Source organism: Protopterus annectens, chromosome 7.part0 (genome assembly GCF_019279795.1).
Source record: "Protopterus annectens isolate FY-2018-M chromosome 7.part0, PAN1.0, whole genome shotgun sequence".
In the NCBI taxonomy this organism is placed as follows: domain Eukaryota; kingdom Metazoa; phylum Chordata; order Ceratodontiformes; family Protopteridae; genus Protopterus; species Protopterus annectens.
Window position 1 is genome coordinate 844056975 of NC_056739.1, and position 144179 is coordinate 844201153.

The following is a 144179-nucleotide window of genomic DNA, read 5'->3' on the forward strand; positions in this document are numbered from 1 at the left end:
GCTTCTGATGACAGTACCCAGTCTGGGTTGGTACTGGATACGGTCCGTAGCACCCCTGCAAGGCACAGGTACCGTGTCCGTGGCCAGAGACACTGATCTGTATGACCTGGCAGGTACAGTCTGTGGCTGTCCACAAACACCAGTATATGGCAGCCATGAGGTGGAACTGTGTGCATCCATACACACATGCGAATTGACAACACCTAGGGCTACCGCATACATGCACACACTGCATCAACATTGCCCCACCTTCTACTGCTGTCCCTCACCAACACACATACACATACATGTCAATTGGTGGTATCGGTGGCTGACTCAGGCATACCAAGTTCACACCCTGTGCATATGATGAAACTGTGCCACCTCCTGCAATCTGTAACAACTGTGCAGGTACAGGTTAACATGTTGCTGATGCACAGGGTGACCACATAGATGTGTAGTAATAGTATCATGTTGTTAACAGTACTGTGTGCTGAATTAATTGTGGGTATATCACAGCATGCCTGATGCAGTAAGTGTGTGATTGTCATGTCCTGTTGTCTACACCCATGGTAAGTACCATAGTGTATCATCTGCACATGTTGGCATACTGGTGGTAATGATGTCAACAGAAGGCTACATACATAGGTAGCACAGGGGATAAGGTAATGAATGTAGTAATACACAATGATGGACATGTAAATTGCAAGTGGCATGTTGCCCACACTGGACTCTGCAATGCAGATGTTTGAGGATGTTGATATGTGTGCAGTACTACACGACTGGTACAGGACACACAGGAGCACCCTAGCACTGCATGCTCACATCTCATACCATGCTAGACAGCCCCAACACACATAACTAACTGTCACAGGAGGGAGAGTCCCCATATATGTCAGGGATACTGTGGTGGCAGGCCAGGTAGCATACATCCTACTAAGTATGGAACCACTGAGTGAAGGCTCAGTGTCTGTTATTTGACATGTGTATTACTGCAGGTATGAGCACATGGGTTTCCATCCAGTTATTGTACATCCTGACAGTACATGGTCTGTACACTTGTGTGCACTGAGACTGGACCCTAGCCATCTGACCCGTGTATTTCCATGTACATGTGCATAGTGCCTGCATATTTGCAGTGTTACCTACTGGAACTGGTACAGCTTGTTTGTTGTACAATGGACTACATGCAGCCCTGTTTACTGTAGCTTTGTTTGCATGCATGTTTGCTTGCAATTACCCTGGAATACTGATCACACCTGCAATGCATAGTTATAGAGCTTCTGTGGACTCCTAGTGCCATCTGCATAGCTTACTATATGTATGTCCATGTCCCACTTGACAGGATGTCACTGTTTGTCCTGTTCACATGTACATTGCCTGTGACACAGTGCATATGACTTACCTGGCATGTGTCCACGTGAGCAGTCATATATGCTACTGCTAACTAATCACAGGCACTACACCTTCACATATTCATCTTCTGTTGAACTACCTGCTTCGCTAGGGATGGCCTGCACCTGTCACCCCTGGGCTTTCAGATATTGGCAAAGGTTCTTGCTACCCCATAGTGCATATGTTAGGCAAGGCTCAAATGACAAACCCACCTTCATAGGTATCACAAGGGATAAGAAACTAAGAGTAATGCTACCCAACGCCAGAAGTCTAAACCTCCAGATGCATGCACCCAAAACACTCCTTGGCATGGAGAACATCGATATCTGTGCAGTAACAGATGCCTGGTTCAGGGCTACTGAGAGCACACCAGCACTACCAGGTTTAACCTGGTTGATTTCTTTGAAACAGTCACCAAGGCCATTGATGGGGGAAGGTGGTTCACACAGCCTACCTGGACCTTGCAAAAGCCTTCACAACAATACCCCACTTGGGCATTCTAGAGAAGCTCACCAGCTTAAATATAAGCCCCTATGTCACTAGATGGATTGCACAGTGGCTCAAGGACAGAACCCACATGGTTAGAATTGCTGGAGCCATGCCAGACTCCAAACCAGTTACGAGTTGTGTCCCACAAGGCTCAGTCCTGGGACCTCTCTTGTTTGGTATATATTTATTGGAGGTACAGGCCAACACGGACGGACTGTGGCTGACCAAATATGCAGATGACTGCGAACTGGCCACCATAATCGACTCTCCAGCCGACACAAGCATCTTCCAAAGGGGCATCATAGAAACAGACAACTTGTGCCAGAGCCATGGCCTTCAGCTGAACAGTGTTTAGAAAGGGAATGTGCATCCTGTAGTCTGTTCACCTAGTTGCCAAAGGGACATTGTCCTCACACACACTAACCCCCTCAGCCAAAACACACACTTGCCAATTGCAGGATTCAAACCCCTATCTGACTATGTTATGACACTCGAGACAGACACATTAGCAGAGTGTGCTATTCGCATTACTGGGAGGTTTCCTTCTCTTGCTGTACTTATAGGGTGCTGACATCATCAGTGTTTAGAAAGGAAATGTGCATCCTGTAGTCTGTTCTCCTAGTTGCCAAAGGGACATTTCCTCACACACACTAACCCCCTCAGACAAACACACACACTTGCCATTTGCAGGATTCAAACCCCTACCTAACTATGTTATGATACTTGAGACGGACGCATTAGCAGAGTGCTATTCGCATTACTGGGAGGTTTCCTTCTCTTGCTGTACTTATAGGGTGCTGACATCATCAGTGTTTAGAAAGGGAATGTGCATCCTGTAGTCTGTTCACCTAGTTGCCAAAGGGACATTGTCCTCACACACACTAACCCCCTCAGCCAAATACACACACTTGCCATTTGCAGGATTCAAACCCCTACCTAACTATGTTATGACACTTGAGATGGACACATTAGCAGAGTGTGCTATTCGCATTACTGGGAGGTTTCCTTCTCCTGCTGTACTTATAGAGTGCTGACATCATCAGTGTTTAGAAAGGGAATGTGCATCCTGTAGTCTGTTCATCTAGTTGCCAAAAGGGACATTTTTTTCATACACACTAACTCCCCTCAGCCAAACACACACACTTGCCATTTGCAGGATTCAAACCCCTACCTAACTATGTTATGACACTTGAGACGGACGCATTAGCAGAGTGCGCTATTTGCATTACTGGGAGGTTTCTCTTCTCCTGCTATACTTATAGAGTGCTGACATCATCGGTGTTTAGAAAGGGGAATGTGCATCCTGTAGTGTGTTTTCCCAGTTGCCAAAAGGGACATTTCTCCCACAGACTTACACACACACACACACACACACACACACACTGAGCATTTGCAGGATTCAAACCCCTACCTAACTATGTTATGACACTTGTGACAGACGCATTAGCAGAGCGCGCTATTCACATTACTGGGAAGTTTCTTTTCTCCTGCTGTACTTATAGGGTGCTGACATCATCGGTGTTTAGAAAGGGGAATGTGCATCCTGTGGGGAGGCAGACACCAAGCACACTCTGGCTAAGCTGTCATTCCCTAGGGCAAACAGCCTAGTGTTGACCTCTACACCCATATGTTTAATTGTCAAATGCACATTATTTGTTGCTGATAGACTGTTTGCACATCTTTATTGCCATAGCATTCCCTGTTTGTATGAACAACTTGTGCATCTGTGGAAGATGTTTGCATATGGGAGGGATCCACTATATCACGTATGTCTCTGTAGTCATTTAACTGTGTGCACTGGGCAGACTGCTGTAATGTGGTTGGTTCCTGGAATAACACATAAAATACCAGATATGTGTGTCCAACTGCTAAACTGAGATTTGGCCTAAGTGTGTGAGCATGCCCAGTTCAGCCTTCCCATGGCATGTTGTCTGACATATGTCTCATTTATCAAAGTGTGTGAGCATGCCCAGTGTGAGCATTCCATATGTTGGACTCTGCAGCCCACCACATTTGTGGATGAGTGTGAACTTCAACAAATATCACCCGTTTATGGTTGTGTGTTGTGTGTCATGTTGTGTAGTTACTGTACAACTGCTTTGTGTGTGAACACAACAGGATTATACTGTGCCTGCAGTGTTTGCATGGGATACTTTGCATACAGTTGTCAACATCCTTTCACACTGACCTAACACTGTAGTACTGTATAGTGTACTGGTAGTACTTTGACTGTGGTGGACAGTATCCTGGGCTTTAGTGCTATCACTGCTTTACATTTCGATAGTGAGCACAACAGCCTGGTTAGGGGCCAGTTGTGTACATCTGACCATGTTGCATTCTGTTCAGATATGAACTACTTAAACCAGGCTTGTCCAACATTGGTAGTGTATTCCACAACATAGGTGTACATTTGCAAACACTAGCGATGTGCCCTAGTCCATGTCTAATGCTAGTTGGAGAGTGTGTTTGTCCTTCAACACACATTGTAAGTGGAGTTTGCCATGACATATGTCATGGTTAGTATACTGTGCCTCTGTCTACCTGTGACATGACAGTGATACCCAGGATAAAGCTACCATCTCCCATCCACTCATCAAGATTCCTATTGAGGAAGATTGATAAGTGACTCTATGGGTAGCCTGTACTGGGGGTTCACTCATGGGTGGGGTGGCTTCTGTGTTATGGATCATGCAGTACAGCTTGTCCTATGTAAGTCAGTGCTGGGGTTCAGGTCTCTCATGTGCATAGCTCACTGCCATTCAGATTGTACAAGGTGCAGCATGTTTATTGATACCAGCAACACAGGCAACACATGGCATCTGTGCAAGCTCTTTGATACTCCTGGTGAGGTACTGTTGGGGACTTTACGGTTGATGGAGATGTCTGCTGAGGTACATCCCACAGGGGCTATTGTAGTCAATTGTACCGCTGATGAAGGATGACTGCAGAGCCACAATGACCTCCCTTATCTAGATCTGACAACCTTCATGATTAGGTGGGTATATGGTATGTTTCTGTAAACACTACAGCACATGTTTGTCCAATGCAGGATATCTATCACCTTGTGTCCCCAGGTCTCTCATTACATGTTAACTACATAATGGGTTAACACCTATGTGGTAATTGGTGGGCACTTACTGTATATCCACGGGGTTGACTATACACGTTTCTGCAATTAGCTTGCTGACATGGCTATGGCACCAGTTGTCTGTTTCTATGTGGCCCTTTTGTGGGATGCTTGTGTCAGCTGGTGGATCATATGTGGTGAGCAGTTTGTAGTCCTCTGCAAACATGTTCGGACACAGTCCTTCCATGTTTGCCTGTACCTATGGGACATATATACCAGGCGAGGGAGATCCCAGGACCAAGCCTTGTGGGATGCCAGTTATATCTGGTTTGTAGTCTGACATGGCTGCAGCATGTCTGACCATGTCTGTTCTGTCCTTGGTCTGGTTTGCAACCCCTCTACTGACATAGGGGTTTATATTTAAGCTGGTGAGCTTATCTATAATGAACACGTAGGGTATTGTATAGAAGCCTTTGCAAGGTCCAGCTACGCTGTGTGGACCACATTGCCCTCATCAATGACCTTAATGACTGTTTCAATTGAGTCAAACATGTTTAGGGGCAGGATCTGCACTTAAGAAAGCCACACTGGGTAGGGTCCGGTGTCAGTAGGTCCCCAATATCTTTATGTCTGTGGTACATGCTGATCCTTTCCATAGCTGTGCAGACCGAGCTTCTCAGGATTCTGGGGTAGTAGTTTTCAGTATCCATTCAGGCAACACCTTTGTTGAGAAGGACCACTGTTGTTGTACACTGCTCTTTGGGTACATATTCTGTGGTAAGGCTGACATTGAGCAGTAGTGTGGTTTGGCATTCCATTCATCTTGGAGTCCATGTTGCACTAAGCCCAGGACACCATCTCATACCATTGCTGCTGTGTGTTTTGCTTTGTAGATGTTGGCTGTTACCTCAGCATCTGCAATGTCAGGGGCCAGCAGTATGCTGGGATAGATATTCTGCATTCGGGGGTTGCACTGCACCTGTCAGGATGTATGTTGGCAATATGTGTGTGTGTTTGTGATATTTGTGTGATTCAGAGCATATCTGTGAATTCCCAACATGGTTCCTACCATCAGTTGTGAAAGCCTTGGGATTATCCTTAGTGTCCTGTACAATTTGTATCTTCATAGGTTCATAGGTTCATACTAGGCTATCCACCCTAGGGCATTTGTTAGCCTAGCCAGAGTGTGTGTGGCTTTTGCCACCCTTGCTATGTGAATATTATGGCCATTTATGATTTGCTTTGCTGTGCCTCTGTCTGGACATGACACAGTGAAGACCCCAGTGTAACTCTACAATCATCCATCCACTTGGCAAGATTCCTGTTGAAGAGTGTCAGTGAGGGGCTCTGCCTAACATGGAGTGGGATTCTGGTCCAGGGTGTGGGAGCCTCTGGATTATGTATCTGTCCCACCAGCACATCCTATTTCATTATTTGTTGAGGTTGACATCTCTCACTCTCACAGCTCCGATGGATTTGAGTTTTCTGGGGTGGAGCATGTCCATTACTCCTGTGTTGGGCATGGCCTTCTACAACAGGCATGCAATGCCTCTGTGTAGGCAGTATGTGACTGCATTCAGCTGGGGTGTCTACAGCCAGGCAGCATATGACATATATTTGAGACCCTTTATCCTCTTGGTGAGGTACCTTTGAGGTCTTTCTAACTGCTGCAGGTGTCAGGTAAGGTACATCCCATATGAGGCATTGTACTAGATTATGGGTGTGATTAGAGAACAGTATAGGGGCACAATGACCTCTGTTGGCGTAGATGTGAATCCTTTCCTGATACGGTGTCAAATGTAGACAGTCTTCCTAGCCACATTGGCAATGTGGGTGTCACATAACAGGTTACTGTCCACTTGTGTCCCTAGGTCCCTGGTTACTCCTTCCATACATAATGGTTTACCACCTATGTGGTAATTTGTGGTACCTTGTTTGGTATTTGGTGGGACATTCATACTGTCCAGTGTCTTCAGGACGGCTGGGTGGGGTTCCTGTGTGTGAGAGTGTGGTCTGTAGCATGCTACAGACTGTACAGCAGTCTTGCCTACAGTTAGTTGCACATGGGTGGACTCCAATGCCTTGTGCATTGTCAGTTACCTGGACGTATGGGTGTCTGTGCTGAATATGGATACTCACCCTCCTTTTATGTTTTGTTCCAGGTTTTGGGGCCATGACACATGATACGTGGTATAACCTGGTAGTGCTGGTGTGCTGTCAGGAGGCTTGCAGCAGGTTTCTGTCACTGCACAGACATCGATGTTCTCCATACTGGGGATGGCCTTGGGAGCATGCATATTGGGGTTTACACATCTGGCATTGGTCAGCATTACCCTTATGTTTCTTTCCACTTATGTTTTCTAGGGTGGTGGGTCAGTCTTTTCAGCCTTGCCTACAAAAGGCTCTATGGAGGTGGCAAAGGCCTTATCCAATATTCAGATGCCCAGGGGTAACAGGTGCAAGCCATCCCAAGAACAGCTGCGTGGCTTGTCAAGCATGACATCCCAAGCAGACAGACATTGGATCCCCTTGGAATGACACCAGTAAGTGTGCCACTTGCTATGACTGATCATTCCGTGTTTGTACTGTGGCATTATTCTTGGTAAGGGTAGGATGCTGCAAACGGTGAGTGTCATACCGGCCTGGACTACATAATCAGAGAGCTCATCTATGTCTCTTTTCATGTAGTCTAGGGAGGTACATCTCAGGTCATTCACACCAGCATGGACTATGACTGCATCATATTTCTACTTGCTTTGGAGTGACCTGCATACTTCTGTTATGTGGCGTATTGTGGCAGCCTACAGGCAGCTTACTGTACCCTTTCCCTTGTTCAGTCTGGTGTGCGGGACAGCAGTGTGTCTGACTATGGAGTCACCTATTACAACTGTATCAGGCATGTTGTTTCTCCTTCTGGCCTGTGACTGTTTGGCACACCAGCTTTGTGTACTATGTGTTGCATGTGCTATGTTTGGAGGTTGTTTGATTGGGTGTCTGCTTTAGAGGCCTCTGTTGGTGTGCTGTGTTTGTAATTTGTGCCTCCGGGAATGTTTTTCTGTGTTTATGTGTTTGGTTTGCAGTTGTGATAGGTCTATGTGGGACTGTGTTTGTGGTGTGTGTGGTTACCTTCTCCTCCTGACTAGTTTTGGGAGTACTGAGTTGAGGGAGCTCAGCCTCCAGTTTGGATAGATGGTTGCATCTCTCACATATATTTGTATTTCTTGGGTGGAGTTGGGGGTTGTCTGTGTACTTGGGGCAGGTGTAACATTGCCTCAGGATTCACAGATTCAACTTGTTGTGGCTGGCCTTAGTGGATTGTATGTGTGGACAGATTTTATTGCCATACTACTGATCAGTGATTACTTCATTGTTTATGTTTGCTCTATCATGTAGTAGCTTCCTCATTCTCTTGCATGGTTTGGTTATGGCTGGTGTCCACCATGCCAGATTCCTCGTGTATGGCATTGTGTCTTGTTTTAATTTAGGATTGCATAATCCAAGCATTCCTGGCAGTGTTCATGGAATGGCTGTATTACAGGTTCTGAGGTGTGGCCCATATTTTGCACCTGCACAGGACCTTTAATGGATTCCACATCAGTTTGGAGGAGTGCAAATATTGCTTAACACATGTTTTCCACTGTGGTTTTCTGGCCAGGGACTGTGGTCAGGATTTGTATATCCAGTGTGATTACTCTATGGTCTGGTTTTACCAGTGAGCAATACACTTCTCATCTTGCCATCCAGTACCCATGTTGCTGATTATCACATCCAGTATGCTTACCCCTCTTGTGGGAGTGGTACGTTGTTCCTGGGCCTTTTGGTTTATGGATTCTATGAACTTTTGTCCTACACTGTTGGAGCTAGTATAATGCTCCCAGTCTATGTCTGGGTATTTTCAGTCACCCAATATAATGTGGTTTGGAGGACTTGATATATTCATGTATTCCAGCATAGGCCAGGTGCAGTTCCTGGTGTTGGGACAGTAGTCTGTAGCAGGCTATAAACTGGGGGCAGTTTTAGCCACTGTTACTTGACCATGGCTAGTCCATGCTGCTTTTGTTGTGGTACCAACATGGGGGTGTGGTTATCCTTGACAATTCTTGCTAGTCACCCTCCTTTTGTAGCTTGTTCCATGTTTTGAGGCTGTACAGCACAGTATGAGGTGTAACCTGGTAGTGTTAGGGTGCTGTTGTGAGCCTTGGCTCAGTTTTCTGTTACAGCGCAGATATCACCATTCTCCATACTGGGTGAGTTTAGACTGCATGCATCTTGCTGTTTCGACTTATCCCTTATCTTATTCTTATCCCTTCTGATACCTATGGAGATAGGTTTGTGTTTTGAGCCTTACCTATTCAGGGCACACTGTGGGTAACAACAGCCTTTGCCAGTATCCATACGGCCTGCACTGATAGGTGCACGCCAGTCCTAGCAGGTGGTGCATCATGTCATGCTCAGCATGTCATCCCAGACTGGCACACATTGGATCCCCTTTGACTAACTGCGATACTTCCGTCAATTATTGCACTTGATCATCTCATTGTCATGTTGTGGCATGATGCTTGGTGAGGGTAGGATGTTAGTCAGGGTCCTCAGGTGTGCATATAGTACATGGTGTTACATTACTTAACACATAGCATTCATGCCTCAGGTGGTGCTGCAGGGCTGCCTCTGTCGGATGCGCATATTACACTTCCCTGTACATGTTTGAGAGCAGGTTGTGTCATGTTAGGCATCCCTGTTACTATATGAGTGAGTCAGAGAGGGGTATCATTCCCAGGGTTCCTACTGAGCCAGTGTATGTGCTATGCGTTGCCTCTTTGCCAAGGCCAGGGCATACTGGGCATGCCTCCTTCTGCCTACTGGGGCAGGCTCAGGTTGTTCCTCCTCCGAGTCACGCTCTGCCTGTGATGGCCTTGGCAATGGTGGGGGGCTGTTTGGCCCGGCCCTATGCTGGTCCTGCTGCAGCTGTTTTCGCAAGATCATATTATGTAGCATAGCACATACCATGACAATTTGGGTACATGTAGTTGGTGTGTACTGCAAGGCTCCACCAGATGTGTCCAGACACCGGAACCGTGACTTGAGCAGCCCAAACACACGCTCTATTACATTACGTGTTTGTGCGTGTGCCTCATTATGGCGTTCCTGTTCAGGTGTGTGTGCGTTTCTGATGGGTGTCATCAGCCACGGCTCCAGTGCATAACCTGCATCCCCACTAGGTGTCCATGCGGGATGTCCCCATTGGCAAATGTCTGGTACAGCTGCGTCAAATGCCAGATGTGGGAATCATGGTAGCTCCCAGGACAGCCAGCACACACATTCATTATTATGCCCTGGGCATCACACATGACCTGGCAGTTGATGGAGGGAAGCCCTTGCGGTTGATGTATGCCCTACCCGCTCACCGGCTGGTGCTTTGATGCGTATGTGCGTGCAGTCTATTGCACCCACTACCTCAGGGTATTCCGCTATTTGCTGGAAGAGACGCATATTGCTGGCCAATACCTCACGGGCATTGGGGAAATATACATGATCACCGACATGTGCTGACATGGCATCCAGGAACTGGTGCAGTACCCTGGAGGCTGATGCCTGTGATATCCCCATCATATCACCAGTTGGTCTCTGGAAGGTACCTGTTGCTAGTATTCTTAGGCCAACACATACCTTGGTTTCCACTGGGATGGGTTCCCCTCTGTTGGTTCTGTGTGTGAGGCGTGGCCTGCACAGCTCCACTATTTGCTGCAGGAGGTCTCTGTCCACTCTATAGCGCTCTACTATCTCCAGCTCATGTAACCCGTGGTAGGTGACCCTGGGCCTGTACACTCTTCTCCGTCTCCTCACTGTGGGTTGTCTGGCACCATCTGCATTGTCACCACCCTCAGCAAGTCGCCTATGTCTCATTATGACAGCTATGGCAGCCCCTAACATTTCTGCTCTGAGTTCAGCTTTTTCAGTTTTCACTTCTGATAACTTAACTCCTGTCTTGCAGTGTCTCTTGAGAGAAACATCCTGCACTGCTGTTTGCAGAGTTTTAAGTGCTGGGCTGGGCTACTATTCTGCCTGTGTAATTGCCTGCATCTAATTGTTTTCACCTGCTAGCTCCAGCAGTATTCCCTGCTAGCTTCCTACTAAATCTGTTGCTTCCTTTTTCCTTTCTGTTTCCTCAGGGTGGAGCCATGTGTAAACCAGCAGAAACACGCTCACAGTGGCTTACACACGCGCACACATACTTACACGGTTCAGAATCTGCTTATTCAGAGTAAACCACGTGCATGCCCATGCAAACAGTGTTAAACATCTCCCAACACGCTCCCACATGCTCAGTCTGTCTTACACGTGCGCACACTGCCTTACTCGCGCTTCATGGCGCGCACACGTGCGCATACACATCCAGCAAGAAACTTTGGTGTAGGCAACAGTGTACACCTTCCATTTCTTGACTTTCTCATGCTTAGTTAGTGGCACACCTCTTTCCATGATATCTGTCTGACATCTGTCATGTAACTCTGACCTCCAATGAACTGCATTTCTTTCTACCATTCCCCCCTGTGATGTCACCTATCTCCTACTCTGTTCCTCCCCCTTCTGTAACTCATACACTACTCAGACTGCGCTCATTTGCTATGTGACAGTGGAATTCAGTATCCTTACACTCATTTGCATCAGATTGCCTACTAATGCTTAGTTACATGTCTTAGACTCAGCTTCCCCTTAGCAACCACTACACGGTGGCCATGTTGGTTTTGGTCTGCTGGTCCCTGCATTGACATTCCATGTATTGCATAAAACCTACATTTGTAGGTTTAAACCTTCGTTTTATGTTTTATACAGCGCAGCCCGTTTGCGGGGCTGCGCTGGTTTAAACATCGGCAATCGCGAAAAAAAATTATATTTTTAATATATTTGCATCAGGTTACTTTGCCAATGGCCACATATTTGGCCATTGGCATGCTGCCTGACACATATGCACCCTTTATTTGGAGCTGACATGGCTCCATTGCAGTTTTTGCAGAAACGTACTCAGTTGTCAACTGAGTACATTTCTGCAACTAAACGGCTCTTACACGGGCTGTTCTGGGCTTCCTGGATCGCTAATCATCCTCATTCGCATGCTATTCGGCTGCAAGTGAGGTGATTAGCTTATCCACGCCCACTCCGCGTAAGAGTCGTTTTAGCTTGTCTCTTTCACAGACTTTGGGCTGTTCCTGGATCGCGAAGGCTGCATGGAGTCTTACACTACTCTTAGACTCCGTGCAAGCCTTCGTGAATCCGGCCCTATGTCAAGCCCTAAACTCATAGAAGAGGTCTTCTGGCAGTTTTGTGAGATGAAATACAGCAAATGCATTGCTTGTTCTATGTGTTGGGAACAAAAATTGCAGAAGTGTATTAAATAAGCTGAGCTACCCTGTCTGACAAGTGATTTTGCAACTTATTTTAATATGTTGATTTAATCAGAGGAAATAAGTGATGTGATCAGGGAACTTCTAATTGGTAAAGACATTGGCCTGCATTGTTATTTCATGGAAACTGTCAGGGAAATCAGATATGTATTTAAGCATATAGAGAACAGTGGACTTCCCCTTCCCTCAACGATATTATTTACTATGACCGTTATCCCCAAACTTAAAGTCAAAAATTACCATCTTATTTCCTTGATCGACACATATTAAAATCTTTGTCAGGATCATTGCATATAATTTAAAATGGTAATTACTGGCTCCAGTCTTCTCAACTCAAGTGGGGGTTGTCTCATGATAAATTAAGCTAGACTATACAAACACCCTGCTTCTACTAATGCAAACCCAAAACAGAGATAAGGCTACTAGTGGTAGTGCTGATTACTTTTGAAAAGGTGATGCTTCTGTCTGTGGAACTGATGTCATCTATAAGACTGAGTTATCTCTGGAGGGTAATGGCTGAGGAGTCTGTCTTCTCTATATGAAACATTTATTCACCCCCAAAAGCAGAAGTTCTTAAAGAATAAACCATTACTCCCCTCTCCAGCTCAAAAAAGTTACTAGACAGTGAGTGAACCACTTTCCGCTTTTTTTTTTTCTAGACACTGAGCCCCTTGCTAAGATCTTGGGAAAAGCTGGGATATGCAAAGGCTTGTTATGTGCAGAGGTACAGGTGAAGTGCTTTCTACTTGTCCTTGAACAGGGTTTGAGGTTAGATTTCCCATAGCATTATGACCTCTTTTCTAACTTCAATTCTGACCTGAAACTGAATGAAGGGAAAACATAAATGTTCTTAGTGAGTAAAGCAGTCCCTACTTTTGAAAATATTCAGGAGCTCTTTTTCAGATATTGCTCTTCCATGACTAAACAATAGAGTATTTATTTTTAACTAAATCCCAGAATTATACTAGAGTTAAACCTTAAACCATTCTGGAATAAGTGTTTTCTTTGGTTTCCTACCTGGTCTGATGTAGGCCCAACCTCTCTGAACTGGGTAAATAAGTAAACATTTCTTCAGTAGGTTCCATGTGGTTTTATCCTTTCCTTGAATCAGGAAAACTTAAAAACTAATAGCTTGCTTTATCTAAATAATGTATGGAAAAGTGTCTCTCAGGCAAGATCTGTATGTCCTCCTCAAGATGGTGGGATTAAAATACCACATCAACGTATTTTGCTCCTTTTCTTACTTACATATGGACAGAGGAAACTGACCAACCACTGTTTTGGAAGCTCCTGAATGCTAGGTTACTCTTCTCCATATAGATGGTACCCAAAACATATGCTAAAACATATGTATCATATAATGCACACACACAATATTATTTTGGGATTATCTAGAAATACAGGGGTCAAGTATTTATAGGGTTTGATATTCCAATAAGAGGACATCTATGACTGCATATTGTAAATTCACCTGGGTGCTGGCGATCATGGGAAGAGGAGGTTTTGTTGTGATCAAAGATCTTGTCTGGAAGAGTAGAGGGGTTCATTTGACATTTGCTTTTTTCAGTTTTCTGGTCTACATTAAATTTCACAGAGCATATTACTTGCAATTAAGATACTTTTGCCTCTTAAATCTTTAATTGAATCCCCATGAAGCCTCATCGAGTGCATTGAGTACAAAACTATCAGACCAGTATCAGTCTTCATAAATGTTCAAGGCCTAGTCAGATATTATACTGGTGCAAACTTCTGGATAGGAATTCACTGTTTAAAACAAAATATAGTTAACAACCGTGTTGAGTGTAGAGTTGGGAAATAGATCTCATGATATCACAGACAGTTCCCCTAAAGGTTTTAGTGTTATTAAGGCTAAATTTGCACTGTTACAAAAAAATTACAATTGATTATGTGTCTGAGTTATTGGTCCCTAAAGATAGTGGGGTAACTAGAGATTTACTAGAAGGCCATGTTGTCTGTGTGAGACAGAAATTCCCGATTGTGTACATAGATTTGGATATGTTCATTAGCGCAGTAAGTTTGGTAAAGTGGCATCAAATTAAAGAGTTAAGTCTTAGGCCAAAATCCATCTTGTTTTGTCCATGTACTATTTATGTTGTCCTGCCCACAAGTTAAGATGTTACCAAAAAGTTGAAAAACAGACCCACTTGGAAAATGGCATCTGTCAATTAACCTACAACTCTATCTTGCCAGGATTAACTACAGAGCTGATATTCAAATCCCTAGAGAAAAGCAATCCTTTATGGTTTCCTGCTGTTTTGGGTAAACCTTTACAATCAGAAGTAGAAATGAAATATATTTCCTTTGTCAGAACTCTTTTTATCATTAATATAATGAGAGCATTCTCCCATAGATAGCTATCAGTGTCTGCTGAAGACAAGTTTACTGCATTGCATGTTAATGGGGAAAAAGAGACAAATGCTAAAAGTAAAGAATACATGCATGTGATAGAAGGAAAGGTAAATGAAAGAAAGGCATGAGTATTTAAGGTTACAAAAGTAAACTATATTTCCTGAAACAGTGGACATCACTGGATGCCTGAGAGTTCACTAACATCTGCAGTCCCCCACTGTAAAAACACAGTTAGAAGTCTGGTATTTTTATTGTTAGTACAGTACTCCCACACAACTTTTCCCTTCATACACATACACACACACATACTCTATATATTTTCATATTCATACAGGCAGAGAGAAAGAGCGGAAGGTAGAGCTTCATATATCCCCCCCATCTTCGGTTACAGTCTATGCATTACTGATCATCTGTACCCCATTGCTAAATGCATCGGTTGTTGCTGTAAACTAGGTTTGTTCATTGCATTGCTGATGGCTCTTTCTTTGGGTACAACAATGGTGCTGCCTGGGGAGAGTGCTTGAGACTTGATGAATTGGAGGAAGACAGTTTAGACTGATGGAAAAGGCTGCTAACCTATGTTAGTAGATTCATTTTTTCTTACTCCCACTGTGGAATATCTCAAATATAGCACCTTTGCAGATAATGAGGCTTTTAAGATGTCAGGTTTCTTGCTTTTTGCAAAAATTATTTGCTTTTAGTGTGTGTGTGTGTGTGTGTGTGTGTGTGTGTGTGTGTGTGTGTGTGTGTGTGTGTGTGTGTGTGTGTGTGTGTGTCACTGGTTTTCTAATATGTGTATGCAAGTATTTTAAGGCAAGCATGGTAAGGAAGAAGAGGAATAAGGCAGCTAAAAGGTTGCATAACACATTTTAAAAGTCAACCTTTTTTGTCAGCTAATTCAGAAAATTGCAAACTGTTGCTAGGGAAAAAAAGAAGAATTAAGCCCTTTTTAAGGGTTATAAAAATCTATGTAGTTTTACAGGTGAAAACGGTTGTTTTTTTGTGATAGGTAGGCAGTGGCAGAATATGTTTCTGGATACACAGAGGATATGTTTATGAAGATTACTGTTGGACAGTACATTAGTGTTTGTGAAGGTGAACAGTAGGCAGAGAAGGTATCAGAGGTAAAAGTTGGGGGGGATTAAATAAGCAACAAAAGAAATGGCATCTGCAAAAAGTGGCTAACCCTATAATGTGCATAACTTTGGCCTTTTGTCAAGGTTTCTCTTGAAGAGTATTAGTGAGGGGTTCTGCCTAATGTAGTTTGAAATTTTGTTCAAAAGCATGGGGAGTCTCTGTGACAGGAATCTATCCCTCCAGCATGTTCTATTTATTATTGTGGCGAGGTTTAGCTCACTAAAGTGCGTGGCTCGCAGTGACTTGGATTTCTTTAGGTGGAGCATGTCCATCAATTCTGAGTTGGACATGGCTTTGTAAGTCAGGCAGAGATCACCTCTGAGTAAGCGATATGCCACTGAGTACAGCTTGAGATTTTTCAGTTGGGCTGCATAGGACATATGTTTGAGGCCAGTAATCCTCTTGGTGAGGTACTTTTGTGGTCTTTCCAGCTGTTGGAAGTGTCTTGTGAGGTACATTCCAAATTGGGGCATTGTACTCTATGATGGGTCTGATGAGTGACAAGTAGAGGGGCACTATAACCTCTTTATTTCTAGATGCAAACCTTTTAGTAATTAGATGGGCCACATAGAGAATATCAGACTGGATGATTCCTTTAACAAAGATTTGTTTAAGGAAGGGGATTTGCAGAATATGAAGAAATACAAACCTTTATGTCAATTGAAGATGCATGTTTTGGATGTCAGTCTCAGTGATTCTTTTAACAAAGATTTTTAAAGAAAGAGGATTTGCAATATATGAAGAAATGAATGCCTATTTATCATTTGACCACAAATATAAAGATGGTCAAAAATAGGATGGACAGATGATTGCTGGAAGCAATTAATTAATACAAGGTAGATATTCTGAGTAAAATTAAAAGAATTTCTGATTATTTGCAGATCCCGTGGTATGTATACAAGCATAACGGTTATAGACTGGTTGAGGGTATTCTCTCATAATTTCACAAAACAAAACATTAGATTATGTGGATCACAAACATTTTGTGAAGGAATTTGGGTATCCATTAGTGGGTGGATTTGCAGTCTGTATGCTGGTATAAAGGGGGGAATTACAGTGAATTACTTGGACGTACAGTATTATAATGAATGAGGGTTCAGCTCTGAGCCCACTGCTACTCATGCTGGTGATGGACTACATTAACAAGCAGGTCAGGAGTGGTCAACAAAGTTGTTGTATGCAGACAATGTGGCATTGCAGGTAGACTCTGAGCACGAACTTTAGCAAAGGGTAGAGGAACGGAATCCACAACTGAAGGTACATGGGATGAAACGGGGCGCAGTTAAGACAGATGTAATGACAGCAAATGGGAGAAATCAGAAGAAGCTGAAAACTCAAATAAAAGGTTAAATAGTGGAACAGATTGAGGAGTAGTGAAATCTGCATGGGGAGTTCAAATCTGGAATCAGAAGGGCTGCAGTCAGTTGCCACATGCCAAAAAAGCTGAAAATAAGGTGTACAAAACAGTGGTGCAACCAGTACTACTGCGTGGTACAGAAACCTGGGCAGTAAAGGCAGAGCAGATGAGGAAGCTAGAGGTGATGGAAATGAAGTGCCTGAGATGGTTGGTTGGATGTAGACTGTGGGACAGATGAAGCAATGAGTATATAAGAGCAGAAACCAATGTAGCTTCAATTGCAGAAAAGGTCAAAGAGAGCAGATTAAGGTGGCTCAGGCACATGTGCAGGAAAGGAGAAGACAACCTGCTGAAGATGATTTGGGACAGACAGGAAGAAAGCAAGAGGAAATGAGAGTATCCTGTAAAGAGGTGACTGGATTGTGTAAGAAAAGACCTGCGACACCCAGGCATGAATGGCATTGAATAGTGAGAGATGGCAGTAAGTAGCAACACCCAGACCCCCTATAGAAAATGGGAAAAGGGGGTATATGATGATGAAGTGGTAGTCAACATTTTCCAGCAGGTAAAGCATTAGTCATGGCTGTCCTTTCAGCTTGCTCCTGTCAGTGGCTTTCCTCAATACTTTTGTTTACAAAATAGTTGATGACATAAGGATGCATGCTGTGCTAGGTGTGGTGCATCTAATACCAAAGATGACTGTGGTGCATAGGCAGATGGCAGAGAAGGAGTGATAACAATTAGTAAGCAAAAGTAAGACTGCCAATCAGTTTATCTATCTATTAGAGTCATGCAAATGTTCATAATTTTTTTGCCTAAACAGTTTAATATCAAATAAATCAGTTACATATTTTAATTGCTTCTGCAAATAGCATACACTGATGACAGAACACTAGAAAGCCAATAGCATTGCAGCATGGTGTAGCTAATAACTCTTCCGATAGAGTACGTACAGTATATGATGACTGGTCACAGTAGTGAATAAAGAAGAAGAAGGACTTGAGTAGTAGTATGAAGGGAGGGTGATTCCTGGCTGGGAGATGATCTCTGTGCCATGGATGGACTCCATCTTAGCTAAGTAAGGAGACAAGTGCTTTTCTTATGTAGAATACAGAAAATTAACTTACAATGATGATTCAAAGAGAAACTGATATGATTACTTTGCAGTGCAAAGAGTTCAGGTACGATGATGGGGGAGCTAACAAGTGGAGAGGCAGGTACGTGGACACTGCTAGTAAACATATCCCAGTAACAAGGCAGGGTGGGACATGCATAAAGCTTGTTCAGGAATGAGAGAGATGGGAGAGATGGAGCAGCAAGTCTACATAAAGGAGTGCATTACACACAAAGTCAGAGAAGAGGAAGTATTCCAATCTAACAATGAGACAAGACAGCGGGTAAAGCCAAAACCCAAGTTAGATGCTCTAGCAAAGAGGAAGGGTGAGCTGGTGGACTGAAGCAGTGTATCATACCCAAGACATATCGAGAAAAGATGATGAGGGGCTGAAGACGAGAGTTCAAGCCTGGATTAGGAGGAGAGAATAAAGGAACTGGAAAGGACGAAGAGGGTAATACTTATAGGTGATATAAATCCACCAGTACTTGTCTGGGATATTCTGAGCTCAAGATGAGAGAGTGAAGAGAAGTTGAATGAGGTCTTGGACCATGTGGAATTTAACCAGCTAGTGGAAGATTGTTCTAGAAAGGATAAAATCCTGGATGTAGGTTAACTAAGGCTGAGGGGGTTGAAGACATCCCTGTATAGAGCTATTATTCAATGGTAATGTCAATATGAATTTTAGAGAAGGAGAAAACATGAGAATACAAAGGCAAAAATGAGTGTTTAAGATTTTTAAGAGTGTGGTGTATGGTAAATTAAGGTAAAGCCAAGAATTAGTTAGGAAAGTAAAAATCTATAGGAATGGGTGAGGGATGAAGTTCTGAAGGCCGTGGGTAAGACGGTGTGTAAGATTTCAAAAAAAAAAAGGGAAAAGTCCAAGGGAGATACACACTAAAATGTAAAGCAAACAAAGGATTGGGCCTAGAAGAAGTAGAATGGGGTTGGAGGGTGGGAGAAGCACAGGACAGAAATGCTAGCAGAAGAATAGCCAAGTTGGTAAGTTGGTGAAGACAATATAGGTGCAAGGCAACAGGGAATCGGCAGACGGGATCAGAAAGGAAAACAAGGGCTTTTCAGGAACACACTTGACAAGGATAAGAAAAAATGGGAAGGAGGCATATCACAGAAGTGTGAGAAAAAAGCAGTGAGACTGAGTCAAAAGCTTGATTCATTGTTTTACAAAGAAAAGAAAGGATGGTTTCATACTGAGTAGGAAAAAGTGCAGATGACAAAAACTAGGAGAGAGAATGTGGAGGAGAGAAGGAATTGACTGCCTTTGAGGTGTGTGTGTGTGTGTGTGTGTGTGTGTGGGTGGGGGGTAAAACACAAGGACCAAAAAGACTGCCTCCCAGAGTTGTTAGAAATCTGAATAGTTTGTTGGCATAGTGCTTGACAGAGATCTTCTCCAAATAAATGGTTGTGCAGAACTGTGAGAGGACTGGTTGGCAGCACATGTGATGATGTGGCATATTATCAGGAACAGAAAAAATATTTGCAACAACAAGCCTGCTAGCTTAACAACAGTGGCCAAAAAGTTATGGAAGAAATCCTGACTGAAGGGAAGCCTAACAGCATTCCTTTGGGGACAATGATTTCTAGGATAGCAATCAGCACAGGTTCTTGGCCAAAAGAAGCTGTCAGTCAGCCCTCATCTAGTTTTATGATTGGGTGATCTTGACAGGAAAGTTCCAGCTGAGGTGGTCTACCTGGACCTCAACAAGACTTTAGACTCAGTTCCACATATAAGACCGATAAGAAAGGTGCAGAGTTTGAGAGAAGGAATAAGACTGAGGAATTACTTATTGCATGGCTAAATGAAAGGATGTATACTGCTGTGGTGAGAGGAACAATGTGAGGAGTAAGAAAATGGACTAGTGGAATATCACAGAGATCAGTTTTATGTCTACTGCTCTTCAATGAGATGGTCTCAGACATATTTGACGAAAAAGTGAGCAGGATCAGTCTTTTCTCTGACAGCATAAAGAAGGTATATCAGTAGAGGATGTGAGAAGTGAGTCTGATGAAGGCTTTGAAAGATCTTACCATAGGCAGAAAGGTGGCAGTTGAGAGTCAGTACAGACAAAAGCAAAGCACTGTAACTTGGCCACAATAACTTTGTTATGAAGTCTTAGCTGAGCAGAGTAAAACCAATAGAGGAGGAAAAATATGTTGATTATGCCTGCAATGGACAACCAGGGGCATTGTAAGATGGCAGTAGCTGTAACAAACAAAATGTTGAGGTGCACCCTGAAGAGAGTATATTCTAGCAGCAAAGGTGCAGTGTTTTCTCCATACCATGGCCTTTGTGAGGCCATGCCATGAATACTGAACAGTTCTGGGGGGGTTTACAAGGAGAAACAAGGCAGACTGATGAAAGGAGTCCTGGAAACAAGCTACTGGAAATGTGTGTGGAGGGGAGAGATAGAGCAGAAAGGTTATAACCTCTACTAGCGGAGCTACAGATTACCTAACTAGAGACCAAAAGGTACAAGGGAAAATATATTACTGTGCACAAGCTGAAATCAGTGAGTTGTGAAGGCATTATCCTGAACATGAAAGGTACACAGAGAGGACCAGGCCCAACAGCAGATTATAAGTGCAGCCTACTCACTAGATCTCTGATTGTATATCTTCACTTAGGGGCATAGCTCTCAACCTTCCATCTCCAAAATGAGGTGCACTAGCCGTCATAATGTGGAACAAATGGGCAAAATGTGCAACACATACTAATTGCTTACTAACAGCTTCAACCAGGAAGGTCATAGGATGGTTAAACTATGCTGTTCTTTCTAATAAAAAAGATATTCTAATGAAGTAATATGATTTATTTCCATTTACCATGAATATCAGTTAAAAATTTCATAACACTGAATGTGTGACAGACCCTTTCAATGTGGAACATTGAGGAATATGAACTTTTTAAGACCCCAAATGAGGTATGTTCCTTGTAATGAGGTACACTTGAGAGGTATGCTTAGGGCTTCAGATCTGTGGAATGGGGGGGAAGAGAAAATCCCTGGAGGCATTCAGGACAAGTAGAGAAGGGGTGGTGGTGAGGGTAGGAATAAGATAAAAATGTCAAATGCACTTAATGAATAATAGGCTTATTTACTCCTGATGATATCATATTAACATAATGAAAACACATTATATACTGCAGTTTCAGTGTTACAGTACAGTTAAAATGCCAACAGCTATGTGCTGGTGGTCTTATCCCTAAAGTTTTAAATTTTGGAGTCTCACCCATGGAAAATAGAGTGTTCTACATTGTATTTTAAGTCTGGAATTATTGAGGGACCTATCTACATTATGGCTGTCCTATTTGTAACTGAACACATGGATGCAATTTCAGCTGCAGTGGCGTAAAGTACAAAGCATGCTGCAAGGTATTTTATGGGAAACAGCAGTTACCAAGTCAGCTTGGAAAGGTAAGAAGAAATACATTAATTGTTTGAGGTGTTTTGTTGCTGTCATGTTTTTAGTGTTTACTTGCATTCTGTTTGCTTTTTGCTGCATGTATTGTATTCTGACAGCGCAGCTTATGAGACTTGTTTTCTATCAAAGTCTGTGGAAATGTTTGCCATTGTAATCTGTGGGAATGTAGGACATCCTTGGTTGTTTACATTTGTTATGATAATCTGTACATACTGATTACTTTATCCTCATAGATGTGTTTCTTGATATTTACACTTTGTCCTACATTTATGTTTTTATTCCAAAATGCTGTTGCCACACAATGTCCTTATTTGAACAAAGTATTTGCTTGCCTTTTTAAATAATGCCATTGTGTTTGGATCTCCTTTCCTCTTCTTCCTGTTCTCATTGCATTGAATGCCTGTAGATGGCTTGCCTATTTTTGTTTACCAGGTACACGCGCTAGTCTGCTGACACCATTAACACCACCCAGGTTCAGCCAGCAAACAAATCAAATGTGAATAAGAAAGCCCATAATAAAAACTGCAAAGTCTCCAAAATTATTACACATGAAGGTCAAATACAATGGGATTAGACGTAGAAATAATAATGTATATATAGATGGAGAGGCAAAATTGGACATAGTTATTACCTAGATATAAAATATACAAATACAAATTGACAAATTTGATTAGTTGAGTGAAAGTCAGCATGCTATTTTAATACACAAATAGAGGTGGAAAGTGATTGCTCTCTATTCTTAGCCAGTGTCCATAAATTATTTGTACATGGCTTCATTGTGGATGTGCATGGACATTTGGATGCCTCAATGTCTTTTGCCAATGACTTAGGGGTGCACATGCTTTTTCTGTTTGCATTAGGATGCTTTTAGACTCTTGATGACTCTCAAATAAGTAACAAAACTTTTTTTATATGTTTGAACAGTATTTTACTTTCACTCAATTTCTGTCTATTTTGGGATGTAGAATGTGTTTACTATGCTGTTGAATGAGATTTATTTTTTTCCTCTTAGTAGCATGGAAAATATAACATTTGTTGTTGCTTATATTTTTAGTAGCCTCAGCTGCAGAAATCCCTGTTCTTTTTTTTTTCTTCATGGATAATTCTTTGTTTGTTTTTGGGTATGCTGATTACTCTGTCTAGTCAACATGCATATTTTTGAATGTTAATTTTTTTATTGCTTGTGTGTGTATTGATAGATACAGATGGATATAGATGGATCTTGAACTCAAGACCCTGTTCTTGCCATAATCCTCCATGAACTCAAGACTCTTGTTCTTGCTGTAATTCTCCATTATTTCCTGTCTTCAGACACTACTTCCTCTCTCCATAATTTCTCCTTTTCTGTATTTCAACCCGTCAAATTCTTACACAAGAATTTACACTTCCATGTAAAGAATATCCTCTAAAGAACTACCCTTCATTAAATAATTAACTGTGATTGAGTCTAGAGCATGATCATTGAATTAAGTTGTTAAACTTTATTTTGCATATACATGAATTCATTTGTACCTCTACTGTATACTTTATGTTGCTTTGTTATTTCTTTGTATGTCATTTCATTTTTTTTCTCTTCTATGTGTACATTGTTATTTTTTTACATTTTACTATATTGTAATCATTATACTAAGTTTTTGTATTCCTGGAGTGTTTCTCCTCGGATCTCTACTGAAAATGGGCCAATGGCTCAGTTGGACTAACCTGGTTAACAAATGGCAAATAAATAAATAATAATATAAATAATATAGATATACTTGTATGGGAGTACTTTTAATGATCAAAACTCCCAGATGTCAACATCTGTGTTGTTAAAATACATTAGTTGACAAAATAATGATCAAGAGGTATGTGAAATCAGTAATCCATGGATTTGGGGAATATGCCCCTTCCCTGGGGAATGTAAAGGCTATGGGTTAATATATATAATTAGCAGGGGTTATGGGGGTGCAGGGAATCTTGACCAGCAAAGTTGAGTGGTGTGCTTGATACTATGATTATCATATACTTATTTTATGTCATTTTCATTGGTTCTGTCTACTTACTCAAACTGTCCTCACAACTTCACAAATTACATGCTTTAAAGCAATCTCAAATTATGCCACATGTACAAGAATTATATTATTATACTGCTGTCTATACTTCATGGGTACAAAACTGCATCTGAACTGTCTTCAAATGGTATTTTTCATGCTGCATTCTGTGTTACTTATAGATCTAATTACTGTATGGTATTGCCAATGAAGCTTTTCTCCTCAGGTCTGCAGTGAAAAATGGGTTACATCCCCAGTCAGACTTTTCCAGTAAGCAAATGCAAATACATAAATAATACAAATAAGAAAACACCTGGCTTTGATACCTTTGCTGCTTTTGGTTAACAGTCTTTTCTGTCATTTAACAGTGTTCTGTCAATGAGTTGGAAAATTATTTTATTTGTTTTACTTGCATTTTGGCCATGGTAGAGCACTGATCTCCATGAACCTTTCCTGACTCAGCCCGTGAACACTGTCTGGTTAAGTAACTTGCTCAGAATCACACAGTTCGTCAGCGGAGTCTGGGACAATCAAACCCTCGACAACTGGACCAAAGGAAACAGCTCATTAACAAAATGTTTTACCAGCTTTGAAAGCTAGTAAAGCACTTGGAGAGTGCTTTTGCATAGACAAGTCAGGGACAGTTTTTAAATACTACCCTAATTTAAAGGAGAACCACACCCACAGACTCAAAAAACATGTTTATTTCATCATGGTTTGGTGTTTCCTACATTTTAACATCACTCTTAGACTATTTACAGGTTGTTAAATATTTTTATATGTAATTTCTGAGTCTGATCATATGGGGTCTGGCATCTTGAAGTAATATTGATTGTTTACTCTGCATTTAGGTATCCCACAATGCAGTGCTTGTCTGTAAAAACAAATTACATCATGCAGGCCTCTTTCTTCTTAAAGCTGATGTCACTGCATTGATTTTACATGCATACACTACTGTCTTTCAAGTCAGTTAATTTTAAGTAATGTTTCATGCCATTCAATGACTACTTAAAACACAAACAGTGCAAATGCCACAGAACAGACATTCAAAGTACTTTTCACTGCTGCTTTTTTTAGAATGGCTAAGTTGCAGTCTTTTGTGAAGCTTGAATTGTGCTAGTTTGACTCATCTCCCACCCCCCTTTACACCTAACTTCCCTAGGGTTCCTATTAGAACGACAAAAACACATTTTGTCAAATGCGTTTTCGTTGACACCTAACGAGCAAACAGGCAAAACAGTGAAGCGGCTGTTCAGCGAATTCTTTCCATGGTAAAGAAGTCGCTTGACCGCTTTGTTGTTTTGCCACATTCTACACTGTAGTGTGGTCTCAGGGATTCCCTTGTCCAGTATAGCTCCTGAGCATGAATGTGCAACAGTTACTGACCTTAGGTTTAGGGTGTGGGTTAAGGTAAGTGCATATGTATGAAAGTGTTTACTGTTTTTTTTTTTTGTGTTAGATGTATGGCTGAGTTACATGTGTATGTGTTTTCAGCTGTTTACTTTTGTTTTGGTGGGGTAGAATTAGGGTTAAGATAAGTGTGTATGTGTTTGGAACTGTTTACGTAAATGTGCAACAGTTACTGACCTTAGGGCTAGGGCATGGGTTAAGGTAAGTGCATATGTTTTAAAATGTTTACTTTTTTTTTTTAGTTAGATGTATGGTTGTGTTATGTGTGTATATGTTTTCAGCTGTTTACCTTTTTTTGTGGGGTAGAATTAGGGTTAAGTTACGTGTGTATGTGTTTGGAAGTGTTTACTGTTTTTTCTTTTTGTTTTTGGTTGGAACAGCAATTTCTTTCCCTAAGAAAGAAATCGCTGTTCTGAGGTGTCGACATTTTCAGCTTTAGCTGAAAAAGGGTTGATGAAACATTGTTCGCTATTTTAAGTGTTCAATGTTTTAATATAGACCCCTTCCCTAGCTGTCAAAGTACTAAAGGTAATTTGAGCTGTTAACTGCTGTGATTGACAGCTCACAGCAGGAGACTTGACTCATGTACTGTTTCCTTGTTTCCTTTACTTTCTGTATGGGTAGGGGAAGGACCAGGGGGCTGTGACATCACAGCATGGGTGAATTTTTTGGACCGTCATAGTGATGTCAGTTTGAGTAGGGAATTGGCCAGAAAACTACCTGTATAAATTGGCCTTGATGACATCAGTGAATTGGAGACTGCAGCAAGCTTTTCCAGGGTGGGATACAAGATTTTTGAAAGTGAAACTACCACAGTACGGTAAGGTATTGTTCTAGTGGAGAGAAACAGTTGATTTCAAACATTTTAAATGCTGCATTGTTGTTTATTCATAGCAGGGACAGTAAACAGGGAGAAAAAGGACAGAGAAGGCAAGCATTTAATAATAGAATCCCACTGTTGTCCTTTAACTCATTACATCTGAGTGACACCTCCAGGTGCATCTGCAGTTAAGTCCTACTGATGCATCTAGGCATCAAATATTGCTTGTTCATATTTGCATCAATAATTTTAAAACCATGTTATGTACAAGGTTTTAAAAGGTTTCATCTTAAAGCTTATATAATGGCAAATTCAACTGCATTAATATTTGGCCTCTGTCTAGTGCAGGTAAATCCATAGTAACTGCTGTTTTTATGATATTAATTTATATAGATATAATTTTAATATTTTTCTAAATATCTCAACAAATAAGTAATAGAGACAGAACTCCAAAGCCTCATATGAAAGCACTAAGCTAGATGAATAAAATGCTGATGACAGTGTGTGTGTGTACCTTGAGTGGTTGTTGAGATATTGTAAGTTGTCTACAAAATATTCAAATGTAATAGTTACTGTGTTTACTGGGACTTAAGACCTAGAACCTAATGAATACTACCACTATAAAAATAAAGAGTTTGTCATTTATACTTCTTTCATAACTCCTGTGGTTCCAGAGATTTGAACATTTGTTTAAAATGTTAGGACATAATTTGATTCTGTCTAAAGGCTTAGGCTCCACCCGTTGGAAGTTACAGTGCAAAATTCCTGAGAGCCATTGGAGTGAATGACTAAGTTACGTACAGACTAACACCTGTAAACTTCCATGGATATAGGAGTGAAGATATTCAGGGATCAAAGGGATATCCCTTCCCTTAGATCCAACTGTTACAGTAATTAGTGGGTGTGCAACTGATGTTACACACTTCTGAAAGTGCTGTTACAGTTTTGTTTTGCAGTATACAGCAAAAACAAATTCCTAACAGGGAAAGAAAACTTGGAAAATAAAGAAAAAAATATCCCAACAACGACCTGGAACACACCAGCTTTATTGACAACAATATGTTCCTTCAACTAAGCACTTTTGCCAGTAATTGGCTTCATCAGAGTCAAAGAAAACCTCTTACTACAACAGAATAAATAGTAAAAACTTCAAACAATTAAATAATTAATTAATCAGCCAATCATCATCCCTAGCATAACATAAGGCGAGCCGCCCATAAAAAAGTGCCTAGTGCAAATCATTTCATTTAAAACAAATAAAAGACACCATTTAACAATGCATATAGTGCCTAGCAAAATTTGAACTTTTCTGCGAAGTTCCACAAACAACCAATTGATTGAAAAGTTTGAATAGACATATAATAAATGCTATAAAAGATTACTAAAGGTTAAAAACATTAATGTAAAGAAAATATATGTGGACAACCATAGCAGCAAGCAATGCTAATAAACTTGCTCAAGCTAAAAAGCTATTAGCTTTTGTCTTTAAAATCTAAAACAATACCAAACTATGGTTTCAAGCTTGTTCAAAGCACTATTACATCCCCATAGTATACCTGTTCTGGATACAAAATAAACATTGTACCCAGTACACTGAATAAACTAAATGATATTGGATCTCTGCTTTAAAACAGGCATAAGGGAAGTACCTTCATTAAGTCCTGGTGGTCGCGTGGCATTTAACCTCAGTTGCCACCTTGCTTCTTTGCTTTCAACAAGAAGTCATCGCCACCCCTACAATTAGATACTACCCGATCAATAACAAAGAAAATGAATTTTTTGAAATTGGGGCAACCAACACTATGGTTAAATAGTGCGTTGTGACCATCTTTCCCTTTAATGGCCCTAAGATGGTCACCAATCCTGTCCTTTAGCGTTTGGACAGTTTTTCCTACATAAAAAGCATGGCAACTGACACATGTGGCAACATAAATCAACATCACAGTGTTGCAACTACATCTCCCTGGGCATGATAAAGCATAATCATGCCCATGTATCACCACATATGGACCATCGTTGATGTAGCGACAGAATTTGTATGACCCACATTTTACCATCAAAGACTTATACCATCTATATTTCTTGTCCTCAAGGATGGTTTTAATATTTTCCCCCGACTGTATACCACCATGGGTTGGGCCCCCAACTTTGTCTTGGTGTACTCATTAAAACAAACTTGCCACAATTTTTTGGTTGTTTCAATAAGAGGGATACACAAAGGGTTGTATTTTAAAACAAATACATCAGAATTATCCCTTGTAATAGTACTCAAGGTTTTAATGCCTGATGTTAAAATAGAAGAAAAAGACGTGGACCTTTTAGAAACCACTTCATGTTTTATATTTAGAACCAGTTTTAGTGGGTAACCTCTCTCTAAAAACATCCCTACTAAAGTATCCATTTCATTCAAAAAAATCTTCTCATCACTAACCAATCTTGATAACCTCACCATTTGACATTTTATAATGCTTTTTTTCTGATGGTGAGGGTGGCAAATATTGAAATGAAATACGGAGTTAGAATGTGTTATTCTTATTTTGTGGAAAGGCAGTGAGGAGGAGGTTAAAACATTTGTAGAGTATTTAAATCATACCACTACCTTCCTTAAATTCACTTACACGTGGCATCAGACTGAAATAGATTATCTTGACATTCATCTTATGATCACTGACAAGGGGTTACAAAGTAACATACACAGGAAAAAAACACATTCTAACTCCCTATTTCATTTCAATAGTTGCCACCCTCACCATCAGAGAAAAAGCATTATAAAAGGTCAAATGGTGAGGTTATCAAGATTGGTTAGTGATGAGAAGATTTTTTTGAATGAAATATATACTTTAGTAGGGTTGTTTTTAGAGAGAGTTTACCCACTAAAATTGGTTCTAAATATAAAACGTGATGTGGTTTCTAAAAGGTCCATGTATTTTTCTCCTATTTTAACATCAGGTATTAAAACTGTGAGAACTATTACAAGGGATAATTCTGATGTATTTGTTTTAAAATATAACCCTTTGTGTACCCCTCTTATTGAAATAACCAAAAAATTGTGGCAAGTTTGTTTTAATGATTACACCAAGACAAAGCTGGAGGCCCAACCCATGGTAGTATACAGTAGGGGGAAAATATTAAAAGCATCCTTGAGGACAAGAAATATAGATGGTATAAGTCTTTGATGGTAAAATGTGGGTCATGCAAATTCTGTCGCTACATCAACGATGGGCTATATGTGGCGATACATGGGCATGATTATGCTTTATCATGCCCAGGGAGATGTAGTTGCAACACTATGATGTTGATTTATGTTGCCACATGTGTCAGTTGCCACGCTTTCTATGTAGGAAAAACTGTCCAAAAGCTAAAGGACAGGATTGGTGAACATCTTAGGGCCATTAAAAGGAAAGATGGTCACAACGCACTATTTAACCATAGTGTTGGTTGCCCCAATTTCAAAAAATTCATTTTCTTTGTTATTGATCGGGTAGTATCTAATTGTAGGGGTGGCGATGACAGACTTCTTGTTGAAAGCAAAGAAGCAAGGTGGCAACTGAGGTTAAATGCCACGCGACCACCAGGACTTAATGAAGGTACTTCACTTATGCCTGTTTTAAAGCAGAGATCCAATATCATTTAGTTTATTCAGTGTACTGGGTACAATGTTTATTTTGTATCCAGAACAGGTATACTATGGGGATGTAATAGTGCTTTGAACAAGCTTGAAACCATAGTTTGGTATTGTTTTAGATTTTAAAGGCAAAAGCTAATAGCTTTTTAGCTTGAGCAAGTTTATTAGCATTGCTTGCTGCTATGGTTGTCCACATATATTTTCTTTACATTAATGTTTTTAACCTTTAGTAATCTTTTATAGCATTTATTATATGTCTTTTCAAACTTTTCAATCAATTGGTTGTTTGTGGAACTTCGCAGAAAAGTTCAAATTTTGCTAGGCACTATATGTATTGTTAAATGGTGTGTTTTATTTGTTTTAAATGAAATGATTTGCACTAGGCACTTTTTTATGGGCGGTTCGCCTTATGTTATGCTAGGGCTGATGATTGGCTGATTAATTAATTAATTAATTAATTAATTAATTAATTAATGGTTTGAAGTTTTTACTATTTATTCTGTTGTAGTAAGAGGTTTTCTTTGACTCTGATGAAGCCAATTACTGGCGAAAGCGCTTAGTCAAAGAACGTATTGTTGACAATAAAGCTGGTGTGTTCCAGGTCGTTGTTGGGATTTTTTTTTTTTTGTTTCGCAGTATAGCAGTGCATAACAGATTTATCATTTCTCTGATTTTGGGACATAATCACAGCACTTCATGCACTACTTGTCTATTTCAAACTGTTGTTGATGCTTTTACTGTCTACTGGCCTGGGCCATGGCTAAAAAGGGTCTGAGGACCAACTCACCAATCCATTTAACAAAGTAAGTAAATAAAAAAAATGTGCTATTTATATTGTCTGTGAATCCTGACTAAAAGAACAGGTACATATGTAGATACTGACATAACTACAGAGACAGAGATGCATGGATTCAGGCAGTTACATGCTCACATGCACAGGTGTACACAAGTAGACCCACATGCACACACAATCGCATATACACACAACACATACAGACAGATAAACATAAGCACACACATACCCCTAGACTGTTGTGATGCCCATGCACTGGCCCAGTAATCAAGGAGCCTCAATCCTCACCACTAACACTAGTGAGGGGTGTGCACATTGGGAAGGATAACAAGTACACACACATTAAAGTACAATTTCCCTTAAGAACACACAGAGATCACAGTCGGGCTGAGGCTGGTTTCTCCATTTCTGTCCAGATCCCCAATAAGACTGCCTACTAGCAGAGCTATAGGGTACAGATATCAGCCTAGTGGTCAAGCTAAAACCTTCAACACCCTCTCTGTCCAACCAGTGCTTCATGTCTCTGCCCAAGTAGTTGACACACTCAGACTTTGAGATATGAGTTATATACCAATGCACATACACTCTCTGGGGAAGGCTGGCACAGGTTATACAGCTATGCTCCCCCTCTCCAGACTATAGGGTAGAAATCACTGCCACCAACAACTAATATCAGCTACTATAAGGCCCTTCCCAAAGGGTGACACATTTCACTGTGCAATATTACCGTTATCCAAATAGTAAGTGTGACCCAGGGCTAAAGCTATTGGTGTGGCTTGGACAGTATCAACAAATACATGCAATGTACTCTAAGAGCTTAAATTACCTTTACACAAAACAGCCAGTGTTGAAAGGTTTAAAAATATTTAATAATAAATAATAAAAACACAAGACAATACTTATTACTTCAATACAATGACATTACAGAGATTATAAATCACAGGAAAATGCTTTAAAATAATACTGTAGAACAGTTTGATATAAATATAGAAAAACAGCTAGACTAATCTGGCTAAATTTCTATCTAACTCTAAGAGAAATACTAAGATCCTACTTACAGGGCAAAGGCAGAGTGTTGGTGAGTTGATGTCTTCAGACAAAATCCAAAATGCTTAATTATATCTCTCTGAGAAAGTCTTAAATTGATAACACAGTACTGCTGAGTCATTTCACATTACATCATTCTTGACATGTCTCTGGTTCCCAGGCTAACCAAAACTCAAAATTTACAGTAAGCTGCACCTGGCCAGGAAGCCACAGCAATAAAAGACATTATACATGTAAAATCTAGTAATTAACTCTTGTCCTAAGACAATAGAAAGAATTTCTTAATCCAGACATCCTGTCTCCAAGCTTAAGATCAAACAGTCATACAGTGCTTGACTTATCAGCTTTCTTCCAGCAGAGTGCACTGTGGTTACATTTTTTGAAGCTCAGAACATATGACAGTTTTCTTACATGTGTAAACAGCCTGTGGAGTACATTCATATTTACAAATGACATAGAATTATTTACAAAATTCTATCTAACTAGGGTGGCAGCCTTCACATATCTCCCCCTCGGAGAACTCAAGCTAGTTTTTCAAGTGACCCTTGAGAAACATTGCTTTAGAGGGTTAGGTCTATCTGGGTATACCTTACCCCATTCCCTGTCTTGCGAGCCTTCTGCATTGGCATTGCTAATACCACTGTGATGCTGCACTGACATATCATATGCTTGCAACCCTAGGTTCCATCTTAGCAACTTGGAATTTTACTGGCTGGCTTGTTGTAACCATGTTAGCTGATTCTGATCTGTAACTACAGTGAATTTCCTTCCATACAGATAAGGCTGAAGTTTCTGCAGTGCCCACACTATGGCTAAACATTCCTTTTTTTACAGCTGCATATCCTTCCTCCCTGGGTTGGAGCCTACGACAAAGATAAATCACTGGGTGCTATTTTCCCTCTGCAGAAATCTGGCTAAGTACAGGCCCCACCCCATGGCTCAAAGCATCCACCTGCACAACATATTCTTTGCTGTAATCTGGACTGGCTAACACAGGGGTTCCTCCCGAAGCTTCTTTAAGTTGCTGGAATGCTTGCTCACATGCTGTGGTCCACACTACCTTATCTGGCCTGTTTTTCCTTGTCAGGTGTATGAGGGGAGCAGCTATGGTACTATAACCGGGGACAAACTTTCTGTAGTACCCTGCTGTCCCTAAGAATTCCCTCACCTGCTTTTTGGTAACAGGTGCAGGCCATGCCTGAATGGCTTCCACTTTGGCAGGTTCTGGCCTGATCTTACCACTCCCCACTCTATGTCCCAGGTAGGAGACCTCTGCCATACCCACCTGAAATTTGCTCGGTATAATGGTCAACCCTGCCCTCTGTAGTCTGCCCAGCACCTCCCTGACATGCTGAAGGTGGTCTTGCCAGGAATGGCTGTAGATGGCAATATCGTCTAGGTAAGCAAGGGCAAACCCTCCTGCTCCTGCTAGGATATGATCTACCAGCCTCTGGAAAGTTGCTGGGGCATTTTTCATCTCAAAGGGCATCTTTGTGAACTCATACAAACCAAAGGGAGTCACAAAGGCTGACCTCTCTCTAGCACTGGGAATCAAGGGCACCTGCCAGTAACCCTTCGTACGATCAGTGGTGGTAAGATACGTAGCCCCACCCAGCTGCTCTAGGGCTTCATCTGTCCTAGGGTTGGGGTAAGCATCTGACTGTGTGACTATTTAATTTTTGTAGTCCACAAGAACCTGGTGCTGACATCCTTCTGTGGCACTAGCAGCACTGAGAAGGCACATGGACTGTTGGACTCTTGAATTACCCCTATTTCCAACATTTCCTTTATCTCCTCCCTCAGAGTCTGTTTGACTCTCTCAGGCACCCTATAAGGTATCTGCCTAGTAGGCCTTTGGGGTCCGGTATCCACCTGGTGCTGCACCCTGGTTTCCCAGTGAACATGTCCCCAAACTCCTGTAACACTGTTCAGATTTCTCGAACCTGGGTAGGAGATGACTGCTGGGACATTGCTACCCCTTCCACCGAGGTGAGAGTCCGAGCCTCACTGAGGAGATCAAACACCAGATCTCCCTCAGACTCTTCCTACAATCCACTGCAAATACTCAGCACAAGGGTCTCCATATCGTGGTAAGGTTTCATCATGTTAACATGGTACAATTTGTGCTCCTGACTCCTGCCTAGCAGTTCCACCATGTAGTCAACATCACTGACCTTCCTTATCACATTATAGGGTCCCTCCCAAGCTGCTTGCAGCTTGTTGTGTCTGACAGGAATGAGAACCATAACTTGCTGCCCTACAACATACTCTCTAGATCAAGCATTCCTGTCATATCAGACCTTTTATGCTGTTGGGCTTCTGCCAGGTTCTCCTGGGCCAAGCCCATGAGTTTTCTGAGCCTTGGCCTGAGGTTTAGGACATATTCCACCAACAGAATCCTTGTGAGATTCAGACTCACCTTCCCACTCATCACAAATTAAGTCTAGAGGCACCTCACCCTATGCCCATACAGCAGCTCAAAGGGTGAAAAATCTGTGGATTCCTGGAGAACCTCTCTGTAAGCAAGCAACATATGAGGCAAACATTTGTCCCAATCCCTCTTAAATCCCTATAGTGCCTTTTTTAGGCAAGGTTCAAATGACAAATTCACCACCATAACAGGAACAGGCAAGCAAAAACTGAGGGTAATGCTACTCAATGCTAGGTCTAAATCTCAAAATGCACTCAGTCGAGGCACTCTTTAAAATGGAGAACACTGATATCTGTGCAGTGACTGAGACCTGGTTCAAGGCTCTAGAAAGCACCCACACATTACCAGGCTATAACTCATACCACACTTTTTGGCCATCTAACCTGGACCAGAACACCAAAGGTGGAGGTGTGTCCATATTCATTAAGGATATCCACACCTCCAGGCTAGTTGCGCAGCATAATGCATCCGAGGTTATCCAAGTGCAACTGACTCTGGGCAAAACTGCAATCCAAATTGTAGCTTGCTACAGATCCCCCACCATGTCCCAGGATTCCCACTCCTCTTTTTTGATATAATGGAAAATATTAGGGTTCAACCAAACACCATAATGATGGGTGATTTCAAGTACCCCACCATTAACTGGGAAAGCTACTCATGTACCAACTCCTTTGCTCAATGCTTTCTGGAATTCATAAATTCCAATGCCTTTGTTCAACTTATCCACATCCCCACCAGTGGCAACAATATCCTAGACCTAGTCATTATCAACATGAGTGCCTGGTGTTCCACACCTGAAATCAATTCCTCATTGGTCAGATCCGACCATAAGCTAATCACCCTAGAAATTCACATCCTGCCCCACCCATCATTAAGGAAACTATGGTAAAAAATTTCTCCAAAGCCAACTTCATGCTTTTTAAGATAGAAGTGGCGAACTTCATGACAGCCATGCAGATGGGCAATGCAGTTATGACTGCTGAATCCTACACAAATGCAGTCTATAAGCACTTACACAAGTGCATGGATCATCATATCCCAAATGGAACCAAGATGCTATCCTCCAAAAGAAGGAAGCCAATCTGGTGGTCCCCTGCCATAAACAATCTCTACAACAGAAGGAAGAAACTGTTGCAAAAGACAGTAAAATTCCATGAGTGGTGGAGCTCCCTGGTCAGCCTCAGTAAGAAGGTGAGATCCCTTACATGATCCTCCAAAGCTAGCTGCAAAAACAAAATCACCACTGATTCTAAGGGCAACCATAAAACACTCTATAGCTATGTCAAGAATCTCAATGGCAACACCCAGATCTGCTCTGAGTTACAGCACAACAGCATGAAAATTACAGAACCAACTGATATTGCCAACATCCTGGCAGATACGTTCAGTGCTACCTTTACTCCTCTCTCACCCCCTAAAGGGCCCATATCTATACAGGAAGAATGCAGAGTCCTTCTAATCACATCTATGCAGATAAAAGCTGCACTCTCTAAAACCAAAAACACAGCATCCATGGGACCAGACAACATCCCAGGCTGCATTTTACACGAACTTCAGAATGAACTGGCTCCCCACCTAAGCACCATGTTCAATCATAGTCTCACATCAGGCTTTGTACCCACTGAATGGCACACAGCAGCAGTTATCCCACTCCACAAAGGGGGAGCCACCACTGATCCTGGGAACTATCGCCCTATTAGCCTGACGAGCCTGGTCTGCAAAGCCATGGACCTTATAAACAAAGACATTGGTAACCTCCAAACTCTGGACCCCACCCAGTTTGGGTTTGTGAAAGGCAGATCATGCCTTCTGAACCTGATCAACTTCTTTGAGGCAGTCACCAAAGCCGTAGACAATGATAAGATGGTTCACACAGCCTATCTTGACCTAGCCAAGACTTTTGACACCACCCCCCATTCTGGAATTATAGCTAAACTCACTAAACTAGGTATACATCCCTACATCACAAGATGGGTTGCCAACTGGCTCACTGACAGAAGCCACACTGTAAAAGTTGCAGATTCCAAATCTGACTTCAAACCAGTGACAAGTGGAGTACCACAGGATTCAGTCCTGGGACCTCTCCTGTTTGGTATCTACTTCTCTGAAGTACAAGCTAACACAGAAGGCCTCTGGCTAATGATGTTCTCAGATGACTGCAAACTAGGAGCCATAGTCGAGTCACCAAATGATGTGGACATCCTACAGAAAGGCCTCAGTGAGACAGATGCCTGGTGTCAGAGGCATGGCCTCAAGCTCAATGCCAAAAAGTGCATTGTCATCCCCTTTGGTAAAAACTCTGTATCCATGAACTACCACATAAACATCAGTCTACTTAATGCTGAATGTGTGATAAGAGACCTTGGGACCCATGTGGACAGTAGTCTCTCCTTTGATAAGCACATCGCCACAGTAGTCAGGAAATCCTTCTATGTGGCACACCTCATCACAAAACGGGTCTCATCCAGGAAAAAAGAGGTCATTGTTCCCCTCTACTCAGCACTGATTAGACCCATTATTGAGTACAACGCCCCTTTTGGAATGTACCTCACAAGATATCTGCAGCAGCTGGAAATGCCACAGAAGTACCTCACAAAGAGGATTACTGGCCTCAAACAGATACCCTATACTGACCGTCTCAAAAAACTCCAGCTTTACTCTGTAGCATATCGTCTACTCCGAGGAGATCTCTGCCTAACATATAAAGCTATGTTAAACCCAGAGTTGTTGGACATGCTACACCTAAAGAAATCCCAGTCCCTCTGAGCTATATGCTCTAGGGACCTAAATCTTGTCACCACAATAAACAGGACATGCTGGAGGGATAGATTCCTGTCCCAGAAACTTCCTATACTCTGGAACAAGCTACCCAACTATGTCAAGCAAAGTTCCTCATTAGCACTCTTCAAGAAAAATCTTTATGAGTGGATGGGAAATAGGAAAAACACCCCGGGGATTACTTCTGTGGCTCTGCTCAACAGGGGCACAGGAAATTCACTTTCTTGGGTGGCATAAGCCAGGGAACCTTGTTGGCTAGGCTTACTTAGGCTCATGGGCCGGTAGCCTAGTACCTATCTATGAACCTTAGAACCTATAAACTGGTCTTCAAATGCCTATAGCATGTACTTGAGTGTAGAGTTTAAACTCTCAGCAAGACCATTAGTCTGAGGATGTTAGGGGGTGGTCTTTAGGTCTGACATGAAATTGGCACCTCTGTCAGTCAGTATTTCTTTTGGGAAACATACCCTGCTGAAAACCTCTAACAAAGCATTTGTCACCTTTTCCGTCTCAATGGAGGACAAAGCCACTGCCTCAGGGTATCTTGTAGCATAGTCTACTACCACTTTTTCCCTGTGGAACTTGGGGTACTCAGAGGACCCACAATATCCATAGCTACCCTCTGAAATGGCTCCTCAGTCACATGCAAAGGCATCAAAGGAGCTTTCACCTTGTCTCCTGCCTTGCCTTCTTTTTGGCACTGCTCACAGGTCCTGCAGTAAACTGTTACATCTCTGGAAATTCCAGGCCAATAGAAGTTCTGCATAATACGTCTCTTTGTACATTTTATGCCCATATGACCTGCAAAGGAAATATCATGGGCTGTGGCTAGAAGCGCCAGATGGCAGCCTGTAGGCTCTGCCAACTGCTGTATTCTCTCACCTTCTAGCCCTCCTTCAGGGGTCCACTCTCTATACAGTATTCCTTTGTCCCAGAATACAGATTCCCCCTACCCTTGAGAATCAGGTGCCTCATTAGCTACTTGCCACAGGCCTTGCAAGGTAGGGTCTGACAGCTGAACCTGTCTCAACTCTCTCTCTTTGTAACCCTTCCCAGCTCCCCTTCATCAGGAAGTCTGGTATCCTCTGACAGTGGTGCCTCACAGTCAGCCTGGGTACTACTACTCACCTCTACACTTGCAGTCACTCTGTCCAAGAGACCATCAGTACCCACAAGCAGCCGTGGATCACCTTCAGTCTCACTGCTACAGCATAGCTCCCTCCCTGAAGTAACCAGCTCACCAGTCCTGGCTTCAAGTATATAGTCTGTCTAGGTCTCCCCCAGGCTACCAGACCCACATGCTTGTCTCCAAACCTGACTGCATGTAACTGCATGAACACATGGTACTGCATTATCAGAATCATTGCCTATCAAGATATCTGCAGGAATATCCTCAAACACACCTACTTGCTGGCTTCATTTTCCACCCTCCCAGTCAAGGTGAACCCTAGCCAAAGGTATTTGGAATGGGGTCCCTCCTAAAGCTCTGACTGGAGTAGACTGCCCAGGCAAGTAGTTCTCCTCTGTAACTATTGCAAGCTTCACAATTTTTATGTCAGAGGCTGCGTCTTTATTAGCAGTGGCCTCTTTGCCATTCCCTATGATAGGATATAACCTCTGGTGGTAGTTTGGTACCCTTGTTATCTCAAGACAACCTACTGTTGGCACTTTGTCCTTCCCAATTACTGGCTCCCTCACCTTTTGTTTCCCCCCTTGCCTCTGTGAACATCTATATGCCACATGGCCCTACTGGTTGCATTCAAAACATTTAACCCTAGGTCCTGGACATGTACCTGGACCAGTGGCTTCCCTTGCTACTGTCAGATTCTGTTGGGGCAGTCTGAGCTGCCCACCATGAGTTTCCTTAGACCCATGAGCAGCACTGGGTGTCCCTTTCCTGTGCAGTGATGCCATGCTTGCTAGGTGTAGGTCTCCCTTCTTACCCAACTCATCTGAAGTAGCACATTGTCTATCAGCTAACCAGATCCTCATGTCCTCGGGCAAAGTGCTAAGGGCTTGTCTCCTCACCAAAAGGTTTTTCAGCCCTTCAAAAGTGGTGACATGACATCCACTCACCCACCTATGAAAATAAGTGCTCAGTTCAGCAACATATTCACAAACACTTTCATCTGCCTTGCATCTATGCCCATGAAATTTTTTTCCTATAAGGTTCAGGTGTTAACTTAAAAAATTCTAACAAAGAATTATTTACAGCATTATAGTTAAATCAGTCAATGTCAGATAATTTTGAAAGTACATTTACAGATTTACCGTGGAGTAAGGGGGTCAGGAACCGTACCCAGAGCCTTTGGTCAATATCATACTGTTTACATACCCTTTCAAACATATGAATGAAACTATCACAGTTATCCCCCTCCATAAACTGTGGAAGAAATTTACTGACCTTTTGTGCTTCTGGGGTCTAGTTACTCCCTTCCCCATTACCTCCATGACTGTGGCAAAGAGTCAGCATCTCCTGTTCGTGCTGCCTCTGCCTCTCCTTCTTCACAGCTTCCACTTCCAAATGCCTGGCCTCCAACTCAAGTCTCTTTATCTCCAGATGATTTTTAAGTCCTCTGCAGAAAGGCTGAGCTGTCCATTCACTAAGTGCTGTACATCTCCAAGGCCAGTCTGATCATCCTCCTGATTGCTGTTTTCTGATGCAGCTGTGAATAAAGCTGCAACCATGTCTGCCTTAGTCATATTTCCATGCACCAGTCCTTTAGCCTGGCACATCTCATCAAACTGGCTTCTTGTCAGCTTACCGTACTCCTCTGCTGATATGCTTGCCTGCTCTCCCTGACTAACTAAGCTAACAAAAGAAATAAAACAGTTGTGATCTGAACTCTGAATATTCACTGTGTGCCTGATTTAGAGTACAAAAACACCTTCAGTGATCACTGTACAGAAGCTACAGGAATTCACTATCCACACCACTACAAGCCAATTAGTATGTGATGTGGCTAACTCACCACTATCAAACAATTAATATCTGATGTTGGTATCCCACCACTGCAAAACAATTAATATGTGATGCTTGTGCACTGGCCCAGTAATTAAGGAGCCTTAATCCTCACCACTAGCACCAGTGAGGGGTGTGCACATTGGGAAGGATAACAAGTACACACACAGTTAAGTACAATTTCCCTTAAAAGCACACAGAGATCACAGTCAGTGTAGGGCTGGTTTCTCCCTTTCTCTCTAGATCCCTAATAAGACTCCCCACTGGCACAGCTATAGGGTACAAATCTCAGCCTAGTGGTCAAGCTAAAACCTCCAGCACCCTCTCTGCCCAACCAGTGCTTCGTGTCCCTGCCCAAGTAGCTGACACACACACCCACTCTTTGAGATATGAGTTATATAGCAATGCACAGACACTCCTGGGGAAGGCTGGCACAGGTTCTCAAGCTATGCCCCCTTCTCTCCAGACTATATGGTTGAAATCACTGCCACCAACCACTAATATCAGCTACTATAAGGCCCTTCCCAAAGGGTGACCCAATTTCACTGTGCAATATTACTGTTATCCAAATAGTAAGTGTGACCCAGGGCTAAAGCTATTGGAGTGGCTTGCACAGTATCACCAAATACATCCAATGTACTCTAAGATCTTAAATTACCTTTACACAAAACATCCACAGTTGAAATGTTTAAAAATATTTAATAATAAAAACACAAGACAATACTTATTATTTCAGCACGATGACATTACAGAGCTCAGAAATCACAGGAAAATGCTTTAAAATAATACTGTAGAATAGTTTGACATAAATATAGAAAACAGCTAGACTAATCTGGCTAAATTTCTATCTAACTCTAAGAGAAATACTATGATCTAAGATCCTACTTACACAGCAAAGGCAGAATGCTGGTGAGTTGATGTCTTCAGACAAAATCCAAAATGCTTAATTCTCTCTCTCTCTGAGAAAGTCTTAAATTGATAACACAGTACTGCTGAGTCATTTTACATTACATCATTCTTGACACTTCTCTGGTTCCCAGGCTAACAAAAACTCAAACTTTACAGTAAGCTGCAGCTGGCCAGGAAGCCACGGCAATAAAAGACATTATACATGTAAAATCTAGTAATTAACTCTTGTCTTAAGACAATAGAAATAATTCCTTAGTCCTGACATCCTGTCTCAGAGCTTGAGATCAAACAGTCATACAATGCTTGACTTATAAGCTTTCTTCCAGCAGAGTGCACTGTGGTTACATTTTTGAAGCTCAGAACATATAACAGTTGTCTTGCATTTGTAAACAGACTGTGGATTACATTAATATTTACAAATGACATAGAGTTATTTACAAAATTTTATCTAGCTAGGGTGCCAGCCTTTACAACTGTCATGAGCACTTGTAGTCCCATACACATATGCAGGCAATGCACAAAAAAAAAAAAAATCACACAACCATATACTCACACACAGGCATGCACACACACTTCCACTCTTCTGTATGGAAATTCGGTTGGCTAACTATTTGTGGCTGCAGATAGAAGCCCTCAAAGTGTAACTACTATTGTATTTTTATTCTTCAGCAAACAACTGCAAAGTTTTTTTGCACTATGCTGTTGCATTTTTTCCTGTTGCATAGCACCCATAGTAATGCATCTTTGTTTGACATTGACAGATGTTTGATTTTGTGTTCTCCACAGTATGCTATTATAAGGTTTATTCAGTATTATAATGTATTGCTTTCTAACATGTCTAATTTGTTTGTGTCACATTTCCTCACCCTGTTATTGTTCTAGCTGTCACATACTGCCTCACCACTACCTCCCCCTAAGTAATCATAGTACAGAAGAGGCCATTACTAGAACCTGCTCTCTTCCTTTCTGTTGCTTCCTACTAAGGATTGGGCAATTTATGCTGGTTCAGTGGTGATGCACTTATGTCATTAATCACATATCAGGTATTAGGGAAAGCTCAATGAAACAATCACTTAGCCAGAGTGCCATTAAACAAATGAATAAATAGACCAGAAAAGAGAAAGATTTGACGAAACATAGTTTTGCCTTGGTTTGCTACTTGTTGTAGTTTTTGAGAATGCTGTTTTTTTCTTTATTTATTGAAGGGTTTTTTCTTGCTTAAAAAACTATTTTATTAATTTGTTAACTGAGTAAGCCAGTACAGTGTATGCGTACCTCTTCATAGGTGACATGGAAACACTGTCTGGATAAGTGACATGTTCAGAATCAGACAGTAGGCAAATGGATGCTATGGAAATCAAACCCATGACTTTATGATTAAGCATGTCCAAATAACTATCAGAAAGGTCCCATACCATATATTAGCTAGCTATAGAACTCCCTCTATGACAAAAGAAAGCCACAATGTCTATACAGAAACTAGAATCACTCAGTATTAAACCTAATGCCACTTTCTTAGGTGATTTAGACTATCCAAATATAGGCTGAGAAACCTGCAGCACCACTAGTGCACAAGCACAGAGATTCTTGGACTTTGTCAATACAAATGCCCTGGAACAATTGGTCAGTGTATTCACTAGGGGAGAAATAACATCTTGGATCTTGTTCTTACTAATATGGGAGCATCTTCTGCCATCCCTTGTGTATTGTCATCATTTGTTAGGTCTAAGCATAAAGCAGTCTCATAGGTTTGAACCATTCATGGTTATAGATGCAAACACTTCTGCCTGCAAATTTTCCCTTGGTACTCTGCTGGTCCTCCATCAGTGAGTTCTTTCGATTGTGCCTCACAGACAGGTGATACATTCAGTGAAGCTCTTGATATACCAACACAGATTCTACCCAGTTGCCCCTTGTATTTTTGTCCACTTCTCCTGTCCTCTACTTTACCTGGTCCTTCCTGTCCTCTTCCTGTTTTCTGAGCACATCAATGTACCTAGCATTATGGACAGACAATTTCCCACAGTTTCTCCAGCAAACCTGGTTCACCTGGGCATCTTCAGACAATGTAGCAATTATCTCATGTACATTGACAACCCACTTCATCTAGTCCACACAAATTTATTATGTGAGAGATGCATCTGTATGAAGAACCTAGAATCCAGCCTCTCTCTCTCACCAGTCAGTCCATCTAATATTAAGCAGGTTGTCAGCATGCACACCTCAGGGGTGTAGCTAGGATTTTCAAATTTGTACTGACAGCTCTCAAACTGCTACCCCCCTCCCCAGCCAAGCTACGGCCATTCTCATAATTCACGGTTCGCTCTTTTAGTGACGATGAAGAGGCATTCGCTGTAATGCCTCTTCAGTAATATAATATAAATTCACTCAAACTCGGTTCCTTGAATTGAAAATTAATCTGAAATGTCAGTTCTTTGAAAAATGCAGCATGGTAGTTGGGGTAGAGACTTTATGCTTTTGTTTTCTGTAACTAAGGTACAGGTTTTGAGCTTGAGTAAATTACTAACCACCTGCTACCACTAACTAGGATGTTTCATTCACACACACACCCCTACCTACCTCTTAGTGCAAGAAATATGGACAAAGCCTAAAATAAACAGGGACAGATATTAAATAATGTTCTCGTGAACTTAGAAAGTTGCTAGAATAACAGGATTTGTGCTAGTATGAATTTTTCTAAAGGACATGAAGTCTGAAGCTCAAATGTCTGTCATTATTTAACAACTTCAGCCTTCAATGATTTTCTAGAAAAATCACAAAATTTATGAGGAGCAGACAAAAAATATGGGGCAAAAATCTGGACATTCTGCAAAATGTGGACAGTTGAGAGGTATGCTACCTACCACACACACACACACACACACACACACACACACACACACACACACACACAACCTCTCAACCTCTTACAGCAACAAACTCATAAATAAAACTGAGGCAAAGGCCCAAAAATAAGGACATTTTTTTTTAATATTGCTCTTATAAACTTAGAAAGATAATAGAATAGTAGTAGGTCTTGCATCAGTACGAATTTTCTGAAAGGTATGAAATCTGAAACTGAAATGTCTGCATTATTTTCTAACTTCAGTCTTTAACAATTTGCCACTAATTTGCCAGAAAACTGCAATTTTATGAAAACGGACCAAAAATGTGATGCAAAATATAAAATTGCCAGACAATACAGCTGGGAACCTGTCAAAGGAGGGACACCATTTTAATATGAGCACAGTTAACTTAGAGCAGCTGACAAAATTAGAGAATCTACATGCATTTCTGAAATAAAAGTAATGTATAACTCTGATCATTACAGTTATTTATAAAAGTAAAGTAAACCCTCTATGTTTTCTTCCAAAATTGCTATTTTGTGGAGGATCATTAGGGGAAGAGCAACATTTTGAGCCAAAATCAGGGACAGTTGAAGTTTGGCTATGCCTAATTCTATAAAGCAATTTATTTGCATGTACCTCTCAACCTGTTAATGCAATAAATCTGGACAAGGCCAAATATATTGAGGGAACATATAAACAGTACTAAAATTGCTCTTGTATAAACTGGGACAGTTGATAGAACAGGTCTTATTTTAGCATGCATTTTTCTGAAGGTTATAAAGTCTGAAACTAGTGTGTCATTATTTAGTGACTTAATTCCTAAATCATTTGCCAGAAAACCACAAATTGAGGAACAAACCAAAAATAAGAAGCAAAAAATCTATTCATTCTTTGAAAATCTGGACAGTTGGGAGGTATAGTTCAGCTGGGGCTGTCTAAGTTTGCCGCCCTTCCCCTCACAAAACCATGGTCGAATGGAGCCTCCCCCTGCAGCCATTCCAATGATCCATTACTTTGCTATTTCACTCCATTTACCATAAACACTAATGTACATACTGATTTACTTCTATGATGATTTGAACTTCATTTGAAAGTTTTATTTTGCATTTTACAGCACAAACACTAAGACATCTGCTAAACAAACTTCGCATTAAAACTTCTCTGCCCTTGAAACTCACATTCATTGAAACAACATTAAAACCCACATTCAAAGAAAAATACGTTTTACCTGTGGCAGATAAAAATTAATTCTGGGCTGCTTTTAAATAATAGGCCCCTTGTATATGAAACATACATGTGCTCTTTGATACACCTTCCTATTGCTTTGAACATTTTTCCAGTAAACAATGAAACAAAACTGCCCAATTCAGAACATTTCCATCATAAAAGTCTAGTCAAACTTTTACAGTCCACCATATCAGTAAATAATATGCACAATCTCTGAAGTAGTAAAAAAAGTCATCTAAATAATTCCACTTTAAATAAATCTAACTAATGAAGAGGTTGCTGCTAGCAATCACCTTTATATTTCATGACTTCACCGAAAAATAAAGTGTCCGATGCCCCTGAGGAATAAATTGCCTAAATTACATTAATAATAAGCTAGTAATATTGCAATAGGAATGGATGGCAAACTGATAACAGGCTCATAGTTAGTGTCTTAACTTTCAGTACAGCAGCATTCACCCCTTATGGGAGTAGAACCAACAACCTTCTGCATTAAAAGCAAGTACACAACATTTTGTGCTACTAGCAATGCGAGCCGACTTAGCATAATCAGCACTAAACTTCTCTTCCCCTGCAGCTCTCAGCTCCTTGCAAAATCTACACAATACTCAACTACATCTCAACTTCGCAGCACAAGCAGTCTGGAAAAAGCCAAATTTATTGGGGTGGGTCAAAAGGGCAAAAAACAGGAACACATTAAACATTGCTTGTATGATTTTGGAAAGCTGCTAGAATAAAATGCTGTGTTACCATCATACATTTTACTGCCAAGGTCACTGTGCAAAATAGTCAGAACAACATACCACTATGCCAAATCACCTGCTTTGTGAAAGAGAGGAAGACTGAAACTTAAATGGCTATCATTTAATGAATTCAGTTCTCACCATAGCTGTCAACCTCTTAGCACAAAACACCTGGACAAACCCAGTAATGAGGGAATACAGCCCTCAAACATATTCAGTGAATTCAGTTCTTGCCATAGCTGTCAACCTTAGCACAAAACCTGGACAAAGCCAATAACAGGGTATTACAGTCCCAAAAATAAGGACAAATTTCAAATACTCATAAACTTAAAAAATTTGCTTTTAAAAGGTTGTGTTAGTATATATTTATTGCTAGAATAAAAAGTTGTTTTACTATGTCACAAACACAGGGATAAGATGCAGACTCCACACAGAAGGCACCCCAGCCAAGAATCAAACCAGAAAACCTATAGCTGTGAGGCAGCAATACTGCCACTGCACCATCAAATATGTAAGGAAGTAAACATTCAGAAACCTGAAGTCTGAAATTTAAATGCCTGTCAATTTGTTAATCAGGACAGTCTGACTTGGAACAAAAAAAAAACAATTTTCAGCAGAGGCCCAGGAAAAAATAATGCAGACATGTCTTTGTAACAGGGAGGACACAAAAGCAAACACACACAAACACAGGGAGAAGATACAGACCCCCCCACACACAAAGAAGGCACCCCAGCCAAGAACCAAACCCAAAAACCTATAGCTGTGAGGCATCAGTGCTACGTTGCTACCACTGCACCATCAAATTTCAAGCATTGCAATATTTAAAAAACACAGATATGATACAGATATTGATCAGATCAAATATGAGGCAAAAATCTGCAATTTTTTTTTACAAATGGTGGTGGGTAGGGAATTCAGGTCTTTAACACCTGCATACAAGGTACAGGGTTCAAGCCTGCGGTATTCCCTACCACACCACCATGAGTAATCACCAGTACATCCCACCTGGGGCATTTACACACACACACACACTGTAGGTCATAAGGGCAAAAGTAAACACAATATCTCTGACCAGTTTTGTGCCACCGGCAAAGTGGTATGATTTTATAGGTGGAAGGAAATGCAATGCCTAGACAAGGTCTATAAAGACATGGGAAGGATATGCAAATGCCACACTAATATTGACTCTAGATCCGGAGGTCTAAATCATGTACTCCTGACCTTTAGAGTAGAGATAGGGTTCTGCACTACACTTCATATAAAGGTATACATTTTCATTCTTTTACCATTGGCATATTTTTTTTTTTTTGTATCTCTCTACAAGAGCCTTTTGAGCTATAGTTTTACTATGTGCTATTCTGACTCTTGCACTATGAATATAAATGCATGTGACTATGAGATTCAATTAAATTTCCCATTTCATGGTAACTCCTGCTAAATACAGTAGAATGCAAAAGCTACCTCAAAAAGTATCCAAAACTGATGTGTGGCAGATTGCAAAACTCTAAGATAACTGGAGGGCAAAAGTTGAATTCTTGAGAGAGTTAGTAAAGGCAAAATCATGAAACTCAAAATAAAATGCTTTGCATTTTCTAAATGAATGTTTCTGAAATGAAAACAGCAAAAGTACACAGGCTGTAAACTCCCATGTGACTAGTAGAATGAAACTCAGAGTAATAAAAGTATGCGAGTGCAATACCATTTATGCCATTAAATGCAATAAAACTCAGAAAAAAGGAAAACACAATCATCTTAGCATAACAGCAAAGTTCAAAGCTCTCTGTTAGACATCAAAAAACACTTTTTTTACAGGAAAGCAAGTCTCCAGGAAAGCCCATGATATAAAGACTGCACTCCCCTACCCTCAGTACATATACACTAAAATTCAAGATTGCTGTACCTCAGCGTAGAGAGATATTTCGTGATACAGCAGTTTTGCAGTTAATATATTTTCTGTACTCTAACTTAAAATTCTTGTAGTACTGAATGCCATACTTACCCTCTTCAAGCAACTAGTGGAAACCCATAAAATGCAAGGATTGAAAGTTTAGAATTAGGTCAATATCCACATATATTCCACACACACACACACACACACACACACACACACACACACACACACACACACACACACACACTCTCTCTCTCATCATATTACTCACCAACCCTCGGTTCTAATTCTAAACAAAGTCCTTGAAGCTGCTTCGACCTCCCGCTCGTGTACATCCAACCCTCGGTTCTAACTAAAGTCCTTGAAGCTGCTTCAACCTCCTGCTCGTGTACATCCAACATAACGCTTGAATCCTCCCGCTTGAAAATGGCCAGAAATACATGCGCGGTGAGCTTCCGACTGGATAAGCTGACGTCATCGTGCAGTAAAGCGCGAAAACGTGAAGCTTTAAAAAAGCTACCCCCCTTCTAAATAAGTTGTACTGAAATCAGTACAGTGCGTATGCCTCCCGACGTCCCTGGCACACCTCACCTCTCGCACGTACCAAACAAACAACACATAAACCTACATATGCAGAGGTCCTTACCAGAAGCTTACCTAAACATCAGAGACCTCCCAAACACAAACACAAGCAAGATTCACATAATACATCCTCTGCAGAACATACTACACATAATATATCACACACCAGTTTCTCATCAGTCAAGCCCCTAAGGCATAACACAAAATCAAACATCTTAGTCATAGGCGACTCAGTTGTGAGACACACAGATGTTCCTCTCACCAAGGTGGATAAGGAAAGGTTTATAGTCAGCTGTCTGTCAGGTGGCAGGATCTGCCACATCACACACACGTGCACACACACACACACACACACACACACACACACACACACACACACACACATACACTCATCTCTCAACAACAGGCACTATTATGACTCTATCATAGTCCATGTGGTGTGAATGACTTGAGATGTACCTCATTGGACTACATGAAGAGATACATGACTGAGCTCTCGGATTATTTGTCTCAGGCAGGTATGTCCCTAGCCTTAAGCAACATTTTACCTTCGTCTAGGATGATACCTCAATACAAACAAAAAATTATTGACTTCAACAATTGGCTACATTTCAGGTGTCATTCAAAGGGGATCCAGTATCTGTCAGCCTGGGATGACATGGTCTACATACCTCGATTTTGTGCCAGAGATGATCTTCATCTGTCACCCCTGGGATTTTGGTTACTGGCTAAGGCTCTTGCCTGTCCCATAGTGCCTTTTTTAGGCAATGTCACAAGAACAAAATTCCTGATGTAAAAATACCCTCTAAAAACAACCCCAGGGTTATGCTACTAAACACTAGGAGTCTAAACCAGAAACTGCACTCACTGGAAGCAGTCCCTACCTTGGAAGATGCTGACATTTGTGCAGTCACTGAGACCCAGTTTAAGACTGTGGAGAGCACCTCAGCTATTCCAGGTTACATTTCCTTCCACACATTCAGACCACAAACTGAAGGCATGAGAACTAAAGGAGGTGGTGTGTCAATATTCATTAAAGATAAATACACCTATAGATTGGTTAAACAGCATGATTCCCTTGAATTACTTCAGGTGCAATTGACTGTAGGGAGGACACCTCTTCAGGTCATTGCCAGCTATAGGACCTCTTCTGTTAATCACCACATCCACTCAGCCTACATAGATCTACTTGAGTCAATCAAGATGCAACCAAACTCCCTGGTTTTAGGTGACTTTAATTACCCATCCATTGTCTAGGTAAATTATACGTGTTCTAACTCACTTTCCCAAAGGTACCTGGACTTCGTTAACTCCAATGCCCTGGACCAGCTGGTTGACATACCCACAAGGGGCTCAAACATCCTGGATCTGGTGCTTACCAACATGGGGGACTGCTGCATCACCCCAGTGTGTGGCCATCCCTGGTGAGATCTGACCACAAATCAGTCTCACTAGAAGTAACTGTAACAGGTTCAGTAAAAACTTCACTACCCTATCCTTGCCACATATACCCAAAGCATCGCTAACACCTGTCCCCCCACCTATTATCTCCAAGGAGCAGGTCTTAAGTGGCCTCTCCAAGGACAAAAACACAACTTCTATGGGACCAGAAAACATCTCAGGATGTGTTCTACATGGGTTAAAACAGGAATTAGAATCACCTTTGGGCACACTTTTCAATCACAGCCTATCCACTGTCTTTGTCCCAGCAGAATTGAAAATAGCTACCATCATCCCATTGCACAGAGGGGGGGTGCATCCATTGACCCTGAGAACTAAAGACCCATTAGCCTGACCAGTCTTATCTTCAAAGCCATGGAATGCATCATCATGGACCTTATTACCAGTTATAGGAAATCTCCAAATGTTCGACCCCACCCAGTTTGGCTTTGTCAAGGGGAGATCATGCCTGTTAAACTTGGTGAACTTCTTCCAGTCACCAAAGCCCTAGATGAGGGCAAATCTGTTAATACAGCCTACCTAGACTTAGCTAAGGCCTTTGACACAGTCCCCCACTCAGGCATCATTAATAAACTCACCCAGTTGGGTATCAACCATATATTGTCAGATGGGTTGCAAGCTGGCTGACTGATAGAACTCATTGGGTAAAAATAGGGGATTCCACCTCCTTCAGCAGACGTGTAACCAGGGGTGTTCCACAAGGATTGGTTCTGGGACCCATACTGTTTGGAATCTACTTCTCTGAAGTACATGCAAAAACTAAAGGACTGTGGTTGACAAAGTTTGCTGATGAATGCAAACTGGGAGCAATCATTGAAACCCCTAGCGTTGTCAACATCCTGCTAGAAGGTCTTACACAGATTAATGACTGATGCCAAAGTCATGGTCTTAAACCTAATGTAAAAAAATTAATTATCATACCCTTTGGCAAGGATGATGTTCCTGCAAGCTATCACATCAGTAGCAATACCCTAAGCGCACAGTCAGTAGTGAGAGATCTGGGCACACAGGTTGACAGCGACCTTAACTTTGATCACCATGTCTCCACAGTGGTAAGAAGGGCATTCAATATTGCTCATCTCATAAGTAAGGGCAATGCCTCCAGAAAAAAAGAGGTTATAACCCACCTGTACTCTTCCCTCATCAGGTCAACAGTACAGCACAATGCTGTCTTTGGTATGTTCCTTTCCAAACACCTGCAACATTTGGAGAGACCACAAACGTTCCTTACAAAGAAAATTCAGGTTCTTCAAGATTTGTTTTATGGGGGCAGACTGAAATCATTGTCACTTTACTCTGTGTCATACAGACTGCTCAGAGGCGATCTGTGCCTTGCATCTAGAGCAATCTCTGACCAAGCTTTAATAGAAATGCTGCACATTCTCAAGTCAAATGGCACACAGATCACTCGCACAAAGGACCTTAACTGGTATGTGACATCAACAGAACTTGATGGAGAGACAGATTTGTCTCACAAATGTTTCCCTACCTTTTCAACAAGCTTCCTAGTCATATTAAACAAATCCCCTCATTCACCCTATTTAAACATTATTTGGATGAATGTATGGGTAACCAGAAATTCAACCAGGGGGTTCCACCTGTGCCTCTCATAGACAGGGACAATAGATCCTGATTTTAGTGTCTGCTTGAACCAGACCCCCTTGGGAACACTGAACTTGGCTAGGCTTGTAAGTGCCCTTGGGCCATTAGCCTAGTAACCTCCTATGATCCTATGTACCAGGTCTTTATAATCCTAGCCATGCAGCCCAACCTAGTTTTGTCCTCGAGTACATTTGACATCTATATGGTGGGGTATGTTAGTAATAAGGTAGCTAAGGGTCATGTGTGTGTGTGTGTGTGTGTGTGTGTGTGTGTGTGTGTGTGTGTGTGTGTGTGTGTGTGTGTGTGTGTGTGTGTGTGTGTGTGTGTGTGTGTGTGTGTGTGTGTGTGTGTGTGTGTGTGTGTGTGTGTGTGTGTGTGTGTGTGTGTGTGTGTGTGTGTGTGTGTGTGTGTGTGTGTGTGTATGTGTATTATCCCTGGGGGTATGTTAGTTTGGGGTTAGTTAACTTACTGTCAGCTTCTGATTGTCAGAGTGCTATTGTAAGGTTTCAGAGTCTCTTTCAAAATAAAACTGAAACATGGGATCCATTCCACCCAAGGTACTTTTAGAAATTTCTTTAAGACAAACTACCTATTCCTAAGTGATACATTGGCAACCATCAAATTCCCACGGAACCCAGTTATCTCCACTAAATATGCAACAATGTTCACCACTACACTATACTAGCATGTAAAGAGCTGCATAGATACAGCTCTACCCCATAGGAACAAGTGCAGAGCTAACACCAGAAACAACCCCACATGGTGGAACCATAATATCAACAAGCTTTACAATAAAAGGAAAAGACTTGTGACCAAACGTAGGAAGAGTAACTCCTAAAACGCTAGAGCCCTTGTCACTGAAATAAACAATGCGGGAGCTTAACACATTCAAGTATAGAATGCCTTTTTTTGTATATTTCCAGTTTACATCCATAGCTCATTCTGGTGTCCAGACCATTTTGGGTCTGGCTTCTTTAACTAAGCAACTTACCATCAAAAATAGGCAGTATTAGAAAGTGCAAAGAGGTATTAACAAAACGACACTAAAGCTATTAACCTAGAATGTGCTGCAGTAGAGAAATTAATCACTATCTGTCACTTATTATTCATTGATGAAAATATGGACACAAATATAAGACCCCTACATGTTATTGAGGGGTATGGTGTGCTATGCCATGGTGGGAGACAGGGAAATTCACTGTCATTATCCGTTTATATCACATTATACCTGAGATATTGCTAGATGTTTGTTAGTAGTTATTACAATAAGCAATATTTCCATATGTACTTAATACTTAAAAAAGTGACTTACAAACTGTTGTATGACATCAGGTGAAATCCTAGATGTTTCTGAAGGAAAACGTCCTTGATATTTGCAGAGATAATCAGTGTTCTTTATATTGCTAATTATACAATTTAGCATATATTTTTATATTCCTGTAAATATGTCAATACACATGCACTCATAGTGCAATTTCTTGCCATGTGAAAGCTTCTGTCATGTTAACAAACGCATTCTAACAGTAGATGTCTAGGTTATACATGTTACAGGAAGTGAGAATTTGTTTATGAAAGTTTAGCAAAAAATATAATTTGGGATCTGAGTGTATTGTAATGTATCATAGTAGTTATGGAAAGTCTATGAATGCACTGCACTGACTGTTATCACTGCAAAGAACACTTCTTACTGAAAACATTGTTATTTGTGCAGTTTTAATAGCTTTTACTGTTTATAAAATATTTACATTTAACTATCTTATGCTTTTAAGCTTATTTTTTAGAAAATGCTCATAATGCAAGCTGTGTGTAGGCTGCTAAAAGTGTGACATTCTACACCACGTAAGTGTTAACGAATTAATAAAATCCACTAAACTTGACACTAAAATAACTGCCCAAGCCAAAGACAGTCCCAAAGCTTTTTTAGTTATGTTTGTAATCTCAAAAAAAGCACAATGCAGTAATGCACTGAGCTGTTTATGAATGATGTTACCTATACTGAGGCTGAAGATATAGCAAACCTAATGGCAGATGATTTCCCCCTAAGTTTACCCTTCTCTCCCTCAGTCTGTCTCTCAAGATATGCCTGATACTCCCTTTCCTCAAACTATCACACAGGAGCAAGCCCTTAAAGTGTTATCAAAAGCTAAAAATACTGCATTGATGGGTCCTGACAATATTCCTAGATTCATCATAAAAAGCACGATTTAGTCACAGCCCTAACAACCTGTTCAATCTCGGCTTCCATAAAGAATTTGTAACAAGAAAATAGAGAACAGCTACAGTCATTTCCCTGCATAAGGGAGGACCTTCTTCAGACAATCACAGATCTATTTGTCTGACCAGCCGCATATGTAAAGACGTGGAAAGACTTATCATGGAATTAATCAATCAAGGCATAGGCAACCTCCAAATACTGGATGTCTCAGTTTAGATTCATCAAGGGCAGGTCATGCTTACTCTCCTTGGTGGATTTTTTTAAAAGGTCACCAAAGAAATGGATGAAGGTAAAACAGTTCACATTGTGCACCTCATACCTCAACCTGGCCAAAGCTTATGACACAATCCCCCACTCAGGCATATTAGAAAAGCTAAATAAACTGGGAATAATCCCCTATGTCACCTGCTGGATTGTCAGCTGAGCCATAGATAGGACACAGATAATCAAAATAGGGGACGTTACCTCCACAGAGAGACCAGTCACCAGTGGAGTCCCCCAGGGTTCTGTGCTGGGACCTCTCCTGTATGGCATCTACTTTTCTGAAGTAAAAACAATATCAAAGGCCTATAGCTAAGATGGCAAATGACTGCAAGCTAGGGGGAGTCACTGAATCCCCAAATGACTTAGCCATCTTGCAGGAAGGTTTGCCTCAAATAAATAACTGGTCCGAACGTCCTGAAATTAAATGCCAAAAAAATGCATTAGTGTAGCCTTTGGGAAGTCATCTAAACCAGGGAACTAGCACACACACCCTTAAGAGTTGACCCAGTTGTTTGAAATTTGGGAACTTATGTGGACAGTGACCAACATGTATCTATTGTTGTATGAAAGTCCTTCTATATTGCACATCTTATAAACAAAGGGATTGTGTCTAGATGTAGGGATGTCATTGTCCACTTTTACTCAGCCCTTATTAGGCCAGCTATTGAATATAATGCCCCCTTGGCATATATCTGTCCAGACACATGCAACAACTGGAACATCCACAGAGATAACTTACTAAAAGGATACAAAACCTAAGCAATGTGTCCTACATGGACTGACTCAAAGTCCTGTCACTACAGCTGGTATCTTACAGACTGCTAAGAGGTGACCAGTGTCTGGCATACAGAGTATCCTTTGAGCCATTCCAGGTGGATTTACTGCACATATGCAAGTCAGATGGCATCAGAAATACTCAGCCTATAGATCTAAACCTCTTCTGTATACTCAACAGAATAGTTTGGAGGGACAAGTACATCTCGCAGAGGATTTTGCTGCTGTGGAACAGACCCCCATCCACATAAGACAAAGTTCATCCCTGTCAATCTTCAAGTGCAACTTAGGTCTATGGGTGGGAAACAGAAAATTTGCCCCAGGACAGCCCCCTGTAATGGACAGACACAGCTCCTAAATGCTTTATCCCATGTATGGGTCCCCTCAAGTTATCTATGTTATGATCCTAGTTATTCTCATTGGGGTAATATATAATTATCAACCATGGGATGGGTAAAGCCAATCTATAACCACATGGGTTGTTATTTTGAGCACAAAAAGGGAAACTGGCTAGGCTTAAAATTGCCTCCAAGGGCAGTTAGCCTAGCACTTATCTAAGAATCTATGCCAGTCTTAATGTTCTGTGCTAAACTGCTACACTTATTTCATTACAGAGGGCATTTTGTTCCTTATGTTTGTGCTTCTGACAAATCTGACAATGTTTTTCCCTTAGCATACTATTTCTTGGCTTGTCTGTTTCTGCGCTGTGTTATGTATCTAGTTGTTTTTATTAGTTTCCTATGTGGATATGTTATTGTCATCTTGCCCTTGGTGCCCCAGACATGCTTCATTTTTATACCCTATACAATTTGCTTACGTTGACTAAGCCCCCACACTCATCAAATATTACATTAAAGAGTAAACATGTTCTAGTATCAGCCTTGCTTTCACTGTATTGGTACATCATGATAAAATTCTGTCAGTGCATTGGTTAGAGACTCAGTGAATCAGCAGTCATGGGAAAGAGTCAGAACACACGCTTGCTTGATATCAGGATGCCTCTTGCTGAAGTCTCAGTGTGGTATGTAGTTTAAGTGATTTACAGTCACAGGGCTTTTGCACTTACTGCATATCACTCATAGCTGGTTCTGTCCTATAAATCAGTTCTGCAGGCATTCAGACATAACTGGTTGATCACGCATCACAACCAGGATCTATTATTTGTTCCCCTTTCAGTACCAGCTCCCTCTTGCAAATAAATAAGGACTTGAACCATGTGTGGCATGCTTGGTTTCTCAGTGATAGCTGATCCTATATGTGAGAATAGCAGGAAAAAATAAACATGCTTGGTTACTACCTTACTGTCTGCATTGCTAGTTTTTTTGTTGTTTTTACTACCATGACATTAACCAGCACAGTGGTGCCACAGTGGGCAGTTGCTTTTGCGTTTGTGCCTCCCAAACAGAGTCTCTGGTTTTGATTTGTAGGGCAAGAATCAATAAGTATTTTGTTTTAAACCTTAACATCTGTTGACCTAAAGGTCATTCTGACCTTATCCTAATGTTTCTTTCTTAGTATTTTGCATCCAGTAATTTTGCAGATGTCTGCTAGACATTTGTCTTTCTTTTAATAAGTCATTAATTTTCCAGTGAAAGTAGGTGCTACCATCATTTATTGGTAAAACTATCCTTAGCTCAAATGATATTCAGCCTATCATCTGTAGGTTTCTTAATGCATGGTATGCAGATGGGGGAAGTATGGACTGGAATATCATACATGGGTATTAAATAGTTTAAAAAAGGGACTTTTCTGTCATTACTAGACCTAGATGACATAGATTTGATACCATGTGGAAAAAAATCAAATGTAGCTACTAGCTTTTTATATATTCTAGTACTTCCACACAATACAGTATAAATGGAATGCTGAAACCATTTCTGGAGTCTATCAGTTGCTTTTGTTCAAGCTGTTAAACACTATGAAACCTTGTTTGTCTTTTGTAGGACCATCATCACTTATTAGTTTAATTCTGTCTGAAACCAATGTATTTTGATATATCAAGCTTGCTTTCTCAGATAAACATTCCCTGTTTATTTAGAGATCATTGGAAGATACCACACCACATGCCTACAGAAACTTCAACATAAAATATTTATTTTGTAAGAATCACTACTTCCTTATGATGACATTAACTAGGGCACATTTGTACATCTGATGCAGGCTGTGTTTTCTACAAACACTTGCACATTACATGGAAAATATTAAGGGAGTCATAACATGATTTTCAAGTTTCAGATCAGGGTTTTCAGAAACTGTGTATTGACAAATACTCATGATGTGATGACAGATAATGGAGGGGTGAAATGTACAGGGTTAACTATTTCCCATATTTAAGGCCTCATGCTAAACTTTAAAATACTTTCTCTGCTGACTCACAGAATGGGTGGTAGTATCATTGTGTGTTTTAATTGTTCTGAAATCATTTTACAAAGGCTTGCAAAATAAGATATGATATGACCCTTTGGTGGAAAACGTTACAACGTATTATCTGCCTACAGATCACAGCTGCCATTTACTCAGCCAGGCCACATAGAGCTATAACTAGAAACCTACATCCTGGTATTACATAATACTTTAGATAATATAATAAGGTAATTGTTCTTTCATCTGTGACTGAAACATTGGACCTAATATCTCTCCATGCTACCTATTTCTCTCTTTTGAATGTGCTGCTCAGTTTCATCACTGTTATGTACAATACATGAAACTCTAATCTCTATAAAGAGTGTGTAATTTACTACTTTTTAAAGTCCCACTGTTACAAGTTTGAACAAACTGACAATAAGCTTTTAAACAATAAGGAGTGACTGATTAAATATAATTTTATTGTCAGATTGCAAGACCATAACTAAAAAATTGCTGGTAAATCCAATTCTGAAAATCTATGAAATTCATTTTCTATTAAAGAAAAAGGCAAACCATAAGCATAATGGCTAAATAAATAAAGAATATAGAATATATTTATATATAAATATGCTATTGGGAGCACTATATGAAGAAAGAGCTTCTTTTGTAGCAGATATTTGAATGTGAACTGTTGACAGAATAGGGCACATTTTGTTAGGAGTTGTTTTCATTCCACTCTCGGACTATGATCAATGTTATTGGTGAAACTGATGCGGAATTCAGGGATATCCTGGGGTGGGCCAGTCACTGCTTGCCTACCTTTGGTCCTGAGTTTTTCACTTATGGCCTACCCCTGGTTAACCCCCCTTCCCACTGGCCATGTGGTTACATCCAAGGGATGAGCATGCAATGGGAATGTGCATCTCAACCCACCTCCACAGTAGCTCAGCCATGTCCTCAACCTAATCCCCTCTTTGGGCCATACCCCTCCCAAATTACATCTTCAACCTCCAACAGTGATTATCATTGAGAATGCCAACATGACCATCTGCCCTGCCTCCCTGCCCGCACCTCAAGCACCCAAGCCACTTATCAAACTCAGATCATCAGGGCTATAGTCAGTGCTTTATCACTCTCTGCCACAACACCAGCTATTCTAAGAAAATAAAATTAAGGAAATTACTTGATAACAATGAAAAGGTAAAGGAATAAAGACAATTAAGAGAATTCTTATAACCATAAATTAAAATATGAGAGGCTGGAATCCAAATGTGGGAAATGTAAATGTCCAAAATAAATCAGGCAGGAATCCAAAAGTGGTTAATGCAAAATATTGTGCATAAGGCAAGGGTTAGAAGTATCACCCAAATAACAGCAGGTGTGGTCACTCTTCTGTGGTGAATCACGTCAGTCTTTTTTGTGTTGTAAAAGCATTTCAGGTTTTCATTTATGACATGTACACTTTCAGGCCTGCAGGACCCTCAGAATCTTTTCTTTGGTCAACTATGGAGCATTGCTGCTACAAAATATATAAGATAAAGTCAGCTCCATGGCATAAAGGGATGAAGGGCTGATTAAACCCAGGTGATCTGAGTTCAATTAATGGCTAGAACACTGGAGAAGCTGATCACGAATAAGAACAGCATGATGACACATATGCGTGCTCACTTGTCTCAGGAGGAGGGCATGCATGAGCACACATTAGGTTGTGCTCCTCCTGGGGTGGCCAGAGCCTGTGATAGAAAATGTTAGTGAGCTCAGAGGTGGGCAAGGAAATTGAAAACTGCAAGAAGTCAGGTTAAATGCCTCAGTTCTTAGCTTTACTTCACCCATGTACACAGCAACCTGTGGGCATAGTTTAGGAACTCTAATACCCTCCCTGCCTACTTCGCATACAGAGTAACTCACTTTGTATTATGGAGATCTGGTGGCCTTCAGTCTTGGGATGCCAAACACATGTTGGTTGAGGAGCTGCAACAGTCAGCAACTGATGCTTACAAGACAATACCATCATATGGAAGCTTAGGTAGAAATGTATAAGGTCATGCCATCCCATAAGATCCTATAAGGAAATGTACAGGACAATGCTATCACAAAGAACCCTATAAAGAAATGTATAAAACAATGGCATCACACAGAATCCTGTGTAGAAATGTATAGGACAATGCCATCACACAGAAACCTATGTAGAAATGTACAAGACATGGTACCTTATAAAGAAATGTATACACTAATGCAATCACATGCAGCCCTATATAGAAATGAATACAAAAATGACATCACAAAGAACTTTTTGTAGAAATACCAACCCATCTTTTCCAGTTTCTGTCTCTTCTTAATCCAGTCAGTGATACAAGTGCTGGAGACTGTCCTGGCAGGTGAAATGTGCAAAACAGGAACTAGCCAAAAGACGGGATTCCAATCAAGCACATATTATTACTGACAATCACCTCCAGCCTGTGTTCTAGAGTAGAAGGTAAGAAGAGCCCTGGTAGAAATGCGTGTGTGAATGGATAGAACATGAAGCGGTTTATTCAGAAAGGTTACATGAGTCGGACATCTTGCAGTTACCATTTCCAATTCAGAGGCAGCTCTACCATAGTGTTGTCCCATGAAGCACTAATAAGGCATTCTGGTGGAGTGGTCTATGCTAATTAACCATGTACTCCTACCAGAGAAATGCCTGTGATAATAACAGAGTGATTCAGATAATCACTTGGCTGCCTAAATTACCTTGGTACTTTGATTCCAGTGGGTAGGATCGCGTTAGAGTTAAGTGCGGAAAAGATTACTGGACAGTTAGTGTTGGGATGTGTGTGTGTGGGTGTGGGTGTGTGTGTGCATGTGTGTGTGTGTGTGTGTGTGTGTGTGTGTGTGTGTGTGTGTGTGTGTGTGTGTGTGTGTGAGAGAGAGAGAGAGACAGAGAGAGAGCATGGGTGAGTGTGTTTATGAGTGAGATCGTGTGAGGAGTGGCTTGTGTAAATGTGTGTGGGTGTGTATGTATATGCATGAATGTGTTGGGGGGGCTGCCATACCTCCACACTGTCCTTGACTTATGAACAGATCCTGCATTACGCGGGGGGGGGCACTAAACACTATGGATACTATTCATATGCTCTTTATATCTTGCTGTAAAGACACTTAAAAAGATTAAAACAACTTTTTGCAGAACAAAAATGTGGAGTTGAGGAAACATTAAATATCAATGATCCTCTTTATGTTGGCCAAAAAGGAACTTAAAAAGATTAGAACAGCATTTGCAGTATGAAAGACATGAGACAGGGGGGACACTTGATAACAGGGTTACTCTGAATTGTGCCATAAAGGCTCCGAAAAAGATTAAAACCCTGCACCATCAGCACTCATGCCCACCTCTTTAACAGAGAGCTAGCTCTCTGCACTACTACTAGACACCAGGGATCCTCTTGACACACTTGTTTAATTTTTATTGTCAAATACTTAGGGTAAAGGGAGACATTTCAAACCATGGATCCTTGACAGAGAAGGTAGCTTGTCAAGCAGGGACCTTAACACTCAGCATTAACTGAAGAGTTAGCTTAAAATAGTACTTTTTACATAAGAAGTATAAAACACTAATGTCTGGTATTATTTCCTGATTGCAATGGTCAGAGTTATAAGGGACAGTGTGTGTGTGTGTGTGAGTGTGTGTGTGTGTGTGTGTGTGTGTGTGTGTGTGTGTGTGTGTGTGTGTGTGTGTGTGTGTGTGTGTGTGTGTGAGGCAAAAGCAGGAGTGTTCTGCAAAATCAGGGACAGTTGACAGGGATGGGAGTTTATTCGTGTGGAGACAGGTTTCTGGAAATTTCAAAAAGTCAATCTTGTGAAGTAGACCCTCCCCCCCATACATATTTTTGATGTTGGGTTTCTTTTCTCTCATTTAATGTGATGCCTTTGATTTCTTCAGTATTCCCTCAGGGAATCTTCATTAGAATCCCATTACCATTCTGATGACCTTGTTTGAATGCAAATGTCCAAAATAAATCTGACATTAAACTAAAAGTGGGCAACGCAGAATACAAAAACACGTCTGCAATGTAAGTCACCTCCCCACAGACATGTTATTATCTTTCGTCTGCTTATAATGCTTTTTATTAAACCCAGTATCACAACAACTTGTTTACAGGCTTTACACATTGATTGGGTATCTTCAGATTACTGTCATACCACCCTAGTCAAACTTCCCACCTGACACTGTGTCCTGAAAAAGTCACGCTCAAACATCTGTGCACATGGAACCAGTGTCAAGAGCCCCATTGCGGCTTACTCCCTTCCTCATTAGGTAATTGAAGAAAACATTATGTATAAATGCAGTGTGTCATTAAGGTCAATATATACATGAATAGTGCAGCTACTGCAAATAAAATAAATCCACAGGCCTCCAGAGCAGTTCTTTTTAGTGAAGCAGTAATGTAGATGACAGGTAGCAGGCTATGGGAGTTTGAAAACTAAGTGTGAGCCCCTTTCAGGAATACAGTTTCAAACAAGAGGTCATCACTGGATGTCATATATGCTAAGAACACAGTTCTGTTACGTAGCAAGTAAGATACAGAAAACAAGTTTAAGTTTAATCAACATTTTCATATGGGAATTTTGTGTAAGGCTAGAGGCAAGATGTTGCAGTTGGGTCTGCAATGAATGCTGCAAATTTCCATTCACTATCTGAAAAAGCATTATAGGAAAAAATGTGCAATGATAGCAGCATAACTAATGAGATGGGATCCAAAGGGAACTGAAGATCTGTGCACAGGACTTAACATTATGACTATTTATTTCAAAGTCACACAAAATAGTAAAAAAATGCAGTTTCGTCAACAAGTAGCAATAAGCCCAGAAAAAAATAAAGAACTTTTGTTGTCCTGGAAATAGCTTTTGTTGTCTCTTTCATAACATTACCGGGGATACTAAAAGAATGGGTGGATGAAGTGTACGTTTTTTTACATTTTAAATGTTATTTTTATTTTTATGAATGCTGCACATTATTTTAGAAATGCAGCTGCAAGCTTAAGGCACAGTGGCTACACATTATATACAGTTTGGTTGTCCAGAAACTGCACAGTTCATGGCAGAGGAGAGGGCACAATCAGTACTGGTCTTCTTGTCTTGTAAGGATAGCAGGTAACAGTGTTGATCTACAGTGTGTAAGGCAAGAGGATTTTTTAATGGTGAACTCTTTAAAAGCATCTAGTATATTGCTACTACTCGTATATATTCATGCTGCACTTCATTGTACAACCACTGCTGTAGCCGGAGCAACATATGGCATGACAGCATGCATGCATGGTATTACGTGGGTGAAAGAATACAGTAGTTGAATTGTTTACTATTTGAATTACTTTGTTTCACTTCAGTGTTCCACTCTGGATAATAGTTCTATCGGAACCCATTAAGGACGCTAATAGAACTTTCCTGCTGATGAATTTGAGTGCAACTAATCCATATCAAAAAGACTGGCATGAACTGCAGTCATAAAGCAGGTTAACCTTTCTGATGCTTGACTTACAACAGCATGCAGAATGACATCTGTGACACTTGGACAGCAATATGCTTTTTGATTTGCTATATATTAATCAGCAGAGATGAGTGCTGAAATGAACCCACAAGAGGAGAATTGTTAATGTGTATGGTGAGCTTGGTAGAGCTTTAGTGTTGGAAGATGTGTTCATGAGCTCCATCTACTGGCAACCCAATTTTTTGTCAAACACATTTTTATTAGCAGAGTTTTAATTTCAAAAGCATAAAAATAACATACAAATGAAAATATATACAAGTACAATAAATTAAAAGCACAAAAATAAAGGTTGAAATTCATAGTCATTATGCTTAAGCACAGAGTGCAGGGTATTGGAAGGGCAATGCAGCAAAGGCACTTGGCTTGGGATCCAGATCTTACTACTCAAGAGAACAAGCTAGAAATGGTGTGGGAATTGTGGTGACAGAGAGGCTTCAGAAGGCAGTGAGACATGGCATTAGAATTAATGACAGACTCATGGCAATCAGACTCCAATCTAGTGATGGGACACTATTCATAATCTCAGCCTATGCCCCACACCCTTCATAAGGGATGCCAGCAACAACCTGCTCACCAGTCCACAGGACATCAAAGGCAGAAGGAAGGAGCATTTCCAGCAGCTTCTGAATGAAGAAAACTCCACAGAAGCTGTACTACCTCAGACACAGCCTATGATGGGAGAAGAACATGAGCCCATCATAATAGAAGTAATAACAGCACTAAATAAAATGAAGTCAGGGAAAGCCGCAGGCTCAGATGAGGGCACGGAGAGATGATAACGATACTACGTTAGGGTAGAAATGGTTCCTAAGGGTGCGCATATAGTGCCAGTGTCAAGAACAAAGGGGACATCCACAAAGGTATCAAACGCCTGTCACACTGCATGAAAGCTCTGGAGAGAGTGATTGAAACTGATACACAGAGTAGTAGAATGTAAAACGGGAGATGAGCAGTTTGGATTCAGATCAGTAAGCAGCACAACTGACCCGATGTTTGCAGTGAGACAGATAGTTGAGAAGAAGCTAGAGATAGGAAAGGGTCCAATTGGGCATTCCTGGACTTGGAGAAAGCATATGACAAGGTCCCACAAAAGCTGATTTGGGCAATTCTGCAATGGTTAGAAATCCCAGAAACATTGGTATAATTATTGCAGGCTATGTACAATAACCCAATTACTCAAGTATGAACAGTGTTTGGTTTCACAGAGGGGTACCCAGTAAGAGTTGTTGTGCACCTAGGTTCAGCTCTGAGCCACTGATGATGGACTACATTAGCAAAAGGTTGGAGGGGACAGATCAACAAAGTTGCTGTATGCAGACAACGTGGCATTACATGCAGACTCTGAGTAAGAACTTCAGCAATGGATAGGGGAATGGACTGCAATACTAATGTAATATGAGATGAACTGAGTACAGATAAGGCAGTGGTAATGGCAGTAAATTGGGGAAATCGGAAGAAGCTTAGAATTGAGATAGAAGGAAAGATAGTGGAACAGTTAACAGCTTTAAGTATCTGGGAGTGGTGGTTGAGGAGAAAGGAAGTCTGAATGAAGAGGTCAAAGCTTGAATCAGTGGGGCTGCAGCCAAGTGGCATAGAGTGTCAGGGGTAGTGTATGACAGACGAATGCCATAGAAGCTGAAAAGTAAGATGTACAAAAAAGTGGTGTGACCAGTACTACTGTATGGCACAGAAACCTGGGCAGTGAAGGCAGAGCAAATAAGGAAGCTAGAGGTGATAGAAATTAACTGCCTGAGATAGGTGATAGGATGCACACTGTGGGCAGATGAAGAAATGAAGACATAAGACCGGAAGCCAAAGTAGCTCCAATTGCAGAAGAGATCAAAGAGAACAGATCATGGTGGTTCAGGCATATGTGTAGAAAAGCAGAAGACAATCTGGTGAAGATGATTTGGACCAGACAGGAAGAAGGCAAGAGGAAACTAAGACATCCAGAAAAGAGGTGGATGGATTGTGAGAGAGAATATTTGTGACAGTCAGGCATGAGTGTTGAAGAATTTAGGAGTGTGGCATTAAATCGAGAGAGATGGTGACAGTTAACATGACACCCTGACCCCATATAGAAAAATGGGAAAAGGGGTTGATGATGATGATGGCATATCCATATACCTCTCAACTGTCCCTGATTTTGATTCAAATTTTAGGGCTGTCCCTATTAATCCCTTTTAAAATGGATGACTTTTGGAGAAAGGATGATGAATTACATTTTGTTGTCTACACACTTGTGGGAGGAGAGAGTAGCCTCCACCCTTCTGGACTGGGAATTGCTGGTGAAGGCTTATTGTGCTTGTTATTCTAAGTGTCTTGGTTCTTATTTAAGCATGTGGGCTCCAAAACAGTTATTTTAAATTAGGAAGGTTTGTGGTCTACACTCTTGTAGGTGGAGAGGGTAGCATCTGCCCTTCTGAACTGGGAATTGCTGATAAAGGCTTATTTTGCCTATTATTCGAAGCGTCTTTGTTGTGGTTTAAGCACTTGGGCTCAAAAACAGTTATATTACATTAGGAAAGTTTGTGGTCTACACTCTTGTGGCATTACTGTCTAGACAGATTTTTTTTAACTACTAGAATATCTTGTTTGCACTTAGATGAGATTTTCTCATCAAATTCTTTGTCTTATTGGCCTATTCAATATTTACATTTACCTAACTCCTTCCTAGTAGATCAGTAGCCATGGATATGCACTTCCCAACTATCTCTGTGGCAATCTGGTTGAGATAGGTATTCTGAAGTATTGTAGCAGTTGCCTCATGTATACTGTCAACCCACCAATTCTTAATAAAAAATAAAATATGTGAGAGGTGTCAATACACATTAATGCTGGAGGCAAAACTATCTTGCACAACCAAACCTAACCCTATAGAAGTTGTCAGTGACACTTGATTCACACTACTGCACAGGGTAAAGACCCTACACATAAAACTACTTATGCTGAGGCACTTAAGATAACCTTCCTAAAACACTAAGACCTCCTGCACAGAACAATCAAAGAAAGGGTCCTCAGCCATAATGTAAATGCTCCTTTAAAACACCACCCACAGCTACACATAGTAATGCTGTATCCACTGCCTCTATTGCTACGCCCTTAAGGCAAACCAGCGCACAGCCACATTTCCTGGTCATTAGTGATTCTATAGTGAGGAACACAAATGTCCCCTTCACCAGACTTTTTAAGTGACACTATCTTTAAATGAGAACATGTGTTCAAGTCATGTAAATATTCTGCCTGTAGGGACAGGAGACGCACACAGTGAATGCGCTGTTTCCTTTGCTTTTGCTGATACAGATTCTTCGTATACGGCAACCAATCACTCTGCACATTCTGTTACATTGGGACAATCAGAGAATTAATCTTCTCACTTGAGTACTTCTTCCATTAATGAGTTGTTAGGGGCTAAAGTGGTGGGACAAAAGCAGAAAAGGAACAATAGCCAAAACCAGTGGCAGGTTTTAAAAATGAGGCACAAATAGTTTAGCGATCCTTTCATCCTAATTATGTTACTGTGCATACCGATGAATTTCTGTCTTGCAATAGAGTTCATGTCCTTAATAATTCTTTAGAGGTTATACAAATAGTTAACTTAATTTTATTTAACTGATGTTAAGCAACATATCTTAAAGTAAAATGTTTACAGTTTATGCCAACTGTTGTACCTAGATCTTGGTAGATATTCATTGATATGTGTATGTTTGTTAGAAAGATTAAGCTCAGATATCATTTTGGTGTTAAAAATGGTGTGCAACATGTGAAGGTGTCTCATACATCAGATGCAGAAGAAAGTATTACTACTACTTCATCATCTTCATCATCATCTTCATCATCATCATTTCCTTTGGGTTAACTTTCAGATATTTAATTCTATACAGCTTGTGAGGAAATGGAAGTAATAGAAGAATGTATTCCTAGTTTAAATACTTTGCAATACTTATATTGATGTTTTTGAGAAACTAGTGACACAGGATGTTCAAAAATGTCTAAATACAAATGTAATAGATATAATTTGACAAACGTTGAATGGCTATCATTAAGAGAACTTGAAGAACTCTGTCAGGAAAATAAAATTGTTATTAAGGAGGTAGCAAAAAGGGGCAATATTGTGGTAATGGATGTTAGTTTATCAAGATGCTTGTTTATCTGTTCTTTTAATAGACGTATATCTAAGATTAGCAGAGAACCTGACCAAAATGTTTTTTTTTGATGAGTGTAACTCAGTCATATTAAGATGTTATAGTTTAAAATATTGTCATATTATCAATGGAAATGACTGCAAGTAGATTTTTGAAATATACCTGCATTTTATGGTCTCCCCAAGATACATCTGTTCCGTACTAATCCTCCCATTTGACCTATAGTCTATTTGGGATTATATTAGAGAGGCTAGGTTCTTTATTGGACAAATATTTACAGGCATTTGTCAAAAGAGGAAAATATTATATTATGGGCTGTTTTTGATTTTTTTTAAAAACTCAAGTCTCTAGGTATAGAGGATGGCTATTATATGGCCACTGTGGGTGTCCAAGCTTTATTTAGCTGCATAAAACATGAATAGGGGATACAGGCTGCTTCCTATTATTTTGTCTGATGGCCCGGAAATTAATTAATTTTTACAATTATTAGAAATTTGCCTGACAAAAAAAATGGCATTTTTTTCTTACAAAAGTGGGGCACTGCAATGGGAGCATTGAAATATTTTTATGAATTATTTTGAACAAACATATATCTGTTCCTCTGGGTTTTTTTTTTTGTTGTTTTTGTTAAATATGTCAGATTTTATGTGTCTGGTACATTGATGATTTGTTTTTTGTACTTCAAGGTCAAATTAGTGTATTTGATTAATTTCTTGTTTTATTTAAATTATCACGTGTTTTTTTTTCAGGAAATTGTAGTGATCGAGTAACTTCATTTCTGAATGTCAGGATTTTGTTTATGGGGGAAATAATATCCTTCATTGTTTAGAAAAGAAACTCCATCTAATAGCATATTGTGGAGTAGCAGCTGTCATCCTATGCATACTATTTGTACTATCCAAAGGTGACTTTATCGTGGTGGCCTGGACGTGCAATACTTTTGATTCTTTTTTTACAGAAGTATTGTTCAGTTTTGACAGATGTAGGAAATGGAGATATAGCTATACAGATATTTTTGGTTCTTTTTTTGTCATTATGTCCTGCTGCCAAGCAGAAGGGATTTTGCTCTGATAAAAATTGGCATGAGTAAAAAAAATCTGCTGTTCAACAAATCTTTTTATTAGCAAATATAATGACATTGCTGAACAAATATTTGTGGTGATTAGGAGGTAATGGCAAATTTTATTATGTAACAAAATCTTGTTTTTCCTGTCTATTCCACTGTTTCTTATGAAATAGGGTCCAGTTTGAAAACCAGGCTCATTCACAGCAAATTGGATACTTACAATGCCTTTTCTGTGTATAAGTTGAGGTGGGGCCAATGATTCTGGTACTAAACCTTGTGGAAATTGCAAAAATTTTAATCTTGTAGCACAGGATTATTTTGAAGTTATTCTTGAAAGAACATTTTATATATATATATATATATATATATATATATATATATATATATATATATATATATATAGGTGTTTTTCTAGTCGCCGTTCAATGGTAATTTATACCATTGTATGTTCTTGTAAACTGATTTATATAGGCAAGGCCAGTAGAATGGTAAAATTAGGATTATGGAGCAACTTTAAGACTCAAAACAAAAATATGGAAAGGTCGGTGGTGGAACACATATGGAAATTTCATTAGGGGAATGCATCATGTTTAAGATTTTTTTTTTGTCATGTGACAGACTGCATTTATATCAAGTTATATTGATAAGTATAAACCCTTCTTATTAGATAGAATGGAGGTGATGTATATTTTGCAAATTAAAACCTTGAAATCTGATGGCCTAAACTGAGAGCTTTCCTGGAAGGTGTTCTTACTGGATAATTAATTAATGAGGGGAGGTTTTCTTGCATGATATATATGATTCAATTGTTTGTGTTTTTTATCCTGTAAAGAATTGATTAACTTGAAGCATTAGCTTGAATAAAACCTTTTGCTGTCACCTTGTGTTTTTTTTTAATTACAATTAGAGAATATATTTTGTATTAATATTACCCCCATTATATTGGATACTCTAAATTGGCCCTAGGCATGAGTGCGTGCGGTGCTGGGCTGGCAACTCGACACCGCAAAACTCCACTGCCAATCACGAGCAGACAGGTGATCCGCTGTGGTGACCCCTAACCGTGAAAAGTCAAAAGAAGAAGAAGAAGAAGATGTATCACCCATCAGAATGCATCATACTGTGATAAGAATACCCCTTATTATGTGTCAGACTGATATGCATTTTGAGGTGGTGATTATACCCTCATTATGTGTACTCATCAGACCTAATCATTAAATGAAGGTAATACCTTCCATTATGAGTCACCCATTGGACGTTGTCATGTGGAGATGATATTACCCCCCCATTTTGTGCCCCCAATGGACCTAATTATGTGGTGATGATAATTCACCCCCATTATGTGTCACCCTGACATGCCTTTTGATTTGGCGATGATAGTCCTCCACCACTGTGTGTCACACATTGGATCTCATCACATGGTGATGGTTCTTCCCCATTATGCTTCACCCATAAGAACTTATCATGTGACTATGATACTACCTTCTCATTATGTGTCATCCTAACATGCACATTGAAATGTTGATAATACCCACCCATTATTTATCACCCTAACATTTGCTGTGAGGTGGTGCTGATAATACCGTGTCATTGTCGCACTTATTAGACCTAATCATGTTGCAGTGAAAATACAACCCCATAATATGTCACCCACTGAATCTTATCATATGGTAATGATACCCCCAAACTGTATTATGCTGACATGAACTTTGAGGAGGTGATGATAATACACCACATTATGTGTCACCCATCAGACCTCATATGGGGATGATAATACAACCGCATCACATGTCACTTACTGGACCACCTCATGTGGTAGAGATGGTACCACCATTTATGTGTCACCCTCATACCTCTCAACTTCTTATCTCAAGAAATCTGGACAAAGCCTAAAATACTGGGGGGCAAATGCAGAACGCTAATAGCCTCTGTGTCTTGGGACGCAAATTCCACAAAACTCACAGCAAAAATGAACCAAGTGTCCACAAAAGGATAAAATCCACTAGTTTATTGACACAACATAAATACTGGATAAGCGTTTTCACTCGCTAAAGTGTGAGCTTCTTCAGAACACAAACAATAAAACTGTTAGTTTTGTTGTGTCAATAAACTAGTGGATTTTATCCTTTGTAGACACTTGGTTTGTTTTTGTTAGAATAACAGGATTTCTGTTTGCATGCATTTTTCTAAAGGACATGAAGTCTGAAACTCAAATGCATGCCATTATTTAGTGACTTCAATCTTCAGTGATTTGTCAGAAAATACAAATTTTATGAGGAACAGACTAAAAATATGAGGCAAAAATATGGGCAGTTGAGAGGTATTGTCACATTGACATGCCCTTTGAATTGGTGATAACACCCCCATTAGGTGTCACCCTGACATGCACTATGAGGTGTGCATGAGAATACCCCCTTTATGTATCAACCATCTGACCTCATCATGTGGCTTTGATAATACCCCCTCATTGTGTCACCCTGACATGCACTTTGAGGTGATAATATCCCACCATTACATTTTACCCATGCATGCACGTTTAGGTGGTGATGTTAACACCACCTGCTATCTTTTACCCTGGCATGCACAAAGAGGTGTCCATAAGAATACTCCCATTATGTATCAACTATCAGACATCATTATGTGATGATGACAACAGCCTCCATTATGTGTCACCCTAACATGTATTTTGAGGTGCAGATAATACTCCCCTTTCTGTCTCACACATAGGACTTTATCATCTGGAGGTGATAATACCTTCCATATACTGTCACCAGTTGGACCTCATCATATGACAATCAGAATACAACCCATTGTTTCTCACTCTGACATACACATTCAGACAGTGCTGATAATAACCCCATTCTGTTTCCCATCAAATGGTATCATCTGTTGAAAATAATACCCCCAATTATGTGCCACCCTGACATGCACTTTCAGGTAAGGATAATAATTACTCACCATTATGTGTCTCCCTGACATACACTTGAAGGTACTAGTGACCGTAATACATCCCATTATGTGTCATGCATCAGACCACATCATGTGGTGAAGATAATACCCCCCCATTATGTATCACACTGACATGCACTTTCAGATGGTGATGATAACCTCCACATTATGTGCCACCCTGACATGTACTTTCAGGTGGTGATTATAATACCCAACCATTATGTTTCACACATAGGACTACATCATGTGGTGATCCTAATAACCCCCTTCATTATAAGTCACCTTGACATGCACTTTCAGGTGGTGATGACAATATCCCCCATTATATGTCACCCTTTGGACCATGTCATGTGGTAATTATAGTATCCCCAATTATGTGTCCCCTTAACAAGCACTTTGAGAAAGCGAGCATAATACCCACCATTTTCTTCTCCCTGCAAAGAGCTTTCAGATGGTGATGATACTACTCCCCATCCATTATGTGCTCCCTGATATGCACTTTCAGGTGGTGATTCCCACCATTATGTGTCACTAATCAGAGTAGACCACAACATGTGGCAATGATAATGCCCTCATTATGTGTAACTTGTCAGACCACATCATGTGGCAATAAGAAAAATTACCATTGTGTGTCAACCTGACATGAACTTTCAATGGTATAGATACTTCTCCCCCATTTGTGTTACCCACAGGACCACATCACTTGGTGAGGATAACCCCCAATTATATGTCCCCCCTGACAGGTGGTGGTGATAATACCCCCTAATATGTCACCTGACAAGCACATTGATGTGTTAATGATAATATCCCACAGTTTACCTTCAAAATGTTGACTGTCAGATTGTTGAAAACACTTCCGCCAACTCTGAATTGCGACTTCTCAAAACCTCGAACACCGATATTCTGAACCGCAAAATCTTGCCTCTTTTTTGACCCATGTTAGCACTTGTTTTTAGTTGTGGATGGGTTGCAAATGTTGATGTTCATTTTTTTTTTGGCTTTCTGAAATTTTGTCAGTATGGATTTCATGGAAAAGTTTCGATGATGTACACATTCGACTATGTACTTTCAACATTTTGAAGGTGAACCTATCCCACATTATATTGTCACCCTGACATGCACTTTCAGGTGGAGATAACACCCCCCCCCATTATGTCACTCATCGGACCTCATCATGTAGTGATGATAATATCAACCTCATTTTCTGTCACCCTGATAATACCCTGACATAATTTTTCACTGTGACATAAAGTTTTAGGAGATGATGATAATATCCTGCATAATGTATCATCCCGCGAAGCACTTTCAGATGGAGATAATCTTCTCCTTCTTCTTTTTCCTGGTTAGGGGTCGCCACAGCAGATCACCTGACTGCTCATGATTGGCAATAGAGTTTTGTGGTGTCAAGTTGCCAGTACAGTGCCCAACCTTCCACGGAAGGCACACACATGCATGCACTCACGCCTAGGGCCAATTTAGAGTGTCCAATCCACCTACATACAGCATGTCTTTGGGATGTGGGAGGAAAGTGGAGCACCCAGAGGAAACCCATGTGACCACAGGGAGGACATGCAGACTCTGCACAGAAGGCACCCCAGCTGAGGATGAAACCAGAGAACCTCTTGCTGTGAGGCAACAATGCTAATTGCTACACCACTGTGGCCACCCTTCAGATGGAGATAATACCCTTTATATATCAACCCATCAGTCCACATCATGTGGCAATGATAATACACCCTAATCATGTCTTATACTGACATGTTTATTCAGGAGGCAGTGATAATATCGCCCCCATTATGTGTCACTCTGATGTGCACTTTCAGATGCTGATGATAACCACCCATTATATGTCACCATGACATGGACTTAAAGATATTGATAATGCCCTCATTATGTGTAACTCTTACACATACTTTCAGCTGGTGATGATAAAGCTCTGCCATTATTTTAGCCACTGGACTACATCATGTGGCAGTGATTCTCCCAATTATGTGTCACCATGAAATACACATTCAAATGGTGATGTTAGTGCCCCAATTTTATGCCACCCTGGCATACACCTTCAAGTGCCTAGGATACCTCACCATTATATAACTCATCAGGCCACATCATAACCCCCCCCATTATGTGTCTCCCTTACATGTACTTTCCTTTAGTGGTTGTGGGGTAATACCCACCAATAATGTGTCATGCTGACATGGACTTTCATGTGGTAATGATAATACCCCACCATATGTGGCTCATCTATTGGACCTCATCACACAGTGATAATACCTCCATTGTGTCACCCTGACATGCACTTTCAGTAAGTGACAGTACCCCATTTACATGTCACCCATTGGACATTATTATGTGGTGATTCTAATGCCCCACCATTATGTCCTGATATGTACTTTCAGGTGGCAATGATAATACTCCCTCATGATGTCTGACCCAGCAGACCACATCATGTGGTGATGATAATACACCCTGATTGTTATCACCCTGGCATCTACATTCAGATGGTGATGATAATACCCTGACACAATGTTTCACCATGACATGCACTTTCAGGTAGGGATGATAATACCCTGAATAATATGTCACACCGACAACCACATTCAGACGGTGATGATAATACCACCCATTATGTCTCAACCCATCGATCGACATTATGTGGCAGTGATAATACAATTCCATTGTGTGTCACCTTGAGATTCACTTACTAGTGGTGGTGATGATGCCACCCCATTATGTTTTACCCTCACATGTACTTTCAGTATGTGTTACCATGACAGGCAGTTTGAGGTGATATTAATCCCCCCAATATGGGTCACACATCAGATGCCCTGATGTGGTAATGATAAAACATCACTACCTTAACAATCATATTTGTTCATCTACACATATGTCTGAACCACTATAAACAAAGCCAACCCTCCTTTTAACTTTTACTAATTTTTAATCTTAGAACTGCCTAACGTTAGAATAATCAATATCTTCCTTGAATTTGCCTACCTTTGATTGACTCTAATACCTTTTATGTGTCAGGGTGTGCTTTAAAAATTTTACATTTTGTAGTAATTTTTGTAGCAATTTTTTTTCTTTTTATTATTTTTGTTTTGTTTTTGTTATTTTTGGAGATTTTCTCCCCGGGCCTCCACTGGAAATGGGTTTCCAACTCAGTGGACTTTTCCAGTCAACAAATGTCAATAAATAAATAAATAAATAAATAACACCCCCTTATAATATGTTACTCGTCGGCTCATCTCCTCATTACTGGTTATCCATCATCATGTGGTGATGATAATAGCCCACCATTGTGTCACCCTGACATGCACTTTGATCATCATAATTAATCCCCTTTTTCCCATTTTCCACATGGGGTTGGGGTATGGTGTCACTAGCCATTATCTCTTCCTATTCAATGCCAGTCTCTTACGTTCTTTGACATTCATGCCTAACCAAAGGTCTTCTCCCACATAATCAATCCGCATCTTTGCTGGATGACCTAATTTCCTCTTGCCATCTTCCTGTCTGTGCCAAATCTTCTTCACAAGATTGTCTTCTGCTTTTCTGCATATGTCCCTGAACCAGTGTAATCTGTTCCCTTTGACCTTTTCCACAACTGGAATTATTATGGCTTCTACTCTTATGTCCTTAATTCTTCGCCAGTCCCCCAATGTGCATCCTACTTCATCTCCATCAGCTCTCGCTTCCTCAGCTGCTTTGCCTTTACTCCCCAGATTTGTGTTCCATACGGCAGTGCTGGTCTTGCATCACTGGTTTCTTTTTCGACACCTTACTTTTCAGCTTCTTTGGCTGCACGCCCTTTGATTCTAGCTTTGACCTCCTTATTCATACTTCTCTTCTCCTCAACCACACCTCCCAGGTACTTAGAGGCTGCTAACCTGTCCCACTGTTTTCTCTTCTATCTCAGTTTTCATCTTCTTCTGATTTTCTTTCATTGCTGCCATTACAACTGTCTTATGTGGACTCAGTTTCATCCCATGTGCCTTCACTTTTGCATTTGATTCTCCTACCTTCTGCTGATCTTCTTGCACAGAGTCTGCCTGTAATATCACATCGTCTGCATATAGCAACTTTGTTGATCTGTCCCTTCTGACCTGTTTGTGAATGTAGTCCATCACCAGAATGAACAACAGTGCGTTACGAGATGAACCCTGATGCACACCCACTCCCACTGGGAACCCCTATGTAAAACCAAACACTGTTCATACTTGAGTCAATGGGTCCTTGTACATCACTTGCACTAATTCAACCAATGTTTCTGGGACTCTGAACCACAGCAGGGCTGCCCAAATTAGCTTTCTTAGGATCTTGTCATATGTTTTCTCCAAGTCTAAGAATGCCCATTTGGACGCTTTCCTCATTTCTAGCTTCTTCTCAAGTATCATACTCATTGTAAACACAGGGTATGTTTTGCTGCATCCTAATCTGAATCCTAACTGCTCATTCCTCATCTTAATTTCTACTACAAGTACCTTCTCCCGAATTTTCATGCAGTGTGATAGGAGTTTGATCCCTCTATACTGCCCATAGATGTGAATGTCTCCTTTGTTCTTCAACACTGGCACTAGTATGCTTATTCTTCAATGACCTGGGACACTTCTTTCCCTCCATATTGCTAGGAGTACTCTTAGGAGCCATTTTCCCCTATCTCACCAAAATTCTTGATGATATCTGCTGTGACCTCGTCTTACCCGCTGCTTTCCCTGACTTTTTTTTTTCTTAGTGCTGTTCTTTATTCTATGGTGAGCTCCTTCTCTTCTCTCACTGTAGGCTGTGTCACAGGCAGTACAGCTTCTGTCAGGTTTTCTTCATTCAGAAGCTGCTGGAAGTACTCCACCCATTTGCCTTTGATGTCCTGTGGACTAGTGAGCATGTTTTGCTGGCATTTGTTATGAAAGATGTCTGACTATTTTCTTTATCTTTCTGTCTTTGCCTTGCAACAGAGCTTCTTTGTGCCATTCACTGAGTCAGTTTCTAGAAATTGGTAGTGTGCCTCTGATGTTTTGCTATTTGCTACTGCAACTCCTCTCATAGCCTCTTTGTTAACCAACTGTTATTCTTTCCTAGCCTCATCTATTTTTCCATCTCCTACTTTTTCCTACACTCCTTTCTTTTGATGACTTCCTGGACTTCTATATTCCACCACCATCTTACTTTATGTACCTTATTTCTATACCTGACTCAGCCACATATCTGTTCTGTAGCCCTTACATGTGCTGCTGCAACTGAATGCACTCTTTCCCTCACTATCACAGCCCTGCTATGAGACATTGGCCATAATTATGAATACTGCCATATCATTACACTGGAGTCAAATTGCCATGAGTCTGTCACTACTTCTGATGACAGAACTCACTGTCTTCTGTAGCCTCTTCCTCACTACAATTCCCACACCATTTCTAGCTTGTCCTCCTCCTGAGAAGTAGACTCTGGATCTCAAGCCCAGTGGCTCTGGTGCACTTCCCTTCCACCCTGTCTCTCAGATGCAAAGGATGTCAGGGCTCCTCCTTACCATCATGTCATCCACACTCAAGCCTCATCCTGTCAATGAACCTACATTGAGTGTGGCAATTTTTAGTTCATGTTTGGCAGGTTGCTTGGTCTTAAATCCAGTTTTTGCTCAAAAGATCTATCTCAGGTTACCCAGGCTGGGCAACTGGACACCAGCTGGCCAGTAGTTTATTGACCAAGGGCTGCTGGGCTTTATGGCAGGTATGTTCTGGCCAATACGGCACATACACCCCTCCCACCATTAGCAGGTGTCCCTGGCATAGGTCGGAGTAGGCCGACTCCTCAACTCATTTATCACTGGCCAATACCCATGCCCATTTTGGTGACATTAGTCAACACAACCAGATCACTTACAGCCATATTTTTACACTGTTGAGTGGCTAGCCCTGCCACAGCATGCAGTCTGATCTGTCTTCTCCTCCTCTCATGAGGATACTTTTCATCAGAGTAGATGATAAAGCAGTTGGTCTATGCAACTCTTCTCACTGTAGGGCATAATCTAGAGTCTGTGCTGATGCCCACAGTTCCATTCTTAGGGGAGTTTGAAATGGAAACATTCAACATGTTTTTTTGGCGGTGAGAGGAACCCCCCCAGAGACACAGGGTGAAAACACAAACTCCAAATAAGCATTGGTTGGAGGTCAGGATTGAACCTTGTACCTTGCCCAAGGGAGGCAAAGGCCTTAATTATGCCAAATGATCAGCACTTTGACGTGGCATTTCTAATACCCACCTTGAAAACTGAACTTGTACAAGAGATTCCTTACCCAAATTAGAGATTCCTGACACTTTTAAAAAGCCTTGTCAATGATAAGCAAGTTGCCTAAGTATGGAAAAACATGACTTCTTTGCAGTCTGCAGTAGGCTATAAGATGGAGGTGTGAGGAGCACCATTGGAGCAGTAGACAGACAAAAAGGTAATGCAGACAACTGAATGTGATCCAGTGACAGAAAATCAAGGTTTTGAAGACTGAATTTATAGGAATGTGTTGATATGCAAATTTCAGACTTAAGGTCACTTGAAAACTCAAACAGGGAAGAAGGGGTAACAAGTTCATAAATGAGTACTAGGCTATTGTCACTGTGGGCCATTTTAATCCTAGCTAGTTTCCCTTTTTGTGATTAAAATATCCTATCCCACTTGGTTACAGATTGGCCTTACCCATCCCATGGTCGAGAAATTATATATTACCCCTAATGAGATTAACCCACACAGTCTGGTTTTGCCAAAGGGAGATCATGCCTGTTAAACTTGGTCGCCTTCTTTGAAACAGTCATCAAAGCCATGGATGAGGGCAAGACAGTGCACACTGCCTACCTTGATCTAGCCAAAGCCTTCTACACTGTTCCCCACTCAGGCATAATAGATAAACTCTCCCAGCTAGGCATCAATCCATATGTTACCAGATGGGTAGCTAACTGGCTCACTCAACCCACTCAGTCAAACTAGGGGAAATCACCTCTAGTAGTAGACTGGTAACAAGCAGCGTACCCCAAGGATCAGTCTTGGGGCCTCTACTGTTTGGGATATACTTTTCTGAGGTGCAAGCCAAAACCAGTGGTCTGTGGCTGACTAAGTTTGCAGATGACTACAAGCTTGGCACTGTCATAAATTCCCCTAGTGATGTGAACATCCTCAAAGAGGGCCTTAACCAAGCTAATGACTGGCACCAGAAGCATTGCCTCAATCTGAATGCCAAGAACTGCATCATTATCCCCTTTGGGGAAAATGGTGTCCCCACTAATTATCACATTAATAACAATGTACTAAGCATGCAAGCAGTTGTGAGGGACTTGGGCACCCAGGTTGATAGAAAAGTGACCTTTGACCACCATGTTGCCTCCATTGTATAGAAGGCTTTCTACATGGCCCACCTTGTATGTAAGGGTATTTCATCCAGGAACAAGGAAGTCATAACATCCCTGTACTCCTCCCATATCAGACCCAATATTGAGTACAATGCACCCTTTGGCTTGTACCTTGCCAAGCACATGCAACAGTTGGAGAGACCACAGAGGGTCCTGACCAGGAAAATCCAGGGTCTCAAACACCTATCCTATACAGATAGGCTAATAGCCCTGTCCCTCTACTCAGTCTCATATAGACTGCTCAGAGGTGATCTGTGTCTGGCATACAAGGCCATCTCAGACTCAGCCTTAAGTTGCTGCATATCTGTAAGTCAAACTCCACTCACGCAACCCATATGTGAGGTCTCAACCTGGTCTGTGACATTAATAGAACTTGTTGGCAGGATAGATTTGTGTCCCAACGACACTCCCATTTGTGGAATAGACTTCTTCTCCATGTCAAGCAGAGTATCTCACTAGCCCTCTTTAAGAGGAACCGGGACGACTGGATGGGAAACAGAAAATATACCCCTGGGATCCCACCTGTGCCCCTGTTGGACAGGGAAAACAGGTGCTGACTTTGAGGGAACATGGGTAAAATTCTTGGCTAGGCTTATAAGGGCCTCCAGGCCAATAGCCTAGTATCATCCTATGAACCTATTAACTGGGATCATACTATAGATAATTTGTGGGGAGCCATGCATGGGATAACACATTTAGGAGCTGCCACTGTCCATTAGTAGTACATGAGGCAGTCCTGGAGTAAATTTTCTGTTTTCCATTCACAGATCTAAGTTGCATCTGAAATTAGACACTGATGAACTTTATTTTGTGTGGATGGAGAGTCTGTTTCACAACAGTATTATCCTCTGCAAGATATACCTGTCCCTAAAAACTATTTTGTTGATGTTGTGGAAGAGGTTTAGATCCTTAGACAGAGTATTTTTGTTGCCATTTGACTTGTTGATGTGCAATAAATCCATCAGTAATGGGTCAGAGAATGCCTTGTATGCTAGACACAGGTCACCTTTTAGGAGTCTGTAGGATACAGAGTATAGTGACATGGCTTTGAGATGGTCCATGTAGGACATGATGCTTAGGGCTTTTACCATTTTAGTAAGTAATCTCTGTGGGCATTTCATTTGTTGCATGTGTCTGTGAAGTTGTGAAGAGATATCATTTTGAATTAGGGAACGATAAACTGACTCAGAAAAAAAAAGATCCAGAACTGGTCAAATAGATTCTTCTTTCTTTGCTACCAAGAACATCTTGGAATAAATGCTTTCCCCTAACTGAAGAGGAAGGGCATCTTCTATAACCCCCATTAGGAGGTATATACTGAATGACAGGAGGGAAGAGTCTGGTCAGTGGAGTGAGTAGGAATCTCTCAAAAGGATGGAAGGCAGGCACTCCCATTGTCATCTGTAACCTTGGTAGCTTAACTCTCAACACCCATCTGTCTGAAACATTCTCTTGCAAATGAAAGAAATGGAGGTTCATACTTTCTGGAAGGTGTGTGTGTTTCTAGGGGGGTGGAAATCCTTCCTATAGTCATTCAGAATTATTAGACTGTCCTTTGTTCTGGGAGTTGCCTGCTTTCATTTTGGCACCTCCCTGTTATTGTTCTTTAAACATTTGCTTCCATGCAAATTGCTGGGACTATTTCTTTTACTTTAAATACTCCCACCTCCCCAAAACATGTGTTTCCACCTCAAACTCACCCAAGAATGGAGTTGTAGGCAGCACACAGACTCTAGATGGTGCCTAAAGGAGGAAGAATTATACAGGCCATCTGCTTTCTCTATCAACTGTGTTGTGCAGAATCCTCTAGATAATAAAACACAAATCACAGACTGTGCATTGTCAGGGATAAGTACTCAAAGGTGAAATAATTGTCTCTAGGTGATTTGTTCATGTTTACTAATGTTGCTATAATGGGCATGATATTTGCCAGGGATAAATGGGTTGAGGTCCTAGCCTATGCCAAGGACCCATGCAATTGTTATGAGTGTATGTCCCCCTATTGCCAGTGAAAGCCCACCACAAAACCCGGCAGTACTGAGTCAATAAGCTACTAACCAGCTGTTGTGCAGCTGCCCAGTCTGGGTTACTTGGGATAGCTCTGTTAAGCAAAGGCTGGACATAAAACCAATCAACCTGCCAAATATAAGCTATACATTTGTGCACTCAGTGTAGGTTTACTGATGGGATGCAGCTTGGAAGTAGATGACATGATAGTAAGGTAGAAGGTTAGAAATCCTCTGTACACAGGATACAAGATGGAAGGGCAGTACAGCGAAGGCACTTAGCTTAAGACCCATAGTCGACTACTAAGCAGAAGAACAGACAACAGTTTAGGAAATACGGTGAGAGAGAGGCATCAAAAGACAATGAGGGATGTCATCATAATTACTTACAGATTAATGGCATCAGGCTGCAATGCAAGGACAGGGCACTATTCATAAACTCAGCATATGTCCAACAGCAGTGTTTTGATAGTGAGGAAAAGAGTGCATTCAGACAGCCGCTGCAGGACCTACTAGATAAAGTAGGACAACATGAATTGATTCTGATAATGGATGACACCTGGATGTATATATCAGGACAGGCAGAACAGGATATGAGGACTGCCTGGGTTCACATGGGTGGGGAAGCAGGAATAAAGAAGGAGAGGCCATTCTAGACTTATGTCTGGCAAGTGGCTTGATGCTTGCCAACACATGGAGAGTCACAAGATCACATAGAAGAGTGCCCAACATGCAACTCAGGTTGACTTTCTCCTAGTAAGGAAAATGCATTGAGGTAGAATCAGTGATTGCAAAGTAATCACTAGTGAAACAGTTGGTCCACACCATACATCATTTGTTGCCACCATTAGTTGCAAGCAGTTTTAAGAAAAGGCTCCACGGACAACAGGTACTAGGCTGAAGACCTGGAAGTTGACCGAAGAAAAAGCACAAGAGTTTACAGAAATTCTCAGGGCTCTAGCACCTCAGGAAGAGGAGGAAATAGGTGGAATCGAAGAAGAATGGCAGCACCTCAAACAACATGTGTGAGGACTGCAGAACAGATATGCACCCATGCCAGGTATGGAAACAAGGTACATAAGGAAAGCTGGTGGTGGAATGTACAAGTCCAGAAAGTCATCAAAAGAAAGGAGTAGTACATGAAAAGAATAGAAAATATGCACCAGGCCAAGAAGGAATACTGGTTGGTTAAAGAGGCAAAGAGAAGAAATGCAATAGCAAAGAACAAGGTATCACAGGCACTCTGCCCGCTGTTAGAAAGTGACTTGTAGATGGCATAAAGAAATTCCTTCAGGTCGCAAGGCAAAGGCAGAAAGATAAAGATGACAGTAAAAACCATTGATGAGGGATGCCAGCAACATTCTACTCACCAGTCCAAAGGAAATCAAAGGCAGATGAAAGAAGTACTTCCAGCAGCTTCTGAATGAAATCATCACCACAGAAGGTGTACTAGCCCAGACACAGCTTATGATGAAAGAAAAAGAGGAGCCCACCGCAGAAGAATTAAGGACAGCACTAAAGAAAATGAAGTCAGGGAAAGCAGCAGCCTCAGATAAGGTCACGGCAGGTATGATGAAGATGTTTGGAGGAGATAAAAGATAGGGTAGAAATGGTTCCTGAGGGTACTCATAACAGTATGGAGAGAAAGGCATATTCCAGGTGACTAGAAAATAAGCATACTAGTGCTAGTATACAAGAACAAAGGGGACATTCACAACTGTGGGCAGTACAGGGTATCAAACCTGTCACACTGCATGAAAGGCGTGAAAGTTCTGTAGAGGGTGATTGATAAACAAAGAAGCAGAGTAGTAGAAACTAAATTGGGAGATTTACAGTCTGGATTCAGATTAAGATGCAGCACAACTGACTTGATGTTTGAAGTGAGACAGATAGTTAAGAGGAAGGAAGTTAAGGAAGCTAGAAATGAGAATGTCCAAATGGGAATTCCTAGACTTGGAGAAAGCATATGACAATGTCCCAAGAAACCTGATCTGAACAGTCCTGCAGTGGTTCTAAGTCCCAGAAACATTAGTAGAATTAGTGCAGGCTGTGTACAAGGAACCAATCAATGTCCATACTCTCAGAGGACTTCCTAGTGGAAGTGGGTGTGCATCAGAGTTCAGCTCTGAGCCTACTGTTGTTCACATTAGCAATGGACCAAATCAGCAAACAGGTTGGAGGGGACAGACCAACAAAGCTGTTTTATGCAGATGATGTGGCATTACAGGCACTCTCTGAGCAAGAACTTCAGCAAAGCATAGGAAATGGAATGTAAAACTGAAGGCACATGGGGTGGAATTGAGTACAGATAAGACAGTTGTAAAAACAGCAATTGTGTGGTCAGAAGAAGATGAGAACTGAGATACAAGGGAAAATTAGTGGAACATGTTAGCATCTGGGAGGGTTTATTGTGGAAAAAGGAAGTCTGAATGAGAAGACCAAAGTTAGAATCAGAAGGATTGCAGCCAGCTGGTACAGTGTGTCAGGGGTAGTGCAGGACAGAAGAATGCTAAAGAAATTGAAAAGTAAGGTGTATAAAACAGTGGTGCAACCAGTTTTACCGTATGGTACAGAAACCTGGGCAGTAAAAGCAAATCAGATGAGGAAGCTACAGGTGATGGAGACAAAGTACACGAGACAGGTATAGTAGGATCCACACTATAGGACAGATGAAGAAATTAGGACATCGGAGCAGATGCCAAACTAGCTCCAGCTGCAGAGAAAGTCAGTGAGAACAGATTACAGTGGTTTGGGCACACAAGTAGCAAAGCAGAAAGCAATCTGGTGAAGATGATTTGAGAAATACAGGAAGAAAGTAAGAGGAAACAGGGGCACCCATTTAAAAGATGGATGGCTTGTGTGAGAGAAGACCTGCAGCATTCAGGCCTGATGGTCGAAGAACGTTGGAGAGTGACACCGAATTGAGAGAGATGGCAGAAGTTGACATGCTACCCCAACCCCAATTAGAAATAACACAATCATCGCAAGATGAAATGAATGCCAAAATATTCCTCATATTCTCACAACAGGCAAGAGTAAACTTTAACCTATGAGCTTGACAGCTGAGACTTCTAAAAACAAGTGTTACAGAAGAATACAATTTTCCCCATATTTATCAAAAATCTTCCCCTCCTTGTCAGAAGGACGGATTATTATTAACCATTTGTTTAGCAGTAGCTGGGTTCATTTTTAGCAATAGCTGCTGGGTCACTTCAGGGATGAGTGTATAAAAACTTTAGAGACTAAGGCACTTTATAAAGTCTATCTGCTTTCTTGAGGGGAGCAGGATGGCTGTTAAGTAAACTGCAAGCTTTAACAAAAACTTCCTCCAAAGCAAACAAAACAGGAGTAATCGAATAGCTTCTGGAAATTCCAGTTGCAACAAATCGTAATACTTCCTGAGGGTCTGAAAAACTCAACTTATTTCCCACCAAAACTACTAATTCATTCTAAAAATAGTTTCAGACAAAGAAAATCCTTCCAAATTACTGGCAGAAGCCACACAGTCCTCAGAATCCCAATCACAATTCAGTGGAAATAATATAGTTTGCTTTCAGAATCATTTTGAAATTCAAACTCTTGATTCTCTTCAGAAAATGGAGTCATTTTTTCTTTCAGCAGAAATAGCCACACAGAAGGGTCAACAGCCTGCACTAATCCTCGAGCTATGCCTAAAAGAATTACTCCAGTCAAGGGTAACTGAGACAAAAGAATGCACACATTTAAGTTTATTTTCTTTTTAATGGGGAAATTTGAAGCAACAGACCCACACTTGCCATCAAGAACTTCCCTAAGGATGGGCACAGCTTTCTGGCTAAGAAGAGTATTTTTTGCCCCCTCTCCTAGGAATGACAAGTGTGACTCTCCCTTGCCCACCAAGAGGACTCCAACAGCCACAGAGAATGTGTCTAAACCTATGTCCATGGCTGTTGTAGGGTTTACACCAGCAGTCTCCCAAGGAAAAATGATGAATGGTCTGAGGAACCAGCTTTGGCAACAACAGAGTCACCAATTTGTGGGTAAGATGTTTTATCAGCAAAGCAAAGATAACAAAGGCTGTTTAATAATCTTTTTCCTTGTGTTGCTTGAAGAAGGTAGAACCAAGTAACCAGTTAGTTGTTCTATGGTTAAGCCAAAAAACATGAGATTCCCAGAGAGACAGGTAGCTTCTTCTTGCTTTTCCCGGTTAGGGGTTGCCACAGTGGAACTCTGGACTGCTAATGATTGGCAATAGATTTTTACAGTGCCAAGGTGCCAGCTTGACGCCCAACTTTCAACGAAGGAATGCCCATTTACACATGTCTTCCTAACACCATTGAACCGTGGGGAGGACATACAAACTCCACACAGAAGGAGCTCCAGCCGAGAGGAGAACCTCTTGCTGTGAGGCAACAATGCTACCGCTGCACCACCGTGGCTTCCAGAGAGACAGGCAGCAATAGTCAGTAAAACAGGTAAGTTGTAAAAGTAACTTTTCCCCCATTAAAATACAGTAAAAGCACTTACCCCAACCTCCAAAATGAAAATAATTCAACTTTTACCAAAGAAAAAAATAGTTTAAAGTTAGTTTTAACATTTTTTTACCACAAAAGTGAAAAAGCAATGCTCCCATTTAAAAGTGTACAAAGGTCATGTGACAGTCACTAAAAACAATTTCTCCTAGCTAAAATGAATACGTTTTTCAGCAAAAAGGAATGTTTTCTGTTGTGAAAAGCAAAGTAGAAAGCTTTTCCTCCATGAAGGGAACTTATCTGCTCAATAATGGAACAGCGTTAGCCAACCATCGATCCTTGAAAGCCTGCAAAGGAGCACTTTCTTCAACAGCAGGAAAACTCTGAAGAGCTTGGTGCCCAAACCTGACATTTAGTCAGTTCAGATCAAGCTAACTAATAATTTGGGTACAGTGAAGGTGCCCTGAAAGCTTTGGAAGCTGGCTGGCGGTTATATCCTGCACAGGATAAAACCCATAATGCAAAGACTACTGCAGCGCTGATCAAATGAAGAACATTCTGTTTCCCCCACAATACTTGTCTATCATTTCTTAATATCTAGTAAGCAAATAGTTATCAGCATTTAAATCATTACAAAAGGTCAGACATCAACTGCATCAATGTTAATTTATCATACAATTCACATTCAAAATACTGCGTAACAAATTGACCTTTTCCCTTTTTTTGCAGCTTTTTTATATGTTGCCTCATTTTCCTTTTTCAAACCAGTTTATCTTTAATGCTATGTTTTCCCTCATTACCTTTAGCAATTTCAGCTTCTAATCTTTCACTCATACCGTCTTTCCAATCTACTTCTGCAAACAAACCAAAAATATAATTTGCATTTACATGTAAATGCAAATATATTTTTTTAAACATTCTTGTCTTTCAAATTATTTTGTAGCACAGCATCTTATGAACTTACTGGAACAGCTGCCTTTTATTTGGCTTGTAGCAAACCATCCAGACTTCCTTCTCATGACTCCAAATCAGCTCATCTTTGTGCAATGTTCTTTTATGCTCTCGCAGCACTTCCTGTTTAGCATGTTCTATCTTGACTAAACCATAATTTTCCAATTTTTTCATTATTTGACTCCTCAGGATTGTATTTTTTCCTTTAGGTTAGTCTTCATTCATCATTTTTTTCAAGTCATCTGTCAAAAAAGAAAAAAAAACATCCTTGTTAAAAATGTAACAGAAACCATATATCTTTAGCTGCTTCTGCTACAGCTCCATTCTCCTGTCGCTCCATTCTGTAACCATCCTGTGGCCCTTTGTAACTGATACCAAATGAATGAAAAGAGGAGGAGAATTCACCAAATGCCCTGCCACATTTCTTCTAAATACCACCTCAGGGCTGCTCCAAAAACAGGCCACTAGCCTTGTGGGACTAACATAATCAACAAAGTGTACATAATTTTAATAAACAAGTTTATCGTTGAGGGGCAAAACCATTATGCCATCAAAGAATATCCACCCTGATTGTAAGGTGCAAGCAAATTGTGACTGTTCTGTAGTGACCCACTGCACTTACACTCGTAAGTCACATGGATTCCTTGTCCACTCCATAAGAAGCATTTCAGTAGAGGTTTTGGAGGGGGTATAAAAACAGGCTTATGCTTAGCACAAACAAATTAAAGTTTTAGATGGTGCCATCTGGAAGTAAAGCCCTCTCATGAAGAAATAGTCTTATTGTATTGCTGCAGCTGCAGATAAACCTAAAACTGCTCACAGAATAAAATCTGTAAGGTGTATAGCAGGCTAGGAAGTGAATATGGGGTTCAGACATAGCTCTCAACTGTCCAGATTTTCACAGAAGGTCTATATTTCTACCTCATATTTTTGGTATGTTCCTCATAAAATGTGTGTTTTTTTCTGGCAGATCACTGAGGATTGAAGTCAGTGAACAGTGACATACATTTCAGTTTCAGAATTCATATACTTCAAAAATGCACACTAACACAAGTCAACTTTCTAAATTTATAACAACAATATTTAAATATGTCCCTTTTTTGAGGCCTTTGTGCCACCATTATTTTAGGCTTTGTCCAGATTAATTGTGCTAATAGGTTGAGAGGTATGGGTTCCCATGTTCTTATGCTAGTGAATAAGCTAAATCAGCAACTAGGAGAAGTATGCAGGGTAAAATGGTGTTTATTTATTTACATATTTGGTAACCAAGTAGCTGGACTGCTCTGAAGTCCACTTTTATCCAAGATCTGAGCCCATAGCTTTTTAATACACAAGAAAATGCTACAAAATATAAGCTGAAATGAATTTAACATATTATGGCATATTTTAATGGTTAATCCAGACAAAAGACAAACTTAAAACTTCACATATGCAAAGATGCCTAGTAGAGTGATACAGCTATAACTGTGTACAAAGTACACCGTAACTATATGCATTTATATTTGCATAGATAACAAGGAAGCATTAAGTCAGAGTTTCAAAGGCAGTGCTATTCCTCATATTTTTATTTTAATCCCTAAATCTTGTTAGTCCATCTCAAAGTATTCTCAACAAACTTACTGCCCTCAAAAACCGAGTTGCTCTATAGTCAAGGCACTGGGCGGGTTAACATTTAAAGCGCACCTCAAACAAACTCTATTAGCAACTTAATTTAGGGTTCTACAATAAAACAAGCACATCGAGATAAATAATATGTTATTCTGCTGCAAACTACTAGATCAGAACATTTCTTCTGTACTTATTTTATATTATCCACACTTGGCGCAGGAGAAAGAGGTTTTAATAATGCCATGTAAACAGTGGTGACTGGTGACTTTAAAGTGGGGGGAATACAGGGAGCAGCTGAATGGGTGTGACTAATTGGGGTGGGGTATTTCTCTATCACAGCAGACCAATAACCATAACTTGTTATAAAAAAAAACTGATGAGGTCAGTCACTTTCATTCATAGAGTGCCTCAGTATCCACTCATTATAGACACTTTGTGGACTACATACAACTTATCCTTTAAACTTCCATTATTTAAACACACCCTTACCAGTCAAACCTTCTCTGGAATGAGTGTAATTGAATGAAGTAACTGAATAAAACCAGACAGTCCTGAGAAGCCGCATGGCTTTAGATGCTTTGAGGTACATCTTAAGATCATTTTTAATAATCTTTTCATGTATTGATGGGCTGAACAAAAATCATAACTAAGGAAAGAAATTCAGTATTTTTTTCATTTGAGTTAAATAAGTCCTTCCTCAAGTTCAAAGTTAACAAAATACAAAATAATAGTTTCCAATAAACTGAGATGCTAAATGCTTGCAAGGATGCATAAATCCTACCTGGTAACAGTGCCTGCCTCTCTCTCTCTTTCTGTCCAAAAAGTTAGTTACCTTCTGTGTACTCCTCTGGAGTTAGATTGAGAAGAAAGTGAAATCACAGATGGCCACACTCATACATTGCATACCTTAGGGTCGGAAGGAAACTAGAACCCCTGGATAAAACCTATTTACAGAGAAGGAGTACATGCAGACTCCACACAGAAGGGAAACAGCTGAAAAGACTCAACCAGAGAACAAAGTGTTTTGAGTCAGCAATTCCACTCTCTGCACTACTGTGCCAGTGATCTGCTACTATAATACACATCCTGCCCAGACTGACACAGCCTGATCAACATCCATTTACCCAGCAATTAAATCCACATTTATTGATTGTGTGCACCTTAGATATCAGACTGTAATATAATAAAAATAATATTTGCCCACAATAATTTAACACACACACACACACACACACACACACACACACACACACACACACACACACACACACACACACACACACACACACACACACACACACACACACACACACACATATATATATATATATATATATATATATATATATATATAGATGTACAAAAGAACCAACACTTTTCAAGGAAGAAAGTAAACACATACATAAAATGAACTTCTACAGCTAAGGAATAAAAAATGAACTTTTTTATAATAAAAATAAAAACAAAGATGAAAAATACTGGAACTGGTAATTGAGCATGTTTTTGTTCTTTAATGTATAAGAACTTCATCAGAAAATGAATCCACAGAGTAGTGTAGGACATAAAAAAGTTTGAAAATGCAATAAAAGTTAGAGATAACCACTAGGATCAGTGTCTTATAGGTCACCTATACCTATACCTATAAACACACATTTAAAATAAACATCTTAACTGTTATCTGCTTATACATATTGTAAGTGCCACACACAGTAACAATAAAGAAATTAAAAATTATATCTACATATAAGGTTCCGCACACTTGGTCTAAATTCATTTGGTTTAATATTAGAGTCTAAGTGCATTTTGTGTAATATTAGATTTTAAGCATTACGTCAATGCATATTTCATAGATGAATGTATTTTTTGACCAAATGAATGTTTAGTTAGTCTAACTTACATAGCTATAGGTATGCTAAAATGTGCATGTTTTTGAGGATGTAAGTCGGTTATGTGAGTTTGCTGTTTTGCCATTGTTGTGCTATATTGGAATATATAATTAGCAGGAGGTGTGTGGCACAGCTCACTATATCACAGGTACAAGGGACTTACCTCCTACAGAAACACTATTTTATTTATTTATTTATTTTTTTATGTTTTTTATTTTAGAGTATATGATTTTAGATGTATTAAGCTTAGACAAAGTGAGTTTAGGAGTATCTATATTTGTCTATATCTAATCTCTTTCCCTTACTATATATATATATATATATATATATATATATATATATATATATATATAAATATATCATATATATATATATATATATATATATATATATATATATATATATATATATATTACATATATATTAATATATTACATATATATATATATATATATATATATATATATATATATATATACACACACACACACACACACACACACAAACACACACACACACACACACACACACACACACACACACACACACACACACACACACACACACACACACACGTGAATGTTAGCAGTATGACTGGTATAGGGAGAGAGCTAGCTGATATGATGGACCAAAGGAAGGTTGGTATATTGTGTGTGCAAGAGACCAGATGGAAGGGGAGCAAGGCTAGGTGTATTGGAGGTGGGTTCTAATTGTTTTATCATGGTGTGGATGGGAGGAGAAATGGCGTAGGCATTATCCTGAAGGAACAGTATGCTAAGAGTGTTTTGGAGGTGAAAAGAGTGTCAGATAGAGTGATGTTTATGAAGCTGGAAATTGATGGTGCAATGATGAATGTTGTTAGCGCATATGCTCTACAAGTTGGGTGTGCGATGGATGAGAAAGAAAAATTTTGGAGTGAGTTGGATGAAGTGGTGATGACTGTACCCAAGGGTGAGAGACTGGTGATTGGAGCAGATTTCAATGGGCATGTTGGTGAAGGGAACAGAGGGGATAAGGACGTGATGGGTAGGTATGATGTTAAGTAAAGGAATGCAGAAGGTCAGATGGTAGTGGATTTTGCAAAAAGGATGGACATGGCTGTGTTGAATATGTATTTTAACAAGAGGGAGGAGCATAGGGTGACATACAAGAGTGGAGGAAGATGCACACAGGGGGATTATATCTTATGTAGAAGCACCAGTCTGAAGGAGATTGGAGACTGTAAAGTGGTGGCAGGGGAAAGTGTAGTTAGGCAGCATAGGATGGTGGTTTGTAGGATAACATTGGTGATCAAGAAGAGGAGGATGAGTGTGAGGGCAGCACCAAGGATCAAATGGTGGAAATTGAAAAATGGTAATTGTGAGGTGATGTTCAGGGAAGAGTTAAGACAGGCACTGGGTGGCAGTGAAGAGTTACCGAATAGCTGGGTAACTACAGCAGATCTAGTAAGAGAGATGGCTAGAAAGGTGCTTAGTGTGACATCTGGAGGACAAGGAGAACTGGTGGTGGAATGAAGAAGTACAGGAGAGTATACAGAGAAAGAGGTTGGCGAAGAAGAAGTGGGATTGTCAGAGAGATGAAGAAAGTAGACAAGAGTATAAGGAGATGAGGTGCTTGGCAAAGAGACACGTGGCAAAGGCTAAGGATAAGGTGTATGACGAGTTGTATAAAAGTTTGGACACTAAGGAAGGAGAAAAGGACCTGTACCGATTGGCTAGACAGAGGGACTGAGCTAGTAAAGATATGCAGCAGGTAAGGGTGATAAAGGATAATGAGGGAAACGTACTCACAAGCGAGGAGAGTGTGTTGAGCAGATGAAAAGAGTACTTTGAGGGGCTGATGAATGAAGAGAATGAGAGGGAGAGAAGGTTGGATGATGTGCGGATAGTGAATCATGAAGTGCAGTGGATTAGCAAGGAGGAAGTAAGGATAGCTATGAAGAGGATGAAGAATGGAAAAGCTGTTGGTCCAGATGACTTATCTCTGGAAGCATGGAGGTGTTTAGGTGAAATGGCAGTGGAGATTTTAAATAGATTGTTTAATGAAATCTTGGAAAGTGAGAGGATGCCTGAGGAATGGAGAAAAAGTGTTTTGGTACTGATTTTTAAGAATAAGAGTGATGTGCAGAGCTGTAGTAACTACAGAGGGATTAAATTGATCAGTCACAGCATGAAGTTATGGGAAAGAGTAGTGGAAGCTAGGTTAAGAAGGGAAGTGAAGATTAGTGATCAGCAGTATGGTTTCATGCCAGGAAAGAGCACTACAGATGCGAAGTTTGCTTTGAGAGTGTTGATGGAGAAATACAGAGAATGTCAGAAGGAGTTGCATTGTGTCTTTGTGGATATAGAGAAAGCATATGACAGGGTGCCTATAGAGGAGTTGTGGTATTGTATGAGGAAGTCAGGAGTGTCAGAGAAGTATGTAAGAGTGGTACAGGATATGTACGAAGGTAGTGTGACAGCGGTGAGGTCTGCATTGGGAGTGACGGATGCGTTTAAGGTGGAGGTGGGATTACATCAAGGTTCAGCTCTGAGCCTTGTCTTATTTGTAATGGTGATGGACAGGTTGACAGACGAGATCAGACAGGAATCCCCGTGGACTATGATGTTTGCAGATTACATTGTGATCTGTAATGAGTGTAGGGAACGGGTGGAGGAGACCCTGGAGAGATGGAGATATGCTCTAGAGAGAAGAGGAATGAAGGTCAGCAGGACTAAGAATATATGTGTGTAAATGAGAGGGAGGATAGAGGAATGGTGAGGATGCAGGGAGTAGAGTTGGCAAAGGTGAATGAGATTAAATACTTGGGATCAACAGTTCAGATTAATGGTGAGTGTAGAAGAGAGGTGAAGAAGAGAGTACAGGCAGGATGGAGTGGGTGGAGAAGAGTGTCAGGAGTGATTTGTGACAGATGAGTACCAGTAAGAGTGAAAGGGAAGGTCTACAAGAGGGTAGTGAGACCAGCTATGTTATATGGGTTGGAGACAGTGACACTGACAAAAAAGCAGGAGTCAGAGCTTGACGTGGCAGAGTTGAAGATGTTAAGATTTTTACTGGGTGTGACAAGGATGGACAGGGTTAGGAATAAGTATATTAGAGGGTCAGCTCAGGTTGGAAGGTTTGGAGACAAAGCCAGAGAGGCAAGATTATGTTGGTTTGGACATGTGCTGAGGAGGGATGCAGAGTATATTGGAAAAAAGATGCTAAGGATGAAGCTGCCAGGTAACAGGAAAAGAGGAAGGCCTAAGATAAGGTTTATGGATGTAGTGACAGAGGACATGCAGGTGGTTGGTGTGACAGAGCAAGATGCAGAGGACAGGAAGAAATGGAAACAGTTGATCTGCTGTGGTGACCCCTGACGGGAGCAGCAGAAAGAAGAAGAATATATATATATATATATATATATATATATATATATATATATATATATATATATATATATATATATATATATATATATGTATATGGAGTTCTGAACTCAGCTAAAAAAGTAAAATAAAAAAATATTATTTTTTTACTTTACTTTTTATACTGGGAGGGGGGGCTGCCACCCAGTAGCCAGGAACTCAAGCTGCTCCTGCATTTAAAATTTGTCACATTAGCCATAAAAACGAGGTCTAGAAATTTGAATATCATATCCAGATTACTCATATCTTACAGCAATAACTAACTTATGCTAAATCCAGCCAAGATGTGCTGCCAACAGCATTTCATACAGAATAAGTTGCCATTTACTGTGCCTTCACACCGATGTACACATGAAGTGATCTAGCCACATATGCAGGGTATGTGTTGACGTTATTACACTTCATCTTGTAGTCATTAACTACACTATCTTCCTTATCTAATACCACTTATTTCACCCATGTTGTTGTTTCCTTTGGCCCTTGGCTACGTAGCATAAATATGTTTCCAATAGAACACTTATTTTCTAGAACTTACTGATGGAATATGAATGAAAGTTATTTTTTATGTATTTGAAATTATTTTCTTTTATTTTTCCATCCTCTTGAACAGCATACCACAATTTAACTTTCGTGAAAATTATTACTTAGAGTCCAAAAAAAATGATAACAATATGCATTTGATGTATAACAATGATGTCTATTCTTTTTTTATGAAACCAATAAAATGGGGGTAAAAGAGTGATAAGCACATGATCCAAATATGATTATGATTTTCAGTATTCCTTTCACAAGTACTGACCCCTGTATGGTAAAAGTTTTTAGATGTTTTGTTTATCTCTCAGTGTGCGAAACTTTGTAAACTAGGTAGCTTTCATCTTTTTACCTCTCTGTAAAGACCCTGCCTAACAGGAACAACTACATTATTAAATTATAAGTAAACAAATAAATAAGAAATTTAACAAGAGGAGGGGAGTTCTAGCAGTGCTCATAAAATGAATTACAACTGACAGTGGTACTGTTTCTGAAACACCTAATGGTGCTTCTTATCTGTGATCACAGCAAAGGACAGACATCCATAGGAGTGAGTCAAGCCTTACAAAAGCTATAGCTGTATTTCAATAGGATGTTCTTATCAAGTGAAAATGAATTATGCAAAATAAGTAAAAATGACAGATACAAGAAAACACCACTTCTTTTATATTGCTGTCTACTATTAACTATAGTTAGTTTGGTCACTATATAGGATGCTGATGACAGTGTAAGGCAAAGGAAATGGATACATCGTGTGGGAGAGTTGGCCTATACCTGATTGTAATTAGTGTGATTTAGTGTGGTCAGTATAACAATATGCAGGAGGGGGGGGGGGTAAAATTAGCCACTTTTGCACATAGGGCAACAATTGACTAAATTTCATAATGCCACAATTGACTACATTTCAGAGTGCCATAAACTGACTAAATTTCATAATGGCACCACCACTTCAGTCTGCCATGACTCACATTTTTAATTACAGTCTGGATTTCTGTGTTTTGTCTTGTTTTTAAAAATGTTCTAAATGCAAAAATTACACCATTGTGTTTTGTAGAAAAAACAGTGTTGTCTATCAGATAAATGGGACTTAATCTCTTCCTGCACACATCTATGTAATAAAGAAAACAAAACAAAACAAAAAAAACAGGAATAGAAGCAGAAATGTGCAAACAATTGGGTTGGGAGGGTGGCCTAATGGTTAAGGTGTTTGCCTTACAAACACAAGGTATAGGGTTTGAATCTCACAGGGGATAATTGGCTAGGCTTAAAATGGCTTGCAAGGGCAGTTAGCCTAGTACTAATCAATGACCCTAATAGTAAAGGATTTTGCAGCATTCTAAAAACAGTTTCCCTAAATGGCATGTACTTGCACATGAACAGCAAAACAGGATTTGATCTTACAGGAAGATGGGATTTGATCTTTGTTTCTATTGACCCTGGCTTAAGTTACTCTATTTTATGAAAGTGGAAAATGTTAATATTCAAAATGTTTAAATAGCAGTCTGTATATGTTATAAATGTATCTCTCTTGAAATTCATGATATAGACAGACATTGTAAAAATACAATATGGGTGCTTTAACCATTTTAGAAGTTATGACAAGAGTAAAGGGAAGAGGATTCAATGGGTATGTCTTCATTGTTTGTTTAATATGGTTATATGTCGCTCTGTAGGCATAGTTTGTTTTAGTTACTAAGATCTATTGCTGTCAACAATTATTACAGTTTCCATGTGAGTGATTAAAGGCTTACATTTGGTTGTAGGCACTCCTGATGAATCAGACAAGCCACCCACTTATTGTATAACTTCTCGTGTAACAGACTATTAACACTTCATGCATCCTAGACACTAACCTTCATTGCTCTTAATGTGGATTTTGTACTTTAAGATTCACTTTCTTCACTTGCATTCATTTTTCTGAGAATTTCAGTGGTGTGGTGTATATGAAGACTGCACTTTGCCTACTGACATTTTAGTAGGCCTACACTGAACTTATGCACAAGGGTGTAGCTAGGCATACTCAGTGTTCTCAAATGAGTGCATTTTTTTCTGAGCATCTCTTGGAACCTTCAATTTTCAGAAAGCAAAGAATCTGTTTCTCTTGCCAACCTGTTGGGTGTGATTTTTTGAAGCAGTGTAGCAACTGCCTCATGTACACTGATAACCCCTTATTCCTAAGTCACTCAAGTACAATTTGTGAGAGATGGTCCACTGACAATTTGGAATCACTGCTTTCTCGTGGCTAGAAAAGCAACACTAAACAGGTTGTCAGCTCACACACCACGACTACTATTTATAATATGCACCCAACACATAAACCTTCATGTACAGAGGTACTCTCCAGAAACCTACCTAAATAGAGACCTCCAAAACACAAACGTGCTACACCTAACACAACACCCAAAGCACCCAATACATATAAAAATACTAGCACTTGTGTCTCACCAAATACGCCTTTAAGGCAATGCACAACTATTCCAAATGTTTTAGTATAGATAACTCTATAGTGAGACATACAGATGCCCCACTCTACAGGTTGAACAAGGTGGAAGATTACGGTCAGCTGCCTGTCTGGTGCAAGGATTCACCAGATCACACATGCACTCAAGCCTCTTGACAAGTACTGTTATGACTCTGTCATAGTTTATGTTGGAGTGAACAACTTGCGACATACCTCTCTGGACTATATGAAGAGAGACAAGATTTAGTTCTCTGAATATGTGTCCCAGGCAGGTATGTCCCTAGCTTTGAGCAGCATTTTACTCTCACCTAGGATGATACCACAATATACACAAAAAATGACTGACTTCAGTCATTGGTTAAGTTTCTGGTGTCATTCTAAAGGTATCCAGTTCCTGTCAGCCTGGGACAACATGGTGGATAGACCACACTTCTTTGCCAGAGATGGTCTTCACCTGGCACCTCTAGACTTTTGGTTGCTGGCTAAGGCACTTGCCTGCCCATAATGCCTTTTTAGGCATGGTCAAAACAACAAAATTCCCCAACATGAAAATATCAAACACAAAGAAACTAAGGGTCATGCTGATAAATGCTAGGTGTTTAAATCAGAAACTGCACTTTCTGGAAGCACTCCTCTCCCTGAAAGATGTTGACATCTGTGCAGTCACAGAAACTTGGCTCAGGGCCACAAAAAGTACCCCAGCCTTGTAAGGCTACAATGCTTTCCACATTTTCAGACCACAAACTGAAGGTGTGAGAACAAAGGGAGGTGGAGTATCTGTCTTCATTAAAGATAATTACACCTCTAGACTGGTTAAACAAGAAAACTCTATGGAGCTAATCCAAGTCCAAATTACTGTGGGTAAGACCCCCCCCCCCTTCAGGTCATCGTCAGAGGTCCCCTGCCATGAACCAAGATGCCCACACCATTTAGACCTACTTAGGACAATTAAGGTACAACCTAACACCCTAGTCATTGATGACTTCAACTATCCTTCCATTAATTGGGAAACTTATATGAGTCCAAACTCATGCAGACAAAAGTTCCTGGACTTTGTTAACAAAAATGCCCTGGAACAAATAGTGCAGCACCCCACAAGGGCCTCCAATATTCTACACCTGGTCTTCACCAATATGAGTGACCAATGTCCCACCCCAAGTGTAGTGCCCACGCTGCTTAAATCCAACCATAAATCAGTCATTTTTGAAGTAGTGATAGCACCAGAACTTTCCAAAGGAGACGTCAGGCTACAAAACTTCACCAAAGCTAACTATATCCTCCTAAGGGAAGGTATAATCCACTTCCAAGCTTCATTTCCCACAGATGTCATTGACAGCTATACTAAGGTATGTGCTGATGCCCTCTTTAAACATCTACATAAATTAATAGACACAGCCATGCCAGATAGCATTAAAGTACGATCCTCAAGAAAAAACAAACATTCCTGGTGGATGTCTATCATTAATAAATTATACAATAAACAAAGAAGCTGTTGTCTAAAAATACAAAAGTGAGATCCCAGAACTGGAAAAGCACCCTCATTGGCCTAAACAAGCAAATGAGGCAACTCATAAAATCTTCAAAGAGCAGCTATGAGAAAAATTTAGCAACCATAGCCAAGCGTAACCATAATGCTTTCTTCAGCTACTTCTGCAACCTAAAAGGTAGGACTCAGATGTATGCTGAACTAATTGTGGATGGCATCACACACCTCTGACCTGCAGAAATTGCAAACCTGCTAGCAGACAGGTTAGGCAAAAATTTCACCCCCAAGCATACCACAAACCATGTCTTCATCATCTCCTCCTCCCTGTATTTCTAAAGAGCAAGTCCTCGATGCTCTCTCAAAGGCTAAGAGCAAAGCCTCCATGGGACCAGATGGCATTCTGGGCCACATTCTTAATGTTCTAAAATAAGAACTAGCTACTCCATTAGGCGCTCTATTCAATCACAGCCTGAATACTGGCTTTGCCCCCGCTGAATGGAAAACAGTGACTTTTATCCCCCTCCACAAGGGCAGCTCATCAACAGACCAGTGTAACTATAGATTCATAAGTTTAACCAGCCTCATCTGTGAGGCAATGGAACAAATTATCAAAGACCTCATAAATAAGGATATAGGTGACCTCCAAACCCTGTATCTGTCCCAATTCAGTTTTGTCAAGGGTAGGCCATGCCTGCTAAACCTGGTGAACTTCTTTGAGAATGTAATCAGAGCCATAGATGAGAGAAAAGCCATGCACCCAGCCTATCTTGACTTGGCCAAGGCCTTCAACTCTATCCTACATTTGGGCATTATTGACAAACTAACCCAGTTGAATATCAACTCCTTTGTTATCAGGTGGATTGCAAAATGGCTCACAGATCGACAACGCTCAGTCAAAGTGGGAGACTTTTCCTCTACCAGCAGACCTGTCACCAGTGGGTTCCCACAAGGGTCAGTGCTGGTTCCCCCTCTTGTTTGGCATATACTTCTCAGAAGTCCAGGCCAAAATGGAGGGGCTGTGGCTAACCAAGTTTGTGGCAAAAGGGGCTTACACAGACTAATGATTGGTGCAAAAGTCATAAACTAAATGCTAAAAAAATGCATCATCATTCCCTTCAGTAAAAACAATTTCCCTGCTGATTTTAAAATAAACAATAACACTCTAAGTACCAAGTCAGTAGTGAGATATCTGGGAACACAAGTTGACTGTGAACTCAACTTTGACCACCATGTGCCTACTGTGATGAGGAAGGCATTCTATTTCACTCACTTGATTAGCAAAGGCATCACATTAAGAGCAAAAGAGGTTATAACTCCCCTGTATTCATCCCTCATCAGGCCTATTATTGAATATAATTCTCCCTTGGTATGTACAGTACCAGGCAGCAACTTAAGAGACCTTAGAGATTTCTAACTAAGAAAATTCAGGGTCTCCAGCACATGTCTTATACGGACAGAATGAAGTTGTTGTCACTGTACTCAGTAGCAAATAGACTACTTAGAGGCAACTTATGTCTGGTTTACAGGGCTACCTCTGACCCAAATCTAATGATTATGCTGCCTGTCTGTAAGTCAAATGGGACTAGACACAAATGTTCCAATGACCGCAATCTAGCCTACGACATAAACAGGACCTACTGGAGAGACAGGTACATCTCTTAGAAGTTACCACTGCTCTGGAATAGGCTTCCAATCCATATCAAGCAGAGCACCTCCATGATCCTGTTTAAGTGCAACCTGGCCAACTGGTTGGGAAACCATAAAATGCTGCCATGGATTGCCCTGGCTTCTTTTCTGGACATGGATTCTTGCTAGAAAAATATTGTGCATAGACAATATCTCTCATCTGCCATTATATTGGGATTTAATGGCTAGGTTTGTAAAGTCCCTCAGGTCAATAGCCTAGTAACATCCTGTGAACCTATGAACCTATGTGTAAAACTGTGCAAACCAATATTTGCAGTATAGAGTTATACAGAGAATGCTTGTGTGAAAGAAATACACCCTCTAAAATAGCTTTGTATGGGTATAAATGGTAGCAGATGAAAATAATGTGTCCACTTCATATATGTCTGGGGGCATTATTTTGAAAACTGACTGCATTTTTAAAAGGATAGATGGATGGTGGGGCAACTTATTGAAAACAAGTTAGCTTCATAGTAGGGGAGGGGTAGTTTGTGCTACTGACATTCAAGTACATTCAGATACTAAAATTAGATTATATTGAAAAAGTACTATGCAAACAACCCAAGCAAAGTACAGGGAGGAGACAGACTTAGTGAAAATAACGCAGCACTTCTGCATGAACTTACAGTAAGTAGTGTTACATCTGTTATATACTAGGTTATTTAAGTAGGGAGATATTACTCAGTACTGAAGACATGCACTTTTAAACCTATTTTTAAGAGACTCTAGGATAAACCCAGAATCATATATACCCAAAGTCTATGTTGTTATATTGGAAAAATAAAATTATTTTGGATAAATTGTCTGAGTGGGAAATGTTGGAATTGGAACCTTTTTATCAGCATGCATATCTTTAAAATAGGTCTAGTACTACTTGTAACATTGTTTATATTAATATAATGTATAATCAGCTACAAATGAGAAAGTGTCTTCAGATATAATTTATGTAGGCCCATCTTCACCCTTTGATTGGGTTGTTCACAATATAACAATGAATAATTTAGCACAACTAAGCATTATTGTAACCTTGATAAGGCAGATAGCTCCATGGCTTACAAATAGGACAGAGTAAATATAATTAAGCAGTTGGACAGGCAAGATTCTTGGCTACAGTGAGGGTGTCTCACCGGCTTTGTCCTGGGCTCATACTTCTTTAGATTGTATCTTTCTTCTGCAAGTGATCTACAGTCTCTATGCAGATGCCTTATTAATGAGGGGAATTATTACATCTGTTATGGATAGGGCAGGTCTACAATAGAACTTGACTAAATTGACTAGGTGGGCACAGGAGAATAATATGCTGATAAACACATCAAAACCTAAACACATGAGCTGTGTGAAACATAGATTGAAGGGTGCACATTTAAAACAGAATACACTTATTTTCAGTATGGATTCATTGAAGGCTCTAGGTATATGGGTAGATCCAGCTTTGATTATTTTCTTGATCATATTCACCAAATGGTTAATGATAGTTATAACACAATAAGCTGTATAAAATATTTGGAGTCTAGGAAACAATAAATGATGAAGACCTAAACTAGAGTATGGAATAATGATATGGAATCCTTATAAGAAAACTAGGATGCGTAACTAGAAAGAGGAGAGTAGAAATATGCCAGGGGCATCCGTGGATGTGAAAGCTTAAGTTATCGTGAAATATTAAAGTACTTAAACTTGTACAGTGTTTCAGCTAGATATTTAAAGGAGACCTATTGAAGTGTAAATGAATGACAAGCTGAGGTCTTATCTTCCAAAGTGGATCTCTTGTCCATCCAAAAGGACATCTGAGAAGGTTGTTCCATATCAGCCTCCAACAGGGTAGAGGAAGAGGAAGCATCAAAGGAACCAGGGTGGTCCAAGAACTTAAGAGACCCAGCAAAGACATATGAGATAACCATACAACAGCAGTTTCAAGGCTGGACTTTTTAAAATTAATTGTTGTCAAGGGAGGGATGTCTAAAGCCAACATACCCTGTGTCAGCTGCTTAACTCTGATTTTCTAAATAATTCTTAAAGATAACAACCTACTGTGTAAGGTGTTAGATATAAATGAGTGAGAAACAGAACCATCCATATAATTATGGGTAGCTCCAAGACTAAATAAAATTTAGAGTGCTTGTACCTGCATGGAATTTGCCTCCTGCAGTCACATTTTCTTCTCTTCAATGAAACAAACAAAATATTCTTCTCATAAATAGAAGAAATAAAGGAAAGGTACTTATCTGCCCAAGGCAATAGAAAAGACATGGATCACATATGTGAGAGACTAAACTCTCCGTGTTTGGGTTCGTGGCAACAAAGTTCACATGTATTTTGTGCCTGTACCCCCTCTAGCACTTTCTTCATGAAATCATACACTGGAAATATGGCATGACAGGAAGGTATACTGGATGAATGTGTGCAGCTATGCTTAGCAGGATACCCCAACTGTTAGTGATACTGCAACAATAATGTAAGGAAGGACATAATGCATATGCTATTAAAAAATACAAAGCAGTTTAATAGACAGCCCATTATCTAAGTAGAGTAATGACAGTTATGCTAATGATGCTCATCCCATTGGGCATTTTTCCAGCATATGTGTGTATATCACTGCATATTGGTAGTAAATAATATACTAAAACAAATCTCAATTACTTCATATCTCTTTGGTTTAGTGGGGGAGGCTCAACATGATAAGTATTCTTGTTCATATTGTAAACTATGCAGAACATACTTCACTGTTTTTGGTGAGATACTACTGGGTAGCATTTCAGAGTCTCACATTACACTTGATGTCAGGCTATTACTCCCTTCAAATATGTTTTACCAGACGTGTCCACTAGAGAAGTTACATTCAAGGGGTCATCATGAAACAAATATAGTTTGGGATTATTGTTTAGTTAAATTATGTTAGTCACAATTTAACTTTAGTGTCAGTAAAACATTAAATATTGTCCAGTGTCACTGTATCTGCCTCATCATTACCACCAGCTCTGTGTACTTTGTGCACCGGGTCTGTTGTACCAGTTTTCTTTCACTGTCACCATGATTTATATATCACAAATTTCCATGTTCTACCATTCTGCTTCATGCCTGCTCTGTCTATGCTTTATTCCACTTGAAGATCATAGGATCATCTAAAGAAATACAGCAGAATCTTTCTATATAGTCATTGATGCTAACATAGAAAAGGACCAGTACTTGATAATATATCACCACTAGTCGATAGTAAATAGGGTCTGGTTCCATATCTCTGATATACAGACAGTCAGTAATGACCAGACTAACATATCCTCCACACAACCTCTATAAACTTCCCAACTAACATACCTAATAAATATCCATGATATATAGGGACACAATTGGGATGGGTTGCATGACTAGGCTTATAATGGCCCTGGTGGTCATTAGCCTATTATTTACCTATGAACATTTGTTAGCATGAGGCTGAACTCCCATAATAAGCTAGCTGTAAGTCCAGTGCTAACTCCCATTTGCATTCTTTTTGGATTTAAGTTATTCTTATTAGTCCTGATAGGGCTTCCAGCTTATTAGGACATCATCATTTGAGAAATTCTCAGCTCCCAAATGTGTTTGCTATACACTAATATGGTAGTGTTAGCTACTTGACCAAAACTGATGTAGCCTATGCCAACTATCTCTTGCAGTCACCTGACCAAAAAATATTTTCATTTTATCCACGCTGTCCTACATGAGGAGTTCCCTTGCATCTCTGAAAAAATCTTGCATTCATACATGGCAATCAGTACCTGAAAAAAAAAACATAAAACCGAAACAATAACAGCAGTGGTTACTTTTAGCAACAAAGGGCACAGGCAGCATAATAGGCTCTCATAACTTGGTTCCCTTCCCCACAAATAGTGCAACCCTGGAGGATATTTATATTAGAGTGATTTGTGGGGCACAGCCACTGACAACACCTAAGACAATCTATACAGAATCATCTGAGTAACAGGGGAGTTAGTCATACAGACAAAGAATGCCAAGGAGTTAACGCTTGAGCAGTACAAATAACTAATCCTAAATAACATTAACATAGAGGTAAAAGACTACCCACCCTCCTTCCAAGGCTGCATAGATTTTGGGACAAGCATATAATTACTTATTGCTATAAACTCTGTAATTCACTTGGTACAATGTTGTGCGAGTTCAAAGTGGGCTTATTCAAGTAGTAGGACTGTGGGTGGAACAGTCCCTACATGAACAGCAGCAAGACTGGCAAGGTGCATTACTGTTTGTTTTTATTTGTCAGGTTCTTATTTCACATTTATTTTTATATCACTTTTCAACAGCTTGCAGGTGACCGTCATTTATGCTTGGTATTTTGTTTTTTAAATAACTTGTGAGTCAGGATTATAAAACAGCCTTTTATAAGTCTATTGCAAACCCTGATAACTTTGGGTGTAGTGTTTGTTAGACAGGAGGAATACATTTCATCCAATCTCAGACACATTGTAGTGATGGTACAGTGAGACTTTAGGTTGCATATGAATTGTAATGCACTGTGGTAAGTTGCATAAACAAGCAGAAAAGAAAAAAATACTGTGCCTATTTATGTTAAAACAGCTTTACAGTTCAGATTTTACAGTTGTGAACTAAATGTACCTAAAGTATTCTTGAATAAGCTCACTAAAGTTATTTCTGGTGGTACTCGTGGTGAAGGGCTTTACAGATGACCTCCCTGAAGCTCTGTTTGTACATCAGGACTAGGGATAATTCTTTAGCAGTGTGGAACAATAGTTTGTCTTTTCCACATGCTTACTATTGAAATCTGACTTAGTTGTTGAGTGCTTCTAAACAGTGCACCTTTTTTCTGTCACACTCTGACTAGTCCTCCTCCACCAACAGTAATGTATCCTGTACTGCTCATCTAAGGACACAACTGTGGTGCCCTTTTCTTATATAATAAATAACAGTAGGACCAACCACAGCAATAAACTGATGGGGGCGTTATGTAAAAAGCACATCAATGAGCAGTAAAATCCATTACATCTTTTTCCATTAGGTGTACACCCAAACAACTGTGTTGCAGAAAATATTAAAAAAAAAATCACACTTGTGTCTGCCTCCAAAGTGGGAAAAAAACCAGTAGCTCATATAAGCACTTCTATAAATTTCAAAGTGAAGTGATACTATAAGGTTTTACTATTGCCATGGGCATGGGGCTGTAAATAAAAGAGCACACAGTTAGCATTTCCTCAAGTGTTAAATTACCCTTCCCCCAAAGTATTGAAACCTGAACCATCACAGTAAATGCTGCCTGAATGTAAACAATAGGATCACCTGACCTACTAGCTTAATCAAAACAATGAGAGCTGCAGGGAATCTTGACACTCTCCCTTTAAGTTTGAGTATAAAATGTAGATTTATGAATACACCCCTGTTATGCACACATCTAAAGCTAGGTGACAAAAACTTTTCTTTCATATGTTGACTCAAGCTGACAGTGATTCAAGACTGTATTTCCTATTAATTTGTTAACCCTGTTAAGCCCCAGTAGATACAGACAACTCTACCTGAAAGTGAAGAGTGGTCTCATTAATGCTTTTGTCTGATACAAATGCAGAATGAGGAATTAAACCAAAAACTGCAGGATTAAGCTCTTCGGCAGGTTATAATGTTGACCCTCTATACTATGATGCCAGGCATGGAGTAAAAGCCATAGAAGGTCTAGGAGAACATATATTACTGTGTATTTATTTTTTGATGAACATAAATGGGCAGTGCAGTGATTAGCATTGTTGCCTCGTAGCAAGAGGTTCTCTGGTTAAATTTTTGGCTGGGTTGTCTTCTGTGTGGAATCTGCATGTCCTCCCTGTGTTTATGTGGGTTTCCTCCAGGTGCTCTGGTTTCCTCCCACATTCCAAAGACATGTCTGGTGTATTTCCTCCTGGGCATCTGCTGAAAGTGGGCTCTGTCCCAGATGGACTTTCCTGGTAAACAAATGTTAAATAAAATAATAAATAAACAATATAATGCATGTGTCTAGTTAATAAAGATGCCTTAGATGCCTAAGATGCAATGAGAGCTGCAGGGAATCTTGACACTCTCCCTTTAAGTTTGAGTATAAAATGTAGATTTATGAATACACCCCTGTTATGCACACATCTAAAGCTAGGTGAGATACTGTCAGTATTTTCTTACTTATCTTTTATTGACCCGATTAGCCCAACCAGGCTAGTAGCTTTTTTTTTTTCAAGGGAGATGTGCCAGTTGCTTGAGATATGCATTACGATTTTTGATTGGCTCATATACCAGCATATGAGTCAATCAAAAATCACAAAGCAGAGCCTGTTCTGCTGTTTAATGCGGAACTGCCTGCTGTTCTGCATTGAACAGAAGAGTCTTCCCTTCAGGGGCGGCTTGTGGCATCGGGCTGCCGGACTGCAGCCCCCTCAAAATAAAAAAATAGAAAAAAAATTTTTTTTAAATTTCGTGGACTTCGCGCATGCGCAGTAGTCCCGACTACTGTTGGTCTATGCGCATGCTCCAGGCAGTCCGGCAGTCCCCATAGGGGGACACAAGGAGACATCTGTGCACTTTTAAAGTGCACAGACTCGCTGGGATTATGTGTCGGGTCCGGACTGCAACAGCAGCAGTCAGGACAGTCTCATTGTTGGGAAGGAGCTTTGCTTGGGATCTCCTCGGGAAGGAGCTTTGCTTGGGATCTCGCGGGTCTTTGGAGTATTGCGCGGGCAGGATGTACGTTAGCTGGATATATTATGGAGAACAGACAGGTAAGTGTATGGTGCTTTTTACTTTTATTTTACAATGTTTATACTGGATTGACTTTATGGTGTGTGTTAGCTGGATATATTATGGTGCTTTTTACTTTTATTTTACAATGTTTATACTGGATTGACTTTATGGTGTGTGTGTTAGCTGGATATATTATGGTGCTTTTTACTTTTATTTTACAATGTTTATACTGGATTGACTTTGTGGTGTGTTTATATTATGGTGCTTTTTACTTTTATGTTACAATGTTTATACTGGATTGACTTTATGGTGTGTGTGTGTGCGTGTGTGTGTGTGTATGCCCCAGGTGCTCATGGTGGTGTGGTAGGGAATACCTCAGGCTTGAACCCTGTACCCTGTATGCAGGTGTTAAAGACTTGAGTTCCCTACCCACCACCATTTGTAAAAAAATTGCAGATTTTTGCCTCATATTCGATCTGATCTGTTCCTCATAATATCTGTGGTTTGTAAATGTTGCAATGCTTGATATTTGATGGTGTAGTAGTAGCATTGTTGCCTCACAGCTGCAGGTTCTCAGGTTTGATTCTTGGCTGGGGTTCCTTCTTTGTGGGGTCTGTTATCTTCTCCCTGTGTTTGTGTGGGTTTGCTTTTATTTGATGTTGCACTGGTAGCATTGTTGCCTCACAGCTGCAGGTTCTCAGGTTTGATTCTTGGCTGGGGTTCCTTCTTTGTGGGGTCTGTTATATTCTCCCTGTGTTTGTATGGGTTTGTTTTATTTGATGGTGCACTGGTAGCATTGTTGCCTCACAGCTGCAGGTTCTCAGGTTTGATTCTTGGCTGGGGTTCCTTCTTTGTGGGGTCTGTATCTTCTCCCTGTGTTTGTGTGGGTTTGCTTTTGTGTCCTCTCATGTTACAAAGACATGTCTGCATTATTTCTTCCTGGGCCTCTGCTGAAAATTGTTTTTTTGTTCCAAGTCAGACTGTCCTGATTAAAAAATGTTAAATAAAATTGACAGGCATTTGAATTTCAGACTTAAGGGTTTCTGAATGTTTAATTCCTTGCATATTTGATGGTGCAGTGGTAGTATTGTTGCCTCACAGCCAAGGGCGCCCGCAGGCAAGTGCAAGGGGGTGCACTTGCACCCCCCTGGAATCCGCTGACTAGTTAATCATTTTAATTAAAAATTTTTTTTTTTTTGGCGTTCTTCTTTAAGAAGAAAGATGTGTAGTCGCGGGCGTGCTGACATCATCGCGCGCAGTGCACATATTTTCAAGTTTGCGAGCGGGAACCGAAACAGACGGTTTAGAGGACTACTTGCGAGCGGTTCGGTTTAGAGGAATACTTGCGAGCGGGAACTGAAACGGACGGACGGAAGATGGGACTTCAGAGTGAGTAATGTGTGGAAGATGGAATTTCAGAGTGAGAGGTGTACGTGTGGGATTTCGGAGTGAGAGGTGTGCGTGTGGCCCACAGAATAGTAAAGAATTGGAGTTCAGGGATGTTTCTGGTGTTTGGTGCTTTTTTTAACGATTTACATTTTTCTGTGTTTGCTAGTATTTCCCTGCTAAAAGATTTTTCAGGATGGTAGCAGTTGGTTGGATTTTGAAGTGTGTGAGGGGTAGAGATCTATGACTGAATGTGAGGTCTAGATGGTCTGCATTATTTTACCCTCATGTCTAGAACAGATTTGATGCAAACGTATCTAGCAATCTGATTGGTCAGGTTTTCCTTGTCCATTTTATATCAGTATTTATATCTATGACTGTATATAAATATATAAATGTATATACACACACACTCACACACGCACACGTCTGTATATTATAAGGAGCTAACTGGTGATAAGTTATGATATTTTATACAGCGTTTTAGGAAACAAGTTTCACACACAGTGCATGCCACATATATTTCCATTTATCCCTTTTTCTACAAGCAACAGGAATGTGGTAGATTCATAATGTGAGCTTTCTGAAAATCTGGGAAAAAAATTAATAACTGCAAAAAAATGTGCACCTGCAGTTAATTATATAAACATTGTGCTTGCAGTTCTTTATGTATTCTATACATAGTGGCACTGTGTTTTTTGGTCACAAAATAAAGTGTATGGAGCCCCACCTTATATTCTGTGCCATAGTCATTGTACAATTCTGTCCCAAAAGGGGATTTTTATATTATGACTGAAAAATCTCCCTTTGGGTGATACAAGACATTGATTATGTCTGCTCATGAACTGTTCTGATTTTTATTAATAAGTATCAGAGTTATGAGCGAATGTTCAGCTGACATGCTTTTGCTGATTACATCACTCCCTTTTAATTATTCTGACCCCAGAATGTTCACATGTCTGTGGGAGCACATCTCATGTATTATGTGCCCCTCTCCTTGCATGCTTCTATTGCAAAAGAAAAGGTGATTTAACACATTGGTTGCAAGCAATAAATAAATAAATAAACAAACAACCCCCCCCCTTAGTTCATAACGTAATCCTGTAAGACAACTATTCTGAAAATTCAGCCTAATGTTATTCAAAGTTACTTAAATGATGACTATGTATGCAATTTGCTAAATACTTGCTTGCACTTAACATTAAGTACCTGGCATCATACAACCCATACAAATGTATCACAGCACTGCCTTTATTCTTAAAAGTACCTGGCATCATACAACCTGTACAAATGTATCACAGCACTGCCTCTATTCTCAAAAGTACCTGGCATCATACAACCTGTACAAATGTATCACAGTACGGCCTCTTTTCTTAAAAGTTGGGAGATTATTTTCAGAATGTCTTTAATGCACCTGCAACAGGATAAGATTCATTTTCCTGTGCTAGAAGTATAAAAGTTAATTTTAGATCTTCCTCCCTGACTGTAATCATCTCACTAATTACTCATAGCTTGATGTTTTCATGCCCCAAATGTTTAGGTTAACATTGTTTTTGAATGGAATGAGGTAATAATGCATCTGAAGTAGGAGATTCATTTGTCTGCAACCTGTGGGTTATGGATCCGATATCGGATCCGAACCAGCATGGTTTACCAGCTATGGATCCAAGCTCTCAGCTCCTCCCCTCACCCATAATGCCCTGCTCTACCCTCATGACCTCAGATCTCGTTTGCCGCGCATGGTGACCGGATTGTTTTTCAAGCTCTCCAGCTAAGTGCTAGTTTCAAGTATTTAAATTGTAAAATTTAAGATTTTTTTTGGTTATTTGTGTGAAAGTGTAGGTTTCCCCTTTGGTATATTTACTTTTTTTAGTGTTTAATCTAAAAGTTATATCCCTCCCCTCGCTGTTAGCGTAGTGTGTGTGTGTTGGGCCTGTGAGTGATTTTGTGTTTTCTTTAGTTACTTTTTTAGTTATAGTAACTACTGTTGTAGATTGGGATGTCTGAGCAACCCAAGTCTATTTTTTCTAAATGCTTCGAGTGTGGCCATAAGCTTTCCCCAGCTGATGGCCACACTCGGTGTGTTAGATGCCTGGGGGTTGAACACCTCACATCTGGATGTTCCATTTGTGCAGGGTTCAACCCCAGGGCATTGAAGGAGCGGAGGTCCAAGCTTGTTTTGGCGGGCCTTTTACCGCCGGACTCGGCTCCGACCTCCGCTCCTTCGGGAGTAACCGTACCCACGGTTATTCCTTCTGCGGCTCCCCCTCCTCCTCCTGGGACTCAACCTCCCGTTTCTGGTTCGGAGGAGAGGGATGCTAAGAAAAGGGACCGGAGGGAGAAGCACCATAAGCGGCGGGCCGAGACCTCTGTTTCGGCCCCGCCAGCCAAGCGGGCTTCTCCCCCGGCTCCATTGTCGGCTCCATTGTTGGCTCGGTCTCCTCCTCCTCGGCTCCGGTCTCCAGTGTGTTTTTCACCGGGACCTGAGGAGGAGGAGACCCAATCTCCGTCGAGGCTATCGAGGAGGCACTCCAGGCCTACCTCGGTAGCCTCGTCGAGATCTACGTATAGCCTTTCAGATGCTGATCTGGACCGGATGATGAGAAGGTTCATCCAGGCCCAGATGCAGATGGGAGTGCTCTTGCCTCCCCCCCCCTCTGGGGGGGAGCTCAACACCCTTTTTCAAACCGATTGCTCCTTCTCCGACCCGCTACCCGGGTTCGGAGCAGTTGGAGCCGAGCAGCCGGGCGGGGTGGGTCGGCGCCGATAGTACTTTGTACTTCGGATCCGACCCTGCCCTCGAGTGCATCGGATCCGACCTCTCGGAGCCTGGATCCGAGCCTCGGATCCGGGGGGATCAGTGCTCCTTTGGCGCCATCAGTGTCGGAGCGCACTGTCCCTTCGGATCCGAGCGCTTCGGCGCCGGCTCCGATCCACTCTTCGGATCCGAGGGGGAGCCGATTGTCGGATCCTTTGGTCGAGGTCGGCTCCCCTTCGGCGTTTGATGTAGTGGAGAGGGCCCTGTTGAGGGTCTCCGGACCCCCGGCACTTGTTTCGGCTCCGTCCCGCGCTCCCTCTGCACTGGGTCAGGCTTCCACCATCCGGCCCTTGGGACAGCCCGCTTCTGTGCCCCAAGCTGCTCCCCTGGAACAGGTTGCTGCTTGCGAGGAGTCCTCTGACAGCCCCCCAGAGGATGTTCCTCGCAAGCATACGTGCAAAAGGAGGCACATTGACTCCCCCGAGTCTCTCACGGAAGACACGGACTTGGAGGAAGGGGAAGGCTCCCCACGGTCACCCCCCGAGGATGTCTCATTTGGGGACATCATGGAAATGCTCCGTATAAGGGGGGGGTGGTCTGCCCCCAAGTCTTCCTCGGACGAGTCCGTGTTCTTGGAGGCATTTGAAGTGGGCCCGTCTACCTCTTGGGTGTCCCCTCCTGCCGACCCCCTGGTGGACCTCATTACCACCAGGGCGTGGAAGGAACCGGACACCATGGAGCCAATCCCTAAGAGGCCCGATAGGATCCTCAGCCCACCGTCCGACCATGCCCATTGGAGTAAGGGGCCTCCGGTAGATGCCATGTTGACGGCGGCGGCCACCAAGAGGGAACTTGCTCAGGAGAGTCCCTCAGTCCATCCCCCGAGCAAGGAGTCTCGGATGATGGACCGCTTGGGGAAGCGGATGTTTAGTTCAGCGACCTTCTTGGTAAGGGCGCTGAACTACCTGGCACCAGTGGCGTAACTACGTTAGAAGCGCCCTGAGGCAAACTTTTCCTAGGTGCCCCAACATTCCTTGGGGCCCCCAAGGAATGTCAAAGTTATAATTATTTGTGGGAACCCAAGCCATCGAGATGACCGAAGCCAAAGAAATCACATATAGTCACGTTCGCTTGTCCTATGACAGTGGCATAAAACACTGAAATCTGGAGACGTGCTATTTTAGCAAAAAGTAAAAAAAAAACAATTATTCAAACAGTGTCAAAATGTTAACACTACAGCCAAATGTACCTTTTATTGCATGCACTTAGATAATCGTCAATCTATATATCAAAACAAAACAAGCAACTGATTGGTGACGCAATCAATGACGTAAATTCTTGAATCAACTTACGGGGAAAGAGGCATGACTGGCTCTGCAGTAAGTAAGTAGCTTTCTGATAAAAATGACGGGTCGAATTGTTGCTGTACAGGCAGGACCGACAGGCGTCTGTTAATCTAAACTGAACCAATATCTATATTCATATAGATACACCTCTCGAGAGCATACCTCTCAACCTGGAAACATCAAAAATCTGGACAAGGCCCATGAAAAATAGGTACAAATCTGTGCTGATTAACATAAAATTAGCATACATAATTGTGTAACCCCACGCACTGGAATTATGGGATACCAACTTTCAAATGCAAACTGAATGGACAACCAAAATATGGCACTAGAGTCCCCTTGCAGCCATTCCAATGTCCCATTACCTGGCTATTTCACCCCATTTACCATAAACACTAATGTACATACTGCTTTACTTCTACATTGATTATTTGGACTTTATTTTTGCATTTTATAGCACAATGCACAAACATTACTAGGTATATGCTAAACAAAGCAATACTGTCTCACAATGAAAATAAACATAGCATTAAAACTTATCTGCCTTTGAAACTCACATTCATTGAAACATTGAAAACTTGAAACCTACACCACATCCAAAGAAAATGCATCTGGTCAGTGGTGGATAAATATACCTTTGGGCTGTTTTTCAAATCATAGCCATAGGCCCCTTGCACACAAAACAAGAAACATACATGGGTTCTTTGATATACCTTCCTGACTTCTCTTCCCTGAAGCTTTCAGCTCCTTGTATAATCCACTCAACACTCAACTGTATCTCTCAACTTTGCAGCACAAGAAATCCAAATTGTATTTGGGGGGAGGGGGCAAAAGCCCTAAAAACAGGGACACATTTTAAACATTGCTTATATAATTTTGGAAAGTTGCTAGAATAAAGTGTATGTATTTCCTTGGGCTCAGGACCCTGTGCACTACAGTCAGAGCAACATACCACTATGCCAAATCAGCAGTTTCCTGAACTTAAATGGCTATCATTTAGTGAATTCAGTTCTCACGTCTTACCATAGCTCTTAATCTCTTAGCACAAAAAACCTGGACAACACCAACAATGGGGAATACAGAATTCAGTTCTCACTTCTCACCATAGCTCTCAAGTCAACCTGTTAGCACAAAAATCCTGGACAAAGCCAATAATAGGGGAATACATTACAGCCCTAAAAATAGGGACACATTTCAAATACTGACCTTATAAACTTAGAAAATTGCTAGAATAAAAGGTTTTGTGTTATTTAATTTTCTGAAGAATATGGTCTGAAATTCAAATGCCTGTCATTATTTATTGACTTCAATCCTTCACTGACTTGCCACAAAAAGCCATAAAACCACAGATTTTATGAGGAACAGAACAAATATGAGGCATAAATCCAGAGCTTTCACAAGGGGCTCTTGTCACTTGTACCAAAGGTTTAATTTGCTATTGTTATTAAATGTTCTTTTACAATGTACTGCTAACGCCTATTTAATTAAAAAAAAAAAAAAAGATCAAAACTGAATGAAAAAGTTGCTTAGATAAAAGTATTTGCAAACTTTGTCTGAAATTAATCACATAGAACAGGTTGTACTGAAAGCAAAGTTGAACTGTTCAAAATAAAAAATAACTATGTTACTTCTGGTTTAACCACTTCAAACCAATCAAGCTCTAACTGCAGGGATCATTTAAACATAGGTTCATAGGTAGGTACTAGGCTATTGGCCCTAGGGCCTATGTAAGCCTAGCCAAACAGTACCCTGGCTTTTGCCACCCAAGAAAATCACTTTTGTTAAGCACTTTCTGTACATTTTCACCTGCTGTCACTATTTTTCTATTGATTAAACTGTCTTTACTGTAACTTGCTTTCCACTATGCAGTGGCTGAAAAACATGCATACTCTGGTTGTCAAATACCTAAGCGGAAAGAAATAATTTGTAATAACAAAACTACTCGTATTTAGAAGAACCACTGCAAAATCAAATTACACTCCTCGGCAAAAGCAGCAAATAAATAAAGCAAACAGGACTGCAATGCACAGGTCAACAATGCATACGAAGGGGGCATAACAAGCGAGTCCAAGCAACTTTTAGTCTCAAAATGCCATCAGTTTAAAAAAAAAAAAAAAAAGCACTGTGGTAAAAACAAAAGATCATCCATCCATCCTGAAAGCTCTGTATGAAAGAGGAAACTGTTAAAAGTCTTAGTGTCTTGTTCTCTTTGGCCCATTACACTGAAATCACCACACGTTGGGGATTATGAGCAAAACCCTGTTCAAAAACAAATTGTGACATTTCGGGAATATCCACAAATACCAACCAATACGGCTGATACTTAAAAAGACATGGTAACATCCTTAGGTCCCATGACCATCTCACAGATTAAACAGCAGTTGCACTCTAGCTCGTGTTATGGATTGAGACTTCACTGCATTAACACTGAGAGCATACAATACCATACATTTACAATATAACAAGTCAGGATCGCAGCACTAAAACATATAAATCAGTCACACAAAAATGGTTTGGAGGGGTTACTGCCAAGTGCCAATAATCACACAAGAGGTGAAACCATCAGATCTATACATGCACACGGCCTAATAAACAAATGCTAATGGATACACAGAAAATCCAGGATCGCAGAGAAATACGTAAGAGCAAACTTATTACCAAGACTATATCTTACGACCGACCCACTTGTTCCGGCGATCCCAAGCCTTGCAAGGCAGGCGGCACACATAAGGTTTCCTTTGCTTACTTGTGTTACTTGCTTGCCAGTCTGCGTTCCTGCATGCACACACAAGGTTTCATCAGAGCTGTCCTGTCATTCCTAACCTGCACACTCCTACACATCAAGGTTTCATTCCTTATACCTGCAGACTGCAGTACTTTGGTTGCATTGCATTTATAATTAATCCATTCTTCTGCCCTGTCCTTTTTGAAGAGAACACAGAACTTTGTTTTTGCATGAATTCCGTGGAGCTCCTTGAACGTCTTATCTGTGTCTTATCTTTAGAAAGCAGTAGTAAAAAAAACCATCATCCCGCCCCCCCAAAGCCCAAGGCGCGTCCCTGCTCGAACGCCAGAGCACTTGCCTCGCCCAAGCCTCACGCCACTGCCTGGCACACGTCATTAGGATGCAGCGAGATCTCATTAAAGAATACGCTGCATCTCCCCCAGAGTCCATGTCGGAGGAGGACAAAATGCTGCACTCCACCCGCATGGCCACTCTTAGATCAGTTACTAATACCTCTATGCGGCTACTCTCCCATGCTACGGAAGGCGCCGCTAGAGCCACAGGGGCAGGCCTAGTCACTAGACGTCAGGCCTGGCTCCGTCACTGCGATTTTTCTGAGCCCTTCAAAGCGTCATTTGCGAACACCCCCTTTGATGGTTCTGCCCTCTTTGGCAAAACCGTTCGCGACACTTTGACCCAGAGCGAGAAGGACGGGAAGACGCTGTCTGCCGTCGGAATCCGCTTCTCTGCACCCCAGAGGCCCTATTCTAGGAACCAAAAGGGTCAGAAGAAGATGTGGTTCCGGAAGTCGCAGCAATCCCAGCCTGCTCCTGACAACCAGTCCTTCCGTGGCAGAGGAGGACAGGGAGGACGCCGCCCTAGAGGCAGAGGGGCTCCCAGTAACTTCGGGTCCAGAGAACCTTTCTCTGAACGGCCCGCGCAGCAACCCTGAGGGGTTGCCCGGCTGCTCCACTCTGGAGGCAGTCGGGGGACGTTTTTCGGGGCACCTAGCGGCATGGGAGTCCATAACATCAGACCGCTGGGTTCTCCAAATCATATCCAGAGGATACCGCATCCCTTTTTGTCACTTACCAAAGTTGAAGTCCCTCCCAGACGTTCCACCCGGTCAACGGGAGGCCGCTTTGGCAGAAATTGGCCATCTGCTAAAGAAAAGAGCCATCCAGCCCGTCCCCCAGACCAGATCGGATCAGGATTCTACTCCAGGTTCTTTTAGTGCCAAAAAAGACGGGGGAACTAAGACCAATTCTAGACCTTTCTCTCTTGAACCTGGCAGTCCCCAAGGAAAAATTTCGAATGGTCACTCTGCAATCTATTCTCCCCCTTCTGGGAGAAAATCACTGGATGTGTTCTATAGACCTCAAAGATGCGTACTACCACATCCTGATGGACAGGCACTCCAGGAGGTTCCTCCGCTTCCGGCTGGGAGCCAGTCACTACCAGTTCCGGGTCCTTCCCTTTGGTCTCACCACAGCCCCCAGGGTGTTCACCAAAGTATTAGCAGTGGTAGCGGCCCACCTGAGGCTTCAGGGGGTGCAGGTCTTCCCCTACCTGGACGACTGGCTTCTTACCGCCCCAACAAGGCATCTACTACTATTGGCACGAGACTCCTTTCTCCATCTTGCTCCCTTTCTGGGCATTACAATAAATACAAAGAAATCCAACCTGGCGCCCACACAGCTCTTAGATTTTATAGGGGCCAGGTTAGACACAAGGAGTTTAAAAGCCTTCCTCACTGTGGACAGAGTTCAAAATCTGCAGCTCCAGGTGCGGGCCATTCTCCACTCAAGTTCTGTTCCGGCGGAGTTGGTCCTGAGGGCTCTAGGGTCCATGGCGTCTGCTATAGCACTTCTTCCTCTTGCCAGGCTCAATATGCGCATCCTCGAGTGGACTCTCTTAGTACAATGGTCATACCTTGCTCTCCCTATGCATCATCCCATTGCGATTAGCAAGGCTTGCAAGCGGTCCCTCCTGTGGTGGATTCACTCCCCAGATCTCCACGGAGGCCGCCCATTTTGTGCTTCTCCCCCTCTCGCCACGGTGACCACGGACGCCTCCCGCCTCGGGTGGGGGCATTTTGGCCGGACCGTCCAAGGCACGTGGAACGATTCAGAGACCTTACTGCATATCAACGTTCTAGAGATGAGAGCAGTGCTCTTAGCGTTGCTAGCACTTCAGGACTTTCTTCCCTTGGGAACAATTGCGATTCAATCGGACAACATGTCTGTTGTCTGGTACATCAACAAGCAAGGGGGAACAAGGTCTTACCCCCTTTGTCGAGAAGCCATGAGAGTTTGGGAATGGGCAATCTCCACCAACCACTTTCTAATAGCAACGCACATTCTGGGTCGGTCCAACATCCTGGCGGACAAGCTCAGTCGCACCATTCTGACCCCTTATGAGTGGTCTCTCAATTTTCAAGTAGCAGAACGCATATTCGCACGGTGGGGAACTCCTTCATGCGATCTTTTTGCCTCTCCCTCAAACACCAAGTGCGACAGTTTTTTCGCTCTGATACCCCCTCCAGGAGGTTCTCCAAGAGACGCTCTGGTGCATGCTTGGCCACCCGGTCTTCTGTACGCTTATCCACCCTTGCCTCTGATGCTCCAAGTTCTTCAGAAAGCCTCTCGGGTGGGTTGCAGAATGATTCTCATTGCTCCGTTTTGGCCTCGACAGATCTGGTTCCCCTTTCTAAGGTCTCACTCGGTGAATCCTCCTTGGATTCTAGATCCAATTCCGGATCTGATATCCCACCCATCCTGCATATCTCCTCCGAACCTGGACAACCTGAAGCTGACCGCTTGGCTGCTCCAGTTCCACTCTTGATCAGGACTCCCGGTATTTCGTCACCTGTTAAGGCTATCCTGGTGGCAGCTCATAAACCGTCCACTAGGAAAGTCTACCGCAGCAAGTGGAAGCGGCAAGGCCTGAATCCCTTCACGGTTCCTCTCCCTTTAGTGGTTGACTTTCTAACCACTCTTTTTAACGATGGTGCCAGCAGTTCCACAGTCAAAGTACAACTGGCGGCAATTTCTCATTATCACATTGGTTATGACTCTAGTCCACTCATGTCAGCCAAGTTGTGTAAAATTTTCCTTAAAGGTACTTTCCTTCTCAGGCCCCCTGTGAAACAAGCGGTTCCTCCTTGGGACCTCTCCTTAGTTCTCCAGGCCTTGACCGCCCCCCCCCTTCGAACCAGCGGCTACGGTGGATCTCAAATTCTTGTCTTTCAAGACAGCCTTTTTAGTAGCCATTACATCGGCCAAGAGAGTTTCAGAGCTCCAAGCATTTTCAGCTAAACCTCCTTACTTGGTATTTCATCCGGACCGTGTTTACCTCAGGACCAACCCGTCCTTTCTTCCTAAAGTAGCTTCTGAAGCAAACATTAATCAATCCATTAACCTCCCTGTTTTCTTTCCTAAATATGAAAACAAAGGTGAATACAAGCTTCACTCCTTAGATGTTCACAGGCAACTTAGATTTTATCTAAACAGAACAGCTGGTCATAGGCAATCCGACCAGTTGTTTATTTCCTTTGCTAAATTTAATTTGGGCAAGCCAATTTCTAAAGTTTCTCTGTCTCGCTGGATTTCACAGTGTATCTTATTGGCTTATCAAGCTTCAGGAAGGCCCGCACCGGAGGGTGTACATGCCCATTCAACCCGGTCAGTATCTACCTCGGCAGCCTTTAAGGCTAGGATTCCTCTAGATGATATTTGTGCAGCAGCCACGTGGGCTTCATCTCATACTTTTATTTCCCACTATAAGTTGGATCTTGCATCTAGGGGTAGAGCATCATTTGGCTCCGCGGTGCTCCGGAATATCCTTCCATGATGGCCGCCCAAGATTCAGGTAGCTGGGGACTCTGTCCCACAGGTTGCAGACAAATGAATCTCCTACTTCAGATTTAGAAGTTATGTACTCACCATAACGTTCCATCTGAGTAGGTGTATTCATTTGTCTGCAACCATCCCGCCCTCCTATCCCCCTGGCCTTTCAGTTTCCTGCATATTATGTGTTATCCTTTTCAGGGTGTTCTTGCTGTTGGCAAACTCGATCTGAGGTCATGAGGGTAGAGCAGGGAATTATGGGTGAGGGGAGGAGCCGAGAGCTTGGATCCATAGCTGGTAAACCATGCCGGTTCGGATCCGATATCGGATCCATAACCCACAGGTTGCAGACAAATGAATACACCTACTCAGATGGAACGTTATGGTGAGTACATAACTTCTAATTTAACAATACAGAGCACCACATCACTGTAGGGCATGTGTATTTACAGAGCAATTCCAACAGCTATAGAGCCATAACTGCTGTATTAGCAAAGGAAAATGTATGTACACATACATGCATGCATGCAAGGGCTATGTGTGAAAGCATCTGAACCTTAAACAATTTCCTTAGTTATATATTAACCTGCAACCTGCTGATGTCCCTAGTCCATTCACCATCCATTAAGTAATAGCCTGCAATTAGACTGAATGTCTCAGTTCCAGTACAGGCAAGAGCAGACCTAGATATACACTGCCTATTCCCTTGGTCATACCTCAGCTATTTCACTTCAATATGCAGTAAGGCAATTATCACAATGAATCATTTTGTAACAGTTGCACAAATTGGAATGTGTCTTCAACAAGAAAATAGGAGTAAGAATCAAATATTCATAAATCTAATTTTGTTCTTTGTTCTTAAAATAACACAATCGAGGAGCTGCTCTTTCAAGAGGTAGTTTAGGAGAACATCAGTTGCTATCCCATGCCTGTAACAGTGTCAGCGTACTCTCTCAAATCTAAAACATAGTGAAGTGTGTTAAATTGCAACTGCTTTGCAAGATTAGAGCTTCAGAGTGAAATGTTTGAACTGACAAACATCAGATACTATTTGATCACAGTACAGATCCCTATTGTTATTGACTGATTTCTTTGTTTTCTCACAGATAAAGTCAATACTTGAGCAATTAGAGTTACTAACTAAGCCAACTGTAAAGTCACTTAACAATCTGTATGCATTCCAGATGGTATTTATACCACAGGTATGATAGATATGGCATAACAAAAAAGCACATAAAGATCATTTATTTAACGCCCACAAAAGACATGATGTACTTTCTGTGAGCCAAAATGGAATCGTGTGAATAAAAAAATATAAAGTTCTTACATAATCAAGAGTTTTCAGTAACACAGTTTGAACACTGGTGGTAGCAAGAATTTCAGGAACACCCCCATAAAAGATTGGTGTAGCTTCTGAAAGTACTGGGGCAGCAACCGTAGTAGCCACAACCCCCCCCCCCCTGAAATTCTAGCAGCTTCAGGTAAGGTGTGTGGCAATTTACATGCCAAAAGATCAAAGGCACTGAGCCCAGGAGCTAGTGCAAAGAGTACAGAATGTGGAAGTTGTGTTAGCAGCTGTTATGCAACAGAAGTCGAAGGGAAAAGTTCAAAGTAATAAGGCAGTGTCACAACACATTAGGAAAAGGCAAAGAGCTGGTTCTTGTAAACTTTACTAGTGCTATTTGTGAGAGTGCCACTAACGTAATGAATATCACTAAAAAGCACATTCTCTGACCATTGAGGTTGCCATTTTCTCCACTGTTGTATGACCATGGAGTTGGTATATATTTTACTTGGGGGGTGCTCTGGAGAATCGACATCCATAATCCCCCTGCAAATAAAAGTGTTTGTTCATTGCTGAAAGGGATGTTCAGTACTGATTTGTGTTACTGGCATTCACTGAAATTACTGGCAGTGGGTCCACATAAATCTGTGAACTATTAGTGTATGCCAGTAGAAGAAAGTACATGACACTGATGTGTTGCCAAGTCATGGTCAGTCATTCACTGGATAATATAAAGAACACTGATTCTAGCTGTGACAACTGCAAAATGAAGGAGAAAGTTATAACACTGAAGATGAACAGAAGAAGATATAAACGTGGTAATACAGCCAGCACTAGACATGCTGAATATTTTAAAATTCTGTACCTCGTGTACAGTCTTAGGCAGGAACATGATAGACTCTTTAAGAATGTCAGGTGTTACATATAGCATAGAAAGTGATTGTTTGCATGAAGGAAAGGGTGGAAATGAAAGAAATGTCAAAGTATTTACACACCAGTCTTGTCAATGAATTTCACCATCTTTACTGGAAGAGCAGAAAAACATCTCAGAAAGGAAAAGTTAACATTCTCTTATCTAATATTTTAGGGTTACCACTGGTCTTTTTTTAATAGGGCAATCCTGATTTTTGCGGTTATGTCCTGTGGAGAAAACATGAAAAAAATACTAAATGTGCTGATACATTAAGAGAAAAAAATATTTGCTAACCTTCTTCCAAATGTTGCAAAATAATATAATACTAAAAGAAATACCTGGGGTGGGTTGGGGGTATGCATAATGGTAAACGTGTTTGCCTTACAGACACAAGGTGCAGTGTTTGACTTGCAGGTGGGATAATTGGCTAGGCTTAAAATGGTCCACAAGTGTAGTTAGCCTAGTACTAACCTATGAACCTTTGTAAATTGTGAAACAATAGAAACAATAACATTTTTCCAACAATGATGCTTTCCTTTACTAATAAAATTAACATAAACCTTTTACTTTGGTTGAGGATATGGTGTCTCCTCCAAAAGTTCATGTTTCAGTGAGAAATTACCCACTTTAGGCCCCTGAAAAAAGTGGCAGACATGTAAGAATGATTAAGCATCTCTCAAAGAGACTGCATTAAAGTGCCATGGTGCATTGACAGTTTAATTTATTGAAGTTTTACTCAATGAAGTCACTTTCAGTATTGTAATATACAGCAGAAAGGGAGGACCATATCAGCTGATCTGTCAGAAACCTTCCTCAATGTGTAACTGCTGGGATTTACTGTTTTGGCTATCCTCAGCTTGGCAAAATATTTTTCTGCTATTTCAATGCCCAGGGTAGCATTCGCCTCCCTTTGACACATGTTATGGAATCACCCCTCAAGCTAGGGTAATGCATGCATTCAGCCTCTGCACCACTCAGCATGACTCTCATCCTCTGAACTCACAAGTACACACCAATAAGAACGCTGAAGTCCACAAACTCTCGAAAGGTGATGAAACCACACAATTTCAAATGCCAGCAAAAACTAAGTGGCATAAAGAGTATCCTTTTAATAGCCAAAATGTAGTATTTAAAAGTGTAGCTGAGTTTTTTTAGATGTTCTGATGAAGCCCACATTCAGTGGGTGAAAGCGCTTAACTGTTTTATCGAGATTGTGGACATTGATATTAAGAGGATACTCTTAATGCCACTTAGTTTTTGCTGGCATTTGTAATTGTGTGGTTTCATCACCTTTCGGGAGTTATTGGACTTCAACGTTCTTATTGGTGTGTGCTTGCAAGTTATGTGTTGTTTGAACGCTTCATTGTTTCTGCATCCTCTGAACTCAAAAGCACAGTTTGCAAGGCAGGATGCAACAAAAACATTACAAGAAAATAATAAATCACATGCTTGTCTGACCTACAGGGAGAGCCACCTAAAGCCCCACGATGGAGATGCCATCCTGATACAAAGGGGAAAGCAGGAGGTTAATAAGCACTCACTACAGCTGGCTTCTTTGTAGAACAACTGACCAGGGAAATACTTATCTGTTCTATTTTACTTCATAAGCTTTCTGTAGAGGTAAATGCTATGAAGATTCGCAGGGCAGTACACATTAAACCTTACTGAACCAGAGGAAGGCCTAGAGGTGAAGACCTGAAAGACTGAGTAATAGGAACCATGGCTGTGTGGGATTTCAGAGTGAGAGGTGTGTGTGTGTGTGTGTGTGTGTGTGTGTGTGTGTGTGTGTGTGTGTGTGTGTGTGTGTGTGTTTCAGAGAGAGAGAAATGCCCTAGCAGGTGGAATTTATTTTCAAGTGCATTTTCAAGGAATTGTGAGCTTCAAGGGAAGCAAAGGTTACTGCTGCTCATGCTAAGTCTGCTTAAAATGTGCAACTGTTTTGTTTAGCAAATGGTATCATTATTGTGGTATAGAATTTTAAAGCAGTGTTAGCACAGCAGGTAGCATACTTGCATTTGATGCAAAGGGCTGTAGGTTCTATTCATACAGCATGTACATTTGTATTTTAAGGGGGGTATGGTACTGCAGTTCTTAGTATGTCCTCCTTTGGATGAGACACCTAATAACTATGAACCTGTTTTTCAGCCTGCCACCCATTCCCTATTGCAATATACCAACTTACCATTTATTTTAATGTAGCACAGGCAATTTATTCTTCAAGGGCAACAGACATTGAATTTGTAAATGAAACACTGAAATAAAGTTTTTTTCTAGCAACAACCTCTTCATTGGTTTCAGATCTCTTTAATGTGGAATTATTCAGATGACTTATACTTCTGCAGAGATTCTGCATTGATTGATATTGGTGGATTGTATGACAGAAGTTTGAGTGGCCCTTTATGGTTGAAATGTTCTGAATTGGGCAGGTTGTCATCATTGGTTCATATTTGTTTCATTGCTTAAAGGAAAAATGCTCAGAACTATAAATTTAAAACACACTATCTAACAAGTGGTGCTGTATTATACAAGGGATATAATTAAATTATTATGTAGTATAATTTAACAGTCAGGAAGGTGAATCAAAGACCTTTTGCATGGCTCTAAAAATGTGTGCAAGGAGCCTATCAAAGGTAGAGAAGTTTTAATGCTAAGTCTGTTTTCATTGTAAGACTATTGCTTTGTTTAGGTTTAATAAATGTCTATCAGTGTTTGTGCTATAAAATTTGAAATAAAAGTTGTAAATTAAATCCAGATATCTGTAATAATTGTAGAAGTAAAGCATAAAACAGTATGCACACTGAGAGATTTGAACAGTGTCTATGACAAATGGGGAGAAATAGCCAAGTAATGGGACACTGGAATAGCTGTGTGGGCGGGGGTGGGGCTGAGTGGGCGGGGGCAACAGAGGGGGTGGGGCTTCATGGGCGGGGCTTGGGTTTGCACCCCCTTGCAAAAAATCCTGCGGGCTCCCTTGCTCACAGCTATAGGTTTTCTGGTTTGATTCTTGGTTGGGGTGGCTTCTGTGTGGAGTCTGCATCTCCTCCCAGTGTTTGTGTGGATTTGCTCTGGTGCCCTGCCATTTTACAAAGACGTGTCTGCAGTATTAATCCCTGGGTCTCTGCTGAAAATTGTTTTTTTTCTGTCAGCAGTAAAATTGACAGGCATTTGAATTTCAAACTTCATGTTCTTCAGAATACATAGTAGCACAACCTTTTTTTCTAGCAATTTTCTAAGTTTATAAGATGAATATTTTAAATTTGTCCCTATTTTTGGGACTGTATTCCCCCATTATTGGCTTCGTCCAGGTTTTTGTGCTAAGGTTGACAGCTATGGCAAGAACTGAATTCACTGAATATGTTTGAGGGCTGTATTCCCTCATTACTGGGTTTGTCCAGGTGTTTTGTACTAAGAGGTTGACAGCTATGGTGAGAACTGAATTCACTAAATGATAGCCATTTAAGTTTCAGTCTTCCTCTCTTTTACAAAGCAGCTGATGTGGCGTAGTGGTATGTTACTCTGACTGTTTTTGCTCAGGGACCTTGGCAGTAAAATGTATGGTGGCAACACAACATTTTATTCTAGCAACTTTCAAGATTATACAAGCAATGTTTAATGTGTCCCTGGTTTTGGGCTTTTGACCCCCAATACATTTTGGCTTTTTCCAGTTTTCTTGAGCTGCGAAGTTGAGATGCAGTTGAGTATTGAGTAGATTTTACAAGGAGCTGAGAGCTGCAGGGGAATAGAAGTTTAGTGCTTTGCCTAGTTAATACTATAGCACAACAGGTTGTGTACTTGCTTTTGATGCAGAAGGCTGTGGGTTCTACTCCCACAAGGGGTGGATGCTGCCGTACTGAGAATGTTCTCCTTGGTGAAGATACTAACTATGAGTCTGTTATCAGTTTGCCATCCATTTCCTCTTGCAATATTATTACTAGCTTATCATTTTTTAATGTAATATAGGCTATTTATTCCTGAGGGGCAACAGACACTTTATTTTTCTTTTCTTTTTTTTTTTTTTTAGACACTTTATTTTTCGATGAAACCATGAAATATAAAGGTGATTGCTAGCAGCAACCGCTTCATTAGTTACAGATTTCTTTAATGTGGAATTATTTAGATGACTTACTTCAGAGATTGTGCATATTTACTGATAATGGACTGTAGAATTGTGCATATTTACTGATAAAGATGGACTGTAGAATTGGGCATATTTACTGATAATGGTGGACTGTAGAATTGTGCATATTTACTAATAATGGTGGACTGTAGAATTGTGTATATTTACTAATAATGGTGGACTGTGGAAGTCTGAGTAGACTTTTTTATGATAAATGTTCTCAACTGGGCAGTTTTGCCATTATGGGTGCATATGGTTTGTTTCATTGCTTACTGGAAAAATGTTTAAAACAAATTTAAAACACCCTCTAACAAGTGTACTGTATTGTACAAGGAATATAATTTTAGTACAATGAGGAAGGTGTATCAAAGAGCATATGTATGTTTCATATGCATGGGGCCTATGATTTGAAAACAGCCCAAAATTAATCTTTATTTGCCACTGGCAAAATGTATTTTCTTTGAATGTGGGTTTCAATGCTGTTTCAATGAATGTGAGTTTCAAGGGCAGAGAAGTTTTAATGCTAAGTTTTCATTGTGAGACTGCATTGCTTTGTTTAACAGATGACTTAGTGTTTGTGCTGTAAAATACAAAATAAAACTTTCAAATGAAGTCCAACTCATTATAGAAGTAAAGCAGTATGCACATTAGTGTTTATGGTAAATGAAGTGAAATAGCCAAGTAATGGTTCATTGGAATGGCTGCAGAGGCTCCATTCAACCATTATTTTGTCAGGGGGGAAGGGCAGCAAACTCAGACAGGCCCAGCTGAACTATACTTCCCAGCTGTCCAGATTTTCAAAGAATGAATAGATTTTTGCTTCTTATTTTTGGTTTGTTCTTCATAAAATTTGTAGTTTTCTGGCAAATCATTTAGGAATTAAGTCACTAAATAATAAGTTTCAGACTTCATAACCTTCAGAAAAATGCATGTTAAAGTAAGAGCTGTTCTATCAACTGTCTCAATTTATACAAGAGCAATTTTTAGTACTGTTTATATGTGCCCCCAATATATTTGGCCTTGTTCAGATTTACTGCATTAACAGGTTGAGAGGTACATGCAAATAAATTGCTTTATAGAATTAGGCATAGCCAACCTCTCAACTGTCCCCAATTTTTGGCTCAAAATGTTGCTCTTCCCCCTAATAATCCCTCCGCAAAATAGCAATTTTGGAAGAAAAATGGAGGGTTTACAATTAAGAAATAACTGTAATAATCAAAGTTATAGATTACTTGAAATGCATGTAGATTCTTTTATTTTGTCAGCTGCTCAAGGTAGCAGTACTAATATTAAAGTGTCCCTTCTTTGACAGGTAGCAGCTGTATTGTGTGTCTATTTTATATTTTTGCATCACATTTTTGGTCCATTTTTTATAAAATTGTGGGGTTTTTTTTTGGCAAATTAGTGACAAATCACTAAAGACTGAAGTTAGAAAATGACAGACATTTGAGTTTCAGATTTTATACCCTTCAGAAAATTCATACTAATGTAAGACCTATTCTATTATCTTTCTAAGTTTATTAGAGCAATATTTAAAAATTGTCCTTATTTTTGGGCCTTTGTCCCACTTCTGTGTATGGCTTTGTCCAGATTTCTTGCTCTTGAGGTTGAGAGGTATGACAAATGTGTCAGGGCCATCACAGTCAGCCAGAGAGATTTCATTTTGTGACATGCTTGTTGCACCCCACTCCCCCATGTAGTGACTCTGGATGTGTCCAAGCAAGGCAAGGAGTAGTTGTATCTACCTTGGATGGGGAGGACACACTGCATAAGTACTACAGTGGCTTTTCATCTGTCCTTGATTTTGCAGAATGGTCTGGTTTCTGTCATATTTTTGTACTGTTGATTTATGCTTATTACTCAAAGTGCCTGTTGCTCTGTGTTTAAGTAGCAATGCTTTAATGACCATAAGGTAAGCTTGTCTGAGATCGTAAGATGCAAGTAAGCTTTAATAAGCATACTGTTAAAGAATTGCCAACATTGAAAGCCTTTCTGTTGTTGCCATGCAGAGAATACCTGACTAGATAATGTATAAGCCTTGGGTATTAAAGGACAGGATTCCATTATTTTAAAAAGCTCATTACACTTGTTGGAGACTTCCAGTCATCTCTACAGACTTTACTCGTAAACTAAACAGAATGCCAATCATGTGTGGTCCATAACCTGTACAGTAATCCTTTAAGCAATGTATCTTGAGCTTGTTTCTTGTTTGCTTTTCATTTTTTACTTTTATCATGTTTTCCCCATGAAACAAGTTATCAGGCAGCAAGTCTTTTTTGGATAAGAAACATTTTTACAAGTGAGGGCATCACATAGATTTCTACTTTCAGCATGTTACTTGGTACTTTAATAAAGCTGAATATATTATATATTAGAACTGCAGTGCAAGGAGAAGTGGTTTGAGTTGAGTGCTTCTGGTTTTTCTTATACTTGATTTTGACTGGCATTCCATTAATGTATTTAAAAAGTAATTTATTTTTTCATGCCTCACAACCTTTTGTTTCCATCTAGATATTAAGTAAGCTGTCATGCAGCCAATGCATTGAAATATTTTTATTCTTTTACACTTATTTTTGTCTTGATTGGACTTTCATAATGATGGTTTGCCACCCAGGGCAGCGTATTTAATTAAAGTTAGTTTTTTGTGGTTTTGTGCATAGCTCCTCCCCTTTCTGGTTGACCACACCCCTTCCCCTTGACCCCACCCATTCAGCTGTCTCCTGCAACCCCCCTGTGATTTGAAGTCACCAGCCACCACTGCTTCCCTTTGGGATTTTTGATTGGCTCGTATTCCAGCATGCAAGCCAATCAAATGCTGGTTACTTGAGAGTGACAGTTGCATGAGTCCTGGATAATGGGGAGTTTTCTGTATTTATGCTATTACGGGAAATGTGGTCAGTGCACTGGTAAACTTACCCTAGTCTTTTCAATAGATGCCATGGGATATTTTACATCCACATGAGCTAACACAATCAGATGGGGGCCTTGGCGTAATGTCTCATCCAAAGGATGACACTCTCAGGAGTACAGTACTCCCCTCATGCTGCACTGCAGTGTCAGCATTCCATCTCCCTGGTGTGGGAATAAAGCTCACAGCCTTCTGTATCAAAGTCAAGTGTAATTCCTGTTGTGCCACTGAAACTGACAATATAAGGGCTACCACAATAAATAAAGATTTGTACTTCCAACATACATAAACAATTACCTATACTGTATTTTGCAAATCCTGAAATTTAATATTACCATAAAAAGTATCTTTGGCTTGTAGACCTTAAAAAATATGTAATTGCTATAAGTGTTGAATACGACTGACTTTCTAAGTCAGTGATGTAAGGAATACAGAACAGGTGACCTCAGCGTCTAGACTAATATTAGTTAAAAGGCATCACTTTAAAATATGCACATCAATGTTGAATATTATCTCTGTTATATATTAGAAAAAGTAGGTTCTGTCTGATGTCCGAATTACTAAGTTAAGTGAATATCTTCTTCAGTTATTTAGATACATTCTTAATACATTTATATGTAAATGGTGATATCATTGCAATGTAATTTAATTTGACATCATTTCCCACTTAAAACTGTTGATCAAACTCTCCTCGCTTGGCCTCTCCCACGAGTCACTGTCATGGTTTCATAGCTATCTGTCAGACAGACCACAAGCTGTAAAACAGCGACATAATTTCCCCTGTTTTCTACTCATCCCCATAGGAGTCCCTCAAGACTCAGTTCTCAGACCCTAGTTCTTCAGTATTTTCATCAATGACCTACGTGCTGTAGTAAACATGAATCCACTGTGCAATACGCAGATGCCTCTACCTTAGTCTGCACTGTACCAAATATCTCAGAACTTCAAACCATCACACAAATATCTTTTTCCATGCCTGCTTCGAATGATTCATGGCTAGACAATTCCAACTTACTTCTTACTTTTTAAAGTAAGACAATCCTCCAACATGAAAAAATCTTTCACAATTTCTTCAGCCAATAATATTAGCATAGAAATACTAACACATACAAAGCTACTAGGTGCCACTATCAGAAAAAACCCTTAAATTTGCCTTACGCATACAGCAAGACATAAAGAGAATAACAACTAGGACTGCTATATAGATCCAAACTCTACCTCACAAACACAGCTAGGAAAACCTTAACATCACCCTGCCTCCCACCCACACTCCTTTATGTCCCACCGATATTTACTAACTTGCAAACTACCATACTGGACAAGCTTAAAACATGTTAAAATAAAATAGAAACAAGCAATTACACTAGTCAGAACCACCACAGCACCTATTTTTCACTCAATTAACCAACGTTCATACTGTCATATGCAGCCCAGACAAATGCCCCTCTTTGAGTAGCATCCTACAAAACTATACCGCACCACATACCTTACTACCCAATCAGAAATCATTGCCACACACCCACCACATACCTTACTACCCAATCGGAAATCATTGCTACACACCCACCACATACCTTACTACCCAATCGCAAATCATTGCTACACACCCACCACATACCTTACTACCCAATCGGAAATCATTGCTACAAACCAGCAAATCCAACAACTCTGCTTGAGGCTCCCTCTGCTCAGCTTACATATCGAAACTGTGGAACAAATTATCAAGTCAACTGATGCAAACCAGCAAACTACACAATTTCAAACCAAACTTTTCTCATGCACCTCACCAAGGTAACCCATTAGACTTCCAATCCCTAATTCCTTTTATTGACTATTTTCTTTTAGTCTTTCATTTTTCTATAGCATCACATATTTCCAGCCCTGCCTTACATTCCCACATCTCTGCCTCTTCTTTCTTTCCCTCTTCAGACCTCTTATTCCATCAACCCCATAATATTTCAGCCTATCTTTATTTTCCTCCCCACACTTCCCCAGTCCTGCCCACTTATTTGTTCCTCACTGACACAACACCACTATCTACCTCTAACAAGCTAAGTCTCTCAAATTTAGACTCATTATCCTATCATACTACTGAACCTTTGTAAACTACCACTGTCTACTACTGAAATTAGTGCAACTGACTGTGTATCACAAACGCACAAAAGAATCATGTCATTTTTAAGTCGTGGTAAACTGCGCTCTGTCTTAGCCATAATGTACAGCTCAGCAATAAACTAGTTTAAATATTATGTAAATATTACTTATCAGATTCTACTACATGATGTATAAAGGTTGCTATATCTATACCAACTTTATGCAACTGTAATGTGTGTTATCTATTGCACGTGGAGCTTTTACCCCTGGGTCTTTGCTGAAGAATGGGCTTTATTCTGCCCAGCCAGACCAACCAGGTCAACAAAAGTAAATAAAAAAATAAATAGAATTCTGGTTCTTGAGTGAGCAGTTTTCTTTTCATTTAATAAGATTTTATGTGTGTGCATTTTGTGAATAAGATGAGTTTAATTTCCCAGTGTCAGATGTGGTGATCATTACACAAACAGCTTATCAAACTGAGGAATGATTGTGAAACATCTGCAATATAAGTAACAGCTCCTGTTAAAATAATGTTATGATGTCCTGATTTAAAAAAAAAGCACTGTTTTAGGTCTTCAAGAAGTCCTTGTGCATTTGCATAATTACTTTGTTATACACCAATATAAATGTAAAGATGTAATGGCAAACTGTATAGGATTACAGTACAGAGTCGATTATCTGAACTAATTGGGACCTAGAGTAGTTCGGGTAATCAAACATACATTGAACCGGATGAAAAAAAACTTCTAAAATTTTTTTTTTCTGCAAACAGGGAATGCACTTTTCAACCATTCAGTGATTTCAGTGGACAATAAAGAATATTTTTCCTCACATGAGCAGGCTACAAGCTCAAAAAACATGCACAAGCAAATATGTATAACATTTGCATATTCAGACTTTATGATTTTTTCCTGCCTGAAAACTTTGGAACGTTGCATTCGGTTAACTGATGTTTTGGATAATCGACTCTCTTCTGTATGTTTTATTGTCTGAGGCTAGACCTGATCTGAGATACACAGCCATGCACTGCACTGATGCAGGTATACCGTTTCTTAAATATACTGCATCCTTGTTTTCTTGCACATATACACTGAGGAGGATTAAAACACTGATGCATATCAAATATATGGCACAGTAATATGACTGTAGCTGTAGTCCATGTCCATATAATCTCTGGCATTATCCAGATGTCTGGAATGGGTCATCAATGTCCATAAAGAATCTGTACTAAAAAGATTGTGTCTTTCCTTGAAGAATGAGTGCTCTTAAAGATGTTAAAGTCCAAAGTGCTTCAATAATAATGGCAACTGCATTGCTAAGACTCCATTGTCAGCCAATAAAGTTGCATTTTATTACACTAATATCATTGTGTTAGCAGTGGCAGTATACAAAACTGAATAAGACTTTGCAATAATTTTTGCTGCACTAATTACACTCTTTCCTTTGTCATGAATCAAATCTCTATGGAACTTTCCTAAGCCACTCTCCAAGGTACCTCTGGTGTCGTGAAGTGGTAGCCGTGTATTTTCCTGGTAGATCAGTTGCTTTTGAGTGGATAGAACAAACATAAATAGCTCCTGGTGTTGCAGTATGATATTGATGGCTAACATAGTTGGGTTTTGAAAGTGAGGCATCTCACACTTGAATAAGCTTTATATTTTCTTATTACTGGATACAGGTGTTACACATATCCATGTATGGATTAGTTGCATATATCATACAATGTATAACTAGCACACCTTTTTTCTAACTTCCTTCAAACTTCCTTCTAGGCTGACTACTTAAACTCTCTCTGGAACATAACAATTTCTTATAAACGTTTTGCTTGTAGAACATAAGAAACATCTGCTGGTAAAGTTGGTGGCATATCAGTCTTACCGTTACCCTGGTCACAAATACTTTTTTTTCAGCTCTGACTCAAAAGTTTCTGTTTTTTCTGTCCTTCTGAGTTAGTAAATGTACCTTCTCATGAAGCCAGCAGCCATATTCACTATTTATATCAGGGGATCTTCTCATGAAGGGCCTTATCCTGTATTCTAGTTCCTACTCTGTTAGTGATGATTACATAATGTTACAAGTGTCTGCTGGAAAAGCTCACCCAGACTCTGCCACAGCTTGCTATGAGAGATAGGTTAGTTTGTTTTTGCCTTCTTGTGTTTTGTATTACATTATTCCCTTCTTCTATGTTGTATATTATTTGTTTTCTTTACACTGTGTTTTACTTGTATTCTGATTTTAACTACATATTTAAACTAGAAATGAGACCACAGCTGTGTATTTTGTGAGTCACACAGATATTTTCCCCACCCCCTCTCTCTGATGCTACTGTGTTTTTAAATACAAGTGTCTTTCTAGATGCCTGCCCCTTATGTTACTTTGACCACATATCTTTTTCCCTCTCCCTTTCATTGGCTGTTTTAAGATTGTGAAATCAACTTCCTTTCAACTATTTAAATTTACTGGCCATTCCACTGTATTCCATAGAACCAGAATACAAAATGCCCATCCCTTCCAGTCTATCTTGTTATTTTAAAATGAGTGGCTCCCCACTTAAATAGCTAAAGCTTAGTTACCCCTCTCTCATATATAACTGCTTAGTGCACACTGCATCTCTTAGGATATTAAGCCATTTTCCATCTTACCTTTAAAATTTGCAACATCTACTATAAGACCACCAATTATTGGAGAGTACACATTCAGCCTCTCAGTAGCCATCTTAGGATTAGTGCTTCTGTTTTGTTCCTGGTGAGAGAAAGATCACAGGGACATTTCCTGGAGACTGCTGATCACCAGAAAGCCTAACAACTGCTTCAAATATGCCAGCTTGGAATTTGCGCTTATATTTTGCTCCTGGCGAGAGAAGGAGCAGAGTGCGTTGACTCTTGACTGTTTTTTGATTGGGTAGTGAGTGCCTGTGCTTGACATTCTAAATGGTCCAATTGCTAATTCAAGACATCTACCAGGAAAAGGCTACAACAAGCCTACAGAAACCTTGCATAATCTGGGACATGACTGTGGATCACCAACAGGCTGTGGCCTAGTTCTCATCTTGAGATTGGTGCTACTGTTTTGCTTCTGTTGAGAGAAGAAGCAAAGGAGTATTGTAGCTCAGTAGACTGAAGCTGTGGTGAGACCAGCACTAGCCAGGCAGTAGTCATTCATGTGACTCCCCTCTTTTCATTATTCTCAACAAGTTAATTCTTTCTATTCAGTAAGTACTGCTTGATTTGTTTCTAACTTCAGGATATCTGCCTAAATACATCATCCATAAATCATCATGGCCTACTTATCATTTTCTTCCTCAAGTGTTTGCAGTGCTCTGTATAGACAGAGACACCTTAAGTGACATTTTTCCTGTAAAAGCATAATTAAATATTCACCAGTACATAGCTGCACACAGGACAACTAGTTTGTAGTACCAAGCATTGCCCCCCAGAGTTCCAAATTGGATACTCCGGACATTGCTTTATATTCTCACTCCAACTGTCTAATCAATAAAAAGGATCTGTTGCCATGGATATGAACTTTCCCACTATCTTTGTTACCAGCTTGGTTGATATGGGCATTGTGAGCAATGTAGAAATTGACTCATGTTTACTGACAGTCAGTTAATTCTCAAACTGATATGGTACGTAAGAGATATAGTTGCACAATGTCACTAAAGGCAAAGCTATCACATAAAAGTACTCCTAATGTCAATATGCTTGTCAGTAGTACACACACTGACCCATCACACACAATACAAAGTGGACATATAAACCCACATATGTTGAGGCACTTGAATGTAACCTATCTAAACCCCAAAGACCTCCTAGATGAAGTACACATAACAGATACCCTCAGCACCCCCAAATGCACTCTTTCAAAACAACACCCACATCAACACATGCAGCCACATCTTATGGAACCTCTACTTCTAAGCCCATAAGGCAAGTTACCACACAATCCAACATTCTGGTCATTGGAGACATGATTGTGAAACACACTGATGTCCCTCTCACCAGGATGAGTATGAAGAAAGTCATGGTCAGTTGCTTATCAAGGGCTAGGATCCACCACATTATACATGCACTCAGGTCATGGGACCACAAGTACCAGTAGTACTAGTATGATTCAGTCATAGTCCATCTGGGTATAAATGACCTGAGATGTACTTCCCTACCTAGACTATATGAAGAGAGACATCATGAAGCTCTCGGAATATGTGTCTGAGGCTGGTATGAGCCTAGCATTGAGGAACATTTTGCCTTCTCCAAGGATAATGCCACAATATGAACAAAAGATGACTGACTTTAAAAACTGGCTTTGTTTCTGGTGTCATTCTAAGGGGGGGGGGGGTGCAATATTTGTCAGCATGGAAGGAAATGGTCAACAGACCATGCTGCTTTGCCAGGGATGGTGTGCACCCCTCCCCTCAAGGCTTTCAGATATTAGCTAATACATTGTCTTTGCCCATAGTGCCTTTTTTAGGCAATACCAAACTGAAAGTACTTCCAACATAGCAAATTAAGATAAAAAAATCTAAAGTTATTACTGCTGAATGCTATGAGTCTAAACAAAAAACTCCATTCCCTAGAAGCTCTCTTCACCTCAGAGCATGCTGACATCTGTGCAGTCACTGAGATGAGGTTTAAAGCCACAGAGAGCACACGGACAGTACAAGGTTATAATGCCTTCCACACATTTAGACCAGCTGCTACTACTTGACAGGGACTAAAGGTAGAAGAGTCACGCTTTACGTCAAAAATCAAACAGGACAATGCATTTGAGCTTTTCCTTGTTCAACCCCCCACAGACAAAATCCAATACCACTTCCTTGCAAGCTATAGGTCCCCCTCTATGAACCAGGAAACCCATATAATGTATTTAAACTTATTGGAAACACTCACCATTCAACTCAATGCCATATTCACAGCCTACTTTAATTGCCTCACTATTAACTGAGAATCCTATACAACACCAAGGATTTCTGTATTTTGTAAACACAAACTCTCCTGACTAGATTGTCAATGCACCAAGCAGGGGTGCAACCATATTGGATCTGGTCCTCACTAATATGGGAGAGTGCTGTACACTGCCTAGTGTAATGTCTTCCCTGGTAAGGTCAGACCACAAAATGGTCTCCTTTGAAATAAAAAATAAAACCTGAACCCCCCAGCTAATCCTAGAATATACAGGAGCTACTCTAAGGCTAACTTCCTGCTATTAAGTGATACCTTGGCAAAATTGTAAGCCCCCATAAACCCTAAGAACACTGCTGCCTATGCAGAAATGTTGACAGAAACCCTATACAAGCATGTTGGTCCAATTCCAATTTGTGGATGTTTTTGTCATGTTGTGTAACACCATCGTTCTTCAATAGCATTACATACATGTAAATGTATTGTCTTCATATTATATTGTTGTTCATGGAGCTTTTCTCCCCGGGACTCCATTGAAAATGGGCTCTTCTTGGCCCAATGGACTATCCCAGTAAGCAAACTGTAAAAAAATAAATAAATGTTAATAGCTGCATAGAAGCAGCTGTACCCATCAGGAAGAAGTACAGAGCTAACTCAGAAAACAAGCCACCCTGGTGGAATCACAAAATAAATAGGCTGTATAACAGAAGGAAGAAAATCATGGCAAAAGTTTGCAGATGTAGCACTCAGCAGGATAAAAGCACTCTCATCAAACTAAACAAACAACTCAGAGGACAAATAAAGTCTGCCAAAGCCAAATCTGAGGTAAATTTGGCCTCCCAGGCTAAGGAAAACAACAAGGCATTCTTTAGTTATGTCTGCAACCTCAAAGGCAATATGCAATTATGTGCAGAGCTCATTGTAAATGGAGCCACCTATACTGAGCCAGATGATATAGCAAACCTACTGGCTGACAAATCCATCTTCAACTTTACCCCTCTCTCTCTCCCTCAATCTTCCCTCAGGAAATACCATCAAATATAACTCCCCCTACTATCACCAGGGGACAGGTCCTTAATGCTGTTTCTAAGGCCAAGAACACTGCATGAATGGACCCAGACAACATCCCAGGATGCCTTCTAAATAACATGAAACATGACCTATCAGGTCGTTTAGAATAGTTATTTAACTGTATCCTCCAAACAGGCTTTGTGCCTCATGATGGTGAACAGCAACAATCATTTCTCTGCACAAAGGTGGGCCATGTGAGACCCTGGAAACTACAGACCCATAAGTCTCACTAGTCTCATATGCAAAGTCATGGAATGAATTATCATTGAAATGATCAATAATGATATAGTAAACCTCCAGACACTGGACCCAACTCAATTTGGTTTTGTCAAGGGCAGATCATGTCTACTTAGCCTGGTGGAATTCTTTGAGAAGGTCAACAAAGCAAAGGATGAGGGCAAAATAATTCACACTGCCTACATTGGCCTGGACAAGGCATTTGATGCAATACCCCCACTTGTATATTGTTGACAAACTCAAGAGGTTAGGCACAAATCCTTATGTCACCTGGCGGATAGCCAACTGGCTCATGGACAGGACCCAGAAAGTTAGAAATGGGGGAGTCCACCTCTACAAAGAGGCCATTCTCAAATAGAGTCCCTCAGGGATTGGTCCTGGGACTACTCCATTCTGTCAAGTACTTCTCTGAAGTCAAGGCTAATGTCAGTGGTCTCTGGCTGATTAAATTTGCATATGATTGCAAATCAGGAACTGTCACTGACTCCCACACAAACACAAATGTTCTCCAGGAAGGGCTGATGCAGACAAATAACTGGTGTCAGAGCCATGGGCTAAAACTAAATGCCAGTAAATGCATAATAGTATCCTTTGGGAAGTCATTCACTCCTGGTAACTATCATATCAACAACACATCCCTTAGAACTGATCCAGTAGTCAGGGACTCAGGGACGCACATATCATAGATAGTACTCTAGCCTTTGACCATCACATGTCTACAGTGGTGAGGAAATCATTCTACGTTGCTCAACTTATAAACAAAGGTATAGCATCTATGTCCAAGGAAGTCATTGTTCCACTGTATTCATCATTCATTAGACCTATCATTGAGCGCAATGGCCCGTTTGCTATGTACCTAACCAGGCATATCCAACAAGTGGTATGTGTAGGCCTAGGAATACTAGCCACAGGTACTTCCCAAAGCCCAACTGGGGATATCATGGGGCTCTCACAAGCATCAGCATCCGGGGTATTCCACCAGTTCCTGGATGCCATGTCAGCACATGCTGGTGAGCACGTATATTTCCACATCACCGGTGAGGTGTTGGACAGCAATATACATCTCTTCCACCAAATAGCAGAATACCTTGAGGTAGTGGGTGCTATAGACTGCACACACATATGCATCAAAGCACCACCCAGTGAGTGGGATAGGGTCTACATCAACTGCAAGGGCTTACCCTCCATCACCTGCCAGGTCATGTGTGATACCCAGGGCATTATAATGAATATGTGTGCTGGCTACCATGGAAGCTATCATGATTCCCACATCTGGTATCTGACGCAGCTGTACCAGAGATTTGCCAGTGGGGACATCCCTTATGGTCACACCAAACAAAATGGATAAACGGAGAAGAAAGGAGACTAGTAACACAAAATTTCCTCCGCTTAACAGGATCCCAATAAAGGCAGTCCCACAAAGACAATCCGTAGTAGCAGTAAAGCACCAAAACTGATCAGTCAACGACCGGATAATAGTAAAACAGTTTATTAAATCTTAAAACAAAACAGGTTGATTAAGTGCTTTCATTTCCACTCTGGAAACTTCATCAGAATAGTGAATTCTAATATGCGGACATATTTAGACTTAAATTAAGGTTCAATTCATTCCAATGAAATCATTAATTCAGTAATCACTGTGGTTTATATTAAAGATACAGTGCAAGATGTTAAAACAATGTATATGTCATAAAATGTAAATAAATATAAATATAAAATTGGTACCATTGTAAGACCTAACATAAAAGAACACAACTGTATATATGAAAATGTACATATCTCTCTCTAAATTCATGGAATTTTAATAGCCATAATTCTAACTAAATCTTTTATGTGGTAATGCAATAATAATGCTGTAATAATGTCTCATAGTACACTATCTACGTATATAAATGTAATTGTCATATAAATAAATATATATAAATAAATATATTAAATAAATATCTTAAATATATTAAATATATTAAATATGTTAAAAGTAGATGTGTATAATATAGAAATATAAAACCTATAATAATACATGTATAATAATAAATACTGCATTTAATACCTGTGTATTACATAATACTAAGTAAAAATACAAAATATGAATAACTAGTACATCATGTTCCATATTATAAACAACAAACTAATGACTAAAAGCTGAAAATTGTTCAAGTTCTCAGTTTCTAATATTTATTTAGTTCTTTAGTTGTTTTACTTTATTATGTTTTACTTTATTAGCCTTTCATCTTAGGGCTGGTAAAAGTGATACATGATCATTCATCCCAGGGGGTGTATTAGAATCCAAACGCAATTGCCAAATTAACTCTCTAAAACACAACTTATTTTCCCAATCTCCCCCTCTACTATCCCTAGGTAGCATTTCCAAAATCCAAAATTTAAAGTTGGCTTCCATGCATACCAGGGTATGTCTGTAAAGTGCGTTTGTATCTCTTTTCCTGTTGACATCATACATATGTTCATAAATCCTCTGATGTAAGTGTCTTTCTGTCTTCCCTACGTAATAGGCCCAACAGAAGGTACAGTAGGCTAAATACACAATCCCTTTGGTATAACAAGTATAGTATTGTTTGCTCTTAAGAATTAGTGGGATAGTAGGTAATAATAAATCACCTTTGTTAGTGACAAATGTACATTGGGAACATCTTCCGCAATCGCAATAGAAAGTTCCCTCTTTTTGTTCATTTCTTCGTTGTTCTCCTGTCTAGTCTTCTCAAAAATGTTTTTAAGGTTAAAACCCCTTCTAAAACTGTAACACAAGTGCCTATCAAATACTTTTAACCTATTGGGCATACTCTTAAACATATCCCAAGTCTTATCAATAGCCCTTCTTATCAGGTTATTGTCAGAGTTGTATGTCATAACTAAAAAGAGAGTAGCATCCTTCTTTGCGTTGTGTTAATGAACAATTGGTCTTATATTACTAAAATGATGGATATCTTGGATACACAGGGGCGATATACTATTATTTCAAGGAATGAGCTTAACATAGCATATAAAAAGATAGATTTGATTATTGAAGATAATTTACTACAAGGTTTAATTGACGACAAGTTATACAGATTTTTTAAGGTTGACAAACCTTTTCTCCCTACTATGTTTGGTATCCCCAAGACACATAAAGATAATATAAACCCACCTTTAAGATGCATTCTGACATTGGATGGCTCCAAAACCCAACCATTAGCGATTTATGTTGACACAAAATTAAAGCCCTTTTATAAATTATACCCACACATTTTAATTGATTCATGGGATTTATTAAACAAAATTAACCAACTACATTATCAATCCCACTACTCATTTCTTACTGTTGATGTAAAAGATTTATTCTCTGTGATTCCACACAATACAGGTCTAGAGTGGTTTGAATATATGTTAACAGAATTAAAATTTCTTAATGATCATGAATTTAGATTAATATTAGAGAATACAGAACTGGTGCTTAAAAATAATTTCATTTACTTTCAGGGAGATATTTTTCAACAGTTGGACGGTGTGGCTATGGGGGCAGCTTGTGCCCTCATTTTTGCCAATATAGTTATGTTATATTGGGAGTTACATTTTGTTTTTACCTCCCCATTTATGGGCAATATTGTGAAATATTTTCATTTTTTGGACAACATACTGATAGTATAGAAAGGTACCCAGGATGATATTCCTAAGTTCATGGAATATTTTAATAATTCAACTCAGTTTCTTAGTTTCACACATGAATTAAACATGGAGGAGATACACTACCTAGATGTAGCTATTTCAAAAGACAATTTAAATGAAAAATATGTGTCGAGAATTTATAGAAAGGCTTGTTTTTCCAATTCATATTTACATTACAACAGTAACCACCCTCCATTACAGAAGAAGAATATTATAAAAGGACAAGTGGTCAGGGTGGCTAGGATGACATCTAATTATACTGATTTCATTAATGAAATGGAATACGTGCATAAACTATTTTTGGAGAGAGGTTACCCCAATTCACTAATTAATTCTCTTAAGGAAGAGGTGATTAAGGGGTGGGGGACAAGATTTGTACCCCTATTGAACTCAGAGTGCAATACAGAGAACATTGTTTCAAACAACATTGGTGAGGGTAACAACGGGGGGATCTACGCAAAGAAGGATGCTACTCCCTTTTTAGTTATGACATACAACTCTGACAATAACCTGATAAGAAGGTCTATTGATAAGACTTGGGATATGTTTAAGAGTATGCCCAATAGGTTAGAGGTATTTGCTAGGCACTTGTGTTACAGTTTTAGAAGGGGTTTTAACCTTAAAAACATTTTTGAGAAGACTAGACAGGAGAACAACAAAGAAATGAACAAAAAGAGGGAACTTTCTGTTGCGGAAGATGTTCCCAATGTACATTTGTAGCTAACAAAGGTGATTTATTATTACTTACTATCCCAATAATTCTTAAGAGCAAACAATACTATACTTGTTATGCCAAAGGGATTGTGTATTTAGCCTACTGTACCTTCTGTTGGGCCTATTACGTAGGGAAGACAGAAAGACACTTACGTCAGAGGATTTATGAACATATGTATGATGTCAACAGGAAAAGAGATACAAACGCACTTTACAGACATACCCTGGTATGCACGGAAGCCAATTTTAAATTTTGGATTTTGGAAATGCTACCTAGGGATGGTAGAGGGGGAGATTGGGAAAATAAGTTGTGTTTTAGAGAGTTAATTTGGCAATTGCGCTTGGACTCTAATACACCCCCTGGGATGAATGATCATGTATCACTTTTACCAGCCCTAAGATTAAGGGCTAATAAAGTAAAACATAATAAAGTAAAACATAATAAAGTAAAACAACCAAAGAACTAAATAAATATTAGAAACTGAGAACTTGAACAATTTCCAGCTTTTAGTCATTAGTTTGTTATTTATAATATGGAACATGATGTACTAGTTATTCATATTTTGTATTTTTACTTAGTATTATGTAATACACAGGTATTAAATGCAGTATTTATTATTATACATATATTATTATAGGTTTTTTATTTCTATATTATACACATCTACTTTTAACATATTTAATATATTTAACATATTTATTTATATATATTTATTTATATGACAATTACATTTATATATGTAGATAGTGTACTATGAGACATTATTACAACATTATTATTGCATTACCACATACAAGATTTAGTTAGAATTATGGCTATTAAAATTCCATGAATTTAGAGAGAGATATGTACATTTTCATATATACAGTTGTGTTCTTTTATGTTATGTCTTACAATGGTACCAATTTTATATTTATATTTATTTACATTTTATGACATATACATTGTTTTAACATCTTGCACTGTATCTTTAATATAAACCACAGTGATTACTGAATTAATGATTTAATTTGAATGAATTGAACCTTAATTTAAGTCTAAATATGTCCGCATATTAGAATTCACTATTCTGATGAAGTTTCCAGAGTGGAAATGAAAGCGCTTAATCAACCTGTTTTGTTTTAAGATTTAATAAACTGTTTTACTATTATCCGGTCATTGACTGATCAGTTTTGGTGCTTTACTGATACTACGGATTGTCTTTGTGGGACTGCCTTTATTGGGATCCTGTTAAGCGGAGGAAATTTTGTGTTACATCCCTTATGGTCACCTAGTGGGGGATGCTGGTTATGCACTGGAACTGTGGCTGATGAGACCCATCAGAAATGCACACACACCCAAACAAGAACTCCATGATGAGGCACATGCACAGACCAGATTTATAATGGAGTGTGTGTTTGGGATGCTCAAGTCACGGTTCCGGTGCCTGGACACATCCGATGGAGCCTTGCAGTACTCATCAGCTACATGTTCTCAAATTGTCATCGTATGTGCCATGCTACACAATATGATCCTGCGGAAACAGCTGCAGCAGGAACAGCACTGGACACACAGTCCCCCACCAATGCCAAGACCTACACAGGCACAGAGTGACTCAGAGGAGGAACAACCTGAACCTGCTCCAGTAGGCAGATGGAGGCATGCCCAGTATGCCCTGGCCTTGGCAAAGAGGCAACACATAGCACATACACTGACACAGTAGGGACCCAGAGAATGACACCTCTCTCTGGCTCGCACATACAGTAAAAGGGATGCCAAATATGACACTACTTGTGCTCAACCATGTGTAGGGAGTGTTCTATGTGCATCCGACATAGGCAGCCCTCCAGCACCATCCTCAATACTGGCACACCCACAAGGTAAGTCACTATCCTTACCAATTGCTAATGGAGTAGTATGTGTTGTTACTTATATCTATGGTATGGATGTGAGCATGCAAGGGAATAGGATGGCTGAATGGGATGCCAGCAGATAGTAGACATCTATAGTGGCAGCATGAGATCTGTAACAAATACTGGTGTCGCCATAATAGCCAGTACTACACATGGTGACAAAACCCACTGCAGGAAATGTGCTGGGCCACATGTGTGTCCTTATGACACACACATGCCAGTTAGAGAGGTTCACATACCCAACAACAGTTTTAGCCAGAAGGACAGATGTAGACAAACACAAACAAAGGCTGTGCTAAGGAATCTGAATGATGTCTATGGATATCCCCCCCAGGCCTACACAGAAAAAACACATCAAGTCAGGCAGTGTAATGTTAGTTCTGAAGGGTAGGAAGTCAAAAACTAATATGTAGGTCAGTCAAACCTAAGACCTGTAGTACACTGATATGCCTCTTGTCAGCATGGTAGGTTAGAATACAGAATTAAATGGAGTACCTGACATACCAGTACAGTCATAGCAAATGTGTACTAGTGTCAGGTGTGTCCCTCCAATCCTACGTAGAAATGTAGAAACAGTCAGGTTTGCTCCCCCTCAGTCCTGTGTATGCATGTAGAAACAGTCTGGTGTGCCCCACAATCCTATGTAGAAACAGTCAGGTGTGCCCCCCAATCCTGTGTAGAAATGTAGAAACAGTCAGGTGTGCCCCCCCGATCCTATGCAGAAATGTAGAAGCAGTCAGGTGTGCCCCCCCAATTCTGTGTAGAAATGTAGAAACAGTCAGATGTGCCCCCCCAATCCTACGTAGAAATGTAGTAACAGTCAGGTATGCCCCCCAATCATATTTAGAAATGTAATAACAGTCTGGTGTGCCCCCCATCCTGTGTAGCAATGTAGAAACAGTCAAGTGTGGCCCCCCAAATCCTATGTAGAAATGTAGAAACAGTCAGGTGTGCCCGCCCTCAATCCTGTGTATAAATGTAGAAACAGTCAGGTGTGCCCCCTCCCCCAATCCTATGTAGAAACATAGAAACAGTCAGTTGTGCTCCCCCAATCCTGTGTATAAATGTAGAAACAGTCAGGTGTGCCCCCCAATCCTATGTAGAAATGTAGTAACAGTCAGGTGTGCCCCCCAATCCTGTGTATACATGTAGAAACAGTCAGGTATGCCCTCCTAATCCTGTGTAGAACTGTAAAAACAGTCAGGTGTACCCCCCCAAACCTGTGCATAAATGTAGAAACAGTTAGGTGTGCCTCCCCAATCCTGTGTAGAAAAGTAGTAACAGTCAGGTATGCCCCCAATCCTATTTATAAATGTAGTAACAGTCTGGTGTGCCCCCCAATCTGATGTAGACATGTAGTAACATGTATGTGTAGGTATAATACCAGTGGAGCACAGATGACCAGAGGTGGCCAAGGTAGCAGGATAGATTGTAGGATTCGTACAATATGCAGGTATATGGGTGTTAGGTTGGTGTTTGTTACATATTGTGTGAGAGTGGACAGTATGTATGCATGTTGAGGTTTGACCTGGTGGCCATTGCCCACTACTGCCGATGACAGAGCCAAGTCCTCACAACTGCAGTGCCAAAGACAATTCCCCCCAGTATAACACATGCTAGCAGTACACCATTGTAAATGTATGGTGGTAATATGTGTCACCATCTGAAAGAGTGACGTGGCATGGCTGTTAGGCTAGATATACATGCAGTACACAGGGGAAAGTACCCCAGACATACAGTATATAATGTGTAACTGTGAAATGGACACACCCTTGGAATTGTACATATAGGTATGCATCACATTATCTGGGCCTGTAGTAGGGAATACTGGTGTTGTCTGCCCGAACACTTGCAGATCACAAAGGTGATAGGACTGATGTATTGGGAAACAGCTGATGTACCTGCACATGCCAGCATAACTGGAATGCCACATGCATATATGTGAGTCAGATGCAAGTAGTGTCCGTAGCACACATGCTCCCAGCTCACCCAAACACCATCCACAGCTACTTCTCTGGTCATATCCCTGCTGTTGGGAATGGGTACAATATGACGCCCACCTGTATATGACAATAGCGAAAGAATGCAGTATGCAGTGCAGGTGTCCCTTGCAGGTGTGTCCCTAGCTATAGGTAGCACCCTGCCAGCATCCACACCACCTGATCAATACTGATAGAAAGTATTGGCATGAACACAAAACACACCTACATTGTCACCCCAGGGGAATATACTGTATGGTGGTCTGGGATGTAGGACTGACAGAATGCAACAGCCTGCCACAGCTGGCCTGCATCACCACCACATGGCCTATAGGCCTCTGCCAAAGGCCTATTTCTCACATGTACTGCCAATGCATGTTATGTCATGGACACCCAAATAACAACATAACACACTCCACGTAAGCCATATGCAAGGCCATGAGGACAAACCACAGTAACATGTCCCACTGCATGAACTGTGGACCAACACCAAAACACAGCTGTGATGAGGTGATAATCTTAGCGAAAGTATCAGAGAATGCATGCATAATGTATGGAAGAGGATAGAATAATACTGGGGGGGTGGGAGCATGGGCAGCATGGAATGTGCAGGGTCTGGCACACAGCTGTGTGCACACACTATTCCTGGCTGCAAACACATAAATGGGTGGCTACAAACCTGCCCATACACCACAATAGGGGTAATGTCCTGACTTATGACCCCTGCCTCTGGGTAACCTGTGTGAATCTGTACAGCTGTGAGGTATTGCCACAGCAAGATAAGGCCATACTGTCATGTTGATGGATGTAAAGTATGGGATCCTCTGCCAGCACTGCACCAAGGTGCTGAACCGGATACACAGACCTAGCAGCAAGTGTCTGCAGCTCCATCTCCAGAATGGCATAACTGTCCATGAATATGTAGGCATTTGCCCACAATAGCGGACACAGCTGCATTCACTCTTGTTCTCCAGGACATCACTGTGAGCAAGAATACCCACCTGACAGTACTTGAGGACATAAAACATCACAGTGTATATCAGTACACATGTATGAATATCTCTGCTAACACCAGTACCATGTAGCAGAAGCAGCACAGACACAATCACCTACAGTATACACTATCCCTTGCACAGTATGACCCCATATTGCCAAATGATCTGCAGATACCCTGCAAAAACAGTTTGCTATCTGTAGGTATACAACACAAAGGTCTGCACTGGAGTACAAACTACCTGGAATGGATCCACACATTCAATGCAGAAGGGCATACTGGGCATGCTCACACACCTAGGAAAATGAAGACAATGTCAGACAACAACATACTGAACGGTCATACTGGGTATGCTCACACACTTAAACAAATGAAGTCCATGTCTGCAAACAGCAGTGGTCCATACATATCTGACAGTTACAGATGTTAGTGCATACACTCCTCAGTATGCACCAATCATGCTTTGCACACACATTGGATAGGAATACAGACATATATCTAAGTACAACACACTATAATATGCCAAAAGTAGACATACATAGTATGTGTGGAAGAGAGTGACTGTGACAAAGAGCCAACCAT